This window comes from Chelonia mydas, chromosome 6 (genome assembly GCF_015237465.2).
Source record: "Chelonia mydas isolate rCheMyd1 chromosome 6, rCheMyd1.pri.v2, whole genome shotgun sequence".
NCBI classification, from domain to species: domain Eukaryota; kingdom Metazoa; phylum Chordata; order Testudines; family Cheloniidae; genus Chelonia; species Chelonia mydas.
Genome location: NC_051246.2, coordinates 92,650,804 through 92,772,699, shown reverse-complemented (window position 1 = coordinate 92,772,699; position 121,896 = coordinate 92,650,804). Strand labels below are relative to the sequence as shown.

The following is a 121,896-nucleotide window of genomic DNA, read 5'->3' as shown; positions in this document are numbered from 1 at the left end:
TCTCCAGGAACGAAGGCTGCAGGGCTGTAATCTCAGCCTGGAACAGAATGCGGGTTGTGGGAAAAATGGAGCTGGGTTCCCAAGTCACTGGAGAGGTGATGAGTATTGAGGGAGCAGGGTAGAGAGCATGTTCTCAGTCTGGGGGAGTTTGGAGAGGCTCGGAGAGTTTATGGATGAGCTGCCTGGGTGTATCCCTTGCATGTTGGAGGGAGAAGGGTGCCGCCACGCACCATGTGTGTCCCTCCTCTACTCCCCCCCCATCTCTCTGCTCAAGCGCGGGGGGCGGGGCGCGGGGGGAGGTGGCCATGTGGGGAAGGAGAGGAGGGACTCGCTTGGTGAGTGGTGGCGGGGACCTCCAGAGAGGGGGGGTGGAGTGCTCAAGCGGAGCAGCCAGTCAGCGGCGGGCGGAGAACGCTGAACTTTGATATGCGCCATGCAGGTTCCCAGTATCTGCTACTCAGCTCCCCCGGTTCATCGGTAATCTTCCTGGGGCGTCCAAGGGACCTGGGAAACGGAGTAGCAGATACCGCCTCCTCAGCCGCCGGAACCTGCGTGGCGCATAATCAATAAGCAAAAACTTCGGCAGAAGCCCACTCCCAGCACGGAAGGGGAGAGAAGAGGCGGGACCACCATGGCTTAGGTGTCAGGTGGCAGGGGCGGCGGTGGCGGTGCCAGGGCTTAGCCTCCCCTAGCCTATTATACCTGCTGTCCATGAGCACAGTACGAGCATTGCTCATGATTGGCTGCCTAGAATCCTGCTAACCACTGTAGTAGCGAGAGAGAGCCTGGAGCACTGGGCCTGGTGCAAGACCTGAGGCCTGAACCAGATTCAGGCCATGCTGTGAACCAAAGTCAGGCCCTCTGTCAAAGCAGATGCTTACAAGTTCACTGTCCGATAAATGAACTTGGCAATAGTATTGCTAGTGTTGCTAAAACACAGGCACTCCTAAGAAGCACTAGGCACTGGGTATTCATGTAAACACATTCCAGAAGGTTAGCACAGGCCTACCCCAACATGGAGTTATGGTATAAACACCATCCTTGAAAATGGTACAGGGACATGCGGACCCATCTTAAGATAAGGTCAGGATGACAGGATACTGGATGGAGATGTTTTGTTCAAACCAGCAGGTACAAGGTGTTGGGTGGTAACTAACTAATAGGGTAATACATAACTTGTTTGTATCAGTGTATCAAAGAGAAATCACAAGAGGGACATCTTTGTCTGGCCTAAGAGGCAGCAGAAAGTCTCGCTGCTGACAGCTGGTCCATTGTCACGGGCGTACATGCCCTATAACCATTGAGCCAGGGCACTGGTATCGGCCTTCGCCAACAGTAAAGATGGCCGAGCGCCTTCACCACCGAACCGAGTCTGGTATTTCTGGGTAATATTATCGAGGTCTGCAGAGCTGGGGCAGCACACGGAGAGAAAACACACACACCCCGCCCACTGACAACCACAACAAGTGGACAAGTCACTCAAGCAATCTACCTCCAGCAGTGAGGATGGCAGCAGAAAATTGTATCTGAAACTGATGACGGCCTCTTGTGATACAAGCAAATCTCTCATCATAGGGGAGGAATCCTGAAAGAATTTAATCTAGTTGATTAAAAAAAAAAAGGTTAATAATGATTAACAGGTGTGTAGTTTGCAGCCAGGTCCTGGGGTATGATATTCCTTCAGCTAAGGCTTTTGCTGATGCTTTCACTTCAAGAAAAGCCCCACAACAGCCCAAGCAGCTCCACTTTACTGAATAAAGGGGTATTCAAAGGTAAGACAATATAATATATATGTATGTATACGTAATGTGCTACCTTTTGTGTGAGAGCATGAGAGAGATTACAGCCTCCTATGGGACAGAACTGGAACAGCTCCCCTGGTTGACATAAGCCCTACATGGCTAACGCCTAAGGGTGGTTCTCCTCTAGCACAGATGGTAGGGGCTGTTGCTAAGTTCTAGCCTGAAGCTGCTGTGAAGTTCAGGGTAGTCATGTTGTACAACAAAGGGATGAATAAAGCTGTAACAAATACATGATCATCAACAATATTTTTAGTTTTCTTCTCTATCTGTCTTACAGTTCTCAGGCCTTCGGAGGTGACTCTGATATACTCCGCATCCCATCTTACCTGACCTGGTCGCCAATAATTCCAAGACTTGTGCTCTAAAAACTACTGTCTGCACCCCCCTGGAGTAACCATACTGAAGTAGGTAGTTATTCATTGTTGAGCTCTGAGAATGTGCTCAGGTTTATGAAACATAAAGACAATTGTGACACTCCCAGAAGATCTTACAATCTAAGGGCCAAATTCTGACTCCACTGAAGTTAATGGTGTTACAGTAGCAGAGAACTGGCCTTTCAGAAGAGACAGTGAGAAGACAAGAGTGGTGGGATGGAAGTGAGGATGTAATATTGTGCTGTTTAACGTATCCCCCTTCTAGGAACAAACGTTAATGCTCTTGAGGAATGATGTATCATCACTGGCTGTGGCCACTTACAGCCCATACTGAAGGTACTGTGCAGGCTTCCTGGCCTTCAGAATGTCTTCTTGTCAAGATAAATCTCATTAATAGCTGCGTGTTTGTAATTTCAGAGCAGACTGCAGTGATTTTCAGTGAGACACAGAGCAGACTGGAATGATTTTCAATGAGACCTACATCACTCAGGCACTTTTGAAAACCCCATCTGAAATGATTATTCTGCTATCTGTCCACAGTGTCTTTCTGTTGAGGGGCTCCTTAACCCAGGTCTGCCAGATTGTTTCCTCTCTACACTTGCCTCACTGCTGCCTGAGTCACCTAGGCCATTTTAAGAGGACAGCTTTTACTTGGAATATACTTCGAAGGCGTATGCCACAGCTGAAAAGTCTATGGGCCATTATTAAATGCTTTGCCTTGTACAGTTGGCTTCCTTTCCGTTAAATGTGATTTTGTTCCCTTTCTAGAGGCACCTACCAATGGATATACCAGGAGCCTAAGAGTGTTCTGGAAGTCAATGAAAGTGACAGGAAGCAAGGGGGTACTGTAACCTTAAGAGTGTCACTGAAAATAGCGGAAAGAAAAGGGACATTCAGAGGCAGCAATGTCTAATAGAGCAGAGCTGGGTGTTGCAAGAGCTGGATTCCAGTCTTGGAGCTGTCATTGATTTGCTATGTGACCTTGGGTAAGTTTCTTCCCTTCTGTGTCTCTTACTTCATCAGACAATAGAGCTGGTTGGAAAGTTTCAACCAAAATGGATTAAATCATCTCTTATGTACTGAGGCTGAAAGTCTATGGTTGCTCTTTGTGTGTGGGGACAATATAACAAAGTGCACAATATTTATTTATTTATTTATGTAGCTTTAAAAGGATAGATGGAAGGGAGGGAAAGAAAGGTGACACTGTCTCTTTAAAAGCATCGGTGATAGTGTTGCTACTGGGAGCTGCTCTGCGAGACAGCCAGCTGGGAAAGTGCTGCTGCTAAGGAGAAAGGAGCTAGCTTCAGCTCCAGATCCTTGCGCCTGATAGTGTGTGACAGGCACAGAGACAGGGACGAGTCAGGAGCACAGTTATCACCCTGCACAAAGACTGGGAGAGGGAGACCCAGAGAAACCTGTGGTAACCAAAGAGCAGTGGGCAATTAGAAAGCAAGGAGTCCTTCATTCTCGTAGACACCAGGGAACAATATGGGTCTTTCCCAAGGCACTCTGGTTTCATCTAATTGTTCAGGGAGAGGCTCTTTCTAAACCCACCTGTGCTGCTCCCAGGCAGCAGGTGGCAGGGCAGATAGGAGAAGAGTTCTTGCTCTATTGGAAATCCCAGAGATGTGATCACAAAGTCTTGTGCACTGTGCAGGGAAGAGCATCCTTGGCACTTAGGGAGTGAATGGTGTGTGTGCATCCCAGCTCCAGAGGCACTGGTAGCCCTAGATACTTGGATTAATAGGAGATCAGTGCCACCTGTAACTCAGAGGGCAGAGTAAGTAGTGCAGTTACTTTCAGAAGGAGCGTAAGGTTGGCCTGGCTCTGTTCTTAACCTCCCTCTTTCTACAATAAAATGGAGAGTGGAAGATTATCCAGCACAGAACAGGCGCTGATCCGGGAGAGCTGGCAGAAAGTGAGTAGCAACCTCCTGCAACATGGCACCATCTTGTTTACCAGGTGAGTAACAGGCTGTTATAGCAACAGGAGGCATCTCTAGCAGGGTAACTCATCCAGATATGAAGTAAGCACCTGGGGTCCTCGCTAGCCTGTTTCTTAGCCATCCTCTCTTCCTGACCACAATCCCTGAATTAAGCAGTGGTAGCTTTCCAATCTCTGATCAGAAACACTTTCTTGTCCTTGGCAATGATTTCTTTTTTCTGGCTTCATCTCATTGCTCCTTCTGTCCATTTGTTGTGATTTGCACCCTGGAGAGAACAGGATTATGAAGAAGCTTGTTTGCATTTAAATCTAGAAGTTTGTTAAAAGGAGAGCAGGGAGAGTGTATAGGGGTAGAAGACTATGTGTATTTTTTGTGCCTTTGCAATGATATCCCTTATTTGTTAGCAGAAAATATATTTCTGTTGTTTAAAGAGCTGCTCGCTTCTTGTGTATATGCTCAACTCTGTGGAGTGTATCTAAGTGACTTCCTAATTGTTTGTGGCACTGGAGTCTTCAGACACAGACAGAGACCTCGCCACTGGGGAGAGGATCAACTAATTCCAGGATCAATCCTAGCACAGAGGAAAAGGTGCATGGGTGAGAGCAGCTGAAAATCCAACTCGCTGCCTCTTCCAAGCAAATGAGCCCTTAGGGGCTAGAGGAATGGAGGGAGATAGAAAGATACCTGAGAAGTTCATTAAAATCATGGATCTAAAAAGTTTGTAATGAGCTCCCAGCTTCTTCACAGCCTGTGCAGAATGGAGTGTTGCATCTGGGAAATAAAACACTGCCCAACAGAACTGAACAGAGAAGCTACCTAAGGGGATGTTTAAAAGTTTTGAGAAAGGGGGGAGGATGTTGCAGCTGAATGTAAAGTATCTCAGATGAGGTTGATTGTAAGAGATTAGGGAGAAAGCAAATTGGCCATTGTGTGTGTGTCTGTGTGTATTGCCATGCAACAGAGTCCCAGGAATGTCATCAATCCATCCTGACCTCTTGCTCATTGCACCAGTATGTGAGTTATACAGGAGACCCTAAGCTGAAAAAGTTGGTGGAAGGAGCCTAAATAGGAAGCCAGTGATGGTCTGCGAGCTAGGGGTTTATACGAGCCTCCTCACTGGGGTATCTGGCTGCAGCGTTCTGGGCCTTCCTGAAGTTGGTCGAGTTGGGATTCAGGAAATATATAAAATGAGGAATTGCAAGAGTTGAGATGGCAAACAAGCAGGAGTAAGGATTTCAGCCAAGACAGGGTCAAGGATGAATTCCAGCAATGGCTTGGAGCGAATTCTAGGGAGCAATAAACCTACCAGTGAGGAATGGGGATTTGAGCTAGAGTAACAGAGGCTTTTTGTAGCCAGAGATGACCTGAAAGGTCCCAAATTATTAATCTTCCTTTCAGAACTCTATGCTTTTCACATGATTGGTGGTGAAGTCAGGTCACCCTCTGGGTGGTGCTGGTAGAGGCTGATGGATGGATTGGTAGGGAGGGGTCATCCTCTTGGTGAAGGTGGAGTCATCCTCTTGGCGAAGGTGGAGTCACTTTGAGGAGTGTGAAAAATCTGGGGTTTCTCTTTCTATTGCAGGTTGTTTGATCTGGACCCTGACCTGTTGCCCCTTTTCCAGTACACTTGCAAACAGTTCTCCAGCCCTCAGGAGTGCCTCTCATCACCCGAGTTCCTGGATCACATTAGGAAGGTAAGGGATGAAGAGGCTGATGTGGTCAGTGATGCACCATATAGAGCAAATTCCCTGAATGGGAGAAGCCCTGAGTAGCAAACGCTGCATTGGGGGGCTGGGTCTCTCTTAGTCCATTTGCCATGAAATGTCAGGCAGCTCACTCCCTGAAATACAGAGACAGTGAAATTCTGCCAGGGGCAAATCCCAATGTGTTCAGCAATGAGGGCTGGGTGCCATGTGTCCTTATGCTCTCACCACAGTTATTGATTCACTTTGGTGAAAATCAAAGGACTGGATTCTTATTCTGAAATGTGTATGTGAATTTCATGCTGCTTAGATGATGCAGGACGGACCACAGTAGAGACCGAAGGTCCTCTAGTAACCTACACACGGAACAGGGACAGTCCAAGCACTTAGATAATCACAGTGATGGCATGATACAAAACCCTAGATAGAGAGAGAGGCCATGGGCAAAGTTCCTGCTGTAAGTAAAGGGCAGGTGTCACCAGTGATCTCCTCCTGAAAGTTCTCTTGCTGTAGCAGCAGAGCCTGAGAGCCCACAGCCCCTTAAGTTACCTATCATGGGACCCATCATGAGGGACAGTGTTATACACGTTCACCTCCTCCTCAGACATGGAGGGTAGAGATGGGGAAATAAAATATCTATATATCATCTTGGAGAATCCTGGTGTGCTTAATGAAGTATAGCAGAATCCCTTCATTCAGTGCTGAAATGCAGCCACCTCCGGGGCGGAAAGCTGCAGCTATTTAGTGACACACTACAGCGCTACAGCATGGTTTGACAGGAAATGAAGAAAAATTCCATATTCTGCTGAAATTGAAAGGAAAAATTGGGGAAGCGGAATGTATTTATCCAGGTTGGAATTTGACCAACCCTTGCCAAAAGGGTCATGGGAGCTGTAATGGTCACTTGTGGTCACATCCTCAGCTTCAGGTCTCATCCAACAAGCTACACTTCCAGCACCACAGTATCTCAGAGAGAAGAGGGCCCCCTGTTGAATCACAAACACCACTTGCCATACCACCTGCTGTCCTGTTTAGCTTGGGAGATCTGGTAGGATAGCCTCATAAGGTGAAATGATGTGGCCCTTGGGTTTGCCTTTGCCAGAAGAAGGAGATGACATACACAGGTGGGGTGGGCTGTGGAAAACACTGTTTTTCAACAGAATACAGGTTTCAATCGGGCTCCGTGAAGTTCTGACCAAGCTCTTTAGCATAAGGGAGCAGAACAGGCTTTCACTGTACAGCAGGCTAATGGCTCCATGACTGATGATGAGAAGGCTGTTTGGAAATTTTGTTCCCAGCCGATGTTCTCTGCTAATTCTGTCCTCTCTGGATTTACCCTGCAGGTGATGCTGGTGATAGATGCTGCTGTGACTCACTTGGAGAACTTGTCCTCTCTGGAAGAATATCTCGTCAACTTGGGCAAGAAACACCAGGCAGTTGGTGTGAAGGTGGATTCTTTCTCGGTGAGGCATCTTCTCTCTTCATGCTACTTCTGCCACAGCATTCTCCCAGCTTCACCCATGGTGCCATCCTGATCCACCATGAATGGCAGTGCATGGTTTCCTCATTGTGCCATGAAGCTGGGTTCTATGACTTCTGCACATATGTTGCTGGGTTATTTAACTCTGTTGCTGGGCAAGAAAACTGGCAGCCCAACCCAGTCCCAGAATCTGAAGCACCTACAAGGTGACCATTGGCATGCTCAGGGGGAGCCATCCCACATGCTTGCTCTTTAGGTGGACTTGCACTACCTTGAGTTGTATTCCCTGCTCTTTCTGCCCCACATCTTAAGCTCGATGGGCAGAGTCTTGGGGTGCCATTTGCAAGGGAATACAGCTACATCTAAGGCTGCATTTGCCTGGCACAGGGTTACTGAACCTCAGCCCAGGACATTGCCAGATGTGTGATCAGTTGTCCCAGCTCTCACTTCCCCTCCCTCTCCCAGATAGTGGGGCAGAAGTATCCCTATCCCTCATTTCAGACCCCAGCTTCCCCGCATCCTACCAATGAGCAGGAGCAGAAACACTAGATAAATGAATTGCGATTATGGAAAGCATCAGGCATGTTAACTTGAAGATACATAGGCTTCGTTCCTTTACCTCCCCGAGTGTGATGTCTTGTGCCACTAGCCATAGTCCTTGGCAGACTGAGCTAGAATCACCATTACTTGATGGATAATTAGCCTTTTCTGGGGTTTGTTTCTAGCAGCCAGGATGAGGGAGGTTCTGTGGGGAGCCAGTGTGTTTATTCCATATCAGATCAGCTATTTATACGGAATCAGCTGGACTGCCATGTCAGTAAAGAGGGTTGAGTTTGGGATGGTGTGCCATGTAGTGGAGACTTCCCAGGGTAGGATGGGCTCTGACTATCCAGTTGAGTCTGATACACTGTGATCTCTACCTGCAGCTGTAAATAGCTTCTGAGTATGCCTCAGTTTTGCCTACCTACTTTCAGATGTCATCACCAGCCTCCCCTGGTGCTAAATTAGGGGAGAGTGCAGACTGCCTGCAGCTGGGAGCTAAAGTAGATTAATAATCTTGCCTAGAGTCTCACCCCCACCCCTTTCTGCTGAAAAGCTTCATTAAGCACTGGATTGTGGTCCCTTCAGAAAGGGAGCTATGAGGGAGACCAACTGAGAGCGCGAGGGGAGTGGGTACAGAACAGCGTGGAGCAAGGGAAGTCAGTGGGGAGTGAATCAGCCCACAAGAAGAGGTGAGTGGGCAGCTTGGAGACATTTTGGAAAATTGTAGGAGGATTAGAGAGATGGGGAGGAAGCAGGCGTGGGGACAGGGCACCTGTTGGGTAGAAGCTGGAGAAGCTGTATTGTCCTGTTCTGGGCAGTGCAACAGAGAAGGCTCAGAAAGGAGATGATGAATAAATTCAGCAGGAGAGAAACTGACAGCATGGCTGTCCTGAGGCTTCTGACCTCTGATCCTGGTGCCTCTGTTTGGTTTGCAGGCAGTGGGAGAGTCCTTGATGTTCATGCTGGAGAAATGCCTCGGTACTGCCTTCAGCCCGGACGTGCGAGAGGCTTGGACCAGGCTGTATGGTGCTGTGGTGAAAGCCATGAGCCATGGCTGGGATGCACGTAAAGAGGGGAAATAGACCCAGCAAGCTTGGGCTCTGGCTTTCGTCTTCCTAACCCAGCCGCAGCTCCGAGGAGAGAGTTGACTCTCCCTTCCAACCATGCCCATTCCAGGGCCATCTCGGTAGCCCTCTCTGTCTTGCTTTGATATTACCCACATCTCTGCCTCTGATGATGGTCAATGTGATCCCCCTTAATTACACTGCAAATGAGCCCTTGCATCCACCTTCAGGGGGCAGGGTAGAGCTGGGCTCAGCCCGCGGAGGCGGAATGAGCTTGTCCCTCAAATTCCAATTCGTTTGTCTCTCCACCTAAATATTCTCCTGGAGTCATTGCGGGTCGGTTAATCCTTGCTCTTTATTCCCTCTGCATTTGCCCTAGAATAGATCCCAGGCCCTTCCTCATGTAAGGTTAATCACAGCTGTGTGTATTTCTTAGGGAGAGGCTGAGCAGTGTAGCTTTTTGAACGTGGAACTGGGTTAATCCCAGTGTAAGGCTGCTCTTACCAGGTCTGAGCTGCTAGCTGGCTGGATTTGGAGTGACTTGGCCGGCTGATTTAACCTGAAAGCCAGCTGAAATGCAGCAGCTACCAGTGCTTTTTAAAATGTCTTCCTCTAAAGTAAATTACATCAAGTACGGACAAATACAGACTTTGTATTAGAATTAAAGTGACAGATGCAGCTTTCTCCTGGGAGCAGCTTCCAAAAATCATCCTGGTTCTTGGCCAAAGAGAATATAGCTGGAATTCTTCCCATTTACTTATCATTTACATATTTATAGCTTCCTGAACCCGTAGGGATAACTCCTACCCATCACTGAAATGCAGCTGCTCCTGGGGTGGATGAGAGGCCTGATTAACAGCATACAACAATGCTGTGCCCCACTTTAGGACAGGAATTGAGTAAGAATCCCGTATCCCGTTGAAAACACGGGAGGAATGTTCAGGAGGTAGAATGTAAATACTTTAATTGGAATTTGACCTGAACCCCAGGAATAAGATCCTGACTCCTGTGAAAAGTGTCCCAGGGGATTTAAAATGACCCCACGTGGCTAGGAACTCGGTTTTATGTCTTATCTGAAAATTGCTCCTCCAGAAGCACAGTGTATCCTGTTTGGGACGTTGGTACTAACTGAGGGAAGAGCACATCCTACTGAATGTACAGCACTGCTTCGTACAGAACCTGGATTTTTCCATGCAGATCTCCCATCTGAGCATGGACTAGGTAGAACTCACTGTTATGCCAGTGTAACTGCTACCCAGTGCCCTCATGACCCTCACCTTGTAACAAGAGCTCACGTCTGTGGTTTTGGACCCTCACCTTGTAACAAGAGCTCAGCTCTGTGCCAGTTGGCCAGTTAGAATCCTCAGTTGCATATTCTAGGAAGGCTAGTGTGGGTGTCTTGGATATCAAACGCTTGCTGAGTTCACTGCATCTCTGATGGCTGCAGCTTCCTTTTATCCAGAGGGATCCTCCTCTTCTCTCATTATAGGTTTTTGGGCTCCACTCTTCTTTTCCTCATCTGCAGACCCTGACTATGGCACCAGATCTCTGCTCTTATTACTCTCTCTCTCTCTGTGTAAGCCAAGCTGGGTGGATGTGGTAGCTCTCCTCTAACCTGCAACTCCCGGCTAGTTAGGGAGGGGAAAGCAGGGCCTGGATCCAGGAGAACAGCTGGCTGTGCCTGTATGTCCCAGGAAGGGAGAGTTCGGTGCTCCCCTGTGGAATTTTGAAAAGTGATCAGTGCATATCCAGTACCTTCCCTGCTGCTGTAAACATATGAGGTCAAAGGCTTGTTCTCTGTGCGTGCTGTGGCTGGGTGGGCAGCTGCGTGTGATGAATAAATGTGTGTGGGTATGAACTACTACACCAAATAAGCCCCCCGCCCAGCTTTCATAGCCTGTTAAGCTCACCTGCTCTCTGCCATGTTTTGTGTAATTCCTAAGAGAAATAAAGCAGCTGTCTGTATATGCCTCCTAGCCCTGTCTGGACTGTGTTTAATAGACAGCTGTATAGCAACAATGCTAGTATTAAATCACACCTGCCAGGGACTGATACAAGGTGACCCGCAAAGCATTTTTTTTAAAAATGAGTCTCTGCCTTTTTGGCTTATTTATGATTTCAACATAAAAGACCTGAAAGGTTGAAAAAGGGGAGTGGGAGAGGGAGGGTTTTATTTGATTTCTGTGTGAATCTTGGAGATAGTGCGAATGTCAAGTCTGGCCTTGCCTGGCTTTGCTGGAGGACTGCTCGGTGGCCTCAGATGTCTATTGGACTGTTCCCCATGTCTCTTATTGGAAGGGGCAGGCTGTTGAATCTTTAACAAAGACGTCCTTTCCACTCCTGGCTTGTTAACCCGTGGAGTTAAATAGCACCTAATGGGATCAAAATGTTCTGAGCAGTAGACCCGTAATCCCTTCCCCTCTCAATTGCTCATCTTCTCTCACTTCCGTGATCGTGCCATTGTGCTAATTCTCCAGTTGCTGTCAGCTATGTCTGCGCCGGGGAACTGATCCATTACTAACTGAAGCAGTGGCATAGCCCTGCTGGAAGCACCTACTATGCAAGATATTCACGCTAGCCATGTTGCTTCAGGTTAAGGAATATTGTGGTTTTGCCCCATCTCCCTTCTATACTGTGCCTAAGCTAAAGGCTAAAAAGGCTCTTTTTTTTTTCCTTTACAAGTCCCCTCTTAGGGCTTGCATCATGCCTGCGATCTAGGTAGATACTACAGGTGGTATACCCACTTGATTATGGGAGAAACTGAGGCATGGATGTCTTGAAGCAAACCCAGGTCTGCAGGCTTCTAACCTCATGCTTTGACCACTCTGTAGGCACTTTGGAGACAGGCTAAAGGAGTGTTCGGAATTGGAGAGTGCAGCAAAACAACTCATGCGTCCTAGACCAGAGAGGGGTCATCTCTCTAGCGCACACTGGTGATCTTGAGGATGTTTTATGGCTTTCCTGTAGGATTAACGCTTTATCCTAGCAGCATTTTCCAGGCCACCAGTCACACCGATGCTCTAGCTGAAGAGGCTTTCTACCCTATTCTGCTATGCCCCCAACGGCCAAGCCTTGGCTTTCATTTTCCATCAGGCTGCATTATTTAATTTTTCAGCCCCCGCTGTGAGAGAGTTTCACACGCAAATGACTGTAATCAGCATAGTGGTTTCTCTGAGTGACTGAGTGGTCTGAAGTGCAGAATAACAGTGCCCCAAACAATCACATTAGTGTCAGGTGACCTTTGTTGAGCTGCCTGTTCAGAGAGAGGGAAGTGAGAGCTATCGGCCAAGAGGTTGTGATTACAAACGCTGTGCAGAGAGGGTTCTTGCTTCCGCTCTAGGCCTCAACACCTACGCTAAATCTTAAATGCTAACCTTTAAGTGTGAGGAGACTGGGGGAAAGACATTTCTCCCGGGTCTGTCTGTCTCCCCACAGAAATCATCCATTCTGTGACCAAACACTTAAACAAAATAATTACTGTTATTTAAGTAGGACCTACAGTTCATTGCGGGGCGGTGGGGAGAGGAATGGGACTGGGCTGTAAAATCAGCAGAGGGAGCCAGTGTTAACTAACTTGTAATGAGCGTGACTCCACAGCAACCGCAAGAGCTGTGTTAATTTCTTATTTCCTCTCACCACGGTCCCAGGGGAGGGATGAGGCAGTCAGGGACTGTCACCAACTTCCATGCTTCCCACTTGTGGTTTGCAAGCAGTTCATCCTGGTGACTTCTCCTTCCCGCATCTGTTTTTCCTTTGGCAGGGGAACCCCAAGAGCTTCATTCTCATAATATCCACTACCTCACCTGCCCAAACAGTTCCTGATTCTACCTGTCCCCACCTGTCACTCATGTCCTATCTGCCATCCCAGAAAATCTTCCCCAAAGCCACATCTACTTTCTCATTGTGATGGGGTCACTTGCATCAGATCCTCACACTACCACCAGGCTTTCCTTGCCCTATATGCACCTTCTCATATGCCTTTCTGTACCACAGTTATCCCCTTCCCCCCAAACTGTCCCCCAGGCCATATCTGTCTTCTGTCTGGTGTGCCAGACCTCCTTTCCTACACCCGCTTCGTGGCTGGCCATGCACTCTACCTTTATCCACAGTTGCCAACTTTCACGTGGTAAATAAACACCCCAACTTTCACAAAAAGCCAAAACTCAAGCTAATCCCATTTCAAAACAAGCCAATCCCTAAGAACCCCAACACTCTATTTGACTAGATCCCCCCGGCGTGCAGTCTGGGACTGTGGTGGGCCCCCTGTGCACCCCTGACTCTCTCCCCCCTTGCCCGTCCCCCCTTGCCCCTGCTTGCCGGGAGCTAATAAAAAAAAAAAAAAAAAAGCTACAAGCCAAAAACTAGCCCACAAGCAACTCACAAACCAATTAAGCCAAAAACAAGCCCAATTTCTGCATTTTTTCCATGGGTTTGGCATGTCTGCCTGTATCCTGATGGTTGTGAGCTCCACCAGCCTCCCTCCTCCATGAGATTTTCTCCTGAGAATGCCCATGCAATGGGCAGAGTGGGGCACTAACAAGTTTATGGGTTAGATGCACAGCTGCTGTGTGTGAAGTCACTGGAGTTCTTCGCCCCCCGCTCTGTACTGCCTGGTTCTCGAGTCAAGGCTGCTCCCCAGTCTCCATTGCTGGAGGCTCAGGGTAATTTGTCTCTATCCTGCCTGCTTTTTATTAAAATCAGGATGACAGGAGAAGCAGGAGCTCTGATTTCCATGGTAACAGTACTGTGAGCCTGCCAGGGCAGATGGCTGCCTGCAGCAGCACAGAGTTCACTGGGTAACCCCTTCCCACCACCCGAGCGTGGTGAGGAGTCCCAAGGAGAGCGGTGCTGGATGAGCATTAGCATGTATAGTGCTGCAGCAGCAGCCAGAGGCCCCTGTGTGCTGGGCCCTGTGCACCCTCAGTGCTTTGGGGCACAGGAGGGCTCTTACTAGATAAGATGGGGTGGAAAGGCGAGAAGCCAGAAACCCCTTTGCCTGCCACATTCAACACTCCGCTCCAAGCTGTCTCTGAATGGAAGCCCCGTTAAAGGGGAAAGGCTGCCTTGCCAGGAGAGCCTGAGGGGAGATAAATGTATTAAAACCTCTCAGGCTATTTTGACTCCTCTACGTGGTGGTGCTGGGGATGGGAGGGGGCTTAATTTTCACTTTTCTACTGTCATTTCAAAAGCAGAGGCGCGGGGGCCTGTACACCTAACATCAGGCCCCTGGTGTGAGGCTCACGCAGCCCCGTCGCCTCCTGCAGCCCTGCGGGAAAGCTGCCCTCCCAGCAGGCGATGCTGTGGTGCCTGCTCTGCCAGCTGTTGCTGCTCCCCTCTGCTGGATCGCAGACAGATGAGCAGCTGGTGAGTGGAGGAGGTGGCTCTGGCGGAGAAGGAGGTGCATGCTGGGAAGCAAAATAGGGTGGGGAAGGGAGCGCACACAAGTGTACCCACACAGGTGTGGGAGCAAGGCTGGTTCCAGCCAGCAGAGGGCAGAGGCTGGCTCTCAAACCAGCTTACATGACCCGGTATTCACACAGAGCCCACTGCAGGCTGCGTTGCCTAAGATTTCCCTTTGCATCCAGTTAAGCTGCTGCCTTCAGCCTTGTGCTAACTGCAGCTGCGGCTGTGCTGGGCTCCAGGTCCCAGGCTGTATCTGTACGGGTGGCAGACTGAGCAGGCGCTGGGCCAGGGGGCAGCACTGAGCAGCAGATCTTCCCTGCAGCCCTGCTCTGAACGGAAATGTGAATGTGCCTAGCTGTCGGAACTGGCACTATTCTCTACACCTTGTTTTGTCTCTCCTCCTCCCCTAGTCTGTCCATTTCCCCTCCCTACTCCCCATGCATGTCTTTTTCACCATGGCCCCTCTCACCCATGTTTTTATTCCAACCTGGTTCCTCTTTCTCCCCGAATGCCCAGTCACCCCTCCTCTCCTGAAGCGTGTGGGAAGAGTGTGCCCAGGGAGTGCTTCCAGTTTGACATAGGGGTAGAAGATCAGGCAAAGTGGGGAACTTTCCTCCCCCCTGGCTGGAGCAGCACAGCAGATCTGTGGAGCCCACAGCAGGGTACTTCCACCCCTGGGTTTGGAACCAGCTGGGATGTGCCCATATACTGCGCGGGTACCTCTCTTCAGCTACTGTATTGGTCTCCAGACTCTCAGCTGTCATGAAAAGAAAAAGTCTCTAGCTGCTTTGTGATGAAAACTTCAAAAATATGAATGGAGGGACCCCAAAGTGGAGGTGAGTCGGCTGAGCACTTGGAACAATAGCTTTGAGAGGTGGGAACTGCTCCATTGAGCTAGATGCCCACCCAGTGTTGATAATTTAAATGTCACCACTTAATTCTCCACTGTCCTTCCTGTAACAAAAGAGAAGAGAGTGTCACAGATTGGCACAATTTACTTTAGGGAATGGTTCTTTTTGGTGCCACAAGTCGGTGGTATTTGGGAGATAGCACTGTGCCCCGCACATGCATCGCCCCCTGAAAAAGAGGGGTGGGGCCTTCCATTCCACTGGGCTCCTGGGGCTTAGCACAAGCCCCAGGAGCCCAGTGTAGCTGAATGGCAACATCGTCTTATTTTGAACATCTGCACAATCGACTGTGAGCAGCCTCTTCTGGTGGCTTCCCAGGACGAGTCCCTACCCAGATTGGATCTTTACCTGGACCTGTCCCACACTCTGGGACATTCAGTATATTATAGAAAGGACCCAAATAGTCCAATTGAGGTCTTTCCTATGGAGATCACATTCCAACCACTTGCAGCCTGAGTATGAGTCTGAGGGAACAGGTGCTGGGTCGGTCCAGTCTGCAGCCCAGATGGGAGTCCGTGGGCAAGATCAGTTTATTTGACATGATGGAACTGTGTCACTCAGTGCTGGGCCAGATGGGCTGCCAGGAAGGGGAGCTGTTTTCCTGAGCACCTCATCTCTATTAGAGGGCAGTAAATCAGACCAAGGGGGAGGAGCCACGTCTTCTTGCAGTGAGTACCCTATAGCACTCACTGCTGTAAGAGGCCAGAGAGCAAATGTAAGCCCTGGGTTTAAAAACGGGCTGGGTTGTTTATGCACAGTAACAGCAACCCTGTGTGGATGCCCAAGAGCCGATGTCCTTCACATCACACCTCCCTGCCTTTCCTGCTGCTTAGGTGAGTGTGGTGCAGTGTAAACTGGTGCCATTAACTGCAGGCCATGGCTGGGCGAAGTCATTTTATTCAAGGCACGGTCATAGCAATAAATAACAAGAAAGGTACAGAACTCTGGCACATTCCTATAGTGTGACAGCCAAGGGAAAGTCAGACAAGGAGCCAGAGCTCCTCAAGGACACCGTGCCACTTACAGGCACTTTGCTTCCATACCAGAGAAACAGCAAAAGAGAGAGAGAGAGAGAGAGGCGTTGAGGTTAGTTGATCAGGTGCTGATAGCATCAAACTGTCTCCACAGGAGAGGCAGCATAAGGAACAATCCACCTTCCCACAGAACTGGGCCAGACCAACCGGGGGATGGTGTCAGCACAGAGTGAGGTTAGACAGGGGCACAGTGGGATGGGGTGGCCGGGGAGTAGCTGGCTGGGGTGAGGTGGGTGGAGCTGTGCAGACACCACTGGGTGCATGGCGATGTATGAGGTGAGGAATGGATGTGGGTGTATGGGCAAAGGGACAGATGAGTGTTTGGCTGACTGGCTGCTGGGGGTTGGGGTTATGATGGGCTCTCGGACACCAACAGTGCTCCAGGCACTGAGCACAGGAGGGGTTTGTGATGTGGCCATGTGCACGCAGACAATGGGAAGGTGACCCATCACACCAGCATCTCTGCTTTTAGAGCTCATTTCCCCCTGCCCCCCTCCAATTTTGCCATCCTAAGTCCCTTTCTTGGGAGCTGCTTCCCCTGGCCTCAGTGCTACTATGACTTTTCACTGCCACTGTCCCATGCCACCCATCAGCATGCTCCCTCTGGCACCTGTGGGCATGACTGAGGGCTAATGTGACACAGTAGTGGTGCCTGGGCCACAGTACATAAGCCTGGGAGGCTGGAGCCTGGCCCTGAGGAGCTGAGCCCCCCAGCCCCACTCCCCTCAAGGGTGCAGACAGGCTGCCTGGCTTACCATACCCACCTTGTGCTCACTGGAGAACAGTTCTTAGAGGCTAAGCACCAAACGCTCCCCCTCCTGCCTGTGTCCTGTCCCCTGGGGACAGATCTGCGCCCCTTTCTCTCTCTCACACACACACACACACACACACAACCACGGCCCTTCTAACCACACTAAGGGGGGGAACCAGGCCCGCTCGCTTTTGCTTGGATCCTCATTTGTGCACCAGCATCATCCCCACGGCCAGCCCGGCTCTGGGCATGGGGAGTGGTAACTGCCCTGCCTGTGGGGCCGGAGCCTAGTTCCTGCAAGAGGGTTGTGGCATCATGGCTGCCTTGAGGGCAGTAGGGGAGCCAACATATTTTTTTAATCCCTCACCCTTTGTTTTTAATTCACGGTTTTATTTGTTGGCTGCGGTGATGGATGGGACTCTGTAATGCGGTCAGAGGGCAGCTCACATACCTCCCTCCCTCCCGCCACCCGGCAACTTGAAGCAAGTTGCTGGCAGGGCTGAATGGAGCCTGCAGCCGCACAGCTCAGTGAAGGGTCAGCTATGTACCTACCAGGCTTGGCTGTCGCGTCGGCCTGGGGGAATTCTGTGCCACTGTGTGCGCGCAGCATTCATGTCCCCAGCTGGTTTTTTTTTGCTTCCCTGCAGAAAAATGACTTTTTGAGGGGGAAGCAAAGGGAAGTCACAAGCCATTACACTTGTGTGCGTGCGTGCATGCACATACACACACACACACACCCCGCCCCACCCCCCCAGCAGCGCAGGCGCACTGGTTCAGCTGATAGTCCCAAGCCGGGTCAGACCCCCGCCACCCCTCCTGGCTGCAGGATGCTCCGCACCCCCCCTCCCCTTCCTGCCACCATCATTCCTCAGCCATAGGGGGTGCGGAAGGGGGGGGGGGTCACTGTACTTGGTGCTGCTCCCTAGTCTGCCTAACCCCTGTGCATCTGGCCCCAGACCTGCCCCCCCCCCCTCCCGAGAAGCCCACACCCAAACTCCCACCTTGCAGAGCCTCACCCCCTGCAGCTGGAGCTTCCCTGCACCCAGACTCCCTGCTGAGACCCCCCCCAATATAGACTCCCCCACCCCTGCAGCCAGCCCCTCCCCCCACTGCACTCAAACCCCCACCCTGATGAGCCCCCGCCCCCTGTATCTAGACCACCCTGACGAGCCCTCAGTACCTGGCCCTTGCCCTGCACTTGGAACCCCTCCACCCCAAAACGAGCCCCTGTGCGTCCAGATTTCCCCATTCCCACCTGCCCCCCACCACATCCGGATCCCTCACTGAGCCACCTGCAACCATATTTCCCCCATTTTACTGGGCTCTGCAGGGCCAGCCGAAACTAGCTTTCATGAGGCTGCTCCGTGTGTTCGCCAGTCCAGGCGATGGGGGCAGAGGTTTTCCCGCCCAGAGATTTCCCAGAAGGGTTCCCCAAAGGAGCTTGTTCAATCACATGCATAAGCCACTGCATGTATAGAGCCCCCCACTACTCCTAGCTGCCTCTTTAATTAAGCCCTTGGAGACTACATGCATCGCCGGAGGTCATGCCCAAAGAGCCGGCAGTCTGCAATATGGTGCTGTACAAAGCGTTAATGCTTCAGGGCACACGACTCTCCTTTCGCTGCCTGTTATTTCATCCTAGCCTCAGCACTCTCCCCCTGGTGCCCACCGTCTCTCTCGCTCTCTCCCTTACCCTGTGCTATGGGGACCAGGTGACAGGCTCTGTATCTGACACTGAACCAAGGTGCAAGGAGCCCCAAAGACAAAGACAGCGTTCACGCACATAGCCACAAGCAGACAGGGGGGGAAGGAACAGACGACACTCAGGCCTGGCGCTGGGGCCCAGTTAAAAGGGCAACTCCCCTGTCTTGCTCCTTGGGGCAGCGAGTGAGCGCACCACAAAGCTACGGGTTTGGCATCTGCACTTGAGTCTGGCTGGCTCCTGTGGCAGCCAAGGAGCTGCAGGCCTTTGCGTCTGCATTGGACACATTCATCGGTGCTCTCTGGGCATTTTCCCTTGGCAGCAGGAGAACAAGCCCGTTCCCCATGCCCTCCTCCCAATCTCCCCAAATATGTTGATAAAAGAGGTTCACAGCCACGTCTGCCCTGGCGCAATGGGTCTGTGCATCCCCAGACCCAGTGTCTGGGGGCCACTCACTCTACTAAACCCCTCCTTTCCAAAGAGATGCTGAACCAGAGGGAAAGGTGGGGAAAGCAAAGACGGGTGTATGAGGTCTGTTGCGACTGACCCTGACTCCAGGAGAAGGGAAAGCCAGGAGATGGCAGGCAGGCTACTTAGCATGAGATGAATTAGCAATCGGCTCCAGCTGCTCAGAGCTGGAGCACAGGATGGAAGCAGGAGGCCTCCTGGGGTCTCTCCCTCAGTTCAGTTCTGTCTCCACCACTGCACCCTAGACCCCAGTATTATCTGGGTGCATGAGCAGGAGGCCACCTCCCCAGCACTGGGGCTTGGGCTCTCGGAGGCCAGGAAAGCCGCTGCTCCTTCAGCAGTGTTGGATCTGGTCCAGTTAGCGGCACTGGACCCTCGCCAGGGCCTGAGAGCTGGCGGCAGGGTCGGCATGGCAGATCAGGAAGCTTGGGGCCTAAAAGATGGAGTTTCCTCCCCGTTCTCAATACTTGATGTCGGTGTTTCTGTCCAGCTGGTGTTGCCACTGCGGGAGGCTGCTCAGTGGTAATGGACCTGGTCCTCCAGTATGGGCCCGGTTCTGAATTCGCCCTCCACAGTCTCCAGCTCCGTTTCAAAGCTCTGCAGGCCACCCTCCTCGCTGTTCTCCACCGGCTCCAGCCGGTTGCCCATTGTGCCGTAGGACTGGTGAGCTGGGGAGGCAGCTGGCGTCAGGCTCAGCTCCGGCTCCTGCAGCACCGTGGCCACGAACATCTGGGGCACAAAGCAGACAATGGGCTAGAAGCGAGGATCAGAAAGAGACACCGCTCCCACTCAGAATCCAGGCTGGACGAAAGGCGGGATTTGATTGGCCAGTGAGGTTGGGGCGTGTGAGTGTATTACCCTCATTCACAAGAGCTGTGCATCAGGAGATGCATGGCCATGGCGGGGTAGAGGCACGTCTGGGTCACCGTGAGAGTCTCAGTGCAGTGCTCCTGATCTCAGGCATTAGTGGTTGGTTGCGTCAGAGTGTTTTGACGCTGCATGAAGCTGACTCCCGAAGCGAGGTGTCTGGTGCGTGAGGCCAGGGAGGGGGCGGGAGGCAGGCGGGGGAGTGGATATACTCACATTTGAGTTAGGGGTTGAGGAGATGCTGCTTCTTTCTGTGTCGTTGAAGGTCCCTTCTGACTGCTCGGACATCTGCAGGAAGATGGGGAGAGAAGATGAAGCAGTCAGGGAGGGAGGGAGCAGCTCCCCAAAGTGGGAGGGGCAAACCCCAGGAACATACCCTCCTACAGCCCTTTGAGACCATGGGGTTGGAGAGGGAGGGGATCACATTTGCAGCCACTGAGAGCTAGGATTAACTGAGCTGACCACGCCCATCAGAGATACCTGCCCAGAGATGGACCCACAGCTGGTTTTACAGCTCACAGAGATGGGTAACTGCAGCACAGACACACCCAAAGCTGGTGATGGTGAATGGACAGAGGGGGGACGCTCTGTGCAGCACCAGGGGAGTCAGCCCTGTGTCTGCTCCAGACGCAACTAAATCCTCAGGCACCTCAGTACATATGGACCCCTGAGAGGCAAGACACAGACAAACAGGACAAAGAGACGATGAGTCAGGTCCTGGGACCAAAGTGGCTGCTTTCCCTCTCTCACCTGGTAGCTGGAGGGCTTCCTTGGCTGTAGCTTCTTCAGACACAGGCCAAAGAAAGAGAAGAGGATGCAGGATAGAAGAACCACGAAGGTAAAGAGGGTGATGGGACGGATGGGACCTAGAGCAGAGAAAAACAGCCAGCCAGCATGGGACTCTGCATCAGAGTCCACCAGCTTCACTTCCTACCAGCCACATTTGCGTACCAGCCGAGATCTCCCGCACATCTGCCTGAGCCCCCCACCCTGAGTACCAGCCAATATCTCTCCCACCTCTGGCTAAGGCCCCCCTAAGTACCAGCTGAGATCTCCCCCACTCTGAGTAGCAGCCAAGATCTCCCCCACATCTGACTGAGTACCCCCCACAAGTACCAGCCAAGATCTCCCCCACATCTGGCTGAGCCCTCCCCCCACACAGTGAGTACAGACGAGATTTCCCCAACATTACCCTTTCCCCATTTATTTTCTCCCTGTCCGCCCCATTCCCCCTCCTCCTGTTCCTGACGAGAAGGTGATGGTCACTAGCTGGCTGCTTGTCCCCTAGAGAAGTGAGCCCTGATACAGATAAGGTCTAGGCCGGAGGAGTCCCTGCCCTGAGTCCACCCTACCTAGACGCAGGACAGAGAAGAAGAGCAGCCAAAACATGCAGAGGATGGGCGCCACCACCACCTGGCTGACGGCCGCCGAGTGGATGCGCTGGTTCAGCTTGGTGGGGATGTACACGTAGTAAATGTTGTAGCGATCGACCATGTGCTTCAGCAGCATGTAGAGCAAACCTGGGCCAGGAGGATGAAAGAGGATCAGCACAGGTGCCACCATTGGACAAACGGGGGTGAAGCGAGAGCCCCACGGCTAGGAGAGGGGATGAGGGACTGGGTCAAAGAGAACAGTCCATGGAATTGATGCCAGTGGTGAAGTTTTGGGCCAAGGGATTTGGCAGCTGATCCCTGCTCACTTCTCTCTACCAGGTCTGGTTCCCCAGTCGCTGCATGACAGTGTGTGTGGGGGGGGGCGGGGGGGTGTTTCAGCAGGAGGCCAATGAAACCAGACAGAGCTGCCTTCTGATGATCATCTCACCTCCCAAGGAAGCAAACAGACTCTCCTGGGAACATGGGTGTGGGTGAGGCAGCTTCCAGCTCCGGGGCCAGGCCCAGAGGAGATGGTGAGACAGCTGAGGGCCGGGCTGGAAGCTCACAGGACTGGCACAGCCACTCACCAAAGGGGACGATGATGGGGCAGGTGATGCTGTAGGTCATGACGACAGCAAAGATGCAGCAGGTCCAGGCGTACTCCAGCCCAAACTGGAACTCATAGGCTTGGCTCTGAGGCACAATCAACAGCACAGTTACCCTGCTGCCTCCAGCCTAGTACTACCATGTGTGTTACCACACTAGCTGGAGGCCTCAGCTGAGATCGGGGCCCCTCGCACTAGGCACTGCACATACGCATGGTGGAGACAGCTCCTCTCCTAGAGAGCTCGCACTCTGCATGGACAGACGGAAGGCAGAGAAAGGATGTATTGCCCCCACACCACAGATGGGAAACTGAGGCACCGAGCGATGACAGGCCTTGTCCCAGTTCACCCACAGAGTCTGTGGCAGAGCCAGGAACTGACCCCAGATCTCCCAGCCCATTGCCTTCCCCCCAACCCCATGCTCCCCAGCATCTCTTCCAGGGCCTGGCAGCAACTCCTAGTCCTTTATGCTTCCTTTCTTCCTGTATAATCCACCTAGGCACCATGACGCAGTCATCGCCTGCTGACCATGGACGGGATTCTCCTTCAGAGCCGGGCGCTGCTGCTCTTCACACAGCCAGTGGGGTCACTACTGAACAACATGATGTACTCCCTCGCCCCGGTGCCTTCCCAGACCTGCACCGATTGCTTCCTCTGCACAGCTTACCCCTGCCAGCCGCAGAGGGACTGGAACCAAAGCCAAGCCTCCTGCAGCAGCCTCCAGCAATGAGCCTGTCCCCAGCACTGGGACCAGAACTAGAGCTGCCAACTTTTGAATCTCACAAAACCTAACACCTTAGACCTGCCCCTTCCCTGAGGCCCCGCCTCCTTCCCTGCCCCTTCTCCAAGGCCCTGCTCGCTACATTCCCCCTCCCTCAGTGGCTCACTCTCTCCCCGCTCACTCACTTTCACTGGGCTGGGGCAGGGGGTTGGGGTGCGGGAGGGGGTGAGGGCTCTAACAGGGGGTGCAGGCTCTGAGGTGCGGCCAGAAATGAGGGGTACAGGGTGTGGGAGGAGGCTTCGGGCTGGGGCACGGTGTGTGGGCTCTGGCTGAGGGTGTGAGCTCTGGGGTGGGGCCGGGGATGAGGGGTTTGGGGTGCAGGAGGGGGGTCCAGGCTGAGGGGTGGGGCAGAGAGGTTCAGGGTGTGGGAGGGGGCTCTGGGCTGGAGCAGGGGGTTGGGGTGGAGAAGGGGGTGAGGGTATGGGAGGGGGCTGCGGGGCAGGGGGTTGGAGTTCAGGTGGTGAGGGTTCCATCTGGGAGTGCAGGCTCTGGGGTGGGGCTGGGGATGAGGGGTTTGGGGTGCAGGAAGAGAATCCGGGTTTGGGGGGGCTCAGGGATGGGGCAGGGGGTTGGGGTGCGGGGTTACCTCCGGCAGCTCCCCATCAGCAGCACAGTGGAGGGACTAAGGCAGGCTTCCTGTTTGTCCTGGCACCACGCTGTGCCCCGGAAGCGGCCACCAAGTCCGACTCCTAGGTGGAGGTGCGGCAGGCAGCTCTGTGTGCTGCTCTCTCCCACAGGCACCACGCCCGCAGCTCCCATAGGCCGCGGTTCCCAGCCAATGGGACTGTGGAGCCGGCGCTCAGGGCAAGGGCAGTGCGCAGAGCCCCGTGGCCTCCCCGCCTAGGAGCCGGACCTACTGACTGCTTCCAGGGTGCAGCAGGGAGCCAGGACAGGTAGGGACTAGCCTGCCTTAGCACCGCAGCATTGCCGACCGGACTTTTAATGGCCTGGTCGACGGTGCTGACCACAGCCGCCAAGGTCCCTTTTCGACTTGGTGTTCTGGTTGAAAACCAGACACCTGGTCACTCTAACCAGAGCCCCACCTCCTGGAGCAGTCCTAGGCCACAGGCCTCTCCCCAGAGGCATTGGGACCAGAGCCCCACCCTCCTGGAGCAGCCCTAGGCCCCGGGCCTCTCCCCAGAGGCATTGGGACCAGAGCCCCACCCTCCTGAGTATAAGACGTTGAGTTTCTGGCCAGGACAGTGGAGACGGGCTCTGGTGGGTCTGAGTTCCCAGGAGGGGTGTGGCAGCTGGGCAACGTGTGGGTGCAGGTGTGCAAGGAGTGGAGCCACGTACCCGCTTGATGTGGAGCCGCTCTGGCTCCGACTTGGCGAAGCAGAGGCGGGTTGCGTAGACGATGAGGCTGGGGATGCGCAGCAGCTCCATGGCTGTCCCGATCAGGCTGGACGTGATGACGTAGTTGACAAAAAAAGCGCCATTATCAGGGAGGAAAACGCACCTGCCCCCGGAAACAACAAGGAGGGAAGAGAATGAGACGTGCCCCAAGCAGATGGCCAGAGAAGAGCTGTGCCAGGCTGGTGGCTGCAGGATTCATGCCCGAATCACTCCAAGCTGCTGCCCAGCAGGATTGCTGGGTCCATGAGCTTGCAGCCCCTTCTGCTCAGGGCATTGCTCAGAAATGGGGTCCAAAACTTGGGGCGTCCCAAAACACTGCAACCAAAACACTGACAGTGCAAAATGCAATTCCTCTGCCCCTATACACACCCAGCTGTGCATGCAGCTCCCCCTAATCGACACGTGTACACACATTCCCACACAAACACAGCTCCACACATGTTCAGGGCCCGCCAGTACTCACTGGAACTTGATATTTGCCTCATCCAAGAAGTGAATGTCAAAGAGCCAGTGGAAGAAAAGATCTAAACTGGATAAGAGAAGGGAGAACAGGAGCTGGTTAGACGTGTGTTATACGGACAAGAGAGAATATCCAGGGCATATAGGCAAGAGTCTCTTTCTCTCTCTCTCGCATGCACACGCACGTACGCACATGCAGAGAGCAGGGAAAAGTCTTGCAGCACACCTTGCCCCCACCCATCTCTGGATTGCCCTTTGGCACGGGGCCTGACCTTGGTGTGGAACGTGCTCAGCCTGTTTTGTTCTGGCATTGTGTGAATAATAACACTAATGATAATAACCAAGGCTGGTCTGGGAAGGAACAGCTGGTCCACATGGCGCAAATGCTGGAAAACACTGTTCTGTCAAAGGTGGCAATTACTGAAGGACCTGGTTACAAGACCTGGAAGTCGCCACAGAAAGGGTTAAACCTACAAAGGAGCCGTGCCAAAATCTTACTGGAGTGGCTGCTGCTCCTGCAGAGCACTCTTGGCTTGATGCTTTGGTCCGTTTGCACATCTCCAGCTGCGCGAAGGGCCACTAGCTGCTTGGCAATTGCCCCAGCAGAGCCAGAATCCATAGGTGGCATAAAGCTGTTGGCATCAGGGATCTGACTGAAGGATCTCGATGCTCTGACTAGTCCCAGCTGCTAGAACAACCCCTTGGTGCCACAGGCAGCTGAGGGCAAGTTAGGTCAGCCCCATGGCTTCTCTCAGTTGTGCTGGGAACCAAACTGGATCCCAGCCGGCTCCAGAATAAGGAAACCCCAAAGGTGATTAAAACCACCTTTGCCCCCACCCCGGGATCCAGAATTGATCACAGCTTGGCTAGACCTGAGAACAAGGCTCACATATACACCTGGCTAAGGAGTTCCTTTGTAGATCAGCTGAACAAGAGAGGGGTTAATACCCAGGGTCACTTGGTCTAGCTCATACTCAGGAAGGAGGGGGCTGTGCAGCTGGGGGTCCTTGGGCTGAGGGGCTCACCAGGGGAGAGTTTGGGGACAGGACGGTCCCGGGAACAGACAACGAACGTGCAGAGAGGGGAGGAGCGAGTGCTTTCTGGCTAAAGGGCTGGACAGTTGGGTCTCAGCAGGAGTCTCTGCAAATGCAATAGCCTCTGAGTCACTGTACTGCTTTTGCCATTTCTGTTTGATCCACACTATCAATACATTAGACCAGGAAATTCCCCAGAGGGAGATGGTCAGTTCTCTCTCAAAGACAAACGGGGCCATTCCACAGTCCCTAAAGCTATCGATTGGCCTTGGCCAAGGAGCAACAGCACAGAGAATGATAAATAACCAGCTATTAATCTGTAAGATATTTTTGCTCTTTAAAGAGTTACTGCTCTCAGGGATGCTGTGCGGTGGCAGACTTTGAGAGGAGCTGGAACGCTGATGCCCCCTGGAATACACATGGTTATTAAAGACATGATGGCACATTGCCCAAGAGTCAGGGAGTTAATCTTGGCATCCTGGTCAGTTGGGCCATGGGCAATTCCATGCTTTTTCCCTAATTTCCTATTACGTTTCAAATGGATTCCATACACTTCACTTTCTGCCATAACTGGTGTGTAGAATTGCTGAGTGCTAAGAGATGCTGTGTTCCATTTCAGAGGCGGCTGCATTTCAGTGGTGGGTGAAGTGATCCCTGCACACACAGTCTCTGAAAAATGCTTTGGGGTTGATCCCTCAGGATGAAGAGCTCCAGGGACATGGACATAATTCCCAGTCTGCAGGCAAATGAGGAGGGCTGTACACGTGGGTGGTACCTGGTCAGCCCCAGCGAGGGCAGGATGATCACCATGAACACCAGAAAGAAGTAACACTTGTGCATCGTGACCTGATTTTCATTCGATCTACAGAAAAAGGAAAAGATCTTTATACATTTTGGAGACAGAAGAGAAGCTGCAGGGAGAGATGCATAGGGCTTGGGTCCAGTGCTGCACTGGGGAATCAGACTGTCCTCAAAGGGGACGCTGCTCTGTTGGAGCAGAGTGCTAACTGTTGGAGCAGAGCACTAACTGAGGAAGGTGGGGATTCTTTCCCTAAACTATGCAGAGGCCACGGTGGGGGAACAGGGTGTGGTGAAGCCATCTGGGGAGCCCTCCACCCCCCAAATCCCACTGTCTCTCTCTAATTCTCACCACTTCCCATGACAGTATTTGCAGCTGGAAATCTGACTGTAGCTCACAGACGGCACTGGCCAGCTTTACCACTCACCCACGAGTCACGGTTGGATCACCAGCTCAGGACATTCAGTGCTGGGGACTGGAGGCACACATTCTGTGCTCAGGGGGAGAAGATGTGGCACTTGCAGGAGATGCCAATGGAAGGAGCATGGCTGGGGACACTGGGTGGCTTGGGCCACCTGCAGGGGGTGCTGCTGAGTGGGGCATTGTGAGGGGAGCGGAGAGGGAACGCAGCTGGACAACCACAGCTGGATTGCTGGTTGAGGCCATGGGGAGGCATTAGTGCAGCCCAGGGGCAGGTTTAAAGCGAGGGGCATAGATAAAGGGAGAAGAGAGGGGACTGCAGGACATTCATCAAGTGGGGCAGCTTTGACCCCCCCCACCCCCCCGGTAGCAGGTCATTTTTAAAAAGGTGGGCGCCTGCACCTCCATCCCCACAGGCACGGGAACGACTGCGCTGGGAGCCATTCGGCCTCACTTGTCCTGGAAATTCAGTGCCTGTTTGGAACGGAGCCGAGAGCACTGAAGCATTTGTGTGTGCAGACGCCAGGTGCCTGCTGACCAGCGGAGGCGGGAGCAAGCAGCACGGCACCTAGCATAGTGACCAGACTAGGGCAGACGAGGGCAGAGGCAGCCATCTCCCAGGGCACGGAACTGTCTCCTCAGGGAGGGACTGGACAGCGCCCTGCGGAACAGACTGCAGGGACCAATCCCTCCCTGGCCCCTGCAGATGGACTAAATGGTACCTACTGGGGTTTTCATTCAGCTCCAGATCCTGAGTGACTCCGAGGGGGGAGGCAGGCCCCGGCGTGAAAGGTCAGAGTGTATAGGCTGTGAGTTACCTGGTCCAGTGTGACTCAAAGAAGGCGGAATAGTACACGACGAAGGGCAGGAACACAGAGAAGGCCCAGAGCAGCAGCGTGGGGAAGAACTGGGTGAGGACGGGATTCTGGGGAGGGGAGAGACCGGAGACAAGCTCAGGACCCTGCCTGGCTGGTGGGAGGCCCTTGGGACGCTCGCTCCACTGCTGGAGGGGAGGCGAGGCTGAGGACAGAAGGCTTGACTGGGACAGAGAAAGCACCCAGGCCCCCGTCTACAGCTCACAGGTTACTGGGGAGGAAGGGGCTGGATTAATGGCAGCTCTGGAGCACCCCAACACTTGGTGAAGTCTGTAATGGCCCCCCCCTCCACCTCCATTGCTTTGGCACACTCACAAAGCTGCCCTGCCCCACTGGCTCCCTATGCCCCCCAGGCAGTGACCCCATACCCTGGGAGGGGCACACATAACCCCACACAGAGAGACAGGACCCGAGGATGCCTCCATCAGGGACATGTGGTTGCCAACCATGTGGGCTCTCCCTTTCTGCCTGCCAAGAAGACACCCATCCCACTCATGGAGAGTGCAGAGAAGAGGCATGCCCTGCTCTTCTCGGACAGCACACACCCGCCCCTCCTCAGGCAAGCTCGGAGATGGGTAACCTCCCAGGTGGGTCCCTGAGTCCAGCAGACAGAGCCCCGCAGGAATCGGCTACCTTGAGGCTCTCCACCGGCCGCGTCACGTTGAACATGTCTATGGTGTTGACGACGATGGCAGGTGTGGTGAGGAAGAAGAGGAGGATGAAGAGGCAAAAATTGAGGAGCACAAATCGCACCCACCATGATGTGCCACGGACAGATAAATTCTCCCTATGAGAGAACAGAGTATCCAGCAGTTGGAGCACAGGGAAAGGCACAGCGGTGCGGGTGGCTGGGGTGTCCCTCTTGGTACCCGGCAGGGAAGGGGCTCTCCCCACTTCACCAGCCTGACCCCCAGCTCTCATGCTCAAGCTGCCCTATACCTCCCCCGCCGCCCCCCCCACGTAGACCCCATCCTTTCTGATTATTCCAGGGCTTCTGCTTTTGGGTTTCCTGCTATTAGTCCCCATCCCACCCCATCTCAACACAACTGTCCCCTGCACTGTCCAACCTGGAACTGGGGGCATCCCCGGGGACCAGGAGGACCAGCACAATGGAATCTCTGTGCCCCCTGCAATGGGCTCTGGATTCACCAATGCCAGAGAAAGCCCAGGAGACTTCGTTTTCCCCTCCCTGGCCTGGCCTAGCTGAGACTTGCAACCTCGCTGCATTGGTGTCACTGCTCAGGCCTCGCAGAGGCAAATTCTCAGTCCTTAGCACTCCCAAAGGTCTGGGAGAATTAAACCCTTGGATCCACCTCGTGCCCTGGTGCCCCCTCCATCCAGCTGTGTGGGGATTTACCAGATGATGTCACTGGGGGCGGGGGCATAGCGGACGCCCCAGCTGTGGGACTTTACCACCGTGGTCACGGAGGATTGCTGTGGGTGCCTGCGGCAGTGGATGCGGCTGTAATCCTTCAAAATCCTACAGGAGAGAGGAGGAAGAGGAGACCTTGGCTCACGGGACAGATTCCTGCTCCCATATATGAGAAGAGCTGGGGGGAGCAGGGGGGAAGGGGTTCAGGATCTCTGCCACCCTAAACATTCTTCCCACAATCATAGGCTGTGGCCTTCTGCCAAACTCAGAGGTCATTTCCCCTGCTGATATGATGGGCAGAGTCCAAATGAGACTAAACAACCATTTGGGTTTAGCTTACTAAAAATCAGAGTCCATGCGGAACCATGGAAATACTCAGAGCGCCCCTTGATGGCCTCAAAGCACCAGGGCCTCTGACGGTGGGCACCCCTGCTGGCTCTGAGGCAGGAACGGACTAACCGTTCTTGGTCCCAAACCCAGCAGGGGAAAGTGCTAGAGAAGCCGAAGCTGCTTGTTATTTTTACATTTACACCCCAGAGCTGTGTGAATTTCAGGTTCATTTCCCATGGGGAGGGGGTAATGTGTAGGGGAAAGTTATTTTCAGGCTGCCCAGAGGGCCGTTCTAGCTAGCAGGGCTTCGGCCTGGCTCTCGTTGAGGCTGGCACTCACACTGCTGTCATCCTCTCATCCTGGAAAGTGACGAAGGCCATGTCAAGACGCTTGAGCGTAATGCGGTTGCGCTCAGCATTGAACTCATCGGTCAGTTTCTCCTCCAGCTCCCCATAGTACTGCTCAGCATCCACCTGCAGGGGAGAGGAAAGATCACTTTAAAAGGAGCTCTCCTCCCAGAGAGATGGGGACTCACCTCCCAACAGACCACTGGGGATGAAATCTGGGGGCTGCCACATCAACACCTGGACTGGCAGTCATGGAGCAAGCGACCAGTGGGAATGAGAGGAGCTGGTTTTGTATGTCCAGGCTCCTCCCTCACCCATGTGAGGGAAATAAGGATTCCAGGAGGGAGTTGGGGCCTGTGGTCCAAGCTAGGGCAGAAGATGCATTGATGCAGAATTTAAGGAGACAGTGTTTGGGAACACGCTAAAGCTGAAACTCCCACCACCATGAGTATGTTTAACCCCAGCATCACCCCTCGCTGGGATAAAGGACATTGACTGAGGGCATCTGGCCCCCACCTTGTCCACCTTCACCTTAAGAAACAGCAGGAGAACCAGGGGGCATTGAACCCTTAGATCACTACGGCCTCCTCCTTCAGATCACTCCTCTGGACTCACCCCAGGTGTGGTGCCTATGAGACACCAGCCAGTGAACGATGCAAGGGGCACATAGGGAGAGCTGGCCCTTACACTGCTTAACTGTCAGGAAAGAACCTGAAAATGCACCTATGGATTTTAAACCTGACTCTATCTGATTGTATCCCTCTCCCAGCGTCCTTCAGGTGTTCCCTGTCTCGTTAGGCCTGCCCCCTGAACGAAGCTGCTCTGTGTGGGCAGGTCTATGCTGGTGCACACAGGGGTCTGCCAGTGAGGAGCAACTTGCAGGATCGGGGGCTTTGAGTGTCACAGCCTATGTTTTTCTGTGGGCACGTACAGCACCTAGCACAACGGGACCCTGTTACTGATCATGGCCTTTGTATAGTGCAGGAAGAAATATTAAGAAACAGTGTTCAACAGCTGACAAATGCTAACCCAGGATGCACAGCTGCAGTGAGTCAGCCATGGCAGGGTGTGAAAGTGAGAGTGAGCGTGCGTCATTCCACTCTTTCCAGGAAGACACACTGCTTGCAAAAGAACAACACTAAGGTCTGTGTCAAGGAGACAGCTGTCTGGGTCGGAATAACAGCTGCAAGTGACAGTTTGTGCCCCTAGAGGGCAGTAGCAGGCGAGTGTTTCCTAAATGCACAATTCAGGTTCCGGTGAGCGCGGGTGCGTGCCTGGCTGCCAGTTAAACCCACTGATTCTGTGGGTCGTTTGTTGATCTGTGGAAACCTCCCTCTTGCCCTGAGAGTTCCCCTGGCCCATCTCAGCCAGTGTGAGATGCTGGGGCTCATTCTCCTGAGCCTCCATCCTCCAGTATGCATGGTGGGAAGGAGACTGGGGAACAGCACTGTTCAGTGGCTGTCACAGAAGCAGAGCAGTGGGGGGAGGGAAGCTGTAAGAGAATCTCTGATCAGGTGCCTGGGAGTCGCTGGGGGCGAGTGTTATCCGGCCCCCCACCCCCACCCCTCCGATCTCCTACCTGCTCGAAGCCACAGCTGCGGCAGCAGAAGATGCGGGCGCAGGGGTGAGTTTTGATCATGATTTTCCCCTCTTTCTGTGCCTTGGTGGTGAAGTAAAGTCGTCCCTTCATCGCCTTGCGCCTGCCAGGAATGGGACCGGAGAGGACACTTCATGAGGCCTCCCAGAAAAGAGAGCAGCTCCCCTAATTTGTTGGAAAGGAGCCTTTTTTCCATATATACCCAGATGCTCCCTGTATCTTCCAGAACATGCCCCCTACAGCACACCAGGCCAGGATACCCCATACGTACCATGGTGGACAGGGACAGAGGGGGAAGCCTGATATGCCCATCCTGCGGGGCACGCTCCTCCTGGCATGGGGGCCTTGTGTCATGCCATCACTAGGAGGGGACAGTGCTCACTAGCACTAGAGAGACCTAAGGTACCCCAGGCACAGCCTGCCAGACAGGCAAGGCCACCAGGAATCTCAAATAAAGAAGCCTCAAATGCCAAGAGAGGCCAAGGCATGAGATTTCTCCCCGCCATCACCTGGGACTCCTGAGGCCATGTGGACAATGTGGGGGTGCTCCCCCGGCTTACAGGACTGTTCTTTTACAGGGTAAAGTAGATCCAGGCAGGATGACAGCTCTGGAGAGCCTGCAGAGGCAGTGTGCATACAGACTCTTGAGTCCATCTGTGGGTGATGTGCAGGCATCATGGGATAGCTCCATGGGACTCCTAAGGAGTTCAAGGCACCAGGGCCCCAGGGCAGACTCACCTCTCTCCATCCAGCTTCATCAGCTTGCGAACATCAAAGCAGAACTGGACGTTGGTGACGGTACAGCTGGGATAGGCCTCGCTGGGGGGCACATACGCAGACAGACATGTGAGACTCTCCCCTCCAGGAGACTGAAGAGACTCAAACCACTCGCTTCTCCCAGCCCCACTGGCTCCTCATCCCCAGCTCCTCAAGGAAGGGAGAGCTGGGATTGCAGAGGGGGACAGCCTTCTATCCCCAGGCACTTACCAACCCCCAGGAGGTGAGTCTTCCTGGGCAATGTTGGATGAGAAGAGGAAGGATAACTGCATTTTCTATACCTGCCTTTGCCATGGCAGCCAGCAGGGGGCAGAACCACCGTCTTCATTACCTGAGACCTTTGGCTGCTGGCACCATCACCTGCTTTCCACACTGATGTTCCTCTAATGTTTTCGCCCTTCCTCCAGACCATGGGCATCCCGACCTGCCTCCCTCCAGTGAGTCATCAAGAATCAGCAGAACCAGGGGCAGGGAAGCTCATAGAGGTGGGCACAGATCAAGCAGCTGCCTGCGGTTCTACTCACTGAAAATGCTTGATGAGAAGGGAGGAGTCTGTGATCTCCTTGGGAATCCGGGTGACCATCAGTGTCCGGGCGACCTGGGAGAGGAGAAGAAGAGCTGAGACAGAGGGATTGGGGAGCAGAACCATGCTCTATCTGGCATTCACAACACTCCTGCCTCTGCAGCACCTCCCATTCTCCCTGGAAGGAAGGTCAGTATAATCTCTTCCGTTGCACAGACGGACAAAAATGATGCACAGAGACTGGTACAAGATCATCCTGTGAATTGGTGGCAAAGCTGGGATAGAATCCAGGAGTCCTGATTCCCAGTCCCCAGCCAGCTCACTATAATCCCTCTAAGAGGTAGGAACAGAACCAGGAGTCCTGACTTCTAATTCCAGGCTCTAATTACTCAAGCATACACCCTTCCAGTGCTGGGAATAGCCTCTGACTCCCAGGCCCCTGCTGTAACCACTAGACCCTACCACCTCTTACACTGCTTGGACGTGGGTTGAGCTCAGTCCCTCGATAGCAGCTCAAACAAGTTTCAACTTTATTGGGCAAAGGACAAGTAAAGTTGTGCAGGGTCCCCCCTTGGGTTGGGAGGGGCAGAAGAGGACTGGGGGCAGCTTACCTTCTCATCTTCCTTGTATTCGAGCTGGACAGAGTGATGAGCCATACAGAGGATGGTGATAATGAAATAGATGAGAGCGAAGATACTATGCAGCCACAGGAGACGGTCTCTGGCAAGAAAAAGGAACAGATCTGCATCCTAACAAAGCAGAACCCCTACTGGAGATCAGTCGAACCCACTGCAGACCCGCCCTCCCCTCCACCTGGAGGGCAAGCTATCTGCCCATCACGGTGCAAACCAAAAGCACATAGCATCCATGCTCATAGCTACTGCAGTCCCAGCCTCTTCCAGCACAAGGTGCTGTAAGGAATGGGTGCAGGAGGGTGAGCTGCTGGGAGTTCAGTTATTGCAGTCCTAGCCTCTTCCATAGGGAGCACCAGAGGGAATGCTGCAGGAGCACTAGCTGAGCTGCTGGACGAATGAGGCAGGAGAACTTGTAAACTCAAGCTGCTCCAGACCAAACCCATCCCAGCAGGAGGTGCTGTACTGAATGGGGTAGGAATGCTGGCTGGGGAGGTGCTAGCTCCAAGCTACGGCAGTTCCAGCAGGAGGTGCTATAGTGCATGGTGTAGGAGTGCTGGCTCCCATCTCTTCTTGTACAGCTGTCCATGTCTGGCCATCAGGTGCTCACACGTCTTTGCAGTGCATCAGACATGGGGATCTTTATGAATCATGTAAAAGTAAACCCTGTCCCTGGTCCCAGGGGCCAGTCCCCACACTGCTGATGGTCTAACCCTGTGCCCCTGGCAGACATCCCCTCAAGCGGCAGAGAGTGCAGCTGCAAGGTGTGGGGGGAACGTACTGTGTTGGGACGTTGGTGATGGTCGTCCGGCCAAAATGAGCTGGACTGCTTCCTGGAAGAGAAGAGGGGAAGCATGGAGGTCATGGGAGTGCCACGCATCTCAAGCAGTTCAGGCCCAGAATACAAACAGCTTCCCTGTGACAGATGCCTGGGTCCCCTCCTGGCTCCTTCCTCTCTGCTGCTTCCCTGGGGTTTCTCCTGGCCTCCTCCTGCAAGCCCCAAAGCTTCTCTGGTCTCTCCCATTTCCTATACTCCACAGCTGGCCACCAACCCACACCCCGTGGGGCCAATCTCCCAGGCATGACCCCCTGCACTGGACCAATTTTCCGGGCACCACACCTTATCCAGAATTCCACCTTCCCGGCTAACAGACAGCGTCATCATTCCCCCATCCAGCTTGGTGCATGATTCCCACCCATGTGCTGTGGAGATCTGTGCCCTGCCACTGGGATCAACCAGTGGGCTTGGAGAATTACCTACCCAAGAGGTCCCCAGAGAAGTTGACAGGCAGGATGACGGCCACAGAGAGCACACAGACGATCATGACCAGCACCAGGATGTGGCGCTGGAAAGAGAGGTAGGTGGTGGCGTCGATCCCACACTTGCTCTGAAGCTCCTCATCCCTTACCGATACAGAGGCGGATGGCGTGTTAGTGCAGGTGATGTGAGATCGCCCCTCCCTGCTCAGGGGGCATGGCCCCCCCACTCTCCAGTGGAAAGCACCAGCCCCAAATACTGCAGGGCTCAAACTCAGGCCATCCCTCCTGAGAGCACATAAGGGATTCAGGAGTAGAGTGCTCCAAGTCTCTCCCTGGAGGATGGCATTCTGGCACCTGTGGAATGGGACATCTGGGACCTCTAGAGGGTTGCAGACTGGTCCCCAAGGGAAGGGCTGGAGGGAGTCCCATCATTTGGGACATTTAACCTGGGCTTGGATAAAGCCCTGGAACATACACTGAAAGGAATAATCCTGCACTAGCCCCTGGAGGCACCTAATTGGATGTCTCCATCTCTAACTCCCACACAATAGGATGTCCCTGACATTCCATGGACCGGATCCCTGGATGGACACAAGAAGGGATGGTGATCTCCCAGCATTTGGAAAGTCCAGCCAGTGAACCACCAACAAATCTGGACGCTTTCCTGAACTAGCCAACTCTGCTAAATGAGAGGTGGAAAGCCCCTGTGTCTGGTCTCTCTCAGGGGAGTTCCAGCCCGTTCTGATCCCCACTGGCCCTGAGAACAGACTTTTTGGGCAGTGATTCACTCTTTGGGACCTGATCAGAACCAAGGGCACCACAAAAATGAGGGTGGGAGGGGAGAAGTCTGTCAAACTTTTTCTGAACTTCAGGTATGTTGTGGGCCTCCTGAATGCCCCTCAAGGTGGGAGGGAAGCACTCACCAGAACCAGGGCAGAGGGGAGATGGGACAGCGCAAAAGGGACAGCAGGGTGTAATGAACAAAAAACCCATATTCCCCTCCCCCTCCAGGGGAGGTGCTTTCTGATCAAGGGAGGCCAAGCAGATACAGCAGCACCGGGATATTCACTGGTGATGGTGTCTTGGATACATGGAAAGGCAGAGAGAGGCCAGTTAGCTGCCATCCAATGCAGACAGGAAGGACATGTACTTACTTCATTTGGTAGATGGAAATGAGCCAGGAGCAGAATCCCTGGAAGGTAAGATAAATAGGATAAGCTGGTTGAGAGCAAACCAAGGTACCAGAAGTGGAGTGTGGCCTCAGAGTGCTTCACATTGCAGGGAACCAGGGAGCAGCCGTGCGGTCATTGAGGCCAAGGGGGGCAGTCGGGGGCTGGCCACAAGGCAACTATTGCTAAACTAACAGAGCTGCTGATCTGCACTCAGTGACCAGCTCTGACAGCACAACTAGTGTCAATAGGACAGAACACGGAGGTGATCACCTCTGTTTTTCTGAAAATGCCACAGGACCTTTAGCATCCAGGTAGCAACCAGCTGAGAGAGGCTAAGGGACTGGAGAAGACGTACGAGGAGAGCAGAGAGGAGCCGACAGATAAATGCACCGGGTCACATTCCTTCTGGGGGAAATCGTTGGGCATGAACCTGGCTAGCACTGCCTAGAATAAAGATGACTCTGGGGGGACATGATCACAGCCTACAGAAGCCATCAGGGTGACAGTACAAGTGAATGAAGGGAATTATTAATGCTCTCAGGAGATGGAAGGACAAGGAGGGATGGCCCTGAAGTGATGGAAGAAAATGTCTAGGCTGGAGATTAGGGAATTTGTCTTCACAGCAAGAGCAGCCAGGGCAGAGGCTATGTCAGGGAAGCCCCATCACTGCAGAGATCTGGGAGCAGGTTTGAGAAGTATGGTAGGTGGGGATGACAGGGGCTTGAATCCTGCAGAATCCAAGGACAGACTCAAGCAGCGTTCCTTAGCACTGGCTGGCATGGCAGACCTCAGCTCCAGGGCTCCTCTGAAGGACAGGTCCTTCGACAGCACAGCAGTCCCCTTCCAAGGACTGCACAAGGGCATTAGCCCTGGGGAGGAGCTTACCTCCCTGGGGCAATTCTCCCTCTGCAGGATACAGGCCACTCCCATGGGCTTTCATTTGACTTGACCCCATGAAATGTACATCCCCCCCTCCACCCAATGACAAGTGAACAGGGTCACGAATCAGAGGGAAACAGGAGAATTCCCAGTAAACGGCCAAGACCTGCTGTGGAGAAGAAGAGGCGATGCCAGGAATGTCACCAGAGCCATGGCCAAAGCCACTTTAGGGGATCATCTTTTTGTTAGCCAGATCTTAAATCTTTCTGTATGACAAACGTGCTGAGAGAGCAAGAGCAGGGCAATGGAGGGATGGAGGAGAGGGAATGAGAGAGAGACAAGCTGCATCTACCCTGGGAAATTTAGGAAAATCTTCCATGTAAGGAGTACTGACATAGACAGTCCTCAGGAGTTTCTACCACCGTGTTGTCTAACCCTGTTGGGAACGGATCTAGAAGACACAATGGCAAAAGCACCAGTGCACTGTCTACTCTAACACTCCCACTGCTGACACCAACAACAGCTCCCCTGGTGCTAGAGCAATGGGGTGCGGTGGGGATTTCCCAAACACTAACACTCACTGTAAGAGAATTAGAAAACTGCTGCTTCCCAGGAAAACAAAGAGCAGCTCCTGGCTCCACCATTGGTTCATATTAAACAGGAAACTTCAGACTGGTGACCTAATCTAATTTTAAACCTGGGCTCCCTGTAGTAAAGAGAGCTCCTCTTTGCACAGGATGGAGCTAATTTCCCTCCCACATCCCACTAAGACTCACCACATCTTTGTTATCGACATCCGGTGGGCTGGTCTCCGACGGAGATTTCTCCTTCTCGCTCTGCTCCCCGTAGAACAGCGACGTCAAGCTTCCGGGCAGAGGGAAGAGGAGAGAGAGGGCAAGAAAGGGGGCACAGGATGGAGAGAAGGGGAGAGAAAGAAGAGAGGGAATGAGGGAGAAGCACAAGAGAGGGAGCGAGAAGGACAGGGAAAAAACCCAGGATTCTGATCAGACCCACTTCAAAGTGACATTTTCCCCCATAGCAAGCGACCCCCTTCTGAGAAATCAGCCAAGCCAGGACATCACTTGTGCATTTCTAGCCCAGCAGCTGGGAAGAATTTTTTAGCTCAATAGCTGCATGGAGTCAGCTCTCTCATCAGACAGTTTGTTAAGAAGGTGAATCAGCAGGTGGCAAAAGGATTCTATACATGAAGCAACTGCACCCCAAGAACGTGCCACCCCCAACAGTTTCCCCCCAGGAAATAACTGCACCTCCCCTGTGAATGGCACAGATTCAGTTTCACGGAAACAGTGGTTACACACACACAGCCATTGTCTAGGACATATTGAACTGTATCGATGCCCACAGCATACAGGAGAAATGAGACACCAAGTCAGTCAATAATGATAATATTGTAACAAATTGGCGTATGTGTGTCTGTCTGTCTATGCATGCAGTCACTGCCCTCTGCACAGCAGAATCAGACCTGTTTCACTGTGGGTCATAGTCCCTATAGTGCTGTCAGCTAATGGAGAGTCACCTTTAGCTCAAGTGCTAGGGCTCTATGCTTTTGGAGTGGGAGTATCCGAGTTCTCTCCTTGCTCATGCTGTTAAGTACTCAATGGCCATGGATTTGTTATGATATAATAACACTCTGTCCTCTAGCTCCATTTGTTCAAGGTTCTCTTTATGGTTCATAAACACTGCTCACGCTTCACAAAACCCATGTGAGGTCACTACCTTCAGGACAAGGTAAAGGAGGGTCTTCAGAACCAGGGTCAGAGGGGGAAGATATTAACTATTCAACACTTCTCCCTGTACTGGCTCCTTTCCAGGAAAATCCCCTTTGGTTTACACTTGGGACTCCCTAGAAGTAATGAAGAGGGAATATCCTGCCAGATCAAAGTAAAAACAAGATCCCACTAGTGCATGAGGCTCCATTTTCTGGTTGTTTCCCTGCTTCTCTTCTGTTATCGCAAATACTTTGGTTAAAGAAGAATTCTCCACTCTTTTCTCCAGTGAGGTCATAACTCCATGTTTGTGACATCATCACGGCAGTGACTGCAACATTACTAATTCACCACTGTGACATCACTTGCACTATCCTGGTAGAAGAGGAAGAGCTTGGGGAGAGACAAACTCTTAAAGGGACAGTGTCAAGTCATTTGTGCTGGAATTTAGATTGTGTGAGAAAAATGTTTTTCAAAACTTAATAATAAAATTACAATAATACAGTAATACCTAACTCTTAGATAGTGCTTTTCATCAGTAGATTTCAAAGCACTTTCCGAATGAGGTCAATGTCAATATTCTTATTAACAGCAAGGTTTTCATTAACTGAATGGAAAAATATTTTTGTTTAGCTTTAAAGCCTTCCTGGCAGTTTAGCCGTGGGCTAGTGCCTGGCGACTAGCAAGGGAAAGTGTCAAGAATGAGGAAGTGAAAGTGATCTGGCTAATGCCACTGCACAGGAGGAGTGAAATTCAGGGTGTAAAGCAAATAGGAGATTACTGGGGAAAAGTGACTTGGATTTTTACAGTTCTGTCAGTTTTAAACATGCCATGTGACATTCTAGTACCATATTTTTAACCATGTCTGCTGGTTTAAATCTTGACTGTCCCTTTAATCTCTCCAACAAGTGAAAACATCACTGACACATTTCCAGATTTAGAACCAAAGCCAGCGCTTGAGAAAAATCAAAGAAACCTGAGGCTCAGAAGAGGATTCTGGAAAGAATTACCTAGAGCCAGCCCCATATCTCTCAGAGACACCCTTCCCTACCCCCCTCCAGAAATAACAGCCGTGGGAAAGAAAGAGGAACTGCTGCAGGGGTGGGGAGTAGGATGGCTGGGAGGTGCTGAGGAACACGGCACCTGTGGGGAGGATGCCTGATATTTTGGTCTGGTTTCATGTTGCCAGCCAAAGCAGGTTTGGACTTGTAAATGGGGAACAACATCTCTCAGAATCCCGACATTCTTTTAATCAATACCAAATATAGGGTCTGATTTATTTTTTTTTATTGCGATGATCACATTTTTCTCCTGAGTCCTGTCCTAAGGCCCAGCTGGGTTCTAAACGCCTGGAAATCTGCAGGCCAGGAGAATGCTAATGTCCTCCTCCACCCAAACAGACTAGTGCACCAGGAGACCCTCACTGCTGTACCAGAAACACGTAGCACTCTCTCCCCTCCTGCTGCCAGCCCCACACTCTGTGCTGAGGCAGTCTCCTGCCCCTTTGGTGGCTCCAACCCCTGTGGGAAAGCAGCTGCTGTTTCTCTTTCTTTCGAAGGAAGGCATTTTTCTTGTCACCAAAACCACAATCACCAGATCACCATTATCATTACTCATAGGAATTCCATGTGCTTGGAGGGATTCGGCTGGTTCAGAAGTGGGGGAGAGGGGAGAGACGAGACAATTAGAAGTATCAGAAACCATCCAGGAGACTATATCATTCCCTGCTTATCCTCCCAGTTTTATCTCCCCAGTTAACTATCACCCGCCAGCCTGCAGCCCATTGCACCTGCATTCCCCCCACACGCTCATCCCCACTCAGCTCCACCTCAGACTACGAGTAAGATAATGACAACAACATGCCAGGTGCCATGAATCCCCTAATCATCACCTACCACCCACACCTTCAGCTCTATTTCTGAACAACCCTCCCCACCCCCACACCCATCCTCTCATCCCGAGCAACCCAAACCCACACCTCTAAACTCCCCTGTTTCCCCTCCTCTCCCATCCTGATAATAAAAGTTACTGATGCATTGCTTTAGGACCATGCTGTGTAATTAGCATACTAGTTTAGCATGAGGAATGCACCTAGCAGGGATAGGTGGTAGATAAGAAAAGGGTTTGTTTATTGGCTAAGGTTTCTGATGCACGAGGGCAACATGCTTTGCTAAAGGGTATATAACCTTTGTATAATCTGTATTCGGGGTCCCCTCCTGACTAGCAGGGGGGCACCACGCTCGAGTGTAATAAACTTAGTGTTTTTTGGAAACTCTGCAGTTGTGGACTTTGTTCATGTGCCTCAGCCTAGATTCGAACTGTGCGTGACCTATCAAGTATAATTCGCAGAAGTTTGTGTGCATGACCTATCAGGTATAATTCACAGCAGTTTTGTGCGCGTCCTATCAGGTATAATTCGTAACATATCGTAGCACACAGATTTCATTCAGATACACGCTCTGTACCCCTCTGACACTTGCGCCCTCTTTGCAGAAGGCCAGAGCATTAAGCCACATGCCAGCATTTAGCTAGTTCCATAACCCTCAAGGACCCCTGTGCTGACGACAGTCTCCAGTCAAAAGGCCCGATCCTTCTCCCATTGCCATCAGTAGCTGTTCAGCAGGCGTCGGATCAGGTCCTCAGGGAGCCTTGGCATCCCTGGTCAGGACCTTTCACCAAGGGATGGTGCAACTGCTGAGAGGGAGGTGGAGGATGGGGTCCCCTCACCGTTAGTGGCTTGCGTGTTAGCTCAATAATTGCTGCACATGCTAACGGACTCGTGAGGGGTTTGTTATTTAACCTTTTGGTGCAAAGTTCCCTATTTCTTCCTGGTTTTCCAAGAAAGAAAAAAGGAAGGAACATGTTCCTTAGCTCTGAACTTACAAGTGAAAGCTAATGCAGTCCTGGCGCTGACTCTGATACACCCGCCAGTGTCACTCTAGAGAACCTGGCCCTGCCAGCGCACGGACAGCCCTGCCACTTCCACTGCTACAGAACCGAACTTGCCTTCAATCCGCCCGCAGCGTGGGGACAGGAGAGAGCTCCAGAGCTTCCTAGTGGCAGCATTCCCGTCCCCGCCCCAGAAACGTGTCCACATTATAAAACCCAGCAGCACAATGGGCACTAACAGGCCCCCATCTTGAAAGGCTCAGCAGAGAGGCTGACTGGGCCATGGAGGCTGAACTGCCCTCCCATCCCTAGCCAGTGTTCCTCCAGGGCAGGGATGAGGGAGCCTGTGAGAGAAGGTTGCCCTGCTGCCACCCATGCTGTGTGCCTCTCCGTGGGGATGAAATCCCAAGGCTGCCGGTCTGGCACCATCCAGCAGCCCTGACATTGACTCTGCTGGGCTTGTTTTGGAATAAGGGCAGGGAACAGACCCCCCACCTCCTCTTCCTGCTCTGTCACAAACACTTGGGGATGCCACCAGCCCCTAGAAAGGGAGCTCAGTCCTCACCTGTCATTATCCATCAGCAGGGCCAGGCGCCCATAGTCCCAAGCTGCTTTCCGAAGGCAGGAGAAGACCAGGAGGAGGAGCTGCAGAGGAGAGAAAAAGCAAAGGGTTGATGTTCCAGCCACCTGACTTCTAGAGGCCCCTCCAGTCAGGGGGGTTGCCCTCCACAGGTGGGCCCAGACATGACAGCAGAACCAGTCAAAGCTCCTCTCAAAGCCAAACTGAGGTCCTGCTCCAGTGACTCCGCTGCAACTGGCTCCTGGTGACTGCATTCACACACCCCAGCAGAGACCCACAGAGTCCAGGGTACTAAACCGCAACACCCATCCACACAAGGTGAATATACCCACACACAGGCACACAACCAAGGTGACCGTACACACATACACACAGAGAAAGGCAGAGACCCATATAGCCAGGGCAAGCCCCACCTCATCTCTCTCTCTCTCTCTCTCTCTCTCACACACACACACACACACACATAAACGCAGAACAAGAGTCACACTCAAAGAAACTACCTCCCACCTCGTAGTCAGAGCTGTATGCCCAGCATAGTCACACAATACAACCCTTCCACACCTTCCCAGGCCCAGTTATACACCCACCATGGGCTCAACACATGCTGGAACCCACCCAGATGCCTACAGGCAGAATCTGATACCTGCTGCAGGCTCACATAACGCACACACATGTCCATGATTATGACACTCGTCTCTCCTCGGGGACTCCACCGGCACACACACGGCCTCGTTGGCACCAGGAAAATCAGGGCTCATAGTTCACCACCTGGCCAGCTCCATTAGCAAGAGCTGCAGTGGAGACAGGGCTCAGGCATTCTGACCACTGTGTCATCTGACCACGCTGAATAGGTGATGTGGTGTCACACTTTAGTCCTGTGTGCGGTTCTAGTCATACTGAGTCACTCCCACCCCTGAGGCCTGCCTCTTTCCGTCTCCAGGTCACTTGAGACACTGCCGAGAGACTGGGCAGACACTGGGAGGTGGGGACAGGGGGCAGTATGGCACCCTGGCACGACCCCCTCATCGCCTCACTCACCAGCCAGAGGATGAAGTTGATGGCGAGCACGGTGGGCACGCCGCCGAATGGCAGCCCCTGCAGGACCGTGCTGCGGGAGCGGGCACTGAAGCACTGCTCCTCCGTGCTGTTCGCTAGCGGGTCCAGGAAGCTGAGGACATCTAGGGAGACGGGGTTGGCACCCCCGGGTGCAGGCTCAGCCAAGTACACGGTGTCCATCTGTGCCTCCACGTAGACCCTGCAAAACACCTGGGCAGAGTCCACCAGGGGCAGGATGGAGTTGGGGAGTGGGGGAACATTAGCGGGCAGGAGTTCACAGCTACTCCAGTCCTGGCCTTCCCCAGCAGGTGGAGCTGGCTGTAAGCACAGCTATTAGAGCCCCAGCCTCTCTCAGCAGGAGGCACTACAGAGATGAGTGTAGGGCAGGTAGCTGTCAGAGTGAGCGCGTAGCTAGTGCAGTCCCAGCCTTGCCCAGCTGCTGGTGCTGTAGGAATCAGCACAGGAACACGGGATGGGTGAGCTCCCAGGTACTCAATTCCCAAGCTCTCTCAGCAGAAGGTGCTGTAGGAGATGGGGCAGGGCGCTGATGGTGGGCCGCTCACAACTTCTCCAGTCTTAGCCTCTCCCAGCAGGAGGTGCCATGGGGCATGGGGAAGCTCCCATCTGCTCCAAGCCCTGTCCCAGGGCTACACTCCATAAGACTACACATGATTGTTGTCATTTGGTTTTCAGATGCCGTCTCATTTGTACTCATACCTGACCAAGGTCCCTCGCTGCCTTCCCCACTCAGTCCTGGCGGCTGGAATCAGTCACTGCCATCACGCTGCGGCCAGTGTGTAGGAGCGAGGCACTGAACCATTCGCCAGAGCTGCTATGAGAAAGAGAGACACTGATACTAGGAGAGGGGCAGACAGGGCTCTGCTCACCTTGTTCCCACACCACCTTAGTTTCACCTTTTGTGGCAACCCAATAAATTACACCCTCCCCCCCCCACACCGATACTCAGAATCTTTGATGTTATAAAGTCCTGTTGGATCCTCCAGTTCATCTTCCTGCCAGCATAGGTCTGTTCCTCTGGGATATTTCCTAGGCTTTACTACAGTCCAGTTTCAATGTCCCAAACGATGGGGCTCCCACCGCTTCCCCTGGGAGATGACATGACAGCCTCACAGAATTCGCTATTAGGAAATATTTACTGCTATTCACCTTCAATGACTTCATCCTAGTCCCTTTAGCTGTACACCCTTGAGCACTCCCCTGCTCCCCTGGGGGCTTCTACTTGTCAAATACCTGTGACCCGCTACTCGCCCCTTGGTCATTGCTTAGCCAAGCTAAACATACCAAGCTCTTGTCATCTTTCCTCATAAACCAGCCCCTCCATCACTTTCGTTGCTCTCCTCTGACATCCTCCCAACTTGCTGATATTTTTCTGGCCCTGAGGTGCCTGGGATTGATCTCACAGCAGGCATAGAGACAGAGTTCATTGCCTCCCTGCTCCTGGAGGAGCTGTCAGAAATGAGGCAGAGTTACTGGCAGTGGGGTTGCTCACAGCTAGCTACTCCAATCCTGGCCTTGCCCAGCACTTGTTTCCCGGCACTGCAAGTCCAGAGCTACTTTTCCAAGTGTTCTTGCCTCTGTCAGGACTTGTCTTCACTAGGAAATGCTGTGTTAAAATAGAACGACAAGTCACCAGCCACAACTAACAGGTCAGCGTGGACCAGGACTAGTTGTGGTTGGTATCATGTGAGCTGCCTTTGCTCCTCACAATTGTGTCTGAACACAGAAAGGCTTCCTACTGCCAACAGGCCTCACCGGCCCTCCAGGAGTTGGCTCAGCTGGACTCCATCACATCAGACCTATCCAACAGTTGAGCTATTTTAGCATTGTTCTGACTCCATTCATTTTCCCTGGTAACCAGAGGAGGCCTCCTGGTCTGAGCCTCCCAGCTAATCCCCAAAGCAGCTTTTTTGGAAAACAGGCACCATGTTAGCAGCTCCCCACAGACACTGGTTTTCTGCCTACTTCCTCTGGCTCTGTCAATCTCGCTGTGATTTCACGCTCTTTCCTTCTGAGCCCTCAGCTGATCCCATCTGCTCCTGGCTATTTACTGCATTTAATTATCCCAAGTTGCTCTGTACTAGTGGCTCTCAACCTTTCCAGGCTACTGTACCCCATTCAGGAGTCTGATTTGTCTTGCGTACCCCAAGTTTCACCTCACTTCAAAACTACTGGCTTACAAAATCAGATATAAACATACAAAAGTGTTACAGCACACTATTGCTGAAAGATTGCTGACTTTCTCATTTTTACCATATAATTATAAAATAAATAAGCTGGAATATAAACATTGTACTCACATTTCACTGTATAGTATATAGCACAGTATAAACAAGCCATTGTCTGTATGAAATTTTAGTTTGTACTGACTTTGCTAGGGCTTTTTATGTAGCCTCTTGTAAAACTAGACAAATATCTAGATGAGCTGATGTACCCCCTGGAAGACCTCCAAGTACCCCCAGGGGCACACGTACCCCCGGTTGAGAACCACTGCTCTATAACTCCCTCCTCAGCCTCTGTCAAGGCTACATTCTGACTCCCCATAACAATGGACTTTGGGGTAAGAATTTCCCTCTGGTTTTCTACAGTAAAGACTGATGCCAAAAAATCCACTTATCGGCCACACACCCATTCTTTTTAACTGCCCCCTCCCCTGTATGGCCGGCCAAAGCATGTCTCAGTGCAGCCTCACTCCTGCTAATGTACATGAAAGATGGGCTCTTAATTACCTAGATAGTGACTAAGACACAATGCGGCCCCTGCTGCACCTCCAAGAGGAAGGGGGTCCTTTCCCCACATGCCCTCCAGGCCAAATGGACAGTCCTGACTCTGGCTGAGCCAGGGCTGGTTTTGATGGGCTCCTGAGACAGCTGAGTCCAGCCCTCCTCAGCCAGAGGGATGGAGTTTGTAAGAATATAGGCCCACATTAGATTTGGATTTTAGCACATGCGCTAGGCCCCCAGCACGTGTGCATAAAGAATGAAATCAAGAGAGAGAAAAAAGTTGTCTGCATTAAACTCATAGTGACCCCAATAATACCAATGTTGTGTTATTTAAGCTTTGGGCTAAGCAATAGAAATAAAGAAAACACGGTTAACTGGGCACCAGGGATAGTACCATAATTGGCTAGAAATGTCCATTAGTTGGGAAAAAATATGACAAAGTAAGATAAGGGGAAAAACCCTGACAAGAGCAGAGTGTAGCCCTAAACTGCTTCATCTAACTCGAGCTAAGGTCCAACAACCAGCAATGACAACTCTTGCTTGTTATAGTGTAGAATGTTTGCTAGGGGTTATTTGTCAGAGCTTTTCCTTTATGCCTCGAGTCACACCATGATGGGAAGGTGTCTCCCAGGTCTGAACCTGTTGCATTTTGGCCAATGCTTATAAACAGTTTTGTTGCTAGGGTAGGGAATACAGGTGTGTATATATATGCTTATAGTTGTATTTTGGTTGTAATGAACACCAAGTGGCCTTTGGACTAATAGGAATGCCTGTGTGGAAACTGAGTCATGGTAAACCTTAATAAACTTATTAGGAAAATTCTTTTAAAGAGATTTGGCCTAGTGTGGGGCCTTTTTGGTGGTGGGGGGGGGGGAAGGAGGGAAGAAATCTAGGAGGTACAGCACCTCCAACAAAAGATAGGTGAGAAAACCCAGGTGAGTAGCTTGTGTGAGTCACTTTTTGATCCTGTCCCAAGCTAGAGGATAGGAGAAAAGGAGGACTTGTGGCACCTTAGAGACTAACACATTTATTTGAGCATAAGCTTTCGTGAGCTACAGCTCACTTCATCGGATGCATTCAGTGGAAAATACAGTAGGGAAATTTATATACACAGAGAACATGAAACAATGGGTGTTACCATACACACTGTAACAAGAGTGATCAGGTAAGGTGAGCTATTATCAGCAGGAGAGATGGGGGGAAAAAACCTTGTGTAGTAATAATCAAGGTGGGCCATTTCCAGCAGTTGACAAGAACGTGTGAGGAACAGTGACTGGGGGGGGCGGGGGGCAACAAACATGGGGAAATAGTTTTACTTTGTGTAATGACACAGCCACTCCCAGTCTTTATTCAAGCCTAAGTTTACTGTATCCAGTTTGCAAATTAATTCCAATTCAGCAGTCTCTCCTTGGAGTCTGTTTTTGAAGTTTTTTGTTGAAGAATTGCCACTTTTAGGTCTGTAATCGAGTGATCAAAGAGATTGAAGTGTTCTCCGACTGGTTTTTGAATGTTATAATTCTTGACGTCTGATTTGTGTCCATTTATTTTTTTACGTAGAGACTGTCCAGTTTGGCCAATGTACATGGCAGAGGGACATTGCTGGCACATGATGGCATATATCACATTGGTAGATGTGCAGGTGAAGGAGCCTCTGATAGTGTGGCTGATGTGATTAGGCCCTATGGTGGTGTCCCCTGAATAGATATGTGGACACAGTTGGCAACGGGCTTTGTTGCAAGGATAGGTTCCTGGGTTAGTGGTTCTGTTGTGTGGTGTGTGGTTGCTGGTGAGTATTTGCTTTTGGTTGGGGGGCTATCTGTAAGCAAGGACTGGCCTGTCTCCCAAGATCTGTGAGAGTGATGGGTCATCCTTCAGGATAGGTTGTAGATCCTTGATGATGCATTGGAGAGGTTTTAGTTGGGGGCTGAAGGTGATGGCTAGTGGCGTTCTGTTATTTTCTTTGTTGGGGCTGTCCTGTAGTAGGTAACTTCTGAGTACTCTTCTGGCTCTGTCAATCTGTTTCTTCACTTCAGCAGGTGGGTATTGTAGTTGTAAGAATGCTTGATAGAGATCTTGTAGGTATTTGTCTCTGTCTAAGGTTTAGGAGCAAATGCGGTTGTATCGTAGAGCTTGGCTGTAGACAATGGATCGTGTGGTGTGGTCTGGATGAAAGCGGGAGGCATGTAAATAGGCATTGCGGTCAGTAGGTTTCCAGTATAGGGTGGTGTTTATGTGACCATTGCTTATTAGCACTGTAGTGTCCAGGAAGTGGATCTCTTGTGTGGACTGGTCCAGGCTGAGGTTGATGGTGGGATGGAAATTGTTGAAATCGCGGTGGAATTCCTAAAGGGCTTCTTTTCCATGGGTCCAGGTGATGAAGATGTCATCAATGTAGTACAAATAGAGTAGGGGCATTAGGGGACGAGAGCTAAGGAAGAGTTCTAAGTCAGCCATAAAAATGTTGGCACACTGTGGGGCCATGCAGGTACCCATAGCAGTGCCGCTGATTTGAAGGCATACATTGTCCCCAAATGTGAAATAGTTATGGGTGAGGACAAACTCACAAAGTTCAGCCACCAGGTTTGCCGTGACATTATCGGGGATACTGTTCCTGACGGCTTGTAGTCCATCTTTGTGTGGAATGTTGGTGTAGAGGACTTCTACATCCATAGTGGCCAGGATGGTGTTTTCAGGAAGATCACCGATGGATTGTAGTTTCCTCAGGAAGTCAGTGGTGTCTCGAAGATAGCTGGGAGTGCTGGTAGCGTAGGGCCTGAGGAGAGAGTCTACATAGCCAGACAATCCTGCTGTCAGGGTGCCAATGCCTGAGATGATGGGGCGTCCAGGATTTCCAGGTTTATGGATCTTGGCTAGCAGATAGTATACCGCTGATCGGGATTCTAGTGGTGTGTCTGTGCGGATTTGTTCTTGTGCTTTTTCAGGGAGTTTCTTGAGCAGATGGTGTAGTTTCTTTTGGTAACTCTCAGTGGGATCAGAGGGTAATGGCTTGTAGGAAGTGGTGTTGGAGAGCTGCCTAGCAGCCTCTTGTTCATATTCCGACCTGTTTATGATGACGACAGTACCTCCTTTGTCAGCCTTTTTGATTATGATGTCAGAGTTGTTTCTGAGGCTGTGGATGGCGTTGTGTTCTGCACGGCTGAGGTTGTGGGGCAAGTGATGCTGCTTTTCCACAATTTCAGCCCGTGCATGTCGGCGGAAGCACTCTATGTAGAAGTCCAGTCTGTTGTTTCGACCTTCAGGAGGAGTCCACCCAGAATCCTTCTTTTTGTAGTGTTGGTAGGAAGGTCTCTGTGGATTAGTATGTTGTTCAGAGGTGTGTTGGAAATATTCCTCGAGTCGGAGACGTCGAAAATAGGATTCTAGGTCACCACAGAACTGTATCATGTTCGTGGGGGTGGAGGGGCAGAAGGAGAGGCCCAAGATAGGACAGATTCTTCTGCTGCGCTAAGAGTATAGTTGGATAGATTAACAATATTGCTGGGTGGGTTAAGGGAACCACTGTTGTGGCCCCTTGTGGCAGAGAGTCTCTCAGTAATAACATCACGTGTTTTTACAGCCTCTTTCATCCTGAAAAATTCCAAACTGCTCTTGCCCGACAGAGATTGCTCACTCTTCCCTGAAATGCATCCACTTCTGAGGTGTAACATTTAACAGCACACAGCAACAGCACACAGCAAGTTGTGGGAGAACTACCCTGTATGCCAGGGGATCTCAATGTTTTCATAGCAAGGGCCATATCTTCATTGACAGACACCCGTTCACCATCACCCGGCCCTGCCTCCAGTCCCACCAGGGATCAACTAACAGCTCTGAGGCAGCTACAGAGATTGCCTAGTCGGAAAGCGGCATTAGAAAGGTGTTAAATGCATTATTCACCTTTAAGAGTATGAGTTACCAGCTAGAAACAAGGAGCAGCAGCCAGCACCAGTTGGGGGACCACTGTTGTCTGCTGCTGGAACTGCTGTGTAAATTCAGGGAGGCAGAATAGAATTACCTAAATTGGGCTGTGGGATTAAAACTCCTAGTTTTACTAAGTGCCATGAAATCTTTAGTGGGCACGGACAGCCAAGGCCCCAGCTTCATTTTTCATACAAAAGATGGCACCTCCATTGGCACAGCGCTATGCTTCACAGACGGTCAGGAGTGACTTGGCAGGAAGAAGGCTCTCTCCAAAGCTCCCATCTCTGTGATACCTGGAGGGGGAACTGTCTGCACCATTATTATTAAACAGAGAAGTGCTATGGGGCCACCTTAGCTATAGGCAAACTAGGCAGCTGCCTAGAGGCAGGAGAGGCTGGGCTAAAGCTGAGTGGCGCTGCGACCCCATGCGCCAAGGGTGCAGTGAGAAAGTGGGGGGCCAAGTGCCAGGTCACAGTGCCACTCACTCAGATTTGGCCCAGCCGGCCCCACCCCCACCCTCGTCGTGATGGAAGAGCGGCCAGGCCAAACCTGAATGTGTGGTGCTGTGACCTGGCACTTGGCCCCCCACTTTCTCACTGCACCCTCCACTGAAAAGTCTAACATGCCTCCTGCACCCAGCTGAGAACCTCTGTTCTAGAGGGTTGGAGGGGGCAGCATGCTGAAGTTTTGCCTCTGGCAGTGCTTGGGTGGCCTCTGGCAGTGCTACATAACTCAGCATACCAGGTAGTGCAGAATGGCCTTTCCGTGCATTGGAGGAGGGGTAGCAGAGGGAACCAAGATTCCAGATTCAGCAACAGGGCAAGTAATAAAAAATACTGGATGGAGACAGAGGGGCCAGAGTCTCCGAGCAGGAATCTGCTGCTCCAGAAACCAAGCACAGTGAAACCTGTATGTCTAGCCACCAGCTCTCCCTGACCTCTGTACAAAGGGCTAACAAAAATCTCAGGCCCTATGAGATTTGCAAGCTCCTCTGAACTAATGCACTCTGCAGCAGGTGGCCAAGCACCTGATGTGTGTCCAGCCTCCCCCATCCCATCCAGCTATGCAAGTTACAATCAACCTTTTTTGGGTGGCTGGGGAGCAGAAGCTGCTTCAAGATCAGGGATAGCTTTTCTAAATGGGACGAATGTTAATGACAACTCTTTTAACTTGTTTCAATAGAGAGGGGGCTCTGGGGTGGATCTAGTGAGGGACCCCCAGAAAGCTATGGGGCACAGTGCTTAGTGAGTGGTTGGGGGGTAGTGCTAAGCCAGGGGTCCCAAAGGATCCAAGAACGACAGTGCCCAGTGAGAGGGACTCGGGGCTATGTGTGAGAACCCAGTGAGAGTTCTCTGAAGGCCTCATTTTGTCATGCTGTGCTAAGTGGCCAGTTGCCAACATGGATTCCCTATAGAATCATAGATGTGTAGGACTGGAAGGGACTTCAAGAGGTCATATAGTCCAGTCCCCTGCGCTGAGGCAGGACTAAGTATTATCTAGCCCATCCCTGACAGGTGTTTGTCTATCATGTTCTTACAAACCTCCAATGGCTGGGATTCCACAACCTCCTTAGGTAATTTGTTCCATGCATTAGGAAGTTTTACCTCAAGTTTAATCTAAATCTCTCTTGCTGCAATTTAACCCCATTACTTCTTATCCTGTCCTCAGTGCACCAGAACAATATATCACCCTCCTCTTTAAAACAACCTTTAATGCACTTGAAGATTATCATGTCCCTCCTTAGCCTTCAATTCTCCAAACTTCAACAGACCCAACTCTTTCAGTCTTCCCTCATAGGTCATGTTTTCTAGACTTTTAATCATATGTGTTGCTCTCCTCTGCACCTTCTCCAATTTGTCTGCACCAGTCTGAAGTGTGGTGCCGAGAACTGGACACAATACCCCAGCTGAGTCCTTATCAGTGCTAAGCAGAGTGGAAGAATTACTTTTCGTGTCTGTAATACTTCCCAGAATGATGTTCGCTTTTTCTGCAATAGTGTTACATTGTTGACTCATATTTAGTTTGTGATCCATTATAACCCACAGATCCTTTTCTGCAGTACTCCTTCCTAGGCAGTCATTTTTCCATTTTGTGTGCGTGGAATTAATTATTCCTTCCTAAGTCTAGTACATTGCACTTGTCCTTATTGACTTTCATCCTATTTATTTCAGACCAATTCTCCAGTTTGTCAAGATCATTTTGAATTCTAATCCTGCCCTCCAAAGCACTTGCAACCTCTCCCAGCTTGGTCTCATTCACAAACTTTATCAGTGTGCTCTCTTTGCCATTACCCAAATAATTTATGAAGAAATTGAATAGAACCAGGCCCAGAAGAGATCCCAGCGAGACCCCACTCAATATGCCCTGTGAGTTTGACTGGGAACCATTGATAACTACTCTCTGAGTATGATTTTCCAACCAGTTGTGCACCCATCTCATAGTAGGCTTGTCTATTTCCCTAGTTTGCTTATCACAAACATTTCAGTGTCACTATTCAGCTGGTTCCCTCCTGGGCAACTCTCACTGGCTTGTTTCAGAGTAGCAGCCATGTTAGTCTGTATCTGCAAAAAGAACAGGAGTACTTGTGGCACCTTAGAGACTCACAAATTTATTTGCGCATAAGCTTTCATGGGCTACAGCTCACTTCATCGGATGCACAGAATGGAACATATAGTAAGAAGATATATATCATGAAGTTGATGGATTTCCATTCCGTACGGCTAAATTCAGTGCCTTGCATAATGACAGGTTTCAGAGTAGCAGCTGTGTTAGTCTGTATCCACAAAAAGAACAGGAGTACTTGTGGCACCTTAGAGACTAACAAATTTATTTGAGCATAAGCTTTCGTTGGTGGTCACAAGAAGAATGACACAACATCCCCTTCCCCCTGCCGGCAGCAACAGGTGACATCCAGGGCCCAAGCCCAGTCCCGGAAATACAGGATCTGATTTGGGTCTGTGGTTTTCTCCAGTATCAGCAGAGGATGAAGTGGTGACTGATCTATCCCCAGGGTCTGTGGGAGTAGCAGTGTCTCCAATATCCCTCCTTGAACCTACCTTCTCTTCCATGCTGATGACCTCGCTGTCGCTGCGGGACTGTGCTTAGTCTCTGTGCATTCAGAGGGCAAGGTCCTGGGATCCAACTAAACCTGCTGCTTTGGGGATGAGAGAGGATCTAGCTCAGGGAACCTGGCCTGACAGGGTTGGCAGGCTGTACTGAACCTTATGAGGAGTGCTATCCTGGTGCCGCAGCCTATAGTCAATATGCTTCCACCCCCAATGCTGCCTTTTAGTGCCTCCAGTCACTGCTGTCTAGGCACCATGGGACTGGACTTTGTGGCTAGCGGCATGCAGGGTCCTGCACCATTTTAAAATGATGGCTCCGTAAGTAGCGCTGAGCACCTTGTTCCATGAACACTGAGCATGTAGCCAGCACTGTCCAGATCTACTGGCATCCTGCTCCTTTCCATGCCCCGTCTCCCTCCGAGGGATTGGGAAGAGGAAAGCCAGGGAGCAATGCTTGGATCTGGTGCAGCAAATCCTGGATCCCTAGGACAGGCTGACTGGGGCTCGCTTTTGTACCATGAACTGTTATACTTAGCAAGGAGAAGGGAAGGGAAGGGCCCTCACTACTGTTTTGCTGGGCATGCTTGTTCCCCACCTCCATCCCTCATGATGTTGCACCGCACCCCTAGCCGCTGCACCAGGCCATGCCAATTTCCTTGCAAACTGCTGGTCTCGTTTCAACCTTCCTCAAGTGTCTAGTGTGCTATGGCAATGTAACGTGCTGCAGATGTGCCAAGCACTAACATCCTGATTGCTGTTAATGCTAGAGCCAGATGAAACACCCCTGAGTCTGTTCACAAGCAGGTTGGTAAGCTGGGTCTCACTGCTGGTGAGTGTTGGTTTCATACCCTTCTTTTTATTTATATTACAACCAAGATCAGGGCTCTGTTGTGTTAGGGGCTGTACAAACACCCAATAAGAGACAGTCTCTGCCCCAGTGATCTTACAGACTAAATAGACATGACAGACAAAGGGTGAAAGTGAAAACAGAGGCACAGAGAGAAATTAAGGTAACCCAACAGTTCAACCAGGAATAGAACCAAGACTGCCCAAGTCCCAGTCAAGTGTCCTACCCACTAGACCACACTTCCCCCTGGAATTTGGCCTTATGTTGTGGGTCTGATCCAAGCAATAATGAAGGTGAAAACTGAGACAACCAGCTGTGCTCAGCACGGTGCAATGAGGATGGGGCTTTGCTTGACCTGATGGACCTGCCCATGGGACTAAGCACGTGCATGATTCGTATGGTGCTCTGCTCCTCTGGGACCAGATGTGATTGGTTTTGCTACAGAAAAAGATGAGAATCCCTCTGCAAAGAAAATCTGCCTCTCTACAGGAGCAGCAAGATGTTCTGATGGAAGAGCCTCAAAGAAAGTATCTGTATGTGTGCAAAATGCTTTGGCTTCTACCTTCGAACCTGGAACTCACCAAGGCTTAAGCAGTTTGGGGTTTGGTTGGGAAAGGTTCCTGTGGATCTAGTTAGCATGCTGACTCCTGGGGAAAGGAAAAGTGCCCCAGGAGCTTCAGTCCCCAGGAGAGGTCAAGGATTCAGACCTTATATCTTATCCAGCACAGTGCCACCTAGCACTATGTTGGGTATTGTGTCCTGTACTCACCCCCACCTCCTCCTCCTGAGTTATCTCCCCCCCCCCTCCCCCCAGAACTGCATCCCCGACCATCACACTGGGACCGTGCAGTCAGTGCCAACTCGGTGCCTGTGACTGAGTCACCCGGGCTGCTCCCTGAAGCACCTTGGAGGTCTCACATCCAGTACTTACTGACTTGGCCTGATCCTGCTTAACATGTGAAGTCTGACAAGATCCCAGCCCAAGGTGGGATGGCTGCAGGCCTCCCATCAGGAGAGGTTCTATGTCATCTTTTTGGACTGGCAGGATCTTTCCTAAGGCTGTGTCTATACTAGATAGTTGGATCCCATTGGGATCAGGGGCTGAACTCCTAGTTTTGGGGGGTTGAGAAGAACTCTTTGCAGTATGGCTGCCTCCCATTCCTCACTTGTCTCCTTCTCCCCTTATCAAGTCAGGGTGAATGATACGGTGAGCCCCAGGGCAGCCCCATGGAGATGACAGAAGCTCTGGAAATGGGATTCCATGTGCATGGGATAAGTGGTCTCATGGAAAAGGAATGAGCAGGTGCATATGAGTGTGAGCAAGGTGAGCCCTTTGAAAAGTGAACTGGGGACAAGGGAATTTACTGCAGCCCTCTTCTCAGCCTGCCAGTGCCCCAGCCCATTGGTCTCTGAGAGAAAAAAGCCGCCCCAGAAGGCTGGCGAGGCGTCAGGGGAGCAGACGAAGGCACGGGGCCAGTGAGGGTTAGGCACTTCCCTGTAGAGCTGCACTCAATCTGTTCATCTGCTGGGTGCATGTCTCCCTCCCTCCCTTCCCCAGGTAAACAACAGAGCTGTCGCCATCTGGCATTTTCAGCTGCTAAATAATTAATCTCCCTTTTGTTAACAAGGAGAGTAAGTCTCTGATGGACGGAGCTGTTGGACCTCTAGCAAATAAACCAGGAGGCTCCTAGCAACCTGCAGCTCCTATCCCACCTCCGACCTGCTTTCCTGGAGCTAGATCCCATGACCGGTGACTGTTTCCAAGAGTGACAGGGAATGGATCACTTGATGATTACCTGTTCTGTTCATTCCCACTGAAGCACCTGGCAGTGGCCACTGTGCACTGTCGGAAGACAGGATACTGGGCTAGATGGACCTTTAGTCTGACCCAGTATGGCCGTTCTTATGTTCCTTATGTTATGTTCCTTATGAGCACTACTTACTCTTCCTGCCACAGGAGAGAGCCTACTAGGTCCCTGATGCTGCCCCCTTCCCCACTAGCTATCTAGAGAAGCAGATTATAGCTTTGCTGATCTTCGTCCATCCAGGAGCAGATTCTTCCTGTACATGCTGCACTTCATTTCCCTCCAAGTTTTCCTATCCATATGCCTCCCAAAGGCAAACCTCCAGTGTGCTCCCCAAATTCAACTCCCAAACCAACTCCTGCCCCATCTCTCCTGCCCCCAATTCCCTGAGCTTGATTCACCTTTTTATTGCTGAACTTTGTAGATTGTAAGAAATTTTAAAAAGAAAAGGAGTACTTGTGGCACCTTAGAGACTAACCAGTTTATTTGAGCATGAGCTTTCGTGAGCTACAGCTCACTTCATCGGATGCATAGCATATCGTGGAAACTGCAGAAGACGTTATATACACACAGAGACCAGAAAGAGAGCACCCCTGCCCAGCACCCCTGCCCTCCCTCTAGTTCAGCTCCATTCCACCCTCCTCCTACCCAGGCCCATGACCCTGCCCCTCTGCAACTCAATCGCAGCCCCAACTCAGCCTCATTACAATCCCTCCAGTCCCATCACATAGCCCAGAGCCCTGAGCTGGCTCCCAGTGCATTATCCAGTACTTTTCAATCAACCTCAGTCCCACCTCAGACGTCTCCTTCTCCAGACCCCAGTGCACCAGGCACCTTTCCAGCACAGGTGTTCCAAAACAAACATCCTGGTTTCCTTACGGTTAAAGTTGCAGAAGTTACTAACACTCTGATGCAAACTACATAACTACAGGCATACCATGAGAATAACCAGCTGAAGGTAATATATATATATATTCTATGATTCTTGCTTCATACGTTTGGTCAGCAATAATATAGTGGTAATTTCACCTTACACATTCCCATAAAGACCTGAGCTCTGTCCTGCAAGACATGCTTATGAACTCTTTCAACTGAGAGGTCACTAATTATATACCTTATTTACAGAGTCATAATCATACTAACGATACATATGTTGAAAGGGTTCTTAACTCTGACCCACAAGATGTTCTTAAGGTTACTACTGGAAAGCATAGGTTAATTTCCGCATGTCATTATGATTGTGAAATACTCTGGTATTCTAAAACACTGCTAACACCACGGTATGCAGCAGTATGGTGGGTCAGTACTGCAGTATATTAAATCATTTCTTTATAAGGGAGAGCTGGGTTGAGTGAAATGCCTTTTAGACACTTACTTACCCCTTTCTAAGCTGTTCATTGAATAACACAAGTATAAATAACCAAGAAGCATACTGCTCTCTGTACCCCAAAACTAGCTTGCCCAACTTCCCTTAATAGGAAAAGAGGATTTGGGTTTAAACTCTTATCTCTTATTTTGGAAGTACTTAGGAATCTACCTCCCTAAATTTCCCCTGACATTTTCAGCTGGATGCATGGTTATGCTTCCCTTCTGTTCTAAACTGTTGTGTCATACTGTTGTGTGCTGTAAAACAGCTTCTGTGTTCTGCACCAGAGGTGGTTGCATTTCAATGTTGTGTGCAGGGATTACTGTGTACAGAGAATTTGTAAAGGTCTTTGGGATGAAAGGCCACACAGATTATACTAATAAGTGAGCATGTTCTAACGGAACAAGCCAGGGACATGAAATCAGGAGACCAGGTTCTATTCCCAGCTGTGCCACTGACTCACTGTATGACCCTGGGCTAATCGCTTCCCTGCTCTGTGCCTCGGTTTCCCCATCTGTACAATGGGGATAACCCTGATCTACAACAGAGACATGGGTGTGTCCCTTAATGTCTATGAAGTTCTTTGAGATCCTTCTATTATTATTTATTATTTGTATTATGATAGCACTTAGGAATCTCAACCAATCCCCTCACTGTGCTAGGCGCTGTACAGACATGGACCAAAGACAATGGTCCCTGCCCCAGAGAGCTCACAATCTGCATGTCAGGCAGAGCACAACAGGTGGATGAAACAGCTGAATGAGCTGGGGTAGGGGACTGGTTGATGAAGTTACAATAAAAAAGAGTTTAGCAGAAAAGCAAAAGTCACAGCGCGTTGCTTGCCTGACCAAGATGACAAGTGAGAGATCCTAAAGAAGGCAAAGAAATATATATACAATAAAATAAGAAATTTTATCCAATTTATAGATAAATCTGTGACCTGCCCTGAGTTTTTCTCACTTAATACAGATATTTGTGTTTGGACAAAATATTTCTCCTTCAGATCTTGTGTCCTTGCCACATTAATAATAACACATTGTACAGGACATTGAGACCCTCTAAAGGAGGCAACTACAGACAAGAAAAGAATTAAGTAAATCTTACAGCTAGCATGGGTAGAATCATGCATAATTCATCATTCATTTGGCATATTTTGTTTTTTTCCTGTCCACAAACTGTCCATGAGTGGCCTGTGATTCTCTTCGATGTGTTATCCAAAGTGATTTGCCTGACAATTTCTTCAAATTTCTGGACACAGAGTATGTTTCTGGTGTCTGACTGGATGAGCGTAACGTGCAGAATCAGATGTCCTATTATAAATATGAAATTTGCTTTACGTGAATATTGTCCTTTCCCTTGAACATCCTTGCCAGTAAACTCACTTGCTAGGGCAGGGGTGGGCAAACTACCGCCCGGGGGCCACATCCAGCCCTTCAGATGTTTTAATCCGGCCCTCAAGCTCCTGCTGGGGAGCAGGGTCCGGAACTTGCCCCACATGTGCCGCCTGGCCGCGCCTCCATGTAGGAGCCGGAGGGGGGACATGCCGCTGCTTCCAGGAGCTGCTTGAGGTAAGAGCCACCTGGACCCTGCACACCTGACACCCTCCTGCACACCAACCCCCAGCCCTCATCCTCCTCCCACCCTCTCAACCCCTTGGTCTCAGCCCAGTGCACCCTTCTGCACCCCAAACCTCTCATCCCCAGCCCCACCCCAGAACCCGCACCCCCAGCTGGAGCCCCCACCCTTCCCACACACCCCAATCTGCTGCCCCAGCCTGGAGCCCCCGCATGCACCCTGAACGCCTCATTTCTGGACCCACACCAGAGCCCGCACCCCCAGCTGGAGCCCTCACCCCCTCCCGCATCCCAACCCCCAGTTTTGTGAGCATTCATGGCCCACCATACAATTTCCATACCCAGATGTGGCCCTCAGGCCAAAAAGTTTGCCCACCCCTGTGCTAGGGTATTTCTGGAAAGTGAATGCACAAAGACCATGAACACAGCAAAGCAAATCCTTTGTAAAATTAAAATGAATAGTCAGTCACTTTTGGGGACAGTATTTGCCTAGGGCTGATCACATCTCCCAGGGGGGCTATCAGCTTTGTTTTGCAGATAAGAAAACAGAGGCACAAAGAGGCTAAGGGCCTGGCTCATGGTGGTCACAGAGAGCCAACAGAAGATGTGGGATTAGAACCCAGCAGCCCTGATTCCCAGTTCTGTGCTCTGGCCACTAGATCACACTGCTTCCTGAACTACATTCTCCCTGCTCTCTTCCCCTATCTGCCCTTCCTAGGTATGTGCTGGGGGAGTTTTCTCCAGCTTGCAGGAATGGGATGTGGGGAGAGATGTAATGTGAAGGTCAAGTCAATGCCCCTTAAATCCCCCCTCTCCCCACTCCCAAACTGGGAAGAGTTGATAAAGCTCAGACCTATGACTTTGTATGATCAGTGGAAGGTCAGTGGTGATCCTAGAGGGGTAGGCAAGGAAAACTGAGCTGGTTACATTGACTCACCACCACAGACAGGGATCAATAACAATCTCAGGCTGGAACAGGTACGTCAATACCCCAGTGCTGAGCTCAGCACAAACGTGGGAGATGTGGCTTTACCAGAGGAGGGCACAGTGACCTCTAAAGCGCTTCAGCTCAGGCTGGCAGGAAAGAGCAAACGCATCATGCCCTGTGCAGGGCACTCCGAATTTCCCACCTGGGCAAAGTGAAGTGCGATGGGGGAACAGGATACCCAAAGCAGGGCCCACAGCGGTGCAAGTAGAATTCATTTCTTATCGGTACGCTGCACCAACTAAAGGGGGAGGGGCGGGCCGTGACCTCCCCACCTGACTCCTCACGTGACCCCAGCCCGCCCCCAGCCTGGGGCCCCGTGCTCTCCACCTCCCCTCCCCATGATCCATCCCACGTTCCCGGGGAGGGGAGGGGGGGCTCTGTCCCTCTCTCACTGCGCCGGAGACTTTGAAACCACAGGGCGCTCTGGAACGCCAGTGGCAAAAGAAGCAGAACGTCGTACGGCCCCACGCTGGCAACTCCTCCGGCATCACTGTACCGCTCCCAGCCCCGCTCCCAGCCCTCTGGCGGGGCTGCGGTACAGACCCCGGACAGGAGACACAGGCACGCAGCTGCGTGGAAGGCCTGGGGGTGGTACAGCTGCGCTGGAGCAGTTGTCGGAGCGGGGCCGCCCGGCGGCCCCATGTTATGCTCCTCTTGTGACTTTTTGGTGTGGTGTACCAGCTATAAATAGCTCACTGGTATGGCGTACTGTACTGCACTACTTGCACCACTGGGCAGGGGGGAGAGTCTTTACTCATTCTCTCTCCCTATGAAGTTCCCCCTCACTTCTCGGGGTAAAGCCCTATCTTCAGCAGTGAGGGGAGGGAACCCTATCTCCAGTGGCAAGGGGTGTGTATGTGTGGAGGGGCAAATCCCTCTGCTAGACGTTGAGGTGTGTGTGGGAGGAGGGAGGGATCTGTATATCCCTAGCAGAAGCTGGAGCTGCTCCACTCTAACATTTCCTTTGGCTTCAGCCCAGCTCCCTGTCTCCCACCTGCTCCTGGGGCCCTGGCCCCTCCTGCAAGTTTCCCCCAGACATGCCCCCCTCCCCAATTCCTCAGCTGCCCCCATTTCCCTACTTCAGACCAACTCCCTTCCCAACTGCCCTGGAGTTTTCCAGAATCTTCCTGGTCCTTCCTCCTCTTAGTAATGGGGCATCACTCCCCTCACAGCACCGCCCCAAGTGTTTGCCTATTGTTTAAACCAGCTGTCCCTTAGAAAAGACATATTCAAAGGGAAACACATTGCTCTTCCTTACAGCCCCCTTCCCGTCTCATGCCATCACTCACCACAAATCCATATTGAAAAATGAGGGCTGGCTAAAAACCACCCTTCTCCCATTTCCCGGCTCCCATCCTTCGTACAGCATTCTCTTTTCAAATCACACATTCTGGCCCAGAACAGCTGCTGTCCCTGAGGCCCTTCAGGAAACAGGCCCTGGAGACTAAAGAGGGGAACAACCTATTCTGCCACAGAGGATCTGCTGGGGGTGCATCCTGTTGCTCTGGACTGAAAAAGAGAAGTCGGAGTGTAAAGATGAGGTAAAGAGCAAAGTCAAACATGGACAGTGCACGCTGTCCAGGGATTGGTTCCTGCAAAGTAACGAAGCTGATCCCAAAACACAGGATGCAATGGATAGTGAATGTAATGTGATTTGTAAATGTACATAAAGGCAGGGGAATGTACTGAATGTGGGAGCATACCGAGAAGCTCTGATGTAAACTACTGACAGCCCCAGAAGCTGACCTGGTGCCAGGGACACTGTCCAACAAGCAATGCTACTGAGGAAGTGTGACATTCTATACCTTGGGGGAGTGTGCTGTAACCCCCATATTCCACATTTTCATGTAATCATGATCTTACATAGAAAGCATGCCTTGTAAGGTATCAGGGGAAAGGTTATGATCTGCTGAAAGTCATTTCTCTATCCATAGATGTATAGCATTAATGCATATGAAGTTGTAAGAACTGTGTCGTATGGTTGTCACTAAAACATGCTGTAAGTTGGGGGAATCAGCCAGATATTAGCTCCCCAGAGGCAAAAACAAGGAAAGTGACCAACGCCCAGGCAGGGTGTCAAACAACCCATCAGCAGCCATTGTCCAGCAGGGGAGTTACAATGCAATGACTCACCTGCATGAGGCCACACTAGGGGAATTGCTCCACCTTGCTTGGAGAGACTCACCTCTCCTGACTCTGAAGGGTGCTAGAAAGCCAAGAGGGAGGAAAGGACATGATAAGAGGAAGAGACATTTGCCATGCTCTTCCTCTCTCTTCCACCTACATCTACAGACATCACACCAAGTGACTGAAGTGCTGATCAAAGGGGAAAGCCTGGCTGAAGAGCAACCAGCCAGCCTGTGGTGAGAAGCATCTAAGCTTGTAAGGGCATTGAAAGTGTTAAGATCATCTTAGAATGCATTTTGCTTTTATTTCATTTGCCCAAATCTGACTTGTTATGCTTTGACTTATAATCACTTAAAATCTATCTTTATAGTTAATACATCTGTTTGTTTATTCTACCTGAAGCCGTGCGTTTGGTTTGAAGCGTGTCAAAAACTCCCCTTGGGATAAGAAGCCTGGTACATATCAATTTCTTTGTTAAATTGATGAACTCATACAAGCTTGCAGCGTTCAGTGGGGCATAACTGGACACTGCAAGACGGAGGTTCCTAGGGTTGTGTCTGGGACCAGAGATATTGGCTAGTGTCATTCGGTTGCAAGTAGCTGGGAGCAGCTTACATGCCATAGGCTGTGCGTGAACAGCCCAGGAGTGGATGGTTCTCACAGCAGAGCAGGGTCAGGTTGGCTCCCAGAGTCAAGGATTGGAGTGACCTAGAGACAGCCAGTCCAGATAACACCAGAGGGGAACGTCACAGGAAGCCCCTTCAACCTCAGCTGCATGTTGCCCTTTGCCCCCAAGAACATCAACTCAGCACTAGGCAGTGTTTGGCATTCTGCTCGTTTTCCTTCATGATCCAGGCATCACAGTGCCACGGAGTGGTCAGGAGGATAAATTTCTGCACTCCCAGCAGTGCCATTTGGGTCTCCAGTAGAGGGAGTTACTGGTGCAAGAAAAGTTTCCTCCCATGTTTTCCTACCCAACCTTACCAAGCCCTCCTACCCCCACCTCCCTGAGCCCATATCTTAGTGCTGGGATGGCAAGCTCCTTGAGACTGATATCCCAGAGTCTCTACCTCACCCTGATTATCCCTACTGGAATCTGTTTGGGAAGATTTTCCTTTGCTCACAGCCATTTGGAGTGGGCTTTAATCCCATCAGACCCCAGATGTGTGCAGAAAATCTGCCCCTCCATGAGACCAGATCTGGGACCAATCACCAGGCCAGCAGATTCAGGAAATCTGAGCCTCCTTTCACATCCCTCAGCCCCTGCACAGCGTGTGAGCTTCTGTGAGGTGAACACAGCCTATGGATCTAGTCATTACCTTGTTAATGGGCTAGGGAAATTAAGCCGTGTGTGAAAATCACTATCTCTGAGTCCTGAAAAGAGATCAGACCCCAGTGATCTGGGATATGTTGCCTTCTGCATTAGGACTACATGGCATCCCTCTCTCAAAGAACTACACACTGCCCATCAGACCCAGATTCCACATGCAAATGTCCCACCAAGAAATGTTTTGATTGAAATGGTGCCTATAGCCCCGGACCAGAAACCTAACACAAAACTACTAATGTCCTCTCCTGCTGTCCCCTATAATCAGGGGAATCGGCCAGCAATCCGCAGTCAAGGATCCCTGATGGAATGTCTCCCCCAATTTTCTGAAGGGCTGGGGATCCCCCTGGGACCTTAGGATCACTAGGGTTCTTCTGTTGTACACAGATACGGCCCCAGCTCCACCCTTGACTCAAATCTTCTATTTGCACCTACGGTCTCTAACCATGGTGCCTACCTTTCCTGTCTGGCAATCTGACCCTACCACCTTTCCAGCCTTGCTGCAGCTGTGCCTCTACCGACATCTTAGCCAGATCTTCCACTCCTCTCACGTCTGCCATGGCAGCTTCCTTCTCTATGGCCTCCCCAGAGCCCAGCTCTCCAGACTCCAGCACCTGCCCAGTGCTGCTGCCACCTTCTCCAATGCACAAGCAGAAGCAGTCCCGTTGCCTCCCTCTCACTGACCATGGCTGGCTCCAGGAGCATTTCAGGGAACGATTCAAATCTGCCATCTTTGTTTTTAAAAGCTCCAGGGCTATGGCTCAGAGGACCTCCAGGCCTGTCCCTCTTTCTACTCCCCTGCTCACTTTCTCTGTCATTCTACCACCAGACTCCTTACTGTCCCTCTGCACAGTGCCACCAGGTTGGTGAGACAGCCTTCCCCTCTGCAGCTCCCAAAATCTACAACAGCCTCCCCATATTTCTTCACCCGATCCACGTTCCACCTAATTTCAAATCTCTTTTCTCTCTGGCCTCTTAGCGTCACCCTGCCCTGCTGATTATTTGGTGCCTAATTCCATAAGGTAGTTGTCTGAAAGATGCGGTGCAAAGGAACATGGCATCAGTCCATTCTTCACAAGACCAGCCTGCCAGCTACTTCTCTCTATGAAAACAGGCCCTTGCATGTCTCTTGCTCATAAACTTACTGCAGGGCAATGCTATCCATGTTACCATCTAACCGACAGGAAGAGGAACAGGTAATGTCACAGCTGGAGTAGATGCAACCAGGGACAGCTTTGCTTATCCACACAGCACGTCCAGGATGGGGAATGGCATGGCATGGGGCCCTAAACAGCCATCAGTGACCAAATGAAGCTCAAATAGTGCGGCAGGGGAGGGAGGAAATAATGGTGTTGAAATATGTTTCCTCTCCTCTTTCACCTTCCCCTTCCTTCTATTGTCTTTTCATGGGTGTAGGCATACAAGGGGTGGGTGATGTGGCTATTTAGATCCAAATGGTGTGGCCAATAAGGATTTTACTATGTGCAGCTCAGGATTACGGTCATCCAATCAGAACTGTTCCTTCAATCCTGACACGAACCTTTATCTTGTGTGCAAACAAAAGGAAAGTATCAGCCTCTCTCTGAAGCCAAGCATCTCTGGATGTGAGGCTGTCCTCTCAGGCTACAGCTCAGGTCCTCTGGGGAGGAGGTAAGGTGCAGGAGGGTTCCGTCTAGTCCTTGGAGGTTAAAAGAAGAGTCAGTTTCCTTTGCTGCTGAGGACTTGGCAAAACTCAAAGGAGGGGAAGCAAGCCCCATGCTTTGCGGTGGAAACTGATCCCTCGTTAGACTCAAGACGAGCCTCACCCATGACATCTCAGTTTAACTCTGCATAACTGGACAAGAATGCCCAAGAGCTCTAGGGAGCTGTACAAGCATTCACAAATTCAGGGGCTCACCCCATCTTTCAATCTGCAGAACAAATGAGAGACTCTCTTCCCCATGCACACTACAACTCCCACTTCCTGCTCAACCCCCCAAATCCCTCAGGACCTCCCTCAAATCACCCCCCACACTACTTGCTTCTCCCAAAGTTTCATCTGCAGCTCATCAAGGAGGGCGTTGTAGTTTGAAAACCATGGAAGGGCTGCAGAAGGGAGCAGAGGCTGCTGTCTGCTTTCCTGCTGCTGCCCAGCGCAGGCTGGAGCCCAGCTGAGAGGTTGATCGGAATCTCGCACTGCTAATTTTGAATATTCTGACCCCAAACCAATGCACAGACAGCTCATCGGGGTCCCCCATTGGAAACAGCCCCACACTAGGAACCAAACACAGGGCTGCCCCAATCTAGGATTAAAAGATGCTTCTCAAAGGCACCGCTGCCTCCCACCCCCATGCATGCACAGCCCTCATTTTAAACGGAGGGACAACAGGAGAAGCCTGAGTGATTTTCCTGCTCTCAAGAGAGGCAGGTCAGGCCCATGTTTAGGAAACCCTGCTACAGAGTCACATGAACCCAGGGGCAGAGCCCCGAGATTTGCTTTCTGAAACCAACAAGTCACACAAAGACAAAAGCCTCCTGTAATGTCACATACCAGCGGAGGCGGCTGGAAGGGGTCACACCGGGGGCTGGCGACGGAGTCACTCCGAGGACAGCAGCAGCTACTTGTCAAGGGGTGGCGAAAGGTTCTGTGAATTCCTCCCTCCCCCCCACACCTCCTGCTAAACTTCCCACGAGCAGCCTGGGAGCTGGGAAACTCTCCTCCCTGCAGCAGCTGCGGCCAGAAGTCTCTGGAGACGCAAGACAAAAGATGGTCTCAGGACGTTGGGGCCATCATGGCATGTGTGTGGGTTGTGATGAATGAAGAATTGGCAGCCTGCCCCTACTTCTCTCCTCCCTCCTGCATCCCTGGGGATGCCGGGGACGCCCCTGCACTGGCTGACAGAGGGGGGTGGGACGGGCTAGCTGTCTCAGGGCATCCTTCCCAGCTCTCATTTCTATGCTTAACTCTGCTCTGGGGCGCCATGGCCGCACCAAAGTCCTCCAGGTGGAATCAGCATCCTCCCTCAGCCTAGTTCAGTCTTCTCTACCCCCAAGCACTAGCAGCATTGCGCTGTCATGGTGCCACGTGAAGCAGGGACGGCGCGCTCTACATCTAGAGTGACAGACACAGTGGGAGAGAGAAACCTGACAAGTTTCTCGCACCCCTCCCCGTTCCTTCCCTGCCCCCACCCCCCATCACTGCAGTCATTCATCAAATCCATATGATTCACCGCTAGCTATTTAGTCACTCCTGCTGCAGGGAGGCTGTCGGCTTGGGCTAGCGAGGGCACAGCTTGCGAATGGGGACGAAGGGAGGCAGAGCGGCCTCCTATCCTGCCCTGCCCCTTGGGCTACGTTATAAGCAGCTGGTTACCTGCCAGACTCTGAGCCAGCAAGGGTCGAAGCAGTGTCACCGCAGAGCATGGAGGGGCTCTTCCCTGCTGCATGGGGTTTGGTTGGCATCAGCTGTAGCTTCTACAGAAAAACGGTTTCAGTGAGAGACTGGTACAATACTACAAAATTTGCCCCCCGCTGGGAAGCGGGAGCATTGCTTAGTGGTCTGAGCACAGGCCTGGGAGCTGTTAGGTTCTAATCCCAGCTCTGCCACTGAGTCACTGTGTGGTGAGCCTTAGGTGAGGCACTTTTCCTCTCTGTGCCTCAGTTCCTCATCTGTAAAATGGGGATCATGGCACTGAGCCAGGTCACAAGAGGGGCTGGGAGGCTGCTTGGAAAGTGCTTTGAAAACAGGAAGTTGTTTGTGAAGCATGGAGGGATATTAGAGGGGAGCATATCTGGCTGGAGAGGAAGTTTGCAAAGGAGACCACTCCTGGGGTAGAAATCACCTTTTAACTTTGCTCTTTATACATTCTGTCTCTTATCCCAGGCTCTCAAAGCATTTTGTGAACACTAATTACCTATGCCTCACAACCCCTCCACACACAGTACAGCATCCTCATTTTACACTGGCCTACACTTTTCACCTTCATTCCTCTCTAGAACTGGTATGTAGTGTGTTAAACAGCTGTCTCATCCCACAGGTGGCTGTATCTTCACGGATGATAAAGTGATCCCTGTATATAAAGTTTGTTGAGATCTTCATATGAATAGTTTGGTGCTTATTCAACAACCCTGCACACTCCCTCAAGGTTTACCATTCCTCACTGGGCAGGGTACATGTGGGTGTGTCTGTAGAAATTACCGTAGCAATGTAATTAATATTGAGGTGATAGTGAGGATGATGAGGGATGAGGAGCTGCCTTTGTAAGAAGCAGATAGGAATTCCACCCCACACATTTCAGATCCCTTAAAAGAATGGTGTTACTGAGAATGGAGGAAATGTTCTGTAGTGGCTATTGCATCTGTATCAGCACTGCCGTCTTCTGGATGTAATGTCAGACACGCATGTGTGTGCATGTGTAAGAGAGACTGGTTACCCTCTATTGGCTGAAGCATATAGAGAGAGCATATAAATCCTATACTACTGCTGCTTATGGACCATACAATCAGTTAGGGCCAGTGTATTCAGGGCTAATGATGTTCTCATAGCTAGGCTGGCAATCAAGATATTTCTATGCGATTAGTAGAGCTGACTGAAATTTTTCAAAAAGGAAGTTTGGGGTTGAAAAATGTCCTTTTTTCTCAATTGAAAGTTTTCGTGGAGAGCACTTGACATTCTCAGATTTTTTGTTTTTGTGGAATTTTTCATAATATTTTTAATTGCAATCTCTGTCCAGATCCTTACTGAAAATGGTTATCCACAAGTTCTGTTTACTGAAAACTGGGGTGTGCGCATATAACAATATCAACATTTGAAAGCTGCTGTTAAAAAAAATCCAACCAGCATTTTGATAAAACTGTACAAAAAATTGCAAAATAAAAAAAACCCAGGAAAGAATATGGGCCTGTTGTCAACTCTGCAATGAAAACAATGGACTTTTCCCACAAAAGTTACTGGCTGGAGTTGAAAAATGTATTTAGCAAGTGCCCTCATTACAGAAACACAAACCTTCTGAAGGTAACATGTCGAGCGGGCAGCTGGGATTCTGTTCTCTGTGTTTCAGAGTACCAGCCATGTTAGTCTGTATCCGCAAAAAGAAAAGGAGTACTTGTGGCACCTCAGAGACTAACAAATTTATTTGAGCATAAGCTTTCGTGAGCTACAGCATCCGATGAAGTGAGCTGTAGCTCACGAAAGCTTATGCTCAAATAAATTTGTTTGTCTCTAAGGTGCCACAAGTCCTCCTTTTCTTTTTGTTCTCTGTGTGCTGCACTTCTCCACACAAGAAGTTTGTCTGCCAGGGAGCAGTTTGAGAGGATTCAGGATGGAGGGTCAGGCCACGCTCTGCGCTCTCTCTCTCATGGAGACTTTAAGAAAGGCAGCTAAGAGCACATGTCATCTACAATATGGATCCGCTGGGCTGCAAACCCCTGTTTGTCTCAGCGTGTTGAAAACAGAACGTGGTGCTTCTCCCCAACTCTTCCGCCAAGTGTAGGTAAGCAGGCGGAGTAGGTGCAGTTCCTCAGCAGGGCGCATACAAGCACTAGGAAAGGGGAACCTTGGCAGAGCCGAAGTGTAGCCCCTCCCTTCCCACCAGGCCCTTGCCTCCAAACCTCATACATCTATTGCCCGTGCTCATTCTGTGAAGCTGTCCCACTCTGACGCCAGTCTCCCTTTGGTCTGTATTTCAATATCCTGCTGTGCACACACTGTGCCTTTACAGTAAAAATATTTAGCACTTATATGCTGCACTTTACATTAGCAAAGCACTGAACAAACATTAACTAATTAGACCGTAAGATCCCCAAGGGAAGGACCAGTTGCTTGTTGGGCATCATTCACCCTACTGCTTCAGCAACACTTAACACTTACATAGATGCTGTTCATCTGTAGCGTTAAAAAGGCTGGTGGCAATCACTACTCCTTTTTCACAGCTAGGGAAACTAAAGGGTTGAAGTGACTTCCCAAGTCACATAGGAAATCGGTGGTAGTGCTGGGAACAGAACCCAGGACTCCTGCTTTGTAGTCCAATGCTTGCCTATTGGGTTATCCTGCCTCCCTCTCCACCACACTGATGGTGCTAGTGTAATAGCTTTGCACCATTCCACCCCATGGCCCCTGAATAGGAAAGTAAACTCATTCACTTTTATCCCAGTTCTGTCTCATTCACAGATGTTCCTTTAAAGGGAGGCTGTCGGGTTAGGCATGAAGTTTAAATAAGGTCGACACGCAATTTGCATGTAACATTTGGGTTGCAAACAATGTAGGGGGAATGTTCATCTGCTTAAATTAAAACTGCTTCCATTAGAATATATTAAAAAAACAAACCAGCAAGAAAAACAGAGAAACAATTCCACTGGTTTTAGGACTCGCAAGAGTTTGTTTTTACCAGTCCCACATTTGGGTCCCCATTTAACCTGGCAATGTCCCTTTAACAGCATAGTCTTCCAGAGGAAGGATCCACAGAGGGGCAGCTGCTCCAGTCCCCCTCAGGTTGTAGACATACATTATGCCATAGGGGGCTTCAGCACTCCAGTAGGGATGGAGGTGACGTTGCACCCATAATGCTTTATGGAAATATGCTTATGAATGTTTATATGACATAACTGGAATATGTTTTGTGCTACATATGCCATGTAACATATCTCTGCAAAGGTTATGATCAATTGAATATATTCATCCTATTTGTATGCATGTATCATTTTTGTATTCAAAGTTATGAATACTGGCTGTGTACTTGTTTGATTTTAAGTAGCCTCAGTAAGGCATTTGGTCCGCTTCTTAAGAAAGGAATTTGCAAGTTAAGTGCCCAATCAAGAAACACTTAACGGACAATGGAACCTTGGAAGACTCCAATCCACATAAGAAGTCCACCTGAGGACATTAAAGATAGCATGTGAACAATGGCTGCCACCTGTAAAGTCCTGAGTCATGCACGGACATGTGACTTGCCCATGTGACTCCCAAAACTCAATCTGGTAGCTAAGTTTCTGCATAGGAGAGAGGAAGAGGTCTCCATCCACAAGAGAAAGTCTATTTAAGCCCCTGGGAGACCCCTCCATTTTGTCTTCAGCTGGCTCAAGAGATAGCCTCTCCACCCCAAAGGATACCTGAAAGAAGTTGGAACAAAGGACAGTAACTACAGGAGTGTGAGTGATTGCTGGACCAAAACTAGAAGGAGCCTAATCTGTAAAAGAGGCTTATTGAAACATCTCTGAGGGTGAGAGTCTATCTGTATTCAACTTCTTACTGTATTAGACATAGACTTGCGTGTTTTATTTTATTTTGCTTGGCAATTCACTATTAACCCAGAGTGTGTATTAATACCTGGGGGGCGGGGGGGAAATAGCTGTGCATACCTCTCTATCAGTGTTATAGAGGGTGAAAAAATTATGAGTTTACCCTATATAAGTTTTAAAATGGATTTATTTAGGGTTTGGACCCCACTGGGAACTGGACATCTGGGTGTTGGAGACAGGAACACTTCTTAAGCTGTTTTCAGTTAAGCCTGCAGCTGTTGGGGGACGTGGTTCAGACCTTGGTCTGGGTTTGTAGCAGGCTAGCGTGTCTGGCTCAAACCAGGCAGGGTTCTCAAGTCCAAGCTGCCAGGGAAAACGGGCACAGGGGTAGTCTCAACACATCAGGTGGCAGTTCCCAAGGGGTTTTCTGTGAGCCAACCCGTCACAGAAGAGTTGCCCACACTTCCTGGAGCAGCCATGGCATAGTACTGGCCCTTAATTAACGATCATGTGTGCAGCTGAGGACAGCTTCTGGGCCCCAGCTAAAATTAAGACCCAGAGCTGCCAGTGAAATTGTCCTAGGAGAAACATACTTAGGCTGCCCCACTCAGATCTTGGCAGGAGGAAAGCTCCTCAGCCCGTGTTATGTATTGCTTGTTCTCTAGCTTAGGGACTGCGGCACGGTAAAGAAAAGGATCAGTGCATATGAAGTTCAGGAACGCAACAGCAGCCAAAACTAAAGGATCTCCCAAATACCTAGAAAGGCTTCAAAACATCCTGTGTTCAGAGAGAGTCAGACAATGCCCACCCTCTTCACCTCTCCTTGACCAGCATCTGGCCTGCTCTAGCCGCTGAGTTCCTTCCCACTCATAGCCATACACACTCAGAGACATGAACACTGAAATGAAGGAGAGTCTGGGAAGAGTCTCTCTCTCTCTGTGCAACAGGCACCAGGTAGAAATATAACCCCTCTGTGGGGAAATCCAGCTACAGGCCAGCTATCTCAAGAATCAGTGAGAGCCTGTGGGAACCTTGCTGTAGAATACTTGGGTGTTTTCAATAAGGGTTGGTGGGATTCTGGAGTGTCGTGGGGTGGTAGGGAGGGCAAGGATACCCACTTTCTCGCCACACCCCTTGCTGAAGCTGTAAGAGCCCATCTAGGGAGCTGTGCCATGTGGGGAGGAGAATGGAAGCCTAACTCATGTCCCCTCTCAAATAACATGACAGACAGAGCTCAAAACAGGCCAGCTGACACCGGTGTTCGGCCAGCCCTCTTGGTAGTGCTAAAGAAAGCTGGGGTGTTCTCTTGTTGTGGGGTTGGGGGACCTCACTGCAGTATACAGGGAAAAAAAGGGAGTACCTGGTGTCCCCTCGCATGTGCTTCGCCAGATACATGGGGAAAAAGCACAATACAAAGTAAAATACAGAATTGCTCACAAACAACACAGCTCCTACCAGGCCTTTATGGCTCTGCTCCCCACTGAGCTGTGACTGTGTCTGAGGCATGGTTAGCAGCGCGCACAGACCCCACCGCATGCCCTGCTGGGACAAAGAGACACAGGGGCCAAGTGTGATCATAGTCATGATTCAGATATAGGGAAGAGTTGGCCAGCTGAACACCACGCACTGGGAATGAATGGTACAACCCCGGGAAGGCGACCCCTCTTGCCCTCACCTGCCCTGGCCCCATTCACACCCAACAGCCTTCGCTCTGAAGTGAGTTTAGTCCTGGCTTGACAACCTTGGTGCCTGAGGGTTTCTGTATATCCCCAGAGGAGGCTAGCTCTGCTCCTGGCCCTCCTGCTCACCTTGCCCTGGGAGGGCCCCTCTAGGGCAAGAGAACAGTTTGTCCTCCAGAGACCATTCCAGGCTTGGCCCCGTCAAAGTTCCTTCCCCACTCTGAACTCTAGGGTACAGATGTGGGGACCTGCATGAAAACCCCCCTAAGCTTATTTTTACCAGCTTAAGTTAAAACTTCCCCAAGGTACAAACTATTTTACCTTTTGCCCTTGGACTTTATTGGAGTGGCAACCAAGTGATTTACCCCATGAGCTTCCCAAAGGCTTTCCATAGTTCCTGCCAGGAAATTAGTTCCTGCATCTGTGAGGATGTCGGAGGGCCATCCTACCCTGGCAAAAATGTCTGCTAGTGCCTGGCACACACTTTTAGCCCTGGTGTTGCTTAGAGCTACTGCTTCCGGCCATCAGGTGGCAAAATCCATGAAAGTCAGTATGTACTGCTTCCTTCTGGGTGTCTTTTTCGGAAGAGGACCCAGAATATCCACAGCTGCTCACTGAAATGGAACTTCAATAATGGGGAGTGGCTGGAGAGGGGCTTTGACCTGGTCTTGGGGTTTTCCCACTTTTTGGCATACCTCACAAGACCGGACATAGGTAGAAACATCCTTGCCCATTCCCTCCCAGTGGAATGAGCTCCCCAAACGGTCCTTGGTCCTGTTCACCCCAGCATGGCCACTAGGATCATCGTGGGCTAAGCTCAAGAGCTTGACCCGGTACTTAGTTGGAATGACCAACTGTCTCTGAGGATGCCAGTCTTCCTGGTGTCCACCAGAAAGAGTTTCCTTGTATAAAAGTCCTCTTTCTACAACAAACCTGGATCGATTGGAAGAGCTGAGAGGTGATGGGTTGCTCCGTGCCGCCGTCCAAGCTCTCTGGAGGCTTTCATCTGCTTCCTGTTCGGTCTGGAACTGTTCCCTTGATGCTGGAGACATCAGTTCCTCATTGGATTGTGGACCTCAGCTTGGTCCCTCTGGAAGCAATGTAGGGGATGGGGCTGTTTCTGTTGACTGTGAACCACTCTCCCCTGGTGCACTATTTTGGGGTTTAGGCTCCGGCTGAGCCTCTGGTATAGGGTTATCGGCTACTGCCAGTTCAGGTTTGGTGGGGCCCTCTGGTGTTGGGATTGCAAGTACTGGGTTCAGTGCTGGCAATGGGTCTGGTGCTGGTTGTTCCGCCAGTTCCAGTTCTGGGACTGGTTCCGTCTGGGTCTCTGGGACTGGATCCACTACTCCTGTTGCAGACACTGGCCTGGGCTCTGGGTCCATCACCTCTGACCGGGTCCTGGTAGAAGTTTCCGGAACAGAGCTAGGCGTGACGGCTTGTTTAGCCTGGTTGCGGGTGACCATTCCCACCCTCTTGGCTAGCTTCACATGATTGGCCAAGTCTTCCCTCAACAGCATGGAGATGGGATAATCATCATAGGCTGCAAAAGTCCACATTCCTGACCAGCCCTTGTACTGGACATGCAACTTGGCTGTGGGCAAGTCAAAAGAGTTGGACTTGAAGGGTTGAATCATCACTTGGATCTCTGGGTCGATTAAATTGGGGTCCACTGAGGAAGCATGGATAGCCGACACTTGTGGTCCAGTGTCCCTCCATGCGGTGACCTTCTTCCCGCCCACACTCATAGATTCCCTTCGCTCCAAGGGTATCTGGGAGGTATCTGGGCCTGAGGACCTCTGGTGTGATTCCGGTGCAATGAACTGTAATCTGTTGGGGTTCTTGGGGCAGTTGGCCTTCACATGCCCGAGCTCATTACATTTAAAACATGGTCCAGCTGACAGGTCACTGGGGCAGATGGGTTGCTGGAGAACGGTGTGGCAGGATGATAAGGTGTCTGGAGTATTCCTTGGTGTGTAGTTGGGGCCTTGGGCTGCCCCTGGTTGTAGGGTGTGGTCTGAGGGTGTCCCTTCTGGTATCTGCTCCAACTGCGACCAGGGTTGTTCCTCTCTTCTCCCTCCACCCGTTTTATTCCGGCTTGCCCCCGCCTCTCTGGCTGTCTGGGACTGCTCGTATCGATCAGCATAAGAAGCAAGACTTTCTGCTGAGTCCATTTCCTTATCCCATAAACACTGTTTTATTTCCTCCCTGGACATATTCAGGAATTGCTCCTGAGCTATCAAATCACACATTCCATTAAAGCTAGTGACACCTGTTCCTTGGACCCATTTATCTAACAGATCCTTCATCTGGTTTAGATAAGCCACATTACTTAGTCCAAGCCCTCTCTTAAGGGTTCGAAATTTTACTCTGTACATTTCAGATGTAATTTGAAATTGCTTTAAAACCAAAACCTTAAACTTATTATAGTCAGAAGCCTCATCAATAGGCATCTTATTGAATATGTCCAGAGCTCTTCCAGTCAATTTTGCAACCTATGTGGTCATCTTGTGAGCTTCAGGAATTTTATGGAGACTACACAGTCTTTCAAAGGTGAGAAAATATTCAGCAATATCACTGGATTCGTCATACTGTGGACACAGTCGCTCCCATTTGTGGATTGTTGTGAATTTCCCTGCAGGAGGTTAGCTACCCTGCCTTTAGGTAGAGAAAACTCCAGCTCACAAAAGACAATTCCCTTTTGTCTCTGCTCTGGCCCCCAAGCAGAGACAAAAAAACCTCTTAACTGCTTTCAGCTGAAAACCTGCTTTCCAGCAGCCCAAAGGAAAAAAAAATTCCTTTTTAAAATCTGTGCTTCTTGTTCAAAAAATCTCAAATTGATCTCAAAATCATTTCAAGTTAATCCCATTGCTCTGCCACCATGTCAAGGTTCCTTCCCCACTCTGAACTCTAGGGTACAGATGTGGGGACCTGCATGAAAAACCCCCTAAGCTTATTTTTACCAGCTTAGGTTAAAACTTCCCCAAGGTACAACTATTTTACCTTTTGCCCTTGGACTTTATTGCTGCCACCACCAAGCGTCTAACAAATATATAACAGGGAAAGAGTCTGCTTGGAAACGTCTTTCCCCACAAAATCCTCCCAAACCCTACACCCCCTTTCCTGGGGAAGGCTTGATAAAAATCCTCACCAATTTGCATAGGTGAACGCAGACCCAAACCCTTGGATCTTAAGAACAATGAAAAAGCAATCAGGTTCTTAAAAGAAGAATTTTAATTGAAGAAAAAGTAAAAGAATCACCTCTGTAAAATCAGGATGGTAAATACCTAACAGGGTAATCAGATTCAAAACAGAGAGAATCCCTCTAGGCAAAACCTTAAGTTACAAAAAGACACAAAAACAGGAATATACATTCCATTCAGCACAGCTTATTTTATCAGCCATTTAAACAAAACAGAATCTAACGCATATCTAACTAGATTACTTACTAAGTTCTAAGACTCCATTCCTTTTCTGTTCCTGGCAAAAACACAGAGAGAGAGAGAACCTTTGTTTCTCCCCCCCTCCAGCTTTGAAAGCATCTTGTCTCCTCATTGGTCATTTTGGTCAGGTGCCAGCGAGGTTATCCTAGCTTCTTAACCCTTTACAGATGAAAGGGTTTTTCCTCTGGCCAGGAGGGATTTTAAAGGTGTTTACCCTTCCCTTTATATTTATCACAGCTCCTGTGCAGCAATGGCCCAAGGGGGCCAGCTGCGATGCTGCTCTGCAGTGTGGATTCTTGTCCCAGTAGGAAGCACTGAACCCGTTTCACACAGGGCACCAAACAGCCAGCTGGTGGCAAAGACGGTCAGACTCTGGCTATGTCGGACCCAAATGGAGAACAGGCTCCGTGTCTCCCACTCACAAGTCCCTGCAGCACCGTGTGCCTTCAGCAGCTGTTCCTTGAACAGAAACAATGCACTGGGCAGTGCCTGCGTCACTGAAGGCAGCGCTGTCTCCTGGCCACAGAGTCAAGGAGGGATCTGAAGCAGTACAGTGAGCAACGCTATGGGACACCTAAGGTTTTGGAACCTAAATCTCCTAGGCCAGTGAGGCCATAACTCACTCACTGCTGCCCCCTCTCAACTCCCCCTTCTGCCCCCTCCCAGTGGAATACCAGTGTCATCTGCTCTGTATGGCAGCAATCAGAAGGGAGAGAGAGCACTGCACGTAGGAGGATGAACTTCATCACAGGGTGCTGGAACCAGCATTGCTATCGTAACTATTCTGCCCCTTGTGCAGAGACCCAGACCTGCCAGATCTGGAGACTCAGCTGGGGCAACAGAGCAGTAGTGGGGAGCCCTGAAGGTCTGAGCTGGGAAGCAGGACACAAGGCGAGGGGAATCTGCTTCACCTCCCATGCACTTCATTGATTTCAGCCACTGATCGCTGCTGGCTGGCTGTGTGGGCAGGCAGACCGCGTGAGCGGATTAGTGAGCGTCAGGCGGAACACACTGCCATTCCCAGCTCCACTCAACACCCACACAGGCAGCAAGACTAAAAACAGACAAACAAACACACAGTGATCACCTTTCCCCCAAACCACAGAAAGGCCAGAGAACATGCCCAGGAAGCATGTCTCAATTCCAGGCCCACCGAGAAGAGGTGTGAAAGCCCTGCGGAATAAACACATAGGGAGCAATCGAGCATGTCACCTACCTTTGCCCACTTCTCCCACAGCCATCTCTGCATGGAACACCCTCCCTGAGCTGGTCTCTCTCATGATTGCCCAGGGCGCTGCACTACCTGCTGCTTCTTTAAATTTCACCAGGAGTCCCGCATTTTGCAATGCCTACCAGAATGGCCACTGCCCACCCCACCTTTTTGCAGCTCCAAAAGCTTCTTCCTCTGGCATTGCAAGGCACGGGGGTTAAGAGATAGGATGGGATTAACTGTGGCTGCTCATTTGCATGTCCACCCCCAGAATGTTTTCCCAGCAGCCAGCAGTCGCTTGGCACTAGTGGAGGCAAAGGATCTGGAACAGAGGGAGAGGTTTGGCCCATGCCCACATGTTCACCAAGCTCTTTGCTACAGGGTACTTGCCAAACTTGGCTCTGAGGATGCTTCTCTCCTGCCCATAAATAGCCTCTGAGTATGGAGTTGGGTAATACCAGACTCCAGTGATGAGTCACCACACGCCTAGTCCGAAAGGGAGGGTGTGGGAGCTGTCAGATCAGATAAAGCATCAGTACCGATGGATTACCCAGAGATGACACCAGTGGTTTGCAGGGCTAGCCACATCCAGCTTCCCCCACCCTCAGGTATTAGCCAGGTAGCAATCAAGCCATCAGTGTGTGTTAACAGTGCATCAAAGAACAGGAAAAAGCTCTGGTGTCATTTCTCACAAGCTTTGTAATGCAACTGTTTGGAAAGGAAGGGCAAGTTCTCAGAGCGGGTGATGCAGGATGAGGCATCATGGCAGCTGTGGGCCTCCTGCACTCCAGAGGGCCAATTCTTGAGGTGCCCTGTCAATTCCCACTGGCCTCAGATGGAGTGAAGGGCATCCGACACTCTCAGGCCTGGGCCCAGAACGGATTGTGGGGAGGTCCATGATGGTAGTGTTCAATGAAGGAGGAAGCCCAGTTGGCTCACAGGGGCAGCAGGAGCAGCTCCCAAATGCCTGGGTCTCTGCAAAGAGCCTCTCTCCCAAAGTTGCCCAGGACACCCTACTTCCAGACAGGCTGTCTGTGCCCCAAGAATAGTCCCTAGGGGGAGCTGTGCTGCAGGAAGAGGTGCAGGTGTCCCAGTACTGGCAGTCTCCCGTCTAAGTCAGTACTAACTCCTGGTTGCCGAGCATGGTGCTAGGAGGTGCAGGCATGGTGTTGGGGGGGACACCCTCCTCTCAGTCAGTACTGACTCCAGTGCCCCAGGGTGGTGTTATGGGGTGCTGTGCTGCAGAGAATGGTGTGAATGACTCAGCAGGGGGTGCTATTCCCTCTGAGTCAACACTGAGCCAATGCCCCAGTAGTGCGAGGGGTTACTTTACTGTGCTACAGGGAGAGATGATAGTGGATTCAGTAGGTGGCATTCTTCCCTCAGGGGCTAGGGGGAGCTGCTCCAGTGAAGATGCTCTCTCTTGAAGGCAGACTAATACCAGTGCCCTGAGTGCAGTGAGCTCCCTTGACGCCTTCGAGGAGCAGTGGGCGCTGTCCGGGGTTCTCTGCTCGGTGTCCCCGTCCAGTTCCCTTTGTTTGACCCTTTGACTGCACTCCTGTCCCTGTTATTCATTAGTTGTCCCCCATAATTATTTGGTTTTCCAGGTCCTGTGGACCCCCCTCTTAGGCTGGGGGTGGGATCCTTTAGCAGTGGGCAGGCAAAGCCCGCCTACTTCCTGGATCCCAATAAGGCGCAGTGGGCATTAATGATTGCACTGCATTCTCCCAGGCATTGGGGAGCCAGCCCCAGAGTCAGGCTAAATCCAAAGGAGGCAGTTGCATTCTGTCCACCCCTTCAGCTGCTCAGTGATCCCGACTGCTCACTGCTTAACATGCCTGGTGAGCAAACTCCCTTTCGAGAAAGCATCTGGTGTGTTTCTCTTTTTAGAGACCGTGGATGAGGCAACCAGCTGGGGCCCCCTCGGAGGCACACATCAGCCAGCCTTCTCCAGCCCACACAGCCTTCGGGGGGACTCAGAAGACAGACTCCACTGGTAAACAACATGGCTTCTTCTAGGCACACAGAGAGCTGCAGACATGTGGGTCTGAAGAGCACTCTGTGTTCCAGCCTCTTCCCAGCATACTAATGCCGAGTGCTGAGAATACAGACTGTCCTGATCACTCCAGGGGAATTCCCCAGCCCACGACACTCAGCTGAGCAAATCCTTAACCACGTACCCAGGGGCAGGCACCATGCATTTGCCAGCCTTTTCCCTGGGGGAACAGCCATGCTGGGGGCAGCTGCGGCATTAGAGATCAGGCAGAAGGTGCTAGTTCATTGAGCTGGGAATTTTCAGCACATCTCAACCCAATGCCCGGTGAGCAAGTTGTAATGTGTCTGCAGGTACCTTAAGTCCTCCTCCCCCACATTCTTCGCTGATCCTGTTCAGGGGGCCAGGACGCTGGGATTGCCCCCTCTGCAGATTGTGTTGCTCAGAAGGAGGCAGTTAGGTAGGCAGGGAGAGGCAAAGTGAGCTTCCTACCCTGCATGGTCCCAGCTCGCATAGGACATGGGGCCTAAAGGCACTCAACACTTCGCAGGATCAGGCCCTCCTTGTGCCAGAGCCAGAGCTGCTGAGCTCTGCTTTGCTTCTCCTCTAATCACATGGCCACAGCATTATCCGGTCAGCTGCTCCCAGCTACTTGCAGGTGTTTCAGAGCCTATTAACGTGACTGAGAAAACACAGGAGATAGACTGTTTCCTTTATGTCAGGGCAGAAATGGCCAGGTCTTCGCACGTCCACAGGCCAGGCTGGGAGGAGAGGGAGGCACCAGGAGAGACAGAGAAAGAAAGAAAGTGGGCTGGCAGGGAGAACTGGCATCACCTTATGGATTAGGTCAGAGAGCTGGGCACATCCTGGATTATTATAGGGGAATGGAGGGGGGTGCGGCAATGTGCACGAAATCAACCCTGAAAATAGTGGGGCAAGCTTCAGGTTGGAGCAGGTGACTTTAAGGGGCAGTCAGCCCAGCCCAGCCTCACCTGAGGTCTCTGGGCTTGGGAGACATTGCAAGCCCTTAGGATGGTCCATATTCAGTCTCTGGCATCAGGGACCCCCTTTGTACAAGGGGATATGGGAGGGGCACTCTGGGGATGGAGAAGAGGAGGGTGTCAATCTCACAGATGGAAAATGTGCGGGGAGGATTAGTAAGCCGTGCACCCCCCTTACCAATCCCATGTGGTTAAATCCTGCCTAGCTCAGCATGTGCTGACATACTGCCAGCGCACCACTCAGGGCAACAAGGTTCAGCCCCTGCTGCGTCCTGCATGCGCTCCACGTCACTAATGCTGCAGTGGAAAAGGAAACAAAAGAAAGAAAAGACAAGACATTGCAGCAGAGGGCAAAGGAGTCGCTTCAACTCTCCTCCCGTTACTCTTCTCAGGTGAGCCTTGGACACAGGGACAGCTTGCAACTGTCTGAGGCCAGGCTTGCCAGGTCACACACTCTGCAGCGCCAATGCCAGGACACCACGTCTGGGCCGGTGCGGGAGACAGCCCGCAAAAGGAATTTTAATAGACATCCAGGGCAGCCTGATGTATGCTGTTCAGTAGGGAGGTAGCCCTGGCACAGTCACAAACACATCACCAGCCAGGCCACCCGTGGAGCTGCTCAGATAACGTGTTCTCACACAAACCCAGTCTGCCTCTCACACCTTCCCAGGTGCCAAAACCCCTATTCAACTGCCCAAATCCCCATCGATCCCTGGGCAACTTCCACAACACAGCTCTGCCTTGTCAGTACAGAAACCTGCATCACTCTGAAAACTGACTATGCTGGGACAAGGGAAAGGAAACTGAGTATCAGAATAAATACCTCCGACGCCCCTGTTGTGATGGTTTTATTCCCATGTGATTCACTAGAAACTCCTTGTTTAAAATTGAAGTGAAGACACTGTAGCACACTCAGCTTGCAGCAGAATCTGCCACAGGACTGCTGGGCAGTTTGCCAGAGTGCAGGCCTTGGCTGCATCAGAGGGCTCAGCAGCTCGGGACATGGGAGCTCCAGCCCTGTCATTGCAGAGGGAGAGCCAGGGAGTGACGAGAGAGATGGTTTCCTACAGTGTGATGCAAACGGTTGAGACAAGAGGCCCTGAGGTTACCCACACTTGTCTCTTCTGTTGCAAGGAGGTGCCCAGGAGAGGAGTGAACTATCGAGCTTGTAAGATTCCCTTAGCCTGGAATACAGGTGTCCGCACGTGGAGTTATTCAGAAAGAGCTGGTAGACAAGCCCTCACTCTGCACCCAACCCAGCTCCTATGGAAGCCGGTGAGAGCTGCATCAGGCTGTTAGCACCCAGCACCTTGGCTCCCAGCTCTGTTGTAAGCCCCCGGACTTCAGAGGGCAGCCCTGCTCTCTGCTCCACTCCGGGGGCTGTGTTCCCCTTCCGACTTCTCCATCCTGGATGGATTCAAAGCAACCGACTGGCTCAGACCTCCTAGTAATCTCCATTTGCTGCCTTTGCAGAGACACTGTAAGCACAGTGGGCAACCGTGTTTAACCCTAGGCCCCCTCCAGTGCTGAGGCAGGGGCTTCTCACACAATCAGCTGCAGGTGACAGAGGGGAAGAGCAGCCTGATGCTAATACTTGGGACATCACTGTGCACTCTTGCTGGAAGATCTTCCAGTCCCAGGCGCCCATCCTCTGGGACACCTCAGACCCAGGTTCACAAGGTCACAAAGGCAAAGTCTAGAGACCATTTTGGGAGCTCAGCATCAACTCGAGTATTTTATACAAGAACCCCTCCCCCCATCACCTATGGGAGATCGTGAGGCAGAGCCCAAGTGCGACAGAAAAGAATGCCCCACGCCTGCTTCAAGGTAATGGGGTCAGAGGCAGGAAACAGGCCCAGCACAGAACCAGAGATAATGATTAATGGAGTGTTTGGCACTGAAAGGGAAAGCAAGATCAGAACTACAATGACTAGACAGCAAGAGACTCAGTGCAATGAGTCTGGGAGGTGACAGCAGCTTTGGGGCAACTGCCAGTTGCAACCTTGGGCAGGGGGGGACTGTCAAAAGCCAGTGTTGGGAAGCTGAGCACTTTTGAAATCCACCCCAGTGCAAAGGGACTGATCGTGGTGATTCAGTAAGGGGCACTCTTGCACTGGAATCAGTTCTGACCCCAGTGCCCCTCCATGCTGCTCGGGGACACCATGCTCGTGGAGGCGTTCTGTATCAGAAGTGTAATACTGACCTCCAAACTACTTGTGCTCATTAAAGCTCTCCTGGTACTTTTCACAAGAGTCGGACCTTCTGGGCTACATTCCAACTTGGGATATTACGTTTCACCCCATTTCAGATGGATGCCGTTCTCCTTCCTGCTCAAGAAGTTATTGTGTTGCCAAGTTCTGTCAAATGGTGGCCACTGCCCAGCTCACAGAAGGCTGCATTCAGTGGCAAGCTAAGTGCTTTGGGATCCAATACTCCCTCTCTCTCATGCTGGAAGGTGACAAATACACTTCAAGTTTACTGAGTTAGTGAGGACTGGGCTGGGAGAGGGAGGGGACTGGGCAAGCCATTCACCCCAATGTTACATTATTAAATTATTATGCAGTTTATTGGAATCTAGAAACCACTTATTATACTGCAGATAACACCCCCCTCTCCCCCCACTGTGGGAAGCTTCACCCCACCCTAGACTCAGGAAGGGGCTCCTGCCAACCACAGAAAATCCCAGGCTTAGTCCGGCAGCCACACCGGTCCACCTTGTGTTAGGGGCCATACAAGGTTCTGTTGTGGATTCTGTATCTCAAGACCACACACTTTAAGAATCTGCTTGATGACACTATCACTGCTAAACATTTTCATCCCCATCCTCACCAAACACCCACCCCCAATCAGTAAGAGTTTGCATAATTTGGGGCATACAAAATCAAGGCAGAAAAGCTCTAATACAGGAAATGCAAGTATTTAACATTTGCAATGTCAATCATTAACAATACATATTTGAATGATAGTGATGTATGAGGAGGAGGCTTGGGGTATAGCACGGACCTCACTTTCATTAGATACAGTGGCTACTCTTTTTAATGTGAAAAATATTCAAATTATAAATAAAATATATTCAACAAAATCATTATAATAATGTTAACCAAATGCTGCAGTGGGTCAAGTGGGGTGGGGGTTTTAGATCTGAAACACTTTTCTACACACTTGCCTGAATATGTGCTAATTTTACATTTTCTGTAAGTGCTTCAATTATAGGTGGTAAGGAGCTAAGCGTTGATGCTGATGTGGTACCTTTGTCAATGTTTGCTGCCCATGATTTTGGCTGTATTTCTGACACGGTGGCACAATTCGATTGTCCATAGCCTGCAGCCAGGAATTTGGTTGCCTGTTCGATGACAGCAGGCATTGCTGCACTGATGTCACCTGCAGAAAAAGGGTATATCCAGCTGGTAGACTCTTCAACACAGTGCCTTTGTGAAGGACAAAATAGGAAGCTACTGTATCAGGCTGAAAGTACATGGGCATCTAACAGTCCTGGTACAATGTTGTGGTGTTGCTCCACAATAGCATGGATGCTTATTACAGCTCTCTCTTGGTGCACCCATAATCAATAAAGATGTCAGGACCCATTCAAGGCAATGGTGCAAGAGTAAGACAAATGTGGGTGTCATCTGATAATACTGATATTCCCACCAGTTTCTCTTTTGCAACCATCACCATTTGTTGGACAGTGATGCCGTCAGGTTCTTCATGTGAGGAGGCCGTATCTTGTCGGTTGATCACCCCACCTCCCCAGTTGATTTAAACTGGAATATTGTCTCTGACTGTGATGACTGGCTTGTGCTTTGGAATGTATTATTGGTGAAGATTCTTGTCTTGAATGAGTTCTGAACAAATGATGTCTATCAACTGTTTCTTATTGTCAGTTACCATCAAGACAACTTTCTGTGGAGGCAGCTGTGTACTTTTACTCAACTAATCCACTCTGCTTGCTTCTGTAGTTCTGCTAGATCTTGTGACACACTTTGTGCTGAAGTCTTGGTACGTGTCAAAAGATAAGATATACATCACCTACTGCTCGCTTGTGTACAGGGTAAACTCTGAAATTGGTCACAAAGTCCTTGATGATACCACTTGCTGACCACTGTACTACCCAATGAACTCCAGAACTGTCAATGACTGTGCAGGTGACTTCTTGTGTAGTATGTCTATTAACATCTGCTTTCTTAGCCTTGGCAATCCTCATGTCACCAGAGTCAGTAAACACTGACATGGGTACAGGAGCCTACTCGTGTGACAAAATATTCTTGATGTCAACCTCTCGTGAACTTACTTGTAGTCCCATCACTCTTGAATAAACAATAGTGTTAACTACCTTTGTTGGACCAACCTGTCCAAACTTTGCTGTCACTGCCAATGTCTCTACTAACCTTGATATTGTGTCATAGAACCCTGTGAGACAGCTACATTCAAATTCTTGCATTTGGTGAATTCCAATTGTACCTGTGTCATCTACATTGACTGATGGTGCTGCCACTCTACCACTGACAACATTTACTATTGTCTGTGGAGGCTTATGGCGGGTGGGGGCAGGGGGGGGGTCTTAGGGATCAATGCACAGCATTAGCTTCTTACTAATGGCTTCCCTGTGACCCTTGCATCTGCAGAAATCCTTTATTTCATTTCTTCTTTGTGGATCTCTTGTACTTGTGCCTCTTGGTTGCTGTTTATGTTTGCAATGTCTTCCACCAGCAAGCTGCATACGTGGAGGCTAACAACCCAGTCTCAAGAGTCTCTGGTTTCAGGGTGATCTCAGTGATTCCACCAGAGCCACAGTCATTCTTCATGAAGATGGTTTCAATGTACAAGTCACTGAATATACCATTCCATATTCCTGGACCATGGTGCATGAAGAAAAACAGCTGACCATGGGTTTGGTTTATATCCTGTTAGAGTCTATAACTGTCCAATATTTGAAAATTAATTCTCAAGAGTGAATATGTAAAGAATTTAAGTGGCAGGCTCAGAGTACAAGAAAAATAAGTCTTGTGTCTCGGTTCGGGGAGGATGAGGGGGCGTGCAAGCAAGGTACACTGCTAATACAGACACAACATATGCACTTCCTTGCTAATTATGTTCCATAAGAAAATATTAGTTTGAAGTTTTCATTAAAAATAATTGAAATTAAATTAAAGCGGTTTCACTTTCACTTGGCTTGTGAATCAGGAAGGGGTGGTAGTAAGTGCTGATATTTCAAAATGCTCAACAGGGACAACAGTGTCATCAGGCAGTTTCTTCACATTTAGGGTCTTGAAATTCAGAATCCACACACCCACACCCCACACACTATATGGACACTAAAACAAAGTACTGCCATAAACTTGCATTTGGCTATGGGCCTAGCTTTTTCAGAGTACAGTGGACATTTGGTTTGGTCTGCAGCCCTTCTCCAGCCAGGCTGCAACTGCAATCTCACAGCCCTTCCACCCACTGCAGACTACAATCCAGCCACTTCAATGAACAACTCCCCACACCCCTCTGTCCACCCCCCATTTCATAGGAGTTTAGTCTGAAGAAACACACAGGGCATCAGGCAAAAGACTAATAGAGAGACATATAAAGAAAGGAGAGACTCAGAGAAGGCCTGTGGGGTTGGGGGAAGGAGGAGGTGACAAAGGTGTTTTCACGTTGTTCAGGAAAGCTATTCCCCCAAATCCCACTCCCTTCAGTCCTATACAGCCATCTATTAATGATGGGAACTGCCTACAGAGATGGCCAGTGCCCACTAAGGTAGGAACTAAATTTCTTTGGAGCTCTGGTATGCCTCGGGTGACCCGATGTCCCGATTGTACAGAGACAGTCTCGATATTCAGGGCTTTGTCTTATTTCAACGCCTGTAACCCCCATCCTGATCTTTCACACTTGCTCTTTGATCACTCTCGGTGGGCCATGGTGTGGAAGCCCCTCTCCCCGCAGGGGATAAATGGGGTAGGGATGCCTTGAGATGCAGCTGTGTCTCCAAATGCACCAGCACTGCCACACTTGCTATTCATATTCGTCGTGGGCAACACATTTCTGTCACTGACTAAGCAAAGGGTGAGCTGTGCGTCCTCTGGACAGGATGTTTCTTTTTGCCCAGGCAGCAGGCCAAGCACCTGACACCAGAGCAGGTTCATTTTTAACTCTTGCCCACACACAGACAGATGTGGCATTGGACAAAACTCAAACCAGTAAAAATAAACCTTGGGTGCTCCTGGTCCCAAGGATTTATCTGGAGTATGCCCCATTCTCACACACACACACATAGGCCTCAGGCCAATCCCTGACACAGAGTTACAGGAATCCAGTTACACAGGTTAGTCCCATTAACCCTGGAGAGAGACATCACCCTGCTGACACAGCTGCTCCCTCTGCCTCCCACAGCAGGATCAAAACGGGACAAAGGGAATTGAAAGACTTTATAATCTGCCAGGACCCAAGATCAGGATTAGGTGGCTTCCCATGCGAAAACCAGAGCGGAGTCTAAACCCAAATTCCAGCTCCAAATGCCCTCAGACTTTGGGGAAGCTCAGGTCTAGAGATAGGTGCTGGAACTATAGGTGTGGCTGCACCCCCGGTTTAAAGTAATTTCCATTATATACAGGGTTTACAGTTTGTTTCAATGTCTCTCAGCACCTCCACAATAAAAATTGTTCCAGCATCCCTGGGTCTAGGGCAAATGATGCAGCTTTGGCCTCTCTCTCATTGCAATTGACAATATCCCAAGCACCAACCAAGCCTAAAGCTGTCCTCCCTGCCTTGCTCACTTGGTTCATATTTTAGCAACATGGGCCGTCATAGCACCCTGAACTCAGATCTTGGGAAGCAAGAGAAGGGAGAAATGATCTTCAGCTACTTGGTGTTAAAAGAAAAGTTTATAATTCGTGGAGTCTGCCCAGATTTGGGGACTGACTGAGACTCCTAAAAAGGCTGACAAAGGAGGTGCTGTCATCATCATGAATAGGTCGGAATATGAACAAGAGGCTGCTAAGCAGCTCTCCAACACCACTTTCTACAAGCCATTACCCTCTGATCCCACTGAGGGCTACCAAAGAAAACTGCACCATTTGCTCAAGAAACTCCCTGAAAAAGCACAAGAACAAATCCGCACAGACACACCCCTGGAACCCCAACCAGGGGTATTCTATCTGCTACCCAAGATCCATAAACCTGGAAATCCTGGATGCCCCATCATCTCAGGCATTGGCACCCCGACAGCAGGATTGTCTGGCTATGTAGACTCCTTCCTCAGGCCCTATGCTACCAGCACTCCCAGCTATCTTCGAGACACCACCGACTTCCTGAGGAAACTACAATCCATCGGTGATCTTCCTGAAAACACCATCCTAGCCACTATGGATGTAGAAGCCCTCTACACCAACATTCCACACAAAGATGGACTACAAGCCGTCAGAAACAGTATCCCCGATAATATCACGGCAAACCTGGTGGCTGAACTTTGTGAGTTTGTCCTCACCCATAACTATTTCACATTTGGGGACAATGTACACCTTCAAATCAGCGGCACTGCTATGGGTACTCGCATGGCCCCACAGTGTGCCAACATTTTTATGGCTGACTTAGAATAACGCTTCCTTAGCTCTCGTCCCCTAATGTCCCTACTCTACTTGCGCTACATTGATGACATCTTCATCATCTGGACCCATGGAAAAGAAGCCCTTGAGGAATTCCCCCATGATTTCAACAATTTCCATCCCACCATCAACCTCAGCCAGGACCAGTCCACACAAAAGATCCACTTCCTGGACACTACGGTGCTAATAAGAGATGGTCACATAAACACCACCATATACTGAAAACCTACTGACCACTATGCCTACCTACATGCCTCCAGTTTTCATCCAGACCACACCACACGATCCATTGTCTACAGCCAAGCTCTACGATACAACCGCATTGCTCCAACCCCTCAGACAGAGACAAACACCTACAAGATCTCTATCAAGCGTTCTTACAACTACAATACCCACCTGCTGAAGTGAAGAAACAGACTGACAGAGCCAGAAGAGTACCCAGCAGTTATCTACTACAGGACAGGCCCAACAAAGAAAATAACAGAACGCCACTAGCCATCACCTTCAGCCCCCAACTAAAACCTCTCCAATGCATCATCAAGGATCTACAACCTATCCTGAAGGACAACCCATCACCCTCACAGATCTTGGGAGACAGGCCAGTCCTTGCTTACAGACGGCCCCCCAACCTGAAGCAAATACTCACCAGCAACCACACACCACACAACAGAACCACTAACCCAGGAACCTATCCTTGCAACAAAGCCCATTGCCAAATGTGTCCACATACCTATTCAGGGGACACCATCATAGGGCCTAATCACATCAGCCGCATTATCAGAGGCTCATTCACCTGCCAATGTGATATATGCCATCATGTGCCAGCAATGCCCCTCTGCCATGTACATTGGTCAAACTGGACAGTCTCTACGTAAAAGAATAAATGGACACAAATCAGACGTCAAGAATTATAACATTCAAAAACCAGTCGGAGAACACTTCAATCTCTTTGGTCACTCGATTACAGACCTAAAAGTGGCAATTCTTCAACCAAAAAACTTCAAAAACAGACTCCAAGGAGAGACTGCTGAACTGGAATTAATTTGCAAACTGGATACAATTAACTTAGGCTTGAATAGAGACTGGGCGTGGATGTGTCAATACACAAAGTAAAACTATTTCCCCATGTTTATTCGCCCCCCCCCCCCCCCCCCCGTCACTGTTCCTCACACGTTCTTGTCAACTGCTGGAAATGGCCCACCTTGATTATCACTACAAAAGGTTCCCCCCACTCCCCCACCCCGCTCTCCTGCTGGTAATAGCTCACCTTACCTGATCAGCTCACCTTACCTGATCGCTCTCATTACAGTGTGTATGGTAACACCCATTGTTTCATGTTCTCTATGTATATAAATCTCCCCATTGTACTTTCCACAGTATGCATCCGACAAAGTGAGCTGTAGCTCACAAAAGCTTATGCTCAAATAAATTTGTTAGTCTCTAAGGTGCCACAAGTCCTCCTTTTCTTTTTCTAAACCAAACAGACACACAAAGCTGAAAATGCTTTTTGGGTCACTTTTTGGTAGCACCTTTTAGTGTTCAGCGCACTGGTCTGGGAGCCAGGAATTCCTGAGCTTAGTCTCATCTCTGCCACTGACTCACCAGGTGGTCTTGAGCCAGTCAAGCCATCTTTCTCTGCTTCAGTTCCTCTCCATCCCCACCCACCACCTGTAAAATGCTGGCTCTGCTGCTGCATGAGTAGGACGTAGGGAGAGGCACAGCATGGAAACGGTGCCTTATACTGAGTCTCTCAGAAGAGTTTTTGCATCTCTGCTGTTTTCTGCAAAATTTAAGTTTTCCTTTAAAAAAAAAAAAATACTACCACCAAAATAAGGGTGAACTCCTGGCCTCATTGAAGCCAATAGTAAAACTCCTGCTGAATTTCAGTGTGGCCAGGATTTCACCTCCAGCCCTTTTGGTTGTGAAGAAAAACTCCTGACTGTGATTCAGTGAGACAGCAGTACACCGAGTCTGCAGCCAGAGAGAATGAAGCAGCAGTTTTCGGGAGGTGTAATTGCAATGGCGAGTTAATTCTGAAACCGAACAACTACGCCAGACATTTCAACACTTAAGCATTTCACTGCAGATCATGTTAGTACAAACATCTAGCGACTGCACTGTCTCCACTGGGGCTGGACTGATTTGAAAGGACACGCCTCAAGAAAAAGGTAGTAAAGTTTTAAAAATGCAAGTAACCGAACATTTTATTCACTCATTTTTTGATCCTTAACAGAAAAGGATGTGAGGAAAGAACATGAAGCGAAAAGAAAGACCTTGGGGAGGTGTTGGGGCGGGGGGAGAGAAAGAACAAGTACATTTGATAGAATCCACTCAGTAACAATACAGTATCCTGGATTAATCAGCTTAATGGTTGTTTAAGATAAGAGAACAGAACAACAAAACACAAGTCCTCAAGAGTGGTGTAACAGGCTCCCTTCTCTGCCCTTTGTACCACCACAAACCGACTGGATGCTTCTGCTTTCATGAACACCGCTGTTATTTATTGGGTCCTCTCCACGAGGTCACCAGGACAGTCTTGTGCAGCAACATACAATTAGAAGTCAACTTCTCCCTTCCGGGCAGAGAGTACAAGATCTCACCATCCTGGATCCTTATTCCCTAGCCCCTGCCAGCCTTCCTCATTGCATTGCCTTCCTCCCTGTCTTTTAACTGTTCCCGGCTGATTGTTCTCATTAGCTGTCAGCCATTGAGCACCCATTCCCCCAATTAAATCCACTCCACGGGATAGATAGCTAGTCCCTCAGGGTATGCCTACACGGCAATTAAACACCCACAACTGGCCTGGGTCAGCTGACTCAGGCTTGTGGGGCTTTAAAATTGAGGTGTAGATGGTCAGGCTTGGGCTGAAGCCCAGGGTTGTAGGACACTCTCTCCTCACCGGGTCCCAGAGCCCAGGCTCTAGCCTGCACTCAAACATCTATATGGCAATTTTACAGCTCAAGCCAGGGGACATGGGCCAGCTGTTGGTGTTTAATTGCAGTGCGGACATACCCACGGTGACCAGAGTGCTGAGTCAGCTCTAAGCACCTAGCATTCTGTCACACGTCCAATAAGAACTGCCCAAAGCACAACCCACACTCACACTGCAGTTCAAAAAGTTTGGTTATTTCCTCCCTTCTTGACATTATATTTCCCTCCCGCCCAGCTCTGCCCTCTCAGGTTCTGATCGAAAACAGAAGCTGAAGCACTGACACACCCCATGAAACGTTGCTCTCAGTGGATTCCCAACCCAGCTGGAGGCATAAAAATCTAGAAATCTCTCAAAAGGAGTCTGAGATTTTGAACCCAAGGTCTGAGAGAACTGCATATATATCCAAACTTCTGCCCATTCCTACAAATTGCACCATGAGGGTCACCCACTGGAGATCTTGCCTTGGTCATAAAACTGACAAGACAAAGCATTTGGTGGCTGATGGTCAGTAGAGGAGCAGCCCATGGGGTTATATTGTCCTCTCTCATCCAGGCAGTTCAGAGCACTTTAATCTTCCTACAGCCAACTGAACCCACACAAGAGAAGAGGCAGCTTTTGGCAGGAACCCTGTCACCCACATCTAGGGCAGGGAAATTCCCTCTGTGATGCTGCTGTGCCCTTCCTTCGTTGCTTCGATCATGTCCGTTGCGGCAGCCTCCAATATCTGCCTCAGCCTGACATTCCTGGCTCCTGCCTCTGCCCCACCAGCCCTTTAATGTCACGCTGATGTTGGCTTTTGTTTGAAGGATTTCTCTGTATGTTGAGCACAAGGATAATACACATCTATGTGCTGCATAGCAGAGGACTGCCATGGGATAGTCTAAGAGAGCGGCAAGCTCAGGCACTTAGAGGGGCACTTTTATTAGTAGTAAATTGTATGGTGGTAGCGCTCTGAAGCCCCAGCTGGGACTGTGCCAGGTGCTGTGCTAACTATCCCTATCCTGAAGGATTTGGAGTTTGATTTAAGATCCACACACAGATTTTATGCCCATATAATTATTTGGATGGGGTGAGACGAAGTTATTCCAGTATAAAGGTGCTTATACCAGTATCACTTATTCCCAGAAGGGAAGGGGAATAAGCACAGGTATAACTGCATCCATACTAGGGGGATTGTTTGGCTTTAACTATACCCGTGCAGTGAAAGTAGTCCGATGTTTGTGTGTAGACTAAGATGAGACACAGCAACTGAGCGTGACAAACACAGGAGGATGAGTAACAGTGATCACAGGTCTGTGTAACTACCAGTTACACAGGGGAGGCAATGTGATTTAAGAGCTAGAGCACTAGACTGGGAGTGAGGAGACCTGGGGTCTAATCCTGGCTCTGCCAGTAACCTGCCACTTCACCTTTGTGGCTCTGTTCCCCTCCCACTCCGTGTGTCTTGTCTCTTTAGATTCTGCTCTGAAGAGCTTGTCCCTTGCTATGTTTACGTACAGCACCTAGCACAATGGGACCCCAGTCTTGGCTGGGGCCTCTAGGAGCTACTGAAATACAGAGTAAGTGTTCCTTCAGGCATAATTAGCTAGGGGAGGGATTCTGTTATAAACTAATAAATAATGTTACCACCTGCTAACAGTATTTTGTCACTGTCAAACTACTAATCAGAGCTCCATGTGAACTGATGACTCAGGGCTAGATTTTTAAAGGTATTTAGGCACCCTGGTGGGATTTTTAAAAGCACCTAGGCACCAAACTCCCATTGGTTTAACACAGAGATGGGCATCTAGATACCTTTGAAAATCACACTGAGTGCCTGCCTGGACCTCAAGACACCTAAATGCCTTTACAAATCTGGTCCTTAGTCCTGATGGACTCCACATTCCATTATCAGACCCACTTTCCACTCCCCAAACACCTTCTAGACCTTTCAACTGAAAACATTATCCCCACAGAGCTTAACAAGCAATGGATTCCAGGCTATTTCTTCATTTATCAAATGTCACAGGTAAACTTATTCTAGACTTTTTGAACTCCAGGGCAGATTGGAAGAGGCCCTGGGAGTTTTTTGCCTTCCTCTGTAGCATGGGGCACGGGTCAGTTGCTGGAGGATTCTCTGCACCTTGAAGTCTTTAAACCATGATTTGAGGACTTCAATAGCTCAGTCATAGGTGAGAGGTTTATTGCAGGAGTGGGTGGGTGAGATTCTGTGGCCTGCATTGTGCCAGAGTAGGTCAGAGTAGATGATCATAATGGTCCCTTCTGACCTTAATATCTATGAATCTATGAAACTGGGGAATTACGAACTTAGAACAAACGTGAATCTCAGTCTTGTAATAATCTAAAATCAAACCTGCTTTTCCTCAGGCCTCTCTCATAAGTGATACAATGTTTTCCTCGAAGTGGAGGTACAAGACACTAGTTTAATTGCTGTAAATATGTTTACCATAAAGAAGCGCTGCTTTTAGGAAGGCAAGATTGATGAATGTAGAACACAATATTGTTTATATCACTCATATGGAATAGCAAACTCTTACACCACAAGAATACTGATATTTTCATAAGAGTTAATGTGACTGACTGATTAGTTTAATATCAATTAAATCCAGTTGTGGGTGTTAGAAAGTTGTCTCTATCTTTGTTAAAACACCACAATTTAAAGAGGGATGTGTTTTCTAGAAGAAATGGGGTAATATTCAACAACACTGACAATCCCTCCTTCTATGAGAGGGGGGAGACAGTCTCAAATCTGGTTTAGTTTAACTGAAACTGGAAGCTCCTGGAGCAAAAACCTGTCATGTTTAATTTGTCTGTAAAGCACCGTGCACACCTCTGGCTCTGCATACATAATAACTAACAATGATCACCAGGGCTGTTATTACAATCTCTCATTGCAGGATCTTTGTATGCTTCCAGCTGTTGGTGATGCCTGAACTGGGGATTAATTAGTTAATGTTTGTGACAATCTTTGAAGATGAGAACATGCTACCAAAGTGTCAAGTTTTATTACGTAAAATGAAGGGTTTACAGGCATTCAGATATGGTTACACTGTAGTCACAGGAAGGCCTTGATGGTGCTACATAAACAAGGCAGAGAATCAAAATTGCAGAGAGGCTGGAAGTGCGTTTTGGCTGCCGATGAGACCACAAAGTGGTAGATTTTTGCATTGCTTTGCAGGAGGATGTATGCTGGACCAAGTTAAGACAGTTCCCTCCTGAGAGCTTTCCTCATGTCCACTCACCTTTCCACCCCTGCACTATACCAGTTTAGACATGTTAGCCGGAGGAGCATCAGTATAGCAATGGACCAGCAGGGCTCTCCCTGTCCCCACCCCATGATTCAGTGGGCTGTAACTGTCCATTGTACAGCCTTCTGCTCTGGTTTGACTCTTTTTCCTGTATTTTCTCCATGCACTTTTCCACAGCACCTCTCATGCCACACGACACATACCTAGGAATCACTCAGCCCCCACAGATATTCAGCCTCGTCTGGAGTGGAACATCATCATTCAGCCCCTGCATGTTTCAAGGAGGGGACTAACTTCCCCAGCTGAGTCCTTGGGGGTCTCTGAGCTTTATTTTAGAATCCTCCCTCACTTGCCACCCCCCCCCCCCCCCAGTGGAATTGCCAAGTTTGCAGGGAGAACCTGTATCTACACACTAACATCATTCTCTGCTGGAACTGTCTGGAATGCAAGAACACAAAGGCATTGGTCATTCAGTGAGATTTTCACCAAACAGTTAAAAGGAGATACCCACACAGACAGAACCTTGGCCAGACAAGGCTGTTCCTCCTCAATAATAATCGATTAGCAAATGATCATATATTATAAATACACACTGCTCCATAGCCATTCCTTACACTGAATGAGGTAGCAAGCAAGGGAGACAGCGACGTTACGTATCTGTGGATGGCTTTAGATGAAGTCATAAGCCATGAGTGAGCAGCTCGGCCAGAGCATTAGATCATCCCAACCCCACAGGTACTTTCAGCTGGAGTCATCAGTTTCTCAGTGTTCAGTGTTTTTATGTGAAATGAGGTAGAATAGTCTTTTTAGCACCAGCATGAAGCATTTCCTGGCATTTCCAATATCACAAGGCACAGAGCTCCAGGAAGGAGGATTTTGAAGCCCTGACGATGTGGGAAACTGACAACAAGCCATAGAATGATACAGTGGAGGCAGCATGATATTTTATTTCCCATCAAGGGAAGGAGGCAGCACCCTTCAACGTACAAGGACTCAGATTGGGAGTCAAGAGAATGGAGCTCTATTCCTGGCTCTATCACTGACTTTATTGTGTGATTTCAGAGAAGTCCCTTTACCTGGCTATGCCTCAGTTTCTCCATCTGTGATAACATTGCTCCCATGCCTTTAGCAAGTGCTTTGGGATCTATGGCTGAAAAGCTCTATAAGTGTTACTATTATCACCACCACTCTATGGAAAAGAAAAGTAGAGATAAGAGTGTAATTATGCAAAAATCACCCCCATCACTATAACAATATGCATCCCGGATTCACCTCCTGCTTTCTTGGAGTGGTAAATGTGGCACTAGGATAAGGAGTAGCAAGAGGTCACAGAAGTTGCCATCAGAGTGCCTCCAGTGAACTCATTAAGAAGAATGGGCATGTGTGTAAGTGACAGCCACAGCCACGTTGTACAAGGAGGGTTTTAGCAGGAGATATTAACAACATGTTCTGTCAGCACTTTGGGGTTTTTCTACCTAACTTACCCAGCTGAAAAGAATTCCAGCCCCTTTCCAACACCCAAAGATCCACAGGGATGCTTCCCCACCTACAGTCAGGATCTTACAACCAAACGATAGGGGACACACACAGATTCTCCCTCTCTCTCTTTTTCCTTTTTTTTGGGGCTTGATTTTTTTGTTTTAAATGCACCTTGTTCCACCAGGTCCTTCTGACCCAGTGCATGCTGCCATGGAATGAGATATCAGATTCTGTTCCACATGATCTAATAGTCTGAGCCCAATTTTGGCCCCTTTTCTCCACTAACTCAGTAGGAGCTAAAAACAACACGCATAGGAGAAAACACATCCACTGAGCAAAGGGAACATCCCCGCTCCAAATAGAACAATATCCCCTCCCTCAATCTCCTCCACTTCTCCTAGTCCAGATCCCTCTCACCTCTTCTTGCGCAAGAAATGATAATATTGCATATTTCAGCCACTACCCCAGGAAACCGTGGGATCAATTAAAGGCAGCCAGCCCTTTGGAGCTTCTCCTCTGAAATCCTCACTCTATTCATGCATGGAATGGCTGCTGCTGACCGTCCCCCTTTGCTCAGGCTGAGGGGAGAGATGAAAAGATGTTGTTCCCTACCTGCAAGAGGGCAGCTGAGATCTCAGTCCTTCTCACCATCAACAGCAGCAGAAAGCCAGCCCCACCTGCTAAGGGACCGTCTGCGAACTACCAGCTGCACAAGGGAGCCACATCATCTCTCTGCCCCTCCCTCCCGGCTCAGCAGCACTCCCAAGCTAACCGGACCTGGCAAGGAACCTGGGCTAACTACATCAGTCTATGCAAACACCCCGGGGGGTGGGGGGGGCAGGGGCACCACAACAAACCCACGCAGCGACAGTCTGCAAAGTACCAGCTGCAAATATAAAGGGCTCCTCCCTTTTAGCAACAGCAATAGAAACCCCAGACCAGACCAGCTCCCTTTTCTCTCCCCGCCTTGGTGGTTTTGTATGTGTGCAACGATCCGCTCTGTGCAATGATTGCCCACCCCTCCCCCAGGGACCCATGGCCATCAGAGCTGCTTCCCTGCTTTGACATGAGCAGAAAAGGGAGCACAAGCCCTTTGGTGCAAACGATCGGCCGCAGAGAGCCCTGAGGGCTCTTCCCCCTCAGCTCCTCCCTTCCGCAATAATGCTGCAGAAACCCAGCCCTACAACTCGCCCCCGCCTCCAGCCTACCCAGCTAAGGGACTGTCTGCAAATTACCAAACGCACAGGCGAACACTGAAGAATGTTGACGAGATTGGGGCCTACATTTCTGTAAGCGGTCACTGGGTCTCTCTGGGAGGCTCAGTCTGTGACCACGTTTGAAAATCTGGCTGCATTTCAACATCCAGAGGTGAGTCGCTGAGAAGGACAAATCTCACACAAGTTAAACAGCTACAGACCCCTATACAGACCTGGCACGCCAGAGTGCAAAGCTACGGCAGACAGTGTACCTGATACAGAAGCAAGGACCAGAAGCTAAAGGTATAAAAGGGAGGGTGAGAAATATGTGTCCCCAGATGATCAGGAATGAATTTTTACACAGACGTGATGAGGGAAACTCTTGTGCATCCTGTTCTATTTCTGTTCTGTCTAAATTCTGATACTGTGCCCCTCACCATATTATCTGAACGTAGACCGTTCTATTAGATACACTCATAAAGAGAATAGCCCGGCCTTGCAAACAAGGAGAGAGATGGCATCACTACAGGACAACCTGTCACTAGAGCAGTAATTCACAGAAGATCGTACACCAGGTACTGTGAAGGCCCATGCTGGGCAGACCAGACAGATACCTGAGGGGGGGTCTATCTCTTTCACACTTGGACAGCACTCATGAAGTTTGTCTTGCCACTGAAGCATCATTGAACTGAATTGCATGTACAGTATCTAAGGAACTTCCAAGGTATTTAGACTCTGTACTTCTGCATCACAAGCAAAACAACCTGCAGTAAAATTTAATGAAGAGATTGGAGGAGGACTCCAGTTTTGAAGATCCATAGTCCAAAAAGGGGTTTGGAGCTTGGGTTCTGGTTAAGGCCCATCTCCCTTATTTATATTTATCTATTTCAGTTTATAAAATGCACTTATTCTAGGCTCTAGGCCAAGGATGGCCAAACTTACTGACTCTTTGAGCCACATACAACAATCTTCAGAAGTTCAAGAAGCGGGTGCGCCTGCCAGGGCTCGGGGCTTCAGTCCTGTGGGAAGGAGGGTGTTGGGGCTTCAGCCCCATGGGAGGTACCTGTCTTGGCTCGGTGCTTCAGCCCCGCTCCTGCTGAAACCCTGAGCCCCAGAAAGCATGCCCCGTGGGGTTGAAGCCACAAGACCTAACCTCCCTGCTGGGCAAGCCTTAGCCCCACCGCCCTGCTGCAAGGCAGAAGCCCCAAGCTCCCTGCCCCCAGTCTGGTAGGTGGAGAATGGGGGGGGGGGGATTTGGGGAGCTCCATGAGCCGCACTTTAACTGTAAAAGAGCCGCATGTGGCTCGCAAGCCACAGTTTGGCCACCCCTGCCCTAGGCACATGTGCAATAAACCTCTCCCTCCCAAAACTTACAAAACAAAGTGTGATCAACTGGAAACTCACCTTTCCAGTCTGTCAGGGATAAGAACTTTCAGCCACCATGTATATACTTCTCAAGCACCTTAGTGACTAGATCAACCTGCTACATTCCCTGAACACCATACTTGAGGTCTGTTGAAATAAGTGGGGTGAGACAAGAGCAAGTTCCAGTGACAAAGGCCTGTCTTTTTTAAATCAAGGGGCTATTAACTCAAGTGTTTTCATCTGCTCTGGTATCACCTGAGGAGAACGGAGGTTTCAAAGGTGTGCAGGACTCAAAGCATTTAGGCTCAGATCCTCAAAGCTATTTAGGTGCCTAACTAGAGCCTTGTTATCCAACAGGGCCCGACTGCAGGTATCAGGTTTGGGGTGCATCTGGTCTGAATAGGACTGGCCAAACTGAAGTCAGGTTCAGGTTAGCTGTGCTCAGCTCGGGTTCAGGTATGAGTCAGACTTTAAAATGAGGCCTGAGCAGACCTCTACACCTAACTCCCATGGAAGTTAGGCACCTAAATATCTTTGAGGGTAAGGGCCTTAATGCTTTATCAGTCAAAAACAATCCCTTGAATTGCACCTGAAAACAAACCGGTGCAGATAACAGAGCACAGGTGCATTGTGTTCCACACAAGAAACAACGGACTGTCACCTTGTCCAAGGTAAGATGCTCATCAAGGGACCAGTCTTGTTCCCACTAAAGTCAATGGGAGTTTTGTCACTGATGTGAATGGAGGAGGCCCCAAGTTAAGGCCTCGCTCTTTGTGCTCCCTCTTGCCAAAAGGGTGTCAAATGTAGCACCTTCTCCACAGCCCGAGATATCAGGTGTCTGGTAACATGGTCATTCCTCCACAGCAAACCTGTCTATTTCCCCACGTCATCCCTAGGAGAAGGGGTTTAATACACTTTGCTCACAGTTCTGTTCATTGTCAGTCCCCGGTCAGGTCAGCCTTGCACAAGAGGTCCAGTTACAGAGCCCGAGAGCGAGACTGCTCTGAGAAGGGGAGCTTCTCTCTCTGCCCTGCAATCCTGACTGACCCAGGGGAAGGATTCTCACACGCCCAGCCTCCCAGGACAGCCCCTCTACCGGAATTGCCATCGTGGTAACATGTCTGAGCTACAAGGGTCCTGGGACAGCTTGGAGCCAATGACTTAGGGGCGAAAGGCTCCCTGTGCCATTCCCAACCCCCTGCTTTTGCTTTTTCAATCCTTACCTACATGGGGCTAAACTTTCAAAGGGTCCTTTACCCACTGGCAGTGGAGCCTGCAGGCAGCTGCTTTTCTGCTCTCTGAAATGGTGCCTGTTTTCAAAAACCCCGTGGCTGAAATTAAGCAATTTGAAAGTTAGGCCTGAGAAGAGCCAGGTCCACAGTCTTAGTGTGCACAGACAGCACAGGGGTTCTGTAATGGGGCCTGCTCTCTCTGTGCCCTTCCCTCTCTCTTGCACTCCTTTGCCCAATCCTGGCAGGCCTGAAAGGAGTCAAAAGGCATCACTCAGTTCATCTCTGCTCTGCTGGAACAGGCCATATAATTAAATAAAACCTCACTAGAAACGGGGCCCTGGTCCCAGTCTGGGGGCTCCTAGAACTGCCACAATACAAAAAATAAGTCATCATAACTTTAGACAAGAGAGTTTTTGAAATGTCTCTCACTTCTTGCGCTGTCGTCTCCTTCAGCTCCTGTAATAGACAAAAACAAGGGAAAAGTCATTCAACTCTTGAACTTACTCAAGTGTAGCATAGAGCTGGTGTCAGTCTCACGGTATCTTCCAGGCCCAGGGGGCTTGACTTTCTCCTGCCTTGCAGTCTCTGACATCTTTTACCTCTGTACAGAGTGGCCATGAAATGCTCCTGTTCTGATCCAGTTTTGCACCTGCTTTGCACAGATATAAATAGTGACACAGAGCGCACGTCAGGGGAGAACCACGCTCAGGGATTCTGCGTGAGAATTAGGTACATTTTCAAGTTACTGGCCAAGATTGTCAAAAGTGACTAGTGATTTTGGGAACCTCGGTGTTTGGGTCCCCACCTGGAGATGCCTTAAGGGGCCCTGATTTTCAGAAAGTGCAGAACACTGGGCCTCTGAAAGTCAAGGCCCTTTGGAGACTTCTCAGGTTGGACTCCTGAAAACTAAGGCACTCAAAACCACTAGTCATTTAGGAAAATCTTGGTCTTATATCTTGACATTAGCTCTAAACTGGCACATTCTCTATCACATCCTGCTTCCCAAATGAATAGAACTCCAGCTCACCCTCCCCACCCATAAAGCCCCCTCTGGGATCAGTGCCACATGAAAGGCAGGAAGTCCTGGCTGGGCTGCAGACAATCCCTGGAGGGATTGCTCCTTCCTGACTCTGGCCCAGATCATGCATGTCTCTAGATCGGGGTGCGCAAAATACAGCCTGTGGGCTGGATCTGGCCCATCTAACATTTCTGTCTGGCCTGCCAGGCTCTTTGGCTGCCCCCTTGTGATCTCCAGGCTGCTAAAAGTCCCGCAGTGCAGCGGAGCACTCAGGCAGGCTGCCTGCCTGCCATGGCCTCACGCCACCCCTGGAAGTGGCCGGCTGCTGCTGGCATGTCTCTGTGCGACCCTGCTGGGGGTAGGGGAGAAGGTGGCTCCGCGCACTGCCTCCGCCCCCAGCACCGTCCTCACAGCTCCCATTGGCCAGAAACTCCCATTGGCCAAGGGGCGTGCAGCTCCCACTGGCCAAGGGGCGTGCAGAGACATGCCATGGTGCTAGCAGCCAGCCGCTCCGGGAGCCTGCCTGAGCCCTGCTGCGCCGCCAGCTGGGAGCCACCCGGGCACCAGAGCCTGCGTCTCGCACTCCCTCCCACACCCCAACCCCCTGCCCCAGGTCAGAACCCCCTCCTGCACCAAAACTCCTTCCCACACCCTGCACCCCCCTCCTGCACCCCAATGCTCTGCCCTAGCCCAGAGCCCCCTCCTGCACCAAACTCCCTCCCAGGGCCCACACCCCTCACACTCCCCTGCACCCCAACACTCTGCACCAGACCGGAGCTCACTCCTACACCCCAATCTCCTGCCCCAGCCCCTCCATCCTGGAACCCTGTCTGTTCCCCACTTTCTTCCTACTAACCACCCCAAATCTTTCCTGATTCATTGTCTTTCCACATTCTTCTCCCTACTTCAGTTGCTGCCTCTTACGAACCTCAGCATCTGTTCCAGCATCCAAGGGAGGTCTCACTGAAGATCTCCACATGTACCTGCAGGCCCGCACCTGCTTCAAACACCCCAGTTTTGGGGCACAAAGTGTACCCACAAAATTCTGAAAATAGGTGCAGTATCCCTATTGATGAGGCCATGTCCCTGCTCACTAATTAGCACATACCTGTCCTTTGACACACACATGCTCTGAGCATGCCCAATGTCCTCTCTGCGTGTGCATCTCTTTCTTATGCCCCTGCATATGGGGATTTGTGCCCATTCAAGCTGTGGAAAATGTGTTTCTCTCTCCTTTGTGTGTGTTTAAAACAAATTATATACTTCCCTGTGAACAGCCTGCCTGGAGATTGCTAATACTTCATGACATGGAGGCCAGAGATCCAACCCAATCCTTTCCTATCTTTTTATGGCAGAAGGCCTGTTCTTCAACTTCTGACAGATTAGAAGAAGTTCCAGGCTGAGCATTTGACCTATTGACTAGGTAAATAATATTTGTGCTGATGCTTCCAGCAGTGAAAGACTAACTGCAGGGATGTCTGAAAATTACAGTAGTTTTAATGAGCATGTTAGTGGATTATGGGGGGAATATCTAGACTAGCAGTAGGACTGGGGAGAACCAGCAAGGAAGATGCATGTCATGCAATGAACTTTATTATCATCCAGGACAAGCTCACAGATATGCATCTAAAACGTGTCTCAGGACATCCCCTGCCTTCCATGGAGTGCTCAGTGACCATGAGATCCTGATGATTTCCACTGCTAGAACACATGTGGCCGGCAGCATGGGTAACCACACAGCACCATCCTTTACTTTAGGGATTAACAGAATGGTCAATCTGATATAGGAAGTGTTCATCTCATCAAAAACACCTGTGCTAAATGTCACACAGATACCTTCTCTACTTATAGAATATGTTCGAAAAGACAAAGGGACAAAGAAGCCAGTTACTTTGGCAAGGTTTTCACCTAAAATATAATCTATTTTCTACCGGTATAGAACCTTTATTCCTAAAGGATCACTTCACCCTCGACTGGAATGCAACCACCTCTCAAATGGAAGGCAACAGCTGTTTAACAGTGCACAGTTACATATACAACCACCTAGAACAGGAAGTGAAGAAGAATTCTGTATCCAACTGAAACTACACAGGAGATTTTGATAGGCAGAGCATATTTGGCCTTATAAAATTATAATACAGTGTACCATAATAATGGCACAAGCCATCATGAAACATGATTGTAAATGGTTGGATTACTGTAGAATACTGTAGTGTTTTATAGGCTATTCAGATTGGATTTGACATGGACACCAGGATTAACACCATATTCTCCAGAATATCCTCAGATGATATATAATGACTACAGGTGGTCAGGACTTTTTTTTTACATCTTCGGACACTCTGCTGTGTACACGTTGGCAAAATTTGGACCTGGAATTTCCCACTGGTGCAGCCTCATTCACGAGACCACTGGTGGAAGCTGTAGTAATCCTGTAGCTGAAGTAGCTCGGCACAGGGGTTTTTACCACCGTCTCTGAGCAGCACTGTCTGCAGTACGGCTCCCATCAATGGAGCTGTGCCGGTGGTCAAAAACATGTCTGATTTTTCCTTGTGTAGAAAAGCCCATAACTTGAGCAAATCCCATATCTCTCAGCTTTGTGTCAGGTCAGTTATAGGCCTGGTCTACACTTCAAAGTTAACTCAATGCAAGGCAGCTCGCATTGACCATGGTGTGCATGTGTCTACACACTTACATTGGTCTCCCACTGCTGTAAGCACCCTGTTATGCCAACATAGTAACACCACCTCCCCGAGCAGTGCAAAGCCACGGTCAATGTACTTAAGTAAATGCAATGCATGTATAGACACTGCATTACTTAAGTTGACTAAGTGTCCTCCAGCAGCTTTCCCACAATGCCCCATACTGACCACTCTGGTCACCATTGTGAACTCCACTGCCCAGGAGTTACAGAGACCAGAAGCACTCCCTCCCCTTTAAAGCCCTGCGATTTTTTAAAATTCCTTTTTCTGATTGCCTGGCTTAGTGAGCGCACCTAGCAACTCTCCATTGTAAAGTGCAACTGCCCAGCTGACCATGCCATTTCTTGCCTGGAGTAGTCAGGAGGCCCTAGGCCTGTGGGGAGAAGACGCTGGGCAGGCACAGCTCCAAACCGGCCATAGAAATGTTGACATCTACAAGCAGATTGTCTGGGGATGCAGGAGACGGGGTCTGACAGTGACCAGGAGCAGTGTTGTGCGAAAGCAAAGGAGCTGAGGCAAACATACCAGAAGGTCAGGGAGGCCAACAAGTGATCTGATGCTGAGCCGCAGACCTGCTGCTTTTACAAAGAGATGCATGACATACTCAATGGAGACCCCACTACCACCCTACACAGCACTGTGGTTACCTCCGAGGAGCCCCAGTCACAGACCCCTGCCATGAACAGCAAGGAGGAGGAGGTGGAGTATGGGGGACGGGCAACCAGGGAATCCAGCTGTGCAGAAAGCCAGGACCTGTTTTTGACTCCATCACAGTCCAGCCAGTCAAACATGGGCAAGCCCAGTGCAGGGGAAGGAACCTTGGGTAAGTGTGTAGATACATTTTCAGTTACAGGGATGGAACTCCCAAAGTAGCAGGACACATCTTTTGACTTTTAATTACTTTACTCAGGCTAGAAGAGGTAATGGTACAACCAAGAGAGGGAGAGTTGCTATCAGCTTTTCATTCCCCTCTAGAATTAGGGATAGGGGGCCATGCAGAACAGTTTATGTACACAGGGAAGTTCTTTGAATCCTCCTGAGAGATCTCAATGAAACTTTCATGGAGGTACTCTGCAATCCTCTGCAGAAGGTTTATAGGTTTGGCTGCCTTATTTCTTCCTCCATGGTTGGACACTTTCCCACACCACTCAGTGATAACTTCAGCAGGCACCATTGCAGTACACAGGCTAGCAGCAGACGGGCCCTGGCGGCATCAGGATACCAGCAGCAGCTGTGCTCTCTCTGCCTTTGTGAACCTCAGGAGTGAGATATCAGCTAAAATCATCACCGCCTGTGGAAAACAGTGCCACTATTGAGTGACATTGCCCTATACTACTACTAGTTTCCTGCAACCAAGCAATTCCCTCCTCATGTCCCCAGTCCACGGGGGGCCATATTCACCAATGCTGGTGCAGTGACTGGCACCGTGCACAAGCAATCCCAAGCAGAAGTGAGAACATAGTGCTTAAAACTTTAGGGGAACAAGAGGAGTAAGTTAAACATCTTAAGTTTAGCTTTCCATAGTGAATAGACTGACAATGGTACCTCTGGGTGTTTTATCTGCAGCTGCTGCTACTGGGTCCTTCAGGGTCTCCCCCTCCACATCTGCAGAATGGCTGAACCAGATAAGGAGGGGGAAGAAGAGGATTCAGGATGACGTGTTCAGTGAGATCCTGCAAGCCAGTGCTGCATCAGACTGAGCACAGGAGCTGGAGGATGAACATTTTGGATAGCCTGGAAAAGGAAAGAGCAGAGAGAAGAAAGGCCTGGGAGTCCCAGCAGGAAAAGGAGAGGGGAGATGCACCGGAATATAATGGGGCTTCAACACAGATGCTGCAGACCCTGGTGGACCTGCAGGTTCAACAATCCCAAGCTCACTTCCCTCTGCAGCCCATTGAGAACTCAATATCAGGACCTTCCGACACCCCCTTCCACATTCCATATGGCATCCAGGGTCACTGCACTATGCCTATCATTCCACCTTGGGGGACAGTAAAGACAATCACAGCTTGACATGCACTGACCCATGAAAGCCATGGTTGGTGTATAGATAGCTGAAGTGCACAGGAATGTTCTTTCCCCTTCATAAATTCAGTTCTCTTAATCTATTAAGTTTTAGGTATATTTGCACATATTTTGCACTGGTTTCATTACAGAATAAAATTATGTTATTTGGAACATAATTCATCTTTATTAGTTCACAACATATACTTCCAAATGCTCAGCAGTTCTGAAAGCAACCAATTATCTGTTACTGCACAGTGTCACACAGCTCACAGGATAAATGAATAGGTGCACTGATAATGTTATATTTCTGCCTGTGCAGCAATAGCCACACAATTCCTACCAGGCCACAAAAGAGCAGGGTCAGGTAGAGCACACTACAACAACACACACTACTCTAGCGCACTATTAAAATGGTCTTTCAAAGCCTCTCTGAGCCATATGTCTCCATGCTGAGTTCTTCTAATAGCCCTTGTGTCTGGCTGTTCAAATTCAGCAGACAGCTGCTCCCCCTTGCCTTGCTTTCCACCCTGATGGAAACTTTCCTCCCTTTGCTTCACAGATATTATGAAGGACTCAGCAAGCAGTTATAATCATTGGGATATTTTTTTATGAGGCCCAATGTTGTGAGTAGACAATGCCAGCGACCCTTCAAATGACCAAAAGCACATTCGACTGTCATTCTGCATCTGCTGAGCTGGTAGTAGAATCATTCCTTGGTGCTGTCGACATGGTCAGTGAACAGCTTCATGAGCCAGGGGAGCAAGAGGTAGGCTGGGTCAACATTGCCAATGATAATCTGCCAGTCAGGAGAGAAAGTCCCTGCTTATAACTTTCTGAACAGTCCTGGCTCTTAAAGATATGAGCATATCTGCCTACTGCAAGGTGGTCTGGTGCCAAAATAGGGATATGTGTGTTGTCTAGCGCTCCACCACAGTTCGGGAACCGCACAGCTGCAAAGCCATACACTGTGTTCTGCACGCTGCTGAGAGTCATGGTCCTGCATAGCAGAAGGTGACTAATGGCCCTTCACACTTGTATGACAATGGCTCCTGCAGTGGATTTCCTGACTCCAAATTGATTCTGACTGGCCTGTAGCAATCTGGTGTTGCAAGTTAGAACATAAGAACGGCCACCCTGGGTCAGACCAAATGTCCATCTAGCCCAGTATGCTCTCTTCTGACACTGGCAAATGCCAGGTGCTTCAGAGGGGATGAACAGAACAGGTAAATCATCAAGTGATCCACAGCTTCCACAGTGCAATCACCACTCGCTTCTCCGCTGTCAGTGCAGCTCTCATTTTGGGGTCCCTGCACTGGAGGGCTGGGGCAAGCTCAGCACACAGATCCAGGCGTGTTGCCTTGCACATCCGAAAGTTCTGCAGCCACTGCTCGTCATCCCAGACCTGCATTATGATGTGATCCCACCAGTCCATGCTTGTTTTTTATACCCCATTTTGTCATTGTGCATTTGACTTTTCCTTCCTAAATAAATTACTTTTGTAATAATACTTAGTCAGCACTAGACCTCAAAGCCATAAGCAACATTTTGCACATTGGGAGGCTGAAGCACAGAGACTTACCCACAGTCACCAAGCTGCGACTAGAACCTATGTCTCTAGAGTCCTAGTCTTATCTACTAGCTACAAGGCCATACTGCCTCCTTTACAAGTCACCTTGTATGTTTTCTGACTCACATACTACAGTGTTGGGCCTGACACAAGACGCCACCTAGAACAGAGCAGAAATCTTCCTTCCATTCAAGTTGCAATGGGGGAGGTTTAGATTGGATATTAGGAAAAACTTTTTCACTAAGAGGGTGGTGAAACACTGGAATGGGTTACCTAGGGAGGTGGTAGAATCTCCTTCCTTACAGGTTTTTAAGGTCAGGCTTGACAAAGCCCTGGCTGGGATGATTTAACTGGGACTTGGTCCTGCTTTGAGCAGGGGGTTGGACTAGATGACCTTCTGGGGTCCCTTCCAACCCTGATATTCTATGATTCTATGATTCTATGATTCCTGGGCTCTGTCTCTTCATTATTAAAGGGAGGTAGTGTGGGGGAGCTCTTCAAGGGTTGAGATCAAAGTTTGGCTCTAGGCCTGTGGTGCTTTTTATTCAAGTCGGTACCCTGCAATGACAAAGAACAGCAAATCAGTTTCTGACAGAAAGATATTCGCAAAGCGTTAAATAAACCCAGACCCAAGGAAGGCAGGGGAAGTCACGTAGCAATGGTGTGAAGGTGGATACAGTAGTTCTTTGCATCCCACAGGGGACTGACTTAGTGAGCATTGTAGGGTGATTGACACTGAGTGGTATTTCCCTTATGATTTACTCAGGCTATATTAATATGTGGCCAGAGGGCTACAGTTTAGCAACTGAACAGAAATATACATTGGTAGGTGAACGTGGCAGTCAGCTGAGCCGCAGGACTCTGGTTAATCTGGGAGAAAGGACTGTCTTTGTGATTAAGGCACTGGACTGGGACTAAGCAGACTGGGTTTAACTCCTGGCTCTGCCACAGACTTCCTTTGACACCTAGGGCAAGTCACCGCACCTCTCTGTGCCAAAAGGCTGGTCTACACCACCAAGTTAGGTCGGCTTAACTACATCGCTCAGGGCTCTGAAAAATGTCACACCTGGGTGATGTAGTGAAGCTGGCCTCGTGTAGACACCACTAGGTCGACGGAAGAATTCTTCCATCTACCTAGCTACCTCCTCTCAGAGAGGTGAGGAAGAACCCCTTTCATCACTGGAGAAAATGTCTGCACTACAGTGCTACTGTGGCACAGCTACCCCACAGCTGCTGTAGCGTTTCGAGTGTAGCTATAGCCTTCATGCCCAGCCCTGTGTTTGAATGGCATATGCCTTTCTTCCACCTTTTGTCTGTCTCACCTGTTAAAGCTGCAAGCTCTTTGGGGAAGGGAGTGTTGCTTACTAGTTATTTGTACTGGGGTACCGGTCATAATGAGAGCCTCGTGGCACTGCTGTAATGAGTACTAATTAGGGCTGTCGATTAATTGCAGTTAACTCACGCGATTAACTCAAAATAATTAACTGCGATTAAAAAAAATAATCGCGATTAATCGCACTGTTAAACAATAGAATACCAATTGAAATTTATTAAATATTTTTGGATGTTTTTCTACATTTTCAAATATACTGATTTCTATTACAACACAGAATACAAAGTGTACAGTGCTCACTTTATATTATTACTTTTGATTGCAAATATTTGCACTGTAAAAATGGTAAACAAAAGAAATAGTATTTTTCAATTCACCTCATGCAAGTACTGTAGTGCAATTTCTTTATCGTGAAAGTGTAACTTACAGAGGTAGATTTTTTTTGTTACAAAACTGCACTCAAAAACAAAACAATGTAAAACTTTAGAGCCCACAAGTCTACTCAGTCCTACTTTTTGTTGGGACAATTGCTAAGACAAACAAGTTTGCTTACATTTACAGGAGATACTGCTGACTGCTTCTTATTTACAATGTCACCGAAAGTGAGAACAGGCGTCCGCATGGCACTTTTGTAGCCAGCATTGTAAGGTATTTACGTGCCAGATATACTAAATGTTCATATGCCCCTTCATGCTTCGGCCGCCATTCCAGAGGACATGCTTCCATGCTGATGATGCTCGTTAAAAAAATAATGCATTAATTACATTTGTGACTGAACTCCTTGGGGGAGAATTGTATGTCTCCTGTTCTGTTTTACCCGCATGCTGCCATGTATTTCATGTTATTGCAGTCTCGGATGATGACCCAGCACGTTTGTTTTAAGAACATTTTCACTGCAGATTTGACAAAACACAAAGAAGGTACCAATGAGAGATTTCTAGAAATAGCTACAGCGCTTGACCCAAGGTTTAAGAATCTGAAGTACCTTCCAAAATCTGAGCGGGATGAGGTGTGGAGCATGCTTTCAGAAGTCTTAAAAGAGCAACACTCTGATGCGGAAACTATTGAACCCGAACCACCAAAAAAGAAAATCAACCTTCTGCTGGTGGCATCTGACTCAGATAATGAAAATGAACATGCATCAGTCTGCTCTGCTTTGGATTGTTTTCGAGCAGAACCCATCATCAGCATGGACACATGTCCTCTGGAACGGTGGATGAAGCATGAAGGGACATGTGAATCTTTAGTGCATCTGACAAGTAAGTATTTTGCGATGCTGGCTACAACAGTGCCATGCAAACGCCTGTACTCACTTTCAGGTGACATTGTAAACAGGACGTGGGGATCATTATCTCCTGCAAATTGTAACCAAACTTGTTTGTCTGAGCAATTGGCTGAAGTAGGACTGAGTGGACTTGTAGGTTCTAAAGTTTTACATTGTTTTATTTTTGAATGCACTGATTTTTTTGTACATAATTCTACATTTGTAAGTTCAACTTTCATGATAAAGAGATTGCACTACAGTACTTGCATTACGTGAATTGAAATATACGATTTCTTTTGTTTTTTACAGTGCAAATATTTGTAATCAAAAATAAATATAAAGTGAGCGCTGTACGCTTTGTATTCTGTGTTGTAATTGAAATCAATATATTTGAACATGTAAAAGACATCCAAAAATATTTAAATAAATGGTATTCTATTATTGTTTAACAGTACGATTACTTTTTTTAATCGCGCAATTATCACAATTAATTTTTTTAATCACTTGACAGCCCTAATGCTAATAAACCTATTGATGTACTGGTCACTGTCTGTCTATGTTTCTGTAGCACTCATGATCATCACTGGCCTAATGGGACCCTCACTCTCCCGGAAGGGGCTGTACTGTCTTCTGTCACTTTTGAAGTGCTTGTCCAGAAATTCCAACCTGATCTTCATGAGCAAATCAGTTCTGTCCATAGAGGAGGCCTTTCCAATGGGAATGCCCTTCCCTCAAAGGAGTTTCACCATTGTTATAGTTATTGTCCTTAGCCTTCATACCTTCCAGGTGCTTTACAAACATTAACTAGTTCAGCCTCACAATACTCCTGTGCAATAGGCAGATAAATATTGTAATGATCCTGCTGGCTCACTATCAGTACAGTGCAGCTGAGCTGGAGGGAAGGAGCCAGGAGAGGGTGCTATGTTAACCATTTCTACATCCAGCCAGCAGTAAAGGGCTCGATAATCCCTAAATCACAGGAAATAGGCTATCCAAAGGTCACAGGGGACTAGCTCAGGAGAGAGCCAGCGCTTACATGTGAGCAGCAAGACAGAGCTGCAGCCCGGGAAGTGGCTACTGAGGGAAGACCAGGTAGCAGGCAGCCTGAGAGCAGGGAGTGTAAGGCTGAGAACTGGGCTGGCACAAGGCCAGCAGCAGCCGCAGCAAGTTACAGGGCAGCAGTCTGAGCACAGGGGGCATGGGACAACTGGGGTGTCAGGAGTATAGTGCGTTCAGGCCCCAGTGACATAATGCACACAAGAACTGAGCTCTGGCTGGTGGAGCGCAAGCCAGTGCTTCACTGCTTCCAGGAGAGAGGTGGGCTGGAGGGTGTATCCCTGGCTTGCATGAGGCCTGATGTACTCACTGGATACTGTTACCTTTATATTCCTGGGTAGGACTGCCCCCGGGGTTGATATTGGGTTGGCCTGTGCTGAAACTGTTAAAGTAATTGTGCCAAGGGTCTTTGTACCTTTTGGTTTCTGGAAGCCCTAGTAAAGTAATCCCTCTTGACTTGGAATGTGTGTCTGGGCACCTGCTGAGGGCTACAGCTTGTAGAATCCACATACCACAGCAGTCACCGCAGCACCTTGCAGTGGAGTCAGTTACAGTATTTGTATTCCCATTGTACAGATGGAGAAACTGAGACACAGAAGAGGGAAGTGCCTTGCATAAGGCCATCCAGCAAGTCAGAGCTCTGATTAGAATTCAGGAGTTTCTGGTTGAAACTCTGAACTCAGTGCACTACACCACACTGTGTCTCATTTCTTATTGGAACACTTGCAACAATAGATCAGTCCAGACTGACAGGGCTGCGGGATTCCTCTCCCCACTGCTCTTTCTGGCCAGCACCACATAGGGGTGAGTAAACCTCATCTTCAAACCCTACAACCATTTAGTTTGAAAAAGTACCATAATCTGGTAATTCATTGTTAAATCCTTTGTTAAACTGAGCAAAAGGTTGGATGCTCACATATCAGACAGCTAGGAGGGGCTCTGGAATTAACCATGGAATAATCACTCAGGCAGAAGTATTGTCTGTAATCCATTTACAGTAAACAGTTACTCAAAGAGGTTTCCAGACGCTAGGTGTGGATTTAATTGGCTTGATGTCTCATCCATCAAAGAGTGCTGCAAATCTCTTCCCAAGACTTCAACTCCTGTCATACTCAGGTTATGAAAGGCCACGTAAACTGATGAAATGAAGCAAAAGTTTGTAGAGATCTGGGACCAAATTCAGGCCAGGTGTAATTGGTGCAAATCCCTTTGGTGTGAGTAGGAATTGCACCTCTTCACATCAAAGCTGAATTTGGTCCCGTGTGCTTAAGTGTCAGTCTTCCTATCAGTGCGGTTTTATCCAGGTTCAGTTCAGTAGCTTCATTGGCCAATAGAAAACACCTCATCTGGAGCTCTTTAAAGAGGTCTGTGTGAGGGACACTGTGCTTCAGATCTGTACTAAGCCTGATGCTGGAGTCCATCCAGTGTGGCAATGTGTCATTTCCCTTGATATGAGGAAGTTTGGGATTATCTAATAGGAGCAGAGCCAGCTGTGGGAATCTGGTACAATTACACACCAGAGCCATACAGAAAAGAACAAAGCCTACCTGCATTGCTCATCAGATCTCTCACTGTTTCAATCACAGAATCACAGAAGTTAGAAACAGAAAAAAGATCTTTTAGATCTTCTAATCCATGGGTTCTCAGCCTGGGGATTGTGACCCAATAGATGTCAGGAGGCTGAGTACCCCGCCTCTCCCATATTGTTATTTGTGGGGAGGAATTCCCAGCTAGCTAGAAGGGGGAGTTGTCCCAGTATGGTAAACATTTAGAACCACTGATCTAATCAATTTCCCAGCCAATGCATGATTGTTGCTTGTTGTACATTTACTAGGGCTTTGTCCAATCTCATTTTAAATGCCTCTGTCAAGGTTCCTTCCCCACTCTGAACTCTAGGGTACAGATGGAGGGACCTGCATGAAAACCTCCTAAGCTTACTTTTACCAGCTTAGGTTAAAACTTCCCCAAGGTACAAACTATTTTACCCTTTGCCCTTGGACTTCCACTGCCACCACCAAACATTTATCTGGATTTATTTTTTATTAGGAAAGCATTGTTTGGAAACGTCTTCCCCCCCCAAAATCCTCCCAACCCTTGCACCCCACTTCCTGGGGAAGGTTTGGTAAAAATCCTCACTAATTTGCATAGGTGACCACAGACCCAAACCCTTGGATCTTAAGAACAATGAAAAAACATTCAGTTTCTGAAAAGAAGGATTTTAATAGAAGTAAAAAGAATCACCTCTGTAAAATCAGGATGGTAAATACCTTACAGGGTAATTAGATTCAAAACATAGAGAATCCCTCCAGGCAAACCTTAAGTTACAAAAAGGCACACGGACAGGAATATCCATTCTATTCAGCACAACTTAATTTCTCAGCCATTTAAAGAAATCATAATCTAACGCATATCTAGCTAGATTACTTACTAAATTCTAAGACTCCATTCCTGTTCTGTCCCCAGCAAAAGCATCACACACCCAGACACTTTGTTTTTCCCTCCCCCCAGCTTTTGAAAGTATCTTGTCTCCTCATTGGTCATTTTGGTCAGGTGCCAGCAAGGTTATCCTAGCTTCTTAACCCTTTACAGGTGAGAGGATTTTTCCTCTGGCCAGGAGGGATTTTAAAGGGGTTTACACTTGCCTTTATATTTATGACAGCTTCAAACAATGAGGCTTCCAGCACTTCTCTTGGGAGATGATTCCACAGCCTAAGAGAGTTCCCCAGAAACATATTCTTAGAGTAAATTGAACTAACTCTGGATTGACTATTTCTTCTCTCTAAGCCAGCAGGTAAGAGCTGATTCTGGGCTGAAGCCCAGCCCCTTCCTAAAACCTATGGAATGGAAATGTTGCATACTTCATTTTTACCATTACTTCCCTTTGATCTGATATTTTCCCTCTTCTGTGAGGTGACAGAATGGCAAAATATTTTGGGGAAAGTGAGCCTATCCTGTCTGGGCAGGAGGGAAGAGGTTATCTGTGTCCATCTATATTCTGTCTATCACCATGATAGTCGAGTGCCTCACAAACCGACGTAGTAACACAAAAAGGTCTCTGTATCTCTCTCTTTGTGTATTTCATAAGGAGGTTTTCTTTGTGTGGTTTTTATATAGTGTAGAGTATGACTGCCGTCTTGCCCATTACAGCACTGTCTGTCCTGGAGGGCCAAGACCAGCTTTTAAAATCAACTTGATGGAGATATTCATGCTGGCTGTGTTTAATATTAGGTGTGAGCTCATTTCCTGACTGTGACTTGTGCAGTGTCCGCTGGAGGGGGTTGTGGGGAGTTTTAGCTAAACAAGCAGCGCCATCTATGGGCTTCATCTGGGATTTCAAACAGTTGATTTTAAAATCCCAAAGAGGGAGTGCCTCTTTCTGTTTCTCATTTTCCATGTTCCAAGCAATGGGTCTCTCTCCCCTTTCCCTGGGAGACAATTACACAGCCTAATCCATCTCACTACCAGGGAGTCTTTCTGGACGTTTACCCTGCATTTTCCCTTCTTAATATCATCCTATTGCTTCTAGTTACACCTTCTAAGTCCTCTAAATAATTAATCTATCTCCTGGATGTTTGCACCCTTCAAATCCTTTTGGATTTATGTCTCCCCTTTAATCCCTAATGTAACTCTTCCCGTAATACAGAGGAGTTGGGGTAAAGTGATATGTACAAGCAGCACATAGACTGCTACCTTTATCCCTCAAAAAACCTTCCTATAGGCTCCCTATAGGGTTGGGGAAAAAATGGACGGTAACAAGAGTTCCCCCTTTCTCCAGTGTATCTGAAGCACAGAGCTCCTGACAGCAATACAGTGAATCTAGCTTGGGCTTACTCACAGGGGTAATAAGGATGTTATTTGTTTTAAATTAAACAGGTCTGATGGCTTTTGTGTTCAGTCATCAGCTACCGTAAAACACTAAGAAACTGGTTTTTTCTCTTTGCCTGAGGCAGGAAAACAGCCTATCAATTTTCTGCTCCACTAAATGCTTCCAAACTCTCCCTGGTGGGGCACACCCCTCTCAGTGAATAGCACAGACTTGAGACCTGTCTGTAACCTTGTTGGGGGACCTGGCTAGTACACAGTTAGAGTTAGACAGCCCAAGACTTTAGGACAGGTCAAAGACATGCTTAAGATCCCATTTACATTGCAAAATGGATCTGTGCTTTAGCAGTATTGGGGAATTCTGACCCTCAGCATGTTTGCACTTGCAACATGGACATTCTCTTGGTCTCTTATTAGTTCACATGCAGATTAAACAATATTTAGGCACCAGAAATTATTTTAAAATGGTCACAAGGCTGCCCATCCTCAGGAAGACTCAGAAAGAGAGAGTCATCTATTCTATATTCATTCTGAAACTGAGGAGGTCCCTGTCCCCTAGCACCAAAGACTCAAGTGGCTTACTCGGGGGAGACAGCATTACAGGATCTGTGTGTGCCTCTCCATCCAACACATATGGGAATACTGATATTGTGACACTGCATTCCCTCAGACAGAAACACAGGATTGCACATCTCAGGGGACAGGGAAGCAGGAGTCCTGCTCTGGGAATTTTGCCACCAGGGATCCTGGAAATAGACTACCAAGACCATACAACTAAGGGAAACAGGCCCAGCTGCCTCAAAAATTCCAAAACTGAAGGCCTGATTCTGCCACTCTTACTTTTACTGATCCACACTTTAATTTGTCCCATTAAAGCAAATGGGTTTAATTGCAGAATAAGATGATATTCAACCTAAGTAAGGGCAGCAGAATCAGGCCCTGGATTCCCTAGATAGCACTTACTTTCTTTTTCCAGAGTTCTGCTGAGACTGGTGAATTCATTACACAAAGCACTCAGACACACTATAGTTTTTCAGACACAAAAATAAGCATGGAGTACAATGTTCATCTTACTGCCACTGATCACACTTACTGCCTTGTCACTGTGGGTTGTGTTCTCCTCAATGCTCACTAGTTATCTGAGTTAGGCCTGATCAATGTTTGTGTGGAAGATCCCCAAGTAGAGCCAGGTTGTTACAGGAAGTGGTGCTGATGACTCTGTAAGTAGCAACGTTGCCCCTGAGTCAGTACTGAATCATTGCCAAGTCTGGCAACTTGGGAGTGGTTTGCGGTGGGAGTTACTAGGTTTCAGATGAGAGGTTACCTTGAAGTCCTAACTGGTTTTTTGTCTTAAATCCTAAATCACTTGTGCACTTTTCAAAAGAGTTAGTAGATTAATCTTTGTGTTCTGCCCAAATTTCAATTTGGGTAGCTATACTCAGCCTTCCTAAATTCCCCTGCAGCTTTAATTACTTAATGGTGCTATGACAATTTACACCAGCTGAGGATTTCCCCCCTTCCCCAATTCTTCATTTCCAGTCTTAAATCATTGTATCTTTGTATTCTGTTAAACAGCTGCCCTGTTCTACCCTGCGTAGGTATGCACTTTGGGAGCCTTTAAGATGGCAGAATCTATATAAATGGAAGATATTTAGTCTAACAACACACGTTCAGTTAGAATCACTGATATCTGCACTGTTTAGCAGATATATATAATATGAGCATGTGCAGTACTCACATATATAATAATAATATTTTACATTTCTACAGCACTCAAAGTAGTTTACAAACTTACATTCCTACACCACCATTGAAATACAGCCAATCTCTAGGGTAGAGAGTGACAGCCAGGTGAAATGAGAAGCAACAAGCATTCTCCCACAGGACACATTGCCGCGGCAGTCTATTTTATAGCACTGGTTTAGAAATTTGTTCTGTTCTCCATGGTGAAATGTGTCATATTTCATAATGGACTTCACTCCTTCCCAGACTGAGAGGTTTCTTTCTCTAGGGAGCGTCAGTTTCTTCAAGGAAGAGCCCCAGGGAAACGGCAAAAGGGAAGGAATATTTTATCTTTAGTAACTGGTCATTTCCATTTTGGAGGTAGCAAAAGAAGCACCATCTGTTGGGCAGTGAATATTCAACACATGAGCAGTGACTTGACTATGAATATGAGAATGTGTTATTGTTGTTTATTATTTATAGGGTGCCCTAGATGTGCACGACACTTTAAAATCCTTGGGATGTCTGATATAAATTCGATCAAGAATGCAACACAAAATAGCACCAGACCCTGGTATGTGGGTGTGAGGATGTGGGGGCGGCAGCTGTAAACACAAGTGGGAGTGGGCCGCTCTTGGAGATAGTGATTGTTCCTGTTGACAGCAGATTGTTTGAGCTGATCACTTTCACACATTCCTTGCTGTTTATGTAGGTTTTTAATCGGCTCCTGTAATTAATATTTACATTTTTTTATTTTAAATTCTATACTCACTGAAGTGCTCTGCTCCTGCAGAACTCTCCATGGAAGTGACCAAGCATTAAAGGAACATTAACCAGCTACTGGCTCTAACCACAATATTCTTCCATGAGCAGTGGGACTGCTGCCTTCTCAGGAGCTTTTAATGCCCAAAAGCTTAAAATGAATCAGGTTTAAACAAAATGATTCACAGAAATCAAATTGATGTGGTTAGGCACCTTTGCTGTTAGCCTTCAATGGGCTTTAGCTCAGATACTATTGTAATTTCTCATTGAGTTCACTGGGAGCTGGATCAGGTCCTAAGTGAATCTACCTTAGGTGCATAGAGCCTGGTCCCTCAAGTCCTAGTTAAGAAAATGAGAATTGGGGGCATTTCACACCTTGCAGAAGGTGCTCAGAGCTTTGCAGGATTGAGGCTTTGGTTATGTTCTCTGCTGTTGGCCTCTTTTTGATTTGCCCCCACTCTCTTTTACAGGGCTGCTTGAGAATTTTCTCTTACAGACCTTCCTGCCTGGGCTTTCAGCCATCTGTTTGCAACTAAGTTCAGGCATGAGCACCCTTCCCTTCATGTGGGGCTCCTTTTCCACCTGTCTCCATGGGAGATTTTCCTTCCAATATTTTCTTTTTTAAGCATATATTTATTGGCTTGCTGAAGTTTATTTGATCATAGAAAGTTGGTGTTTCCCAACATCAGCAGCAGGCAGCAAATGAGTCAAATGTTAATTTCTGCAACAGCTTTCATGACACATAAGAGCACATGCTAAATGGTTACTTGGTACATTTGTTTTAAACAGGCCTGATATTTCCTTGCTCTGTCTAGCTATCTAACCAGGTACTTACATGGCCTTCACCAACACAGTATCCAAACACCCCTCATTACTTAAAATATGACACTAGTCTTTTGCTCTTCCTTTTCTGCCACCAAAAATGGGCTTAGGGCATTTCTTGAAAATGAATGACTGAGAGAATGAGAGTATTATTATGGGGAAGGCTGAGTGAAGAGATGGGACTTATATATGACTCTGAATGTGACAAGACTAGTGGCCATTCTTATTTCTTGTGGCAAGAGTTCCAAGTTCTTGGTTTGGCTCCTGTGAAGGTTCTGTCTCCCATGGTCACAAGCCTTCCCCTATTAGTCCGCAGTAACATCATTAAATGAAGTGTTGTGGGAGGTCGTTGGTTGCCACGGGACAGACAGTTTCTCAGGTAGCCAGGTCCAATTTCATATGGGGCTTTGCAAATCAAAACAGCTAATATTTGTAAATTTGACTTGGACTGTGTACAGTAGGTGCAAAGTGCTGTTTAAAATCATGTTAGTTAAAATGTGATAGTTTTTAAAACACAACCACTTTTCCTTATCTAGATCTGCCTTCAGAGTTCATGCTTCCTGGTCCATTTGATTTTTGGCTTTTCTAATGAGAATGACAACATCCTGATCTTCTGCATAAATAAGTATTTAGACACTTCTTTAAAAGGGAGATTTTGCCTGATAGACTCAGACCACCCAAAGAGCCATTACAGTCTGTTCTGTAAATCTTTATTAATTCACAGATTATTGACATTTTTTTCCTTTGCTCAGTCTGCTAAGTGTTATAAATCCATGTGCTAAAGTTTCTTAGGACATTGTCACAGGACAAGGTTAGCACAAGCAGGTGCAAAAGAATATGGTGCTAAATGAAAAATAACTGTTTTTCATTTTCCTTTTCCCCATCCACTACATGGATTAATGACCTGAATATGTCTGACATACAAAGACATGTCTGAAATACAGCAGGTTAAGAATGTGTCTTTAGGTAGAAAACTTTCCAGTCAGACACCTTAAAACGAGTCCAGACTGATTTTTGGCATGTGTCAATGTGTGAAAACATGTGTCCCCTCATAGATATATTGTATGCCAAATTTTAGCCCACAGCATATTTTTACAGCTGAGTTATAATCCCTGGAAAAGACAAGACATAATGAGCCATCAACAAACAAACCAGACAAAAGCTTGGCCCACACAGATGGGAACACGCCGCTTGTCATGTAGTATATTTCCACATTTAAGCTAATGATGGAGGAGGAGGATGATGAAGATTGGCTGGATCAGGGAACTACCTATACTTATTTTCAATCTCTAGGCTACAGATTCAAATCCAGCACAAGTCTGATAGTATCAGAAAGTCATGACCTTCTATCAACTGTTTAGTAGCCCTAATGTGAGCAAGTTGATCTCCCTCCTTTCCCTTATTGACAGGTGTCCACATCACTAAAGCCACCAGCACAATTTGCACAGCATGACTGGCAACCTAGGTCAAAAAACAGGAACATAATGTTATGTTCCTGAGTTCATATTTAGGTACCCGCCTGCCTTCCAATACCGCTCAATGGCCAGCAGCTCTCAATTATAGACAGGAGCTTAATTTTAGTCTCTGATTTTAGGAAGTTTTGGCTCTTGTTGACAACTTCAGTCTGCACATAGGTATCCCTATCCAACCTGGAGCCTGGGCTCTCTGAAATCCCATCAGTTTCACCAGCTGTCTGAAGGGCCAAATGCAGCCCCTGGGTCATAGTTTGCCCATCCCTGCTATAGAGACTTTCATCTACTATGGTCAAGTGTAGCCCAGGTTATGGTGACCAAAAGATGCAATCAAATGATGGCTGTTTGACAGATTGTGTGGAATGAATTAGTGAATTCCCAGTCTACTTCCTAGTAGACAGTTGTCCACATCAGAGAAATCACCTTCACACTTGGCACTAATTGATCCTGTCTCAGGAGAGAGTTTAAAGCGTCAGTGGACCATGGAGGTCAAACTCCCTCCAAGTCAGGGGTGAGACACTGCGGGGCTGGCTCTGGAGTGTGTGGGAGAAGTTCACAGTGCCATTCTCCAAGAAGTACCAGTGCAATGGGTAATAATAATAATAATGATACCTAGCCCTTTTATATAGTGCTTTTCATACAGAGATTACAAAGCCTTTATGAAGGAGGTAAATGTTATTATCCTTGTTTTTTCAGATGTGGAAACTGAGGCATGGAGTGGTCAAGTGATTTATCTAAAAGCATCCAGCAAGCCAGCAGCAGAGCTGTGAATAGAACTTAGGTCTCCTGTACACTAGTCCACACTAAAAGAAAAGGCGTACTTGTGGCACCTTAGAGACTAAGGTGCCACAAGTACTCCTTTTCTTTTTTCAAATACAGACTAACACGGCTGGTACTCTGAAACTAGTCCACACTGGCTCTCTAAAAGAGAAAATGGAAGACTTACATTTCTCTGTCAATCAGTCTAGCTTCTTTCACCAGTATGACATTGGGGGTGTGGGAAGGGAGAGAATAATACCAATTCCTGACGTAAATATTGATATAATTTGTTTTAATACATACCCACAAATTAACCATTGCTCTTGTTATTTCAGTGAGTGGACAAGCTAATTTGTCTAGCTTTTCTCAAATCTCTCTCTCTCTCTCTCTCACACACTCACACACACACACACACACAAACACAGACTCAAATTCCTCCCTGATATAACTCCACTGAAGTCAATGGAGTTATACCAGAATTAATCCTGACCCCTCCTCCCCAATCTCCCACTGCACAAACACAATAATGTGAACAGAGAAAAACAATGTATGCCATATTTTAAAATATTAAGTCAGTATTTTGCTAGTCACAAAATCGTGAGCATCAAAATCTGGAAGAGCATGTTAATGAAAGCAGCAGGCATAACTTAGCCACTGTACCACTCCTCTGGGAAAAGCTGTTCACTTTCTCTTACACATTTCATTAATAAACTGTAGCTTGTGTTGCTACCAATATAGGAAGAATTAATGTGTTTCATGTTATTCATTCCCTTCAGTCAATGATCCTTCATTACATGAAAAGGTTTCAATGTATTTTTTCTGTTATTTTGATGTAAACTGTTGAAATAAGAAGAAAACACTGAGTATTCAAAAATAGAAGCTAGGCTGGTATATTCCTTATTTTAAGGCTCACTCTAGTTTAATATTAATAAGTCAAGGAAATATTAAAAGATTTTGTTTATTTGGGAACATGACAGGAAGACCATTAGGATGGGAGTGAAGGCTGGGCGAATGCTGCCCAGTTTTCCCCACATTTCTGCTGAAGTACATCTCAGGCATGTCTCATTTCAGCTCCATTGTGCACAGGCCTGGCTACCTCTGGCTTTTGCTATCCAGAATGTTTTTTTTTCTCTGAAATGTTGAATCATGAAAGTGAGCAGAGAAAAAAAGTCATTTATGCAACAAAACAAAAAAACCCGAAATAAAAACCAGCTGACTGGCACTAACCCCCACGTGTGTGTGTTTGGGGGGGGGGGGTTAGTTCTTTGTCTCACAATATGTATCTCCTTAGAAGCTGAGACACAGGAGCACACCTCAGTCCTGCCCTGCCATGCACTCCACTTAGATGTGGGTGATGGGCCTCCCTGGCAAAAGCAGAGCCTGCTAATGAGTCTGAATTACAGGATGATTCTTATGAAAGGGACCAATCCTAGGACCAGTTTGCAGCCACCAGCCTGTATTTTCTGTCCCCTGCGACCAGTTCAGAATTTGAACCTTGGTCTCCGTAGGTTCAAAGCACTAGGTCAGGGAGCCTCCTCGTGCCCCTTTCAAAGGGGAGACATTTCTTCGACAAGCTGTGAGTGTTTGAGTGTTTGTCAGTGCCTTGTGAGTGGGGGTTTGTGTGGGTGTGTGCACGTATTTTGGAAAGAGAGCGTGAGCGTGTGTGTGGGGTGGGGGGAAGAGGGCGCCAGTTACTCAGCACTTACGGACGTGGAGTAATTAAAGCTCCGCGCACAGGTTCCCTGGGACCCGTTCAGCATGCAGCGCAGTGCACTTCACCCCCTCCCTTCACTGCTCGCTAGTTGACTAGGGTGCCAGAGATCCCGGATCTGGGTAAAAAAGAGGAGGCTGCCAGTCAAGAGACAGCGAGAACCCCTCCCAAACTTTCCAGCCTTCCCAGACCTGTTCCTCAGGGCTCTTCCAAGGAGCGGCTCGTCGGCAGCAGGCGAGACGTTTCCATCCCCCCCCCCCCCCACACACACACACCCCAGAGGCACCTGCTGGAGCAGCCAGCTTCCAGCCAGCCGGGCTGCCGCAGGCAGGACCTGCTCTGGGTGAGTGAGCTCAGATTCCTCTTCCTCCCCGTCTCCTGCTCCACGGTGCTACAGCTGGTGGAACTGATGGGATTTCAGAAAGCCCAGGCTCCAGGGCGCACAGGGACACCTTCCCACTGCCTACAGGGTGCTGGTAGGGTAGGAGGGACCCCAGATGCCGGGGCCCGGCGGCACACCATACTGCTCCCTCCAGTGCCAGGGCTCACAGGAGGGCTCCTGCCGGAGGTGCTGAAGGGACAGCTCCCTCTTTCTCCCGAGGCTCCTGCCGGAGGTGCTGAAGGGACAGCTCCCTCTTTCTCCCGAGGCTCCTGCCGGAGGTGCAGAAGGGACAGCTCCCTCTTTCTCCCGAGGCTCCTGCCGGAGGTGCTGAAGGGACAGCTCCCTATTAAGCACAGGGCGGTTCCTGCTGGGGACGCTGAAGGGACAGCTCCCCATTGAGCAGCCTGCTGCTATCGGGAGAGGGCTGCTAAGGGGGAAGCTCCCCGAGCCTCTGCAGTTCACACCGCGGCTGCTGCTAAGCCAGCGGCTGGCCTTGAAGGGACACCAGCTTCTTCCCAGCCCCATCAGACTCCAGCCGCAGCAGCTCCAAGCAGCCAGGTAACAAGAGCAACAACTAGGCATTCCTAAAAAACAGCAAGCAAGGGGATTTCAAGGTTATTCCGCGTGCCAGCCAGACAGCAAGCCAGACGAGCTCGGAGAGGGGGATGAGCTGATCTGGAGACTGCCCAGCGGTCCGGCCAGAACCAGGATGGGGCTGCCAGTGTTGGCACCAAAGAAAGTTCCCAGTGGCTACTAAATCTTTAAAGTTTAAGGGACAAATGTGCTTCTGATTTAAGTTCCAGGCTGAAGTTACCTTACAACGGTGGATAAGGTCCAGCTGGGGAGTGTAAATATCAGGCCGCGCTGGAACAGGCGGCTCCCTGCTTCATTTATTTGCCATAGGTCCTTTTCCCCTTGTACATTTTATATGTGTCTGGCACGGATGGAAAAAGAAAGAGCTAAACGTAGTCATCGCTGTGTTGGGGGAGCTGGCGTGGACCTGCCTAGACAGCTGCTGATCTGTACCTTTGGTTTTTAGGGGATTTTGTTTGCTTGTTTGGTGTAATCCTGTGTATTGACTATACAATAGCGATAGACAGACACACGCGCACAGCGCTCTGTTGCTGTTACAGAGTTCCTCGCACAACGCCGAAGGTTGCAGCTGGGGCAGCCCCTTGCAGTTCTTTTGTGCATTTCCTCATTTTGCGCATGTAGGGACAACAGTCATTGAGGTAATCGGCAGATCTGTGGCTTCAACGGATAA

General features: G+C 49.4%; 3 protein-coding genes across 8 annotated transcripts in view; 2 read left to right on the top strand and 1 right to left on the bottom strand.

Moving 5' to 3' along the window:
• Positions 1 to 3,383: 3,383 nt before the first annotated feature.
• On the top strand, positions 3,384 to 10,481 carry NGB (neuroglobin). Its single transcript, XM_007068815.3, has 4 exons — positions 3,384 to 4,138; positions 5,704 to 5,815; positions 7,168 to 7,287; positions 8,783 to 10,481. Exons 1-4 carry the CDS (start codon positions 4,035 to 4,037, stop codon positions 8,927 to 8,929), a joined length of 483 nt encoding a protein of 160 aa, XP_007068877.1. The 5' UTR covers positions 3,384 to 4,034; the 3' UTR covers positions 8,930 to 10,481.
• A 7,707-nt stretch (positions 10,482 to 18,188) lies between these two features.
• Positions 18,189 to 97,079, bottom strand: TMEM63C (transmembrane protein 63C). Of its 5 annotated transcripts, XM_043549270.1 has the most exons (25): positions 64,189 to 64,229; positions 61,328 to 61,400; positions 43,605 to 43,716; positions 42,870 to 43,086; positions 41,817 to 41,896; positions 37,412 to 37,499; positions 35,739 to 35,776; positions 34,586 to 34,728; positions 34,106 to 34,157; positions 33,304 to 33,412; positions 32,694 to 32,767; positions 32,131 to 32,211; positions 31,375 to 31,495; positions 29,788 to 29,921; positions 29,104 to 29,226; positions 28,380 to 28,533; positions 27,690 to 27,796; positions 26,428 to 26,514; positions 24,623 to 24,688; positions 24,100 to 24,262; positions 22,005 to 22,110; positions 21,397 to 21,564; positions 20,795 to 20,910; positions 20,261 to 20,332; positions 18,190 to 19,906 (listed from the first exon to the last, which is right to left on the bottom strand). In XM_043549270.1, the coding sequence occupies exons 4-25, from the start codon at positions 43,065 to 43,067 to the stop codon at positions 19,694 to 19,696; spliced, it is 2,493 nt and encodes an 830-aa protein (XP_043405205.1). In that variant the 5' UTR covers positions 43,068 to 43,086; positions 43,605 to 43,716; positions 61,328 to 61,400; positions 64,189 to 64,229; the 3' UTR covers positions 18,190 to 19,693. The 5 variants fall into 5 exon arrangements, with proteins under 5 accessions (XP_043405203.1, XP_043405205.1, XP_043405204.1 ...); XM_043549268.1 differs by lacking the exons at positions 61,328 to 61,400; positions 64,189 to 64,229 and adding an exon at positions 95,053 to 95,338 and having other exon boundaries at positions 18,189 to 19,906; positions 42,870 to 43,097; positions 43,605 to 43,719; XM_043549269.1 differs by lacking the exons at positions 61,328 to 61,400; positions 64,189 to 64,229 and adding an exon at positions 97,041 to 97,079 and having other exon boundaries at positions 43,605 to 43,719.
• Positions 97,080 to 120,556: 23,477 nt separating this feature from the next.
• Positions 120,557 to 121,896, top strand: part of ZDHHC22 (zinc finger DHHC-type palmitoyltransferase 22) — a 9,019-nt gene continuing 7,679 nt past the window's right edge. The window contains exon 1 of one of the 2 annotated variants that reach the window (XM_037898616.2): positions 120,557 to 121,190. The gene's annotated coding sequence lies outside the window, so the exon portion shown is untranslated. The other variant, XM_043549826.1, reaches the window with a different exon arrangement.

What these genes read in the sequence shown, in the direction of transcription:
- NGB (XM_007068815.3), top strand. Translation starts at nt 4,035, where the DNA reads ATGGAGAGTGGAAGATTATCCAGCACAGAACAGGCGCTGATCCGGGAG. An exon ending in GGCACCATCTTGTTTACCAG is followed by an intron (nt 4,139 to 5,703) that starts GTGAGTAACAGG and finishes TTTCTATTGCAG; the next exon opens with GTTGTTTGATCTGGACCCTG. An exon ending in TCCTGGATCACATTAGGAAG is followed by an intron (nt 5,816 to 7,167) that starts GTAAGGGATGAA and finishes TTTACCCTGCAG; the next exon opens with GTGATGCTGGTGATAGATGC.
- TMEM63C (XM_043549269.1), bottom strand. Translation starts at nt 43,067, where the DNA reads ATGGACACCGTGTACTTGGCTGAGCCTGCACCCGGGGGTGCCAACCCC. An exon ending in GCAGCTGTGGCTTCGAGCAG is followed by an intron (nt 29,922 to 31,374) that starts GTAGGAGATCGG and finishes TCTCCCCTGCAG; the next exon opens with GTGGATGCTGAGCAGTACTA. An exon ending in GATGAGAGGATGACAGCAGT is followed by an intron (nt 29,227 to 29,787) that starts GTGAGTGCCAGC and finishes TCTCTCCTGTAG; the next exon opens with GATTTTGAAGGATTACAGCC.